The 144,179-nt window shown below is 42.7% G+C and overlaps 4 protein-coding genes across 5 annotated transcripts; 1 reads left to right on the top strand and 3 right to left on the bottom strand.

Annotated features, from left to right (window-relative positions):
• Positions 1–8,258: 8,258 nt before the first annotated feature.
• On the bottom strand, positions 8,259–35,902 carry RIPK2 (receptor interacting serine/threonine kinase 2). Of its 2 annotated transcripts, none has more exons than XM_068396879.1 (11): positions 35,836–35,902; positions 31,326–31,479; positions 29,994–30,149; positions 27,543–27,700; positions 18,922–18,971; positions 18,423–18,584; positions 15,175–15,260; positions 14,903–14,992; positions 14,183–14,288; positions 10,105–10,284; positions 8,259–8,934 (listed from the first exon to the last, which is right to left on the bottom strand). In XM_068396879.1, exons 2-11 carry the CDS (start codon positions 31,359–31,361, stop codon positions 8,609–8,611), a joined length of 1,350 nt encoding a protein of 449 aa, XP_068252980.1. In that variant the 5' UTR covers positions 31,362–31,479; positions 35,836–35,902; the 3' UTR covers positions 8,259–8,608. The 2 variants fall into 2 exon arrangements, with proteins under 2 accessions (XP_068252980.1, XP_068252979.1); XM_068396878.1 differs by having other exon boundaries at positions 35,543–35,899.
• A 16,887-nt stretch (positions 35,903–52,789) lies between these two features.
• Positions 52,790–87,253, bottom strand: LOC137661607 (ATPase family AAA domain-containing protein 2-like). Its single transcript, XM_068397213.1, is given in 24 exon segments — positions 52,790–52,877; positions 54,383–54,511; positions 58,547–58,671; positions 59,373–59,519; positions 60,470–60,547; positions 60,689–60,824; positions 62,125–62,310; positions 63,818–63,995; positions 65,804–65,930; positions 67,239–67,553; positions 67,986–68,076; positions 69,715–69,874; positions 70,219–70,307; positions 70,946–71,120; positions 72,316–72,431; positions 72,651–72,759; positions 75,580–75,646; positions 77,917–78,132; positions 78,907–79,051; positions 79,122–79,261; positions 79,738–79,851; positions 83,583–83,655; positions 84,642–84,731; positions 87,197–87,253. Coding segments are annotated over 24 exon segments (3,105 nt in total). The 3' UTR covers positions 52,790–52,835.
• Positions 87,254–91,389: 4,136 nt separating this feature from the next.
• Positions 91,390–119,390, top strand: INTS8 (integrator complex subunit 8). The gene is made up of 27 exons (XM_068396214.1): positions 91,390–91,611; positions 93,196–93,370; positions 97,274–97,414; positions 97,840–97,911; positions 99,051–99,102; positions 100,114–100,296; positions 100,811–100,918; positions 101,652–101,807; positions 102,266–102,366; positions 103,797–103,938; positions 105,129–105,199; positions 105,339–105,514; positions 106,418–106,551; positions 107,186–107,296; positions 107,987–108,188; positions 108,741–108,862; positions 109,926–110,110; positions 111,609–111,642; positions 112,338–112,394; positions 112,478–112,539; positions 113,637–113,755; positions 115,665–115,768; positions 117,313–117,363; positions 118,023–118,096; positions 118,176–118,240; positions 118,344–118,387; positions 118,675–119,390. The coding sequence occupies exons 1-27, from the start codon at positions 91,482–91,484 to the stop codon at positions 118,789–118,791; spliced, it is 2,988 nt and encodes a 995-aa protein (XP_068252315.1). The 5' UTR covers positions 91,390–91,481; the 3' UTR covers positions 118,792–119,390.
• A 693-nt stretch (positions 119,391–120,083) lies between these two features.
• Positions 120,084–132,313, bottom strand: CCNE2 (cyclin E2). Its single transcript, XM_068396215.1, has 11 exons — positions 132,300–132,313; positions 132,098–132,209; positions 131,860–131,916; positions 129,767–129,918; positions 127,508–127,643; positions 124,824–124,970; positions 123,477–123,572; positions 122,564–122,698; positions 121,609–121,720; positions 120,642–120,796; positions 120,084–120,219 (listed from the first exon to the last, which is right to left on the bottom strand). Exons 1-11 carry the CDS (start codon positions 132,311–132,313, stop codon positions 120,118–120,120), a joined length of 1,218 nt encoding a protein of 405 aa, XP_068252316.1. The 3' UTR covers positions 120,084–120,117.
• Positions 132,314–144,179: the final 11,866 nt, after the last annotated feature.

Raw genomic sequence — 144,179 nt, 5'->3', positions numbered from 1 at the left:
GAAAAAAACATATTCCACTCAGTAGGAAATGAGCAGATTTCCTTTTAGATTTTAAATTTTATGTTTATAAAAATAATCAGTGAATTAATGCTTCACATGCTCCAATTGCATTACTGTGGCCAGAGGCTGGTTTTTCCATACGAGGGATTTGCTCCAACCCCAGTACTCCATTCCCATCCCAAAGCAAACTACAGAGGATATTTGAGAGAGAAGCTACTATAGTCCAAATCTAAGAAAGGTATTAAAAAGAGCAGGTAGCAGCTTACCAGAGAGTAGGTGATACACTTGCTTCCTTTAGTAGAAAGGCTACTGTAACTGATTAGTGACTCTCTAGCTGCTGCTCTAAATAAGCACACATCTGTTTCACCAGGACAGGTAAGTTAACGCTAATATGAATAGCCTCTTCTCTCACTCTTGGTTTAGCCCTGCCTTTAGCTGCTATTTTTATTCCAGTAGCATGAATACTAAAATCAATGAAGGCTTTCAAGAAAGAAGATCCCAGACTCTCCTGGAATGTGGTTTCTCCAAACAACCTCAACTGAGGTCATTAGCAGGCAGAAGCAGACAGCTTAAATATCAGCTGCTCTCTATTCCTTAGAAAGTTGGGATAGAAATAAGATAAAAGGAAGTTTGGGGGGAAAAAAAAATCCTTCATCCACGTGTCACTGAAACCAAGAACAACACTTTCCCAGATGTTAATGTGAAATAAATGCAGTCTAATTACTTCTTGTTAATTTAGAAAGCCACAATGAGACTTTTTACTTACACTGTACACAAAGAAGATGTTTATTCTTGTAGCATAACTTGCCAAAACAGAAAGATTTTCAGAGTGGGGACACTAGCAAAGAATGGTAGTTAACTGAAAATCATAGGTATTATTTCATTTCAAACAACCTAATGTTTTTCTGTTTCCCTTTTAAAATCTATTTTCTTTTAAATTTCATCTACTCATTCTTAAATATTTATCAACTCAGTTATTTTTCTTTTCCTTTTCTGGTGTTAAGATCTTATTTCAATTAAATAAGCTTTAAAAAAAATCTGAGATAAAAAGTAAGCAAAGAAAGAAATTACTTACCCAATGTGTTCAGCTTTGTCTTCTGAAACAATATGTTGCCCTGTCTATGAAGTACTTTTGGAAAGCCAGTATGGTATACAGCACGATATCTACCAAAACAAGTAAACATCCAGCAAATAAAGTCTTCTGGGCAGAGCAAAAAGTTAATGAATGCAAGAGCACTAACCTGGGATTTTTTGTTTTCCATGAATGACAAGGCCAATAGTAAGGCAAAAATTTGTACTCTTGTGTCAAAGGGCATCTGGAAGGAGCTGATCCAGCAGGTCAAGAGTCTTAAGTCATTGGACTGAGTTGAGGCACCAGATAACAGGACTTCATCAGAATGGGATACTAATCCACACAGGAAAGTGAAATAATTGAATTCAAGCACAGATATCCATCCAATCAGCCTCAGTAATTCAACTGGAAAAGAAGCAGGAGAGTTGCATCATGTTGCACGTTCCATACTGTAACTCACAGTGACCGAAAGGAATAATAAAAACAACCCAAATCTTTCTGTCATAAGTCAGTGCTCCTCCTATTTCTTCCTTTTAAAGTAACATCTTGTAAAAACATGCCTTCTGTGATAGATTGAGACAGGTCTACAGTTAATGTTTACACAGAAATGGCTGCGCTTTTTTAAAACACTATTCAAAGCAGGTATGTGACAAGTATGGTATGTGACAAGTATGTGACAAGTGACTCACCCCAGAGTAATGAACGAACTGGCAAATGAACTTGCCAAACCACTCTCTATTATCTACCAGCAGTCCTGGTTAACTGGAGAAGTTCCAGCTGACTGGAAATTAGCAAATGTAACGCCCATCTACAAGAAGGGCCGGAAGGAGGATCCAGGGAACTATAGGCCTGTCAGCCTGACCTCGGTGCCAGGCAATGTGATGGAACAGATCATCCTGAGTGCCATTACACGGCACATGCAGGACAATCGGGGCATCGGGGCCAGCCAACATGGATTCATGAAAGGCAGGTCCTGCTTGACCAACCTGGTCTCCTTCTATGACCAAGTGACCCGCTTAGTAGATGAGGGCAGGGCTGTGGATGTAGTCTATCTAGACTTCAGTAAGGCATTCGACACTGTCTCCCACAGCATCCTCCTAGACAAACTAGCTGCCCGGGGCTTGGATGGGTGGACTCTTCAATGGGTTAAAAACTGGCTGGATGGCCGAGCCCAGAGAGTGGTGGTGAATGGGGCAAAGTCCAACTGGCAGCCGGTCACTAGCGGTGTTCCCCAGGGCTCAGTTCTGGGGCCGGTGCTGTTCAATATCTTTATAGATGATCTAGACGTAGGGATTGAGTGCACCCTCAGTAAATTTGCAGATGACACCAAGCTGGGTGGGAGTGTCGATCTGCTGGAGGGTAGGAAGGCCCTACAGAGGGATCTGGACAGGTTAGATAGATGGGCCGAGACCAACGGCATGAGGTTCAACAAGAACAAGTGCCGGGTCTTACACTTCGGCCACAACAACCCCCTGCAGTGCTACAGGCTGGGGGAAGAGTGGCTAGAAAGCAGCCCGGTGGAAAGAGACTTGGGGGTGCTGATCGACAGCCGGTTAAACATGAGCCAGCAGTGTGCCCAGGTGGCCAAGAAGGCCAATGGCATCCTCGCTTCTATTAGGAATAGTGTAGCCAGCCGATCTAGGGAAGTGATCGTCCCTCTGTACTCGGCACTGGTGAGGCCGCACCTTGAGTACTGTGTCCAGTTCTGGGCCCCACACTTCAAGAAAGATGTTGAGGTGTTGGAGCGAGTCCAGAGGAGGGCGACCAAGCTGGTGAAGGGTCTGGAGGGTCTGACCTACGAGGAATGGCTGAGGGAGCTGGGGTTGTTTAGCCTGGAGGAGGCTCAGAGGTGACCTTATTGCAGTCTACAACTACCTGAAGGGAGGTTGTAGTGGAGTGGGAGTCGGCCTCTTCTCCTGGGCAACTAGCGATAGGACAAGAAGACACAGCCTCAAGCTTCGCCAGGGGAGGTTCAGGTTGGACATTAGGAAGCATTTCTTCTCAGAAAGGGCCATTAGACATTGGAATGGGCTGCCCAGGGAGGTGGTGGAGTCACCATCTCGGGATGTGTTTAAGAAAAGACTGGACATGGCACTTAGTGCCATGGTCTAGTTGACATGGTGGTGTCAGGGCAATGGTTGGACTCGATGATCCCAGAGGTCTCTTCCAGTCTGATTGATTCTGTGTGATTCTGTGATTTTGTGAAGTATTTTCAAAACACAGCCTCCAAGTTTCTTTATTTTTATCTATGAAGGACAGTTATTTATCCCCGAGAGCTCTCTAAGTCTGCCTGAATAGATTGCACAATTCCAGCTGCCTGCAGGTCTGTGGTTACATACATTATAATATATCAAGAAACATTTTGGCAACAGAATTGTTTTGCAGGGATGTTGTTCTTAGCTGGAAGAGCAGAGAGCACGTTCTTTAATCAGGGCCTCTGTCATCTTAAAATCTTTTTCTTCTGTCAGGACAGTGTTAACCAACTATAGCCTAAAACCCAGAATGCATAATTACTTTCACTCTGAAATTTGAACTTGAATTTGTCCTGCTTCTGATTTGGGGCACCAAACTGGTATTTGATTGTGTGCTACGCTGAGAGACTCCGTTATCAGACATTTGCCCCCTCTTAGAGCTGGAGACCAGTTTTATATTGTTCATATATCCCCCTCCTAAGCCAGCTTTAGCCCTTTGTTTAAATTCTGTAGAGGCTGCATGTTGTAACATGAAACAAAACGTTTTCTTCATTAACGCTTCCCATATTACTATTGGTCTGACTCTGATAGTTACATCCTACTCGACATTTCCCACAAATTTACAGTAACAGCACATAAATCAGCATGGAGCAATCATGAAGCATGCAGTGTGCATGAAAAACATTTCTTTCTTGAACATTTCTTCCGTGAATGCAAGATCTAGTTCCTTTGCAGAGGCAGATTACGCTTATTTGCATTTTAAGTAAGTCAGATGGATAATGTGAAGAAGTGAATGTGACTTCCTTTATAACATATTTTTCTCATTCATTTTTACAGTCTTGCAGAATTTGGCTAGCACTTCTGCAGTGAGGATTCTCCTGTGCCAACTTACTGCTCATAGCAATTCTTCTGTGTGTTATAGCTACACATATACACATTTGCTTATGGAACAGCAAAGTGAAGTACACTTGCCTGAATAAGCCTGTGACATTTTCTGGTTTCTTGCCTGCACTTCCATTACTGCTCAGGAAGGCTTTTCATACTCTGCACTGGAAACAAGAGTACTTCAATTATTTCCAGAGCCTTCTTCATTCATACCATTGTCCAGATGCAGCAGACAGTTCAGCTGCACCTCTGCCAAGTCCTCTGCCTCCTCTTGTTCCTTACCCCTGCCCCCTGCATCTTAGTGCTCAGCCAGCACAGGCTCCTACAGCTCTCATCTGCAATATATGCACTTACAATTAACCCTGAACGAAAAGGTATGGCCAAACACCCTCTGCCATTAGCTACCAGAGTCTGAATGACAAACAAAGGCCACCGTTTGTGTTGTCTTGGTAAAATCAGATCTTCAGGTACTTTCCCATGAAGTTGATGCAGGACAGAGCATAGCTCATAGACCGTGTCAAGAAACATCTACCAACACATTAATTCAAGTTATGGGAGCAGAACATGAGGATCCGCAAGGCATTGCACATACAGCAATGAACTCCATAGCTGGTCAGTGTGGCAACAACACATGCAGGACTGAGATTTGGTTGCGCTTGCTCATTATTATATGCACATACCAGTTTAGGTTGGCAGAGTATTTCTAAAGTTTTCTTTTTGAAGAGTAGCAGCATGTCACCAAGACCAGATGGCTTCCAGGTGCTGTGAAGGAGGACAAGTATAGTAAAGAGGGTGAATAATAACCTAATGACACAAAATATTAAGTGTAGTCAAAATTAAAGATGATTACAGATACTTGAAGCAGTTCCACTACTAAGTTACTAGGTGCTAAAATGGCATATGAAATCTAATGGTAACAAGTGCAAAATCATATATATATATATAGTCTTATGTTTGTATTTTTCCCCATGTACATGTAAACAGACGTTTTTATGTGTACATTTTAGAAAGCTCTCAGTGAGCTATTACAACTCCGAGAAAAGCTCACCCTTGGAGTGAAAAAGCTGAAAAATCTGTTAGGAATTGCTAATGAAGAAGTGAGGAGTGCACAAAATACCGTTGTGCATCAGAAGAGGGTGGGGAGGTGGGCGAAAAAATCGATCAGCTTTTCAAATGGTAGTCTTCCTGAGTGCTTGCAAGCCTTTCTCTCAGACAGCAGGGTCCCACCTGTCACATCCATAGATCTGGCATGACTGTAACACCCCAGACTTGGGCTTCCTGACAGAGAATAGTTGTGCATGAACTACATGGCTGTGCCTGACTGTCCTGGCCGACCCTGGACTTGCTGCCACAGTCAAAATCAGTGCTGAGTGTTCCAGCCGCACAGAAACTCTGTTCCTCTTTCGTAGTACTGGAGTTAAACAGCAGAAGCGTCAGACTTTGACGTATTGGTTCATCTGTCTAATTGTCACTTCCAACCACCCTTCATACACTCTGCGTGACTCAGGCACACAGCCTCCACCTCCCTTTACCATGCTTACCTCAAATCTTTCTCCTTACCCCCTCTTCTGTACCCCTCAAGTCCTGAGTGAGGCTGCCCCCTCCTCCATTTCACTCTTGAGGAAGTCTGTGTATGCTTAACATCTTGGAGAGGGCAGGTTTATGGATTCTACTCTCTCATGGAGGGAGGCTCAGAGTCCAAGGAACGAAGAGGTAGATAAGACCGAGTTCTATCGAGTGGCCTCAATGTTTCCTTGGAGGGCTGGGCTTTGGATAGAACACCACTCATGGCCTTACAGATGCATGTGTATCCAGGCCTGGGGGGCAGAATATGACATTTCCTGCAGCTGTGCCACCTCTGGGTGATGGCAGATGAAGAGGAGCAGCCCATAGTGATTGCAGAAGCGTGACAGCACCATTCCTGAATGTGACTCTGCAGGCCAGATTTATCATTATCATTATTATTAACTGACCCCAAGCTACTTCCCTACTGACAGGCAAGAGTCAACAGAGAGACTTCAGAAAGCAGCAGGACCCTCTTTTCTCTCAGCCGGGTGTCCTACCAGTGGATCCTCATCTTTTATGTCCAACATTTCCTCCCTACTATGAAGAGACTGGAGGGTGGGCAACTACCACAGTTGCCTTTGTGGCACCTGGAATGGCTCTCAGATCTGTCCCATCTGTTCCCCACGGCTCCTCCACCCACCCATGTGGCCTCCGGGGAACAGCAGCTCACGGGGTGCTGGCAGGCTGCAGAGCATGTCAGAGGCAAGCGAGTGCTGTGCTCAAGTTCTGTTTGCTCTACGGCAGAAGCTGCTTTCAGCGAGTTGGCGAATAGGCAGAAGGTGCAGACCCCCAGACATGAGACATCAGATGCCACCTGGCAGGCCAATGACCAGCCTCAGCCTTTTTTTTTTTTTTTTCCACATAGCAGGACTGCCTTTAGCTTGTTACACCCAATTTAAAATAATCAGTTACAAAGTTTGCACCTCATGCAGACCCTACCACAAGAACAATGTACCAGCTGGTAAAAAGATACCCCTAAAGAAGCCTCTGTTTTACTAAAGCTGTAATTCAGGAAAGCTCTTAATACATGATGAATTTTGGACATACATTTAGAAATGCGATTTTCCAATCTTACATGACACAATTCTTTCTTTAGGCACTAGTAATAATGAACAAACGTGGCTTAAAATGTGACGTGCAGTGAAACACACAGTTCTGGCACCAAACTCCCACTGGCAAGGCTGGCAGCTTTCGTCAGAGCCTGTCCCTGCTAGACATCTTCAGGTCTGCTCTACAAAAAGCACAACCATTCATTGCACCATTGCCCTGGTCTCAGCTATCTAGTTTGAATTTCACAACCTTCAGAGAGAAGCAGGATAAAATTCAAATTCCCAGTTTATGCCAAAAACTTACTTTAAAAAAAAATTTTAAAAAACCTTTTCTATCCAATAAGTTACATATCGTATTCTGGTGACTCAGTTCACATAGTAAGTTAAGACAGTGAAAGAATTAAGCTGTTGGCAACCAGTAATGCCCACAATGAAGTCTGAATCATTGAAATGGAGCAGATCTCACATCTCCATTGGTTTCCAAACAGCCACCACTTAGGATTTCTCATTTATCTGCTCCTTTTTATATGGCAATTTAGATAGATTTCAGCTTTCTTGTACCAGAAGTTTGGATTTTCTGAAATTTTAGACAGTGTTAGCAGAATGTGTAATTACTTATTAGTGCCTGTGAGAATCATTTGCCTGTGCTGTTTTCTGACAAATTAAAACCAGTAATTTCTTTACTGGGTTTGAAGCCACCTTGGTAAAACCACTAAGGCTTTACAAAATGAGCTAAACAAAAATACCACGTACCTTTTACTCTCAGATGACCCCATTTGTGCCTCAACCTGTTAGCACCATCCTTCAAACAAAAAAGGACGGTGGAGCTGTTGTCCAGAGAAGGTTAAGGCAGGTCATGGCAGGAGAGATCCACGCACATAACTTCCAACCTGGCAGGGCAGTGCATGCTTGATCTTTGTAAAGACCCAAGCTACTGCTCATCATGTAAATACTAAAAATAAAATTGAATTAGAAACTTGATCCAGCAACATGACATATGAAGTATTTATGGCAAATAACAAAGGTAAGGGAGGCATTAACTAAGGAAATGGCATTAACTGAGGGTTCCCTTCTATAAGCTGTATGTGGATCTCATCATCTTATGATTTCAAGAAGAATTTAAGTGTGTGTAACCGAATAATGTAAAAGGCTATAGCTGCACCCTTTCTAATGTATCAGTTCTTAGCAGAACAAAGATAATCAGCACAATGTCCTCCTTGCCCCTGGGCTCCCTTTTAGACTCACATTCTTCTTATGTAGTGATCTGAAGCACTTGCTCTGGCAACAAAATGGGAAAACCAAACCAAAACACAATGAAAATCCTGTAAAAATGCAATGTAAACTTCCTCCCACCTACCACTCTTCTCAGGTATCTTGGAAGGAGTAACCAGTATGGCTGAAAGAAGAAAATTTATTATAAACACATTATACAAGCTCCAAAATAATCACCTAGATTTTTTCTCGCTCTATGGAAAAGAGCAGATGGAGGGAGAAAAAACAATACTCCAAGTTGAGATAGGTTGTCTCAATCCTGTGAGGTGAAAGGAAAGAATATGTATAAACAGAAAATATGTAAAACAGAACATTTAATGTTTTTTTCTGTCGTGTATAAACAAAATGCTTGTATGAACTGAGTCAATAAGTATCAAGTGTTTGGCTTTATGACTGCACTCCAACTGATTAATTTGTAACTCACCAAATGCAGTCCAGATGAATTCAGTGTCATTTCTGAGACTCTACAAAGGCACAGTAAAGACAAAGCAGCACATATATAAAACTACTACATAGAAACAAGAATTGTGTTGTAAGAAATATTCACATGGCTTCATACAGAAAGAATTAATTTAAAGATGCTGTCTTAGAGAATTACATGCAATGTCTGGATAAGGTTGAAGTCCTAGCTGTTTGTTATCTTTCAACTTTTGTATTATAATTCTGGCAAATTCCTCTCCTTGGCTATCTGAGGTATCAAGAAGTTGTCGGACTTTTGATGTCCTTGTAGGTTTGGTGCTTATAAGTTCATAGTCTTCTTTCATCAGTAAAAATCTTGATAGAAGAGCATCCAGTGACTGATTCAAACATGCTTCAGTCATCTGATCAATAATTTCTTCTCTTTTACTTTGGATCCATTGATGAGCTACATTCTGTTGCATGGTTTCCAAAACAAAATCTGAGATTGGAGAGGATTAAAAAAAAAAGTTAGTATTGTAACTGTCTGTCAATAAATAGTGCCATAAAACAAAGAACAAGCTGAGAAAGAGCTGTTTAAAACTTGTTTTTGGTCAGAAATACACTGGACTACTAAACATGCTTTTAACACTTCACAATTTTATTCCATATTTAAAATGTTCCAATTCATCAGATTTGGTGGTTAGAGTACTTATTTTATCTGAATCACAGAACAATTTAGGTTGGAAGGAACCCCTCAAGGAGATCATCTGGTCTAATGGCCTGCTCAGAGCTGGGCCAGCTCAAGTTGCTCAGGGCCTTGTCCAGCAGAGCAACCTGTTCTAGTGTTTAACCTGACCTAGTACTAATAAGAGAGAGAGCTGGTAACTTCACTTTCCAGTGGGATTTTTATTGAAGTTTACTGAAAACACCCCTGTAGTTTCCTGCATATTTTCCTTAAGCTGAAGAGTCGCACAGTGAAAAGGTGCCGATTCTCATATTTCCAGAAGAGGGATGACATGGCACATCTTTATAAAGTTGCATGTTATTGTGTGGCTTACAAAAAAATATCTCACTGGATAATTCATCATGCATTAAAGATTCTTTTTGTTATTTTTTTTGAAGCACATTTTTACAGTTATTTAATGCATAGGAATATCATGCAGTGGGCTCTCAACTAATACAGAAGATCATTAAAGGTGAGATGCTGACACAGCTGCTGCTTCTCTTTGCCCCACCATTACTAAGAGTAAGATTGACAGGCCTAAAAAGTGGGGAGAAGTGAAAGGCAACAAGATGAGTTAAGCTCGAACTAACTTTTTTCCTGTTCTGTTGGATTGCAGCACTGCTACAGCAGTAGGAGAAAGGAGAAATAATATGAGCAAAGGGAATGGGATAAAGAAGACTCAAGACAGCAGTAATTAAGTTTGCTTAAAAGGAGAAAAAAAAGCTAGGAGCTACAGGTACATGTACTAGGTCACATTTTACATTGGTTTTACTTACTTTGTAATATAAGGCTACAAGGACAGAATTACTTGCATTCTTAATTTGTAGAATGCTTTGTTTTAATTTTATAGACGAAGAACAGTTCCAGTTTCCATTTCATACACACATATATTTGATATTAGGACACCTATTGTGGGTCTTGGAATTAAATCAGTGTTTGCCATACCTGAAGGAACTGGTGATAACCGCAGCATACATGATGCAGAATTTGAAGCATCTGAAACAGTCTTGTCAGATGACGGAAAATAACTGTATGGATGCACAAGAAGTTTCGCACTCTGAGTTACAGAGATATTTTCATCCGTGCTCTGACTGCTGAGAGAGGGTAGACTCCCAGAATTCCCATCTTAAAAAAAAAAAAAAAAGAGGACGGGGCAGAGGGGGGAAAGAGCGAGCTGCATTACTTCTATATTCAAATAAAACACAGCCATCAGAGACTATTTAGAGCAATTCCACAAAACAAGTACATAAACAACCTAAATTCACTTCAAATACAAAACATTATTCCTTAAACTCAGGTTCTGGGTACATTTATGTCCCTTATCTTTTGCCAGGGCTTGACCATGTGTTTGGGGGTCTTGTTTTATTTTAAAAGAACATTGAGAGAACAAATCCAGTAGCTATGAACTTTAAAAAAGCTCTGTTTGATGTAAAATTTTTGTAGGGACTAGAAGAACAAAATAACATCTTCAAGTGTTTGGAGAGGTAGCTAGGAGCCAGCATGAAAGCTGACTGATTTATTTTGATGAAGTTTAGCAGCATAACAAAGGTGAAAAAACTGAGAGAAAGATTCAGGTGGAGGGAAAGAACATGAAGACCAATGGTGACATTTGGTGGGAAGACAATGGAAGCTTTTGGTAGTCCGTCAAAACAGCTTATGACTTCAAGAAAGCTTCATGTAAATATTTGCAAAGAAAGGGAAAAAAAAGGGATTTTATCAGGTGGAAAGCTGAATAGTTTCTATTTTTAGGATTTTTTTATAGCAGAAAAAGATGATGGATGTGAAAGCAGCAACAGGAATGACTCAAAGAAGATAGGACAGCTGAAGAGAAAACAATTAGAGGTCATATGCTTAATTCTGTATATGGTTTTTATTACAGACTCTCACAGTGTTACTTGATAAAGAGCTTCAAAGATGTTGATGAAAAACCAGAGATGCAGATGTAAGAATTCAGATGAACATCTAAAGACGCAATAAGAACAGGTGGCCCCTGGACAGGTCAGGATTTACACATACCCATCCAATGGGGGTATTTGAAGGTGTATTACTAGATCAGACTGTTGACCTGTGGAAGAATATAGCTATAAGTACAAGGAGCAGGAATAGGAAAACTGTGAAAGAAATTACACTTTCATTATTTAAAAAAATGGTGGACTAGAACTCATAGTAGTCATGCTAGTCATTTCATTTCATTAAAGAGAGAGAAAGTAAGCTGGGAAGAGCTATAGAGTGGGAAGTAGCAGATGTTATCACTGCATGAATGAGAAAGGATTAGAAGACAACTGGTGTGAGTGAAAGATCCTTTTAGAAAAGGATTTTAAACAGCTCTGCTGGGACAGATTGTTATAGATCACTAGGCACACACGGATCTTTAATAACATTAGAGACAAAACTACTGGGATTGTACTAGTATGGGAGAATGAACTTGACCAGTGACCACAGCATAAAAAATAGAAACATGCTAATGAAATTTGCAGGTGTTATTCAGAAAGAACAGGTTGACCCAGGTTACTTAGAAAGAACCTAGTTAACCTAGAAGACTGGAGTGGAAATTCAGCAGCACAAAACATGAAATCTAGACTTTCTGCTTCAAGCTGGGGCCAATGATTTGGAATTGAGATGAGGAAAAAAAAAACCTAGGTAGATTATTCTGCTACGAAGGATCTTGTGAGAAAGGAAAACTAAAATTATAAGTTATATTACGTAAAGTTCTTATTTCAGGCAGAAAACACTTGTCACAATTCTTTTTTAATACTAAGTACAGATGTCTGGTAGCCTTAGTTCAATGACTTAAGTTAGAACATGCACAGGCAAAACTAGTAGGATACCAGGAGAATGAAGCAGCTTATTTTACAAATGGACTTCAAAAGAGCGCATCTTGTTTGTCTAGCAAAAAAAAGTGTATTAAAGGATTACTCTCTATATCAGAAGTAAAAGGGAACTGGGGTTGTTTAGCCTGGAGAAAAGGAGGCTCAGGGGAGGCCTTATTGCTGTCTACAACTACCTGAAAGGAAGTTGTAGCGAGGTGGGTGTTGATCTCTTTTCCAGGGTAGGAAGTGATAGGATGAGAGGAAACAGCCTCAAGTTGTGCCAGGGGAGGTTTAGATTGGATATTAGGAAAAATTTCTTCACTGAAAGGGTTGTCAAGCATTGGAACAGGCTGCCCAGGCAGGGAAGTGGTGGAGTCACCATCCCTGGAGGTATTTAAAAGACATGTAGATGTGGGGCTTAGGGATATGTTTTAGTGGTGGGCTTGGCAGTGCTAGGTTAACGGTTGGACTTGATGATGTTAAAGGTCTTTTCTAACCTAAATGATTCTATGATTCTATGAAAATGGGAAAAGAGCTATTTAAGCTTAACGCAATGCTCAAGAATAAGTTTGTATAAGCTGGCTAGGGAAGAAAAATTAGAGAGGCTGAAAGTTAGAAGACAGTTCCTAACTCTGAAGGAACAAGTTTATAGAAGAAGTCTTCTAATTGGTGGAAAAAACAACTCAAATAAAATCTATAGTCATTAACTTCTGCCTTGGTGCCATGCCAAACTCAATGCTTGCCAACAGCTACCTGGGAACCGATCTTCACCTGAAACAATTGCATCTAATCTTGGCAAAGTAAGAAGAATTGCAGTCTTACTTTCCATTATAAAACTACCTGATGCAGATATTGGCAAAGTAATAACAGACACTTCTGCTGTAGTACAGTTTTTTAGACATTATTTTCACAGGCTTTACAGTATCTATACATACATTCAACAAAGTCTAAGCCGTGACTCTGTAAAGGATCACCAACTGATCAATCAGATTAATAGTACCACCACAATCTCATCAATGACCTCCACAGGCAGATACAGCAATTTTTAACAGGAACCAGCAGCCAAAAAGAGCTGACATTTATCATTATCTTATCTGATTACACTTACAGTCCATGCTCATATTCAAGCTAATATTCCACATTCTAAAATTCATCACAACATTCCTATTAGGCTTGGTATTCACAAGTTATTCTTCATCTTTAAGATTTTTATGCTATGTGTATAGATAAATGCTTGGGTAGAGGTACAGTCAAACTACACTACACTTGCTTTCTGCCATCTTCCCCAGTAACTCAAATTCCTTAAGCCTCTCATAATTTATTTTTCCTGGAATTCCTGCTGTATTTATATCTTTCTAGTACATTGAGCACAAACCCAGAACTGTAGATGTGTTCAAAAAGGAGCTGGAAAAGAAACTGCCTGTGCCCTCCTACCTCTACCAGAACATCTCCAGTTTTGCAGCACCTCAGCATACTTTTTGATGCCCTGCTTTATAGCAGTGAAGTCAATCGTCTTGTCTGCTTTCACACCACTGGTATCTGCAAAGGCAAAGGATGCTCCATTCTTTTGAAATATATGTTTGCATTCTTTCAAGAGAAGAAACTCAAGTGCAGTTTTAGTTTCATAATGTAGTGCTATTTCACCTGGGTTCCATCACATTTTTCTGGCTTCTGATGTCAGCAAAACATCAAGATTGAGTTTCGTCGGGCAATTTTGCCAACTTTTATTCAGAAAAGGTGACAGCTACAAAAGGTCTGTGTGGATACTTTTGTAAGGCAATCTATTTATTACAGCCATTTTATTTATTGAATTAAAAATGATAGAGAGGTTGGGCTGCATTAGAAACTTTCAGTTTACTCAGCTTTAGGAGTGCCTCAAAATGTTTAGCCTTTTTATCTTTAGAAGTAGTTCACAAATGATTAACTACACTGCCAAGCGTCTGAAGGGACAAGTAAATTCTATCTATCTCTGCCCTCACAACCCTGAATAGGAAAACTGAAGGTGTGAGCTGTGGGGATTTCTCACGTGAGAGGAACAGAAAAACAGAGCTAAAATACTCTGCTTTTTTACTCAGAGGACTAAGTTTACAAAACACATCTATTTTCTGATGTAAACGGAGATCCAACTTTTTACTATGCAAATGCAATGTCACAGTGGGAGTGTAAAGCTGCAATGGCAACTTAAATTTACATAAAGTCATCAGTATCTGTACCTGATGAGAGGATATTACACTTGGGAACAGACTTGAGGCTTGATATATCTGGAGAGATGCTCCGAAGGGGAAGTGCATCACATTGAATGGAGGCAGAACGTGTTTCCTGAAACGATTCCAATTGTATATTGAAAAAGCACATTAAATAAATACAAGGTTGCAATTTTTTACAGAGAACTTTCCCATCACTGTCTTTTCCCTACTATCTAAATGCTCAATAGACAGCACAATTAAAATACAGTAGAACAGAATAAATTATGTAATCCTAATACTTGTGTTTTTCCAAAGCTTACAGCGATTTTGTATACAAGTTTAACTATCAGTAAGAACCAAAAGCAGCAGCATTAAGAATCAAAATATAAAAGAAAATCTATATGACCCTGTATAAGCAAGCTCCGTAGAGATGTAAGGGAGCAGAAGACAATCTCTTACAAGTTTCAGACATTGTGTGCTGCATTCCTCCTTGAAGGGACGGCATTCCCATGTTTAAGGATATACCAACACGCCCTTCTTTTTTCTGCACACTTACCCTTTACTATCTTCACCTGTATGGCTATGCATTTGTTACACCCTGGCTCAACTAACACATTTTATGCCTTTCCTGACTGCATAGGAAAGTAAGCTGCAGAACAATTCCCCCTTATTAAGTTAACCCCCCTTGTAAGCTCTCAGGATCTTTAATGATGCCAACATACCAAATGTAATATGTAAAATATTTACCTCTTGAGGATTCAGAGGTATATTTAGAGATATCTGCTTCACATCTGCTTTCCTTCCACTCTTGTAAATACATAGTGATTCATATAGTGACTGGAAAAGACATATTTACCTGTATCAAATTTCTGCTATAAGACAAGATTACAGCTCTGTACAAACACGTGCTTCAGCCAGATACAAGATTAGATAATTGACAAAAGAGATTACATTTCTTTTAGCAACTAAAAGTTACCAACTTATTTGACCAACTCATGACTGTAACAAAAGCCACGTACCTTTGATCTCTTTAACAGTATTACTGCTTCCAGCATAGCTATTTCATCAAATGTTCGCAGGACTGGCTCAAGATCTATTAAGCATTCTAAACAAAGAAAGAGTACCTTGTTGAATGATTTAAAGTGGAAATTAGATTTTCATTTTGCTAAAGGTACTTACTTACATTTACAAAAGTAATTTGTCTATTGATACATATCAAACCACTTATGCTGCTAAATGGAAGTTTCTTCCTTTCACCTGTTACAACAGTTACACATCACCTATCCTGATCTCGCCATCTCAGCACTCTGTATCAACACAGATCCAGGACTGTGCCAGACTGCAAGTCTTGCATTCCTGGAACGGATAGATCGGTGGGTTTGCTATCTTTCAAGACAGACCCAACAAGCCTGGTTTGCTAAATGGGACCAAACAGCACAAGATCTCAGAGTGAGTCACTGTCTTCCCACTCCAAGAGAGTTGTAAAGATTTATATGGAAAAAGAAACAAACTCCCCACCACAGCAATATCTAGAAGAGATGCTGTGCAGCAGGGCCAGAGAAGATGGTGATAGTCAAGGCACTGACCTATCACATCCAGTGAATCCAAACGATAGCGCCCTCATGCTCACCAAAGGCAGCAAGTCAGAGAAGATAAAATCACCTCCTCAAGTAGGGAGACACATGACAATCCAATAAGCAAGTGACAACCTGTGCTATATGTTCCCTTGCTTTCTAATGATGAAAGGTTTACAAAACTAAGTATTTCAAATTTTGAGATGACTATATTATAAAAATGTTTCTTTGAAACTGCGCCCAAGTACAACAAAACCTCAGGAAAGGATGATGGCATATCACAATTCTACTGCATTTCTATGGACTCCATCCATTTGGCAAAACCCATTTATTATACTAGCAATCTGTCACACTGCATCCTTATTAACTTATTTTTATTTTTTACTATAATTTTACCAGAGTACTCCCATATTAACTTTTTTCTGCTAGCATTTTCAAGACATACATTCAATACCAGGATTCTTATTTTCTTGCATGAGATAAAACAGAGTTTTACAGGTTTGGCAGTCCGTTTTCCACACTGAAATACTAGCATTGTTAATTTTTGTTGATTATAATTAAATTGTAGGTACAAGTTCATTCCAAGTACATGCAGAAACATGGTGATAAGTAGTCTTTACCCCTTCTTTACAAGGGGAACAGACAGGTTAACTGAGCTTGTCTATTTAAAGTTTATTTAACAAAAAGGGGTTCGGGGTGTTTTGTTTTTTCCCCCCACATGCTACAGTAATTGCAAAATTTCCCAATCAGTGAGCTTTACATCCCTTAATTTTGCAACAGTTTTGCAACTTCCTCTTTCTTTTTATGATAGTAAAGTAGAGGAAAAAGCAATGCATGTTTTCTTCAAAGACCATCTTACTAATAACAGAACCCAAGTTAGCTCACACTTTAGTACATATCCCAGGTAATTATCTCTTCAGTGTGACCATAGACTTTGATATTTTGTTTTGGTTAACTGACACTGGAAAACAAGAATACATAAGGAAATATCATGATATGTCTATTCTTTTTTATTTAAAAAAATATTATAAATAGATATATTTCCTTTCTTGGAAAAAATAATTCTACAACTTGTGATCATACAACCAGACTCATGCCAAAATAACCTGACATTTCAAAATGTTCTTTATGCAAAAATAGGAATGCCTCAAAAAAGGACATGTAATTAATTTTGGACTGTAAACTGAACATAAAGATGCTGTATGTGTTTGGATGTGTCCCCATTCTGTCCTCTGCCAAACTGATGCAAAAAAACCAAAAGTTACGAACATTTCTTTCTAAGCTATCTGAACAGCAACTTTCTAACACTTCCCAGCTCAAAGGGAGTATGCCTATAAAGTTTTCAAAATAATAAACAAACTTCTGTTCTCCAAAGCTACATACGAAGCATTAAGATTGCAGACCTCCCTACCCATAACATTAAAATAAAACAAACCAACCCTAAAAACAAAACCCACCAGAACCAACTAAAAAAAACCCTTGTATTTCAGGTTTGAGCCATTGCATCTTCAACCTAAGCAGCGAGAAACTTAAAATACAGAATTGTTTAAGCCAGAGCTCTGTACTGTTCTACATTTGAATACTTTCAGTAACTCTCTTATTCTACCTTTTTACCTCTCCAAGGCGATTCAGCTTTCCCTATAGAATTAGGAACATGTTTTCTAAAGGAGTAGGGAGGAAGTTTTTGAAGGACATGCAAATTAAACAAGCACAGTGAGGCAGCTGCCGGAACCATTAGCTTCATCACACCACATATGTGGACATACGTGACCACAGCAACACTCGGCAAGAGCAAATTTCACAGTTGAAAACAGGTAATCACTTTCTGACAATTTTGATGGAATTACCTTTACACAATGGCCAAACAAGAGCCGAAAGTCACTACGAAATTAAGCATATTAAGGAGAAATTGTTATGGGGGATAAATTTGGACTCAACATACACCAAGTATATCAGCTGAGTGCGACAAACACAGGTTTGCAAAAACCAAACCAAAACTTCCAGTTCACACTATGCTACACTAACCTCTATAAGTTCACACTTCCATTTTGTTCTCTAAATTCTGTAATCCACTGTCAAAAAGGCTAAAAGTATCTATATTTGGTCTCATGGACAAAAAGCTGAACAGAGGCAAGATGGAAAGAGAAAGTTAAGTGCGTGGGTTCAGCCAGTTCCTGCTTGATCTGGGAGGTGGAACAGTCAAAGATAAAGTCTCAGTGAAAAAGATTTATACTGAGATGCAAACACAAGGTGAAATCACTATAGCTTAACTGATGTGCAATGATTTGTTGGTGAGTTTTCCAGCTTGCTCAGAAATCCCACAGTACTCATTATATACTTCTCCACCTTTCTTTAAAAAAAAAGTCCCCTTCAACAATAAACAAAAAAAAACCCAGTGCAAGTAGTTAAACAAAACATGCTGCATTTTTACAGGTAAATTAGAGATGGCAAATGCAAAAGACTCCAACCAACAACTTGGTTTTATGGCACACACGTAGTTCCATTCATAAGTTTGTTTACAGACATAGTGGAAGCAGACAAGCACCTTATCATATGCCACAAGACTGAGCACATATATCTCTTGACATCTTTACCATTTCCCTTTTGTGACTATAACCTTGTTCTGTAAGTACCATGTTCAACAGAAACTTGGCAATTGAAAAACCTTTCCTCATTATGGAAGGTAAACTCACTTAAGAATGATGGTCTTTCATCTGGGTTTTGTGCCCATCCACTTCCTATCAATCTTATGATGAGCAGTCGATGAGGAATGTCCATTGACAAACTTTCTTCACTTAAGTCTAGTCGCTGTCCTTGTGACACACTATACATTATCTGCAAGGGGTTTATAACTTCTGTCAAAATAGACATCGTGCGTTCATTAGAAATATATGCAATATAAATAGCTTACTATAGGAGGAATAATTTAGTTTGCAGACATAGTATTTATGATTCACCAAAATAAGGTTATGTTTCTTTTTTTAAAAAAAATATTTTAATTTATCAAATAACACTGTAATTAAAAAAAAAAAAAGAGTCTAATTTGAAAAGTAACTCAAAGTGTCCTTCAACAAGCTTACAAGTTGAATCATTAAAAAATAACCCCTAAAATGAAGTCCCCAGGTACCCAGGTCTCAGGTTTAGCCTTTACATAAGGCTGGAAAAATAAATTAAAGGAAGACATGGCCTTACCTTCAAATGGCTGTTTCCTTGACATCACTTCCCACATAATAATTGCATAACTGTTTAAAGTATAAAAAGTACAGAAAACCTTTTTTTAGACTACCAACACTTAATAACACAATGTGATCAGCTTACATTTTATTAAAAACATTTCGCTAAAATGATCCCGCATGCACACACGGGACTGACTATAGCTAACTACAACGATGACCTGAATATATGAAAAGTAACAGGAATTTTAACCAGCAATTTCAACTACAACTAGTTATTAAGTACAGAAAAGGTACATGGCATATAAACTCCTACTCCAAATCCGTATTAGCTCTGCTCTACTAATACGTTGCAAATTACGTGTATGCAGTTTAAATCTCAGTACACAAATCGAAGCGAGCCCCAGAGTCCCAACTTCTCTGTCCTAACTGCAATACTGTGGCATGTCCCCAGTCTGGATTGACTCTCTTTAACACTCCCATGGGAAGCAGAGCACTAGTAGGGAGGATGGCATTCACCCACACCTCTATCCCAATACAGAGTCAGGTAAGACAGGGACTTGTATCTGGGAAGCACAATCCAGCTTCCCCCCCAGACATATACACTTTCAACATATGCAATCTTTTCTATAGGGAGAGATGTCACTTTTACATACAAGATTCACTTTACAAAAGAGACTCTCAGGAAGACCACCCTGAACTATAGCCAGCAGACTGAACACACATCTGCTTCCTCAAACTGGTGAATTTTTTGTCCATTCACATCAACATGAATGGGAAGTGGCTCAGCAAATACAAATCTGCTCCATCTTTAGTAGACTAGTCACTCCCTTCAATCATCAGGTTGTATTAAAAAAAGGTAACTTCAAACGACTTTGTAATTTAAATTGGATTAGATTATTTCATTTAAATGAAGCATTGACTTCATTTATAAAAAAAATAATCAATGCAGTTAAAGCAAATAAAATAAAATAATGTAAAAACCCAAATCTGGTTTTCCTATTTAAGAATAGGAATTTGGTGTGAGGAATGAATGTAGTAGTCCTAAATCTAAAATGAGAGAGCAAAAATATTTCACTGCTTAAGAACCTAATTTCCAACATCAAACATACCCTTGTAAACTTACGTCTACTCCTTTATTTTTTCAGGAAATAAATTTAAAAATCGGTTGAAAAGTTTTTAAAATGTTACTTCAAAAAACCTGAAATCTAGTTTCCACTGAAGCAATAAAAATGAAACTATACAAAGAACTATTTTTTTGCTGAAGAAGAATTACACTTATCAGAATAAATGTTTCCTCAACTACTCAAACAACTGTGCACAAAGACAGTATTTTCCTGCACCACTAAGAAGTACCATATTTTGCATACACGTTACATTTAACTGCCTCTAAGCATTACATCATCTAACAGCTACCAATTAAGAAGAATCAAAAAAAAAAAAGTAAGAACAAAATAACTGACGCTTAAAATCAATCATTTAAATTGAGCTTTCCTAGCTACTTACTCTGCTCACCTGTTAACATTCATCAATGATAAAATTAATTCAGGTAACTTTTAATAAAAGCAGTCCTCCCTGTTAGACGGCCTGCTTTTGATGCATTCTTGAGAAATTACAGAATCACAGATTCACAGAATCAATCAGACTGGAAGAGACCTCTGGGATTATTGAGTCCAACCATTGCCCTGACACCACCATGTCAACTAGACCATGGCACTAAGTGCCATGTCCAGTCTTTTCTTAAACACATCCAGAGATGGTGACTCCACCACCTCCCTGGGCAGCCCATTCCAATGTCTAATGGCCCTTTCTGAGAAGAAATGCTTCCTAATGTCCAACCTGAACCTCCCCTGGCGAAGCTTGAGGCTATGTCCTCTTGTCCTATTGCTAGTTGCCCAGGAGAAGAGGCCGACTCCCACTCCACTACAACCTCCCTTCAGGTAGTTGTAGACTGCAATAAGGTCACCTCTGAGCCTCCTCCAGGCTAAACAACCCCAGCTCCCTCAGCCGTTCCTCGTAGGTCAGACCCTCCAGACCCTTCACCAGCTTGGTCGCCCTCCTCTGGACTCGCTCCAACACCTCAACATCTTTCTTGAAGTGCGGGGCCCAGAACTGGACACAGTACTCAAGGTGCGGCCTCACCAGTGCCGAGTACAGAGGGACGATCACTTCCCTAGATCGGCTGGCTACACTATTCCTAATAGAGGCCAGGATGACATTGGCCTTCCTGGCCACCTGGGCACACTGCTGGCTCATGTTTAGCCAGCTGTCGATCAGCACCCCCAAGTCTCTTTCTGCCGGGCTGCTTTCTAGCCACTCTTCCCCCAGCCTGTAGCACTGCAGGGGGTTGTTGTGGCCGAAGTGTAAGACCCGGCACTTGTTCTTGTTGAACCTCATGCCGTTGGTCTCGGCCCATCTATCTAACCTGTCCAGATCCCTCTGTAGGGCCTTCCTACCCTCCAGCAGATCAACACTCCCACCCAGCTTGGTGTCATCTGCAAATTTACTGAGGGTGCACTCAATCCCTACGTCTAGATCATCTATAAAGATATTGAACAGCACCGGCCCCAGAACTGAGCCCTGGGAAACACCGCTAGTGACTGGCTGCCAGTTGGACTTTGCCCCATTCACCACCACTCTCTGGGCTCGGCCATCAGCTAGTTTTTAACCCATCGAAGAGTCCACCCATCCAAGCCCCGGGCAGACAGTTTGTCTAGGAGGATGCTGTGGGAGACAGTGTCGAATGCTTTACTGAAGTCTAGATAGACTACATCCACAGCCCTGCCCTCATCTACTAAGCGGGTCACTTGGTCATAGAAGGAGACCAGGTTGGTCAAGCAGGACCTGCCTTTCATCATGCTGGCTGGCCCCGATGCCCCGATTGTCCTGCATGTGCCGTGTAATGGCACTCAGGATGATCTGTTCCATCACCTTGCCTGGCACCGAGGTCAGGCTGACAGGCCTATAGTTCCCTGGATCCTCCTTCCGGCCCTTCTTGTAGATGGGCGTTACATTTGCTAATTTCCAGTCAGCTGGAACTTCTCCAGTTAACCAGGACTGCCGGTAGATAATAGAGAGTGGTTTGGCAAGTTCATTTGTCAGTTCCTTCATTACTCTGGGGTGAATCCCATCCGGGCCCATAGCCTTGTGGGTGTCCAACTGGCACAGCAGGTCACTATCCATCTCCTCCTGGATCATGGGAGGTTCACACAGCCCCCCGTCCCTAACTTCAGGCTCTGGAAGCCGAGTGTCCTGAGGACAACCGGTCTTGACATTAAAGACCGAGGCAAAGAAGGCATTGAGCACCTCTGCCTTTTTCTCATCCCCTGACACTACACTACCCTCCTCGTTCAGCAAGTGGTGGAGGCTCTCCTTGACCCTCCTTTTGCTGTTAATGTATTTGTAGAAGCTTTTTTTGTTATCTTTGACTGTAGCAGCAAAATCAAGCTCTAATTGAGCTTTGGCCCTTCTAATCTTCTCCCTACACAACCTGGCAACGTCCCTATAGACCTCCCAAGTTACCCAACCCCTCTTCCAGAGCAAACAGGCTCTCTTTTTTTCCTTAAGTTCTAGCCTAAGTTCTCTGTTTAACCAGGCCGGTCTTCTTCCCCAACTGTGGAAGACCCTTGGCCTGCAAACAGCTGTGCTTTACTTGGGGAGCATAAGATTTGCTTGGGAACACTGCACTGAGAATAGTTTTTGCTTGCTTCTAAGATAAAGGAGCCGAGACCAGTTCACAGGGCTTTTTGAGGCATGAAAGAAGCAAACATGTGTTGAAGGTCAGTTCTGAACACAGAGCTGAAAACAGGGAATGGTTGTTGATGTTTTGAGCCCAGGACACTGTGGCTCTTCCCAGAATGGGTGATGAGTGCTTAGCGTGTGAATGTTGATGTTATCTTGAACTGCATAGTCTGGCTCCTGCATTGTAGCAGTTAAACAGGGTAGTAGAATAACAATAAAAAAGCCTTAGGCCTTTCGGCTTCAGACCCTTGCATCCTCGAACTCAGAGTCTGTGCCCTCCTTGCCGCCCGCCGCACCCGATGGCTTGTCTTCCTACACACTGGGACAGCCTGCTCCTGAATATTTAGCAATTCCCTTTTAAAGCATGACCAGCCTTCCTGGACTCCTTTGCCCTTCAGGACCGATTCCCAAGGGACTCTGTTCACTAACCTCTTAAACAGGCTAAAGTCTGCCTGCCGGAAATCTAAGGCAGAAGTTCTGCTCTTGCCCCTCCTTACTTCCCCCACTATCGAAAACTCTAACATTTCATGATTGCTATTCCCAAGACAGCCACCGACCCTCACATCTCCCACTAGTCCCTCCCTGTTCACAAACAACAGGTCAAGCAGGGCCCCTCCTCTAGTGGGCTCATTTACCACTTGCATGAGGAAGTTGTCCTCCACACATTCGAGGAACCTCCTAGATTGCTTCCTCTCTGCCATGTTGTATTTCCAGCAGACATCTGGCAAGTTGAAGTCGCCCACGAGTACAAGGGCCGGCGACTGGGCGGCTTCTGACAGCCACTTGTAAAACACCTCGTCTGCCTGCTCATCCTGGTTGGGTGGTCTATAACAGACTCCCACCATAATGTCCGCCCTGCCGACCTTCCCCCTGATCTTTACCGATAGACATTCAACCTTGTCATCCTCATCATCTTCCTCAATTTCGACACAGTCCAAGCACTCCCTAACATACAACGCTACCCCACCGCCTCTCCTGCTTCGCCTGTCCCTCTTAAAGAGCTTATAGCCATCCATAGCAGCACTCCAGTCATGAGAGTCATCCCACCACATTTCTGTGATTCATGCAGCCTGATTTTTTTTGGCATGGCAAATTGTTCCTTTTGTAAAAAGTAATGCTGCTTGACTGTTGTTTAAATGATTTGTTTCTTTAAGAAAGATCCTTCCCCACAAATTAGCTTCAATATCTCAACAACATTCAGCTGTATCTGCTGTGGTCAATTAATCAGACATCCAGCCTTTCATTCAGTTTGGAATCTCTCTACAATTAAAGATAATTTTCTCAATTCTACCACCCTGCAGCGTACCACTTCCTGCTGATTCCCCTTTATACTATTCATGTTTTCCTTTTTTATTTCTGCTTCATAGCATCTCCTTCTGATCCTGAGCACAGATCTTCCTGTGTGACCTTTCTTGTGGTCATTTCCTTCACTCTCTCTCTACCTTCATGTCTTCCTGCCTTGAACTGCCATCCCTCTTTATGATGTTGTCTCAGTTTCTTTTCTGTCTTCTCAAATAATCTCTTTCCTCTTATTCCTTATTCTCTCTTATTTTCTCCCATTGGTTGTTATTCCTTTGTACACATTTTTTTTTCTTTCTAACAAACATTTGTCTTCCTCATCTCCACTCACTCATTAAGCCACCAGCCACACTTTCAAATACTCTAAAATCAGAAGCCAGAAGAGATAACATCACACTGCTACTTCTTGCCCCATAATATATCATTACTCCTTTTCACTGTCTTCCTAGTTCAGTTTTTCTCATCAAAGGATGAGGAAAGCAGGTATCACAGAATCACAGAATCACAGAATCACAGAATGTTAGGGATTGGAAGGGACCTCGAAAGATCATCTAGTCCAATCCCCCTGCCGGAGCAGGATTGCCTAGACCATATCACACAGGAACGCATCCAGGCGGGTTTTGAATGTCTCCAGAGAAAGAGACTCCACAACCTCTCTGGGCAGCCTGTTCCAGTGTTCGGTCACCCTCACCGTAAAGAAGTTTTTCCTCATATTTATGTGGAACCTCCTGTGTTCCAGCTTGCACCCATTGCCCCTTGTCCTGTCAAGGGATGTCACTGAGAAGAGCCTGGCTCCATCCTCATGACACTTGCCCTTTACATATTTATAAACATTAATGAGGTCACCCCTCAGTCTCCTCTTCTCTAAGCTAAAGAGACCCAGCTCCCTCAGCCTCTCCTCATAAGGGAGATGTTCCACTCCCTTAATCATCTTCGTGGCTCTGCGCTGGACTCTCTCTAGCAGTTCCCTGTCCTTCTTGAACTGAGGGGCCCAGAACTGGACACAGTATTCCAGATGCGGCCTCACCAGGGCAGAGTAGAGGGGGAGGAGAACCTCTCTCGACCTGCTAACCACACCCCTTCTGGTCTCCAACAGCTCTGCCCCCAACTTGTACTGGTACATGGGGTTGTTCTTGCCCAGATGCAGGACTCTACACTTGCCCTTGTTATATTTCATTAAATTTCTCCCCGCCCAACTCTCCAGCCTGCCCAGGTCTCTCTGAATGGCTGCGCAGCCTTCCGGCGCGTCAGCCACTCCTCCCAGTTTTGTGTCATCAGCGAACTTGCTGACAGCGCACTCTATTCCCTCATCCAAGTCATTAATGAATATATTGAATAGTACTGGTCCCAGTACCGACCCTTGAGGGACTCCGCTAGACACAGGCCTCCAACTGGACTCTGTCCTATTGACCACCACTCTCTGGCTTCTTTCCTTCAGCCAGTTCACAGTCCACCTCACTACCCGATCATCCAGACCACACTTCCTCAGTTTAGCTGCGAGGATGCTGTGGGAGACCGTGTCAAACGCTTTACTGAAATCGAGATAGACCACATCCACAGCTTTACCATCATCTATCCACCTGGTTACGTCCTCATAAAAGGCTATCAAGTTGGTTAAGCATGACTTTCCCTTGGTGAAGCCATGCTGAGTGCCCCTCATGATCCCCCTATCCTTGATGTGCCTAGAGACAGCACCAAGGACAAGTTGTTCCATCACCTTTCCGGGGATGGAGGTGAGGTTGACCGGTCTATAGTTACCCAGGTCCTCCTTCTTGCCCTTTTTGAAGACTGGAGTGACATTCGCTTTCCTCCAGTCCTCAGGCACCTCTCCCGTTGCCCACGACTTAGCAAAGATGATGGAGAGTGGCCTAGCAATGACTTCCGCCAGCTCCCTCAGCACCCGCGGGGGCATCCCATCAGGGCCCATGGATTTATGGACGTCCAGATTGTTTAATTGGTCCCTGACCCAGCCCTCATCTACCAAGACAGATGCCTCCTCTATCCTGACTTCTTCTGGGGCCTCAGGCGTCCGGGGCTCCTCAGGACAGCCTCCAGCAGTACAGACAGAGGCAAAGAAGACATTCAGTAACTCCGCCTTCTTTTTATCCTCTGTCTCCAGGGCCCCCACCTCATTCATCAGTGGGCCTACATTGCCTCTAGTGTTGGCTTTACCTGCAATGTATTTGAAGAAGCCCTTTCTGTTGTCCTTGACCTCTCTTGCAAGGTTTAATTCCAAGGAGGCCTTAGCTTTCCTAGTTGCCTCCCTACATCCTCTGACAACAGACTTATATTCCTCCCAAGTGGCCAGCCCCTCCTTCCATGATCTGTACACCCTCTTCTTCCACTTGAGTTTGCCCAGCAGTTCCCTGTTTAACCATGCAGGTCTCCTGGTACCCTTCCTTGACTTCCTACCTGTTGGGATGCTCTGATCTTGAGCTCGGAAGAAGCAGTCCTTGAATGCTAACCAACTATCTTGGGCCCCCTTACCTTCTAGTACCCTGTCCCATGGGATTTCCCCTAGCAATTGCTTGAAAAGGCCAAAGTTGGCCCTCCTGAAGTCCAGGGTTGTGATTCTGCTAGCTATTCTGTTCCTGCCACATTAGATCCTGAACTCTACCATCTCATGGTCACTACAACCAAGGCTGCCCTCAACCTTCACCTCTTCAACAAGACTCTTCAACCAGATGGTATGTTACCATCTCTATTCTTTGGACAAGAATATAAAAGAACTTCATGTTCCTGTTAAGGGTAAGAGATAATTAAGAGAAATAGTGGCCTCTCTGGAAGTCAGTGAGACCGTCTGAGACTGATTCATCGCTCACCAAAATACAACTCTGTCAAAGATAGTTGAAGGTAAAGGTGGTGGAGTGCAACAGAGAGATGGACTTTGTCACAGTGATCTGCCTCTTCATGCCTCCTCTGTCTCCAGTTACACATGACAATTCCCTCTACGATCGTTCAAGTAATTTTTGAGCTCTCCAAGCCTGTTCAGATTAGCTAATTGTAACTCCGATATCCTAAGAGCAATTGCCGTTTTGTTACATGGGTTGCCACCGCTCTACTACTTTCTATGCTGTTACTTCTACTACTCCGAACTGACTGATGTAAACCTAGCTGAACTTTCATAAGGTAAGTTATTCCTTAAGATCTCTCTAAATACCTCCTCCAATCCCATTACCCTGTTTTTTCCTAACCCCTTTCCAATAATGTTTTCTTCTTTCCCCTGAGTACCTTCTGCAAATTATGTTAATTGATGTGCACAAATTACAAGGGTATGTGCATTGAGATAATGGTGTGAGCAGTTTTTCCCCTCCCTACATTGTCTCTATGCGTACACTCACTTATAGAAACCAGCCTCCTCTGCCTGTTTCTGTAGTTCTAGCTTGATTTCTGGAGCATTACACTTGTCACAGTGTTTCCTAAAGAAACACGTGATCAAATACAGCTACCACTCAGTTCTATTTTCCCCGGTTCATTTTGCATATACACTTACAACACTTTTGAAAATAACAAAATTGCTGAAAATATGTTAAAGTCTAAGATGAGTAAATAAAATCTGAATTCAGATTGCAAAGCCCACTTGAGAACAACATGAGTTACCTGTAGATATCGTGTTTTACACTTGCACGGGTTTTCTGACTGGGATTGTAATCTTCAGGTGGCATGTAGATAATCGTCCCTCCTTCTGGCAAAGAGGTTTCACTTCGTGATTGCGACACGGATATGACACGCCATTTTGACATGCCAAAGTCTGCAATCTGGAAAGGACAAATCAGTTGTTCTGAGAAGAAAAACTGGATTTATTTGGTGACTGTTGTTAGAAATTCCTGAAATATCCCTGAAAGAACAGGTCACTCCTTAATCTGACACGAAAAAAATATGTGGTTGTCCTAGCAACAGGAAACACTCCAGTTGAGAAAGCATTCCCAGGTCATGACTCATGCTATCCCTATAGCATTGCCCTATCCTGTTGTTCTTTTAAGAAAGGACTCATACTCTGTGACTGGAGAATCTGCTATGGGAGTCTGTCCTGCATGAAGAAAATCACTTTTTTTGTTTAAAAAAAGCAAACAAAAAACCATTTCAGCTCCCTGACTGTGAAGAAAGCACACATTTAGTATAAATCGTAACAGCTCTATGTAACTTAGCTTGCAGATATCCCAAGACAGTTGCTCTCACAGAAAAATTTTAGGGTACTCCACCTCAGCCCCAAAACTGTGAAATATTAATCTTGAATTAATAAATATGATATTCTGAAATTCTGTGCTGCAAAAAGTGCCTGAATATTTTGTTTACTGTGCACTCTGATGCCTTGTCCCTTTCTACGGAGTTTACAGTACATCTACATAAAGAATTAATTGACTTCAGTTTACATTCCCGGACATCCACGTGCCAGGGAGCAAGATGTCAGACTAGGTTATGGGTAGGGAGACAAACAGCCAGCAGAATAAACTTGCTGGTTGAGCTGTAGAGGGTCTGGCATACAAGGAAGAAAGATAAGCAGCCAGCTACAAGCTCTGCACTTGTCCAGCATTTGCATAAGAGCAAAAACATTTTCAGCAATGATGCCTGTGCGAGCACTGTGGCAACTAAGATAACAGAAATAAACCTTCTGGAGAGCATACAGTCAAAATCCACAGTAGAAAAGAACCTTTTTTTCTCTCGAATTCACTCTCATCAATCCTTTCTCACTGTAACTGGTCGCATTATCTTGCTCATTCAGTAAATCTGGGACAGCCAGAAGCACTCTATGAATGGTGTTACTATTATACATATGCAATACTTCTGTTTGGCATGCATGATAACCTTTCTTGCATTTCCTGCCAGCTGTCCTAATTTAGAGAATCTTGCTTCACCCTAAAAAAACACTTAAAACCCTAAGGACAGTCTTCCAAAGACTCCTTACAGGAGGCAGAGCAGGTATGCAAGAGTTAACCTCTTCCCTTCAATTGTTCCAGCAAATCAACTGTTGAGATGCGGTCAGGCAGAGCACCAGTCCACACCAATGCAGTTAGGGATTAGAAAAAGAGTGGATAAAAAAATTACTTGGACCAGTTCCCCAATCAGGTTTATCAGGAAGCTCGAGAGATGGCAATACCAGCACAACTGAGTGGGAGGTGGTATGACCTGCTGAGGGTGTGAGTGGAGACAAAGCTGTGTAAGGCGCCTTGCTGCCAAGAAAAATGTCTTTGCAATGGAGAAAGAAGAAATCAGCGCTGGATCTTTGATCCTTGCTCAAAGGAATCACAAAAAGATTAATCTCGCAGTAACAACTGAAGCATTCGCCATTCAAGTATAAATTAAGTGCAAACTATCTCTTATTTCTCATTTACTTGAATAGTATATTCTATCAATTTTAAAAACAGAGGGTCTTTTACAAAAAAAAAACCCCAGCTCTTGCAATTATGGAAGTACCTAACCATTCTGTCATAACTGAGTGTCTCTTTCACATCATGGCAGTGATATTTTAAAAGGCAGAATTAAGGTTTTAAACTAATACTACTTCTCTATGTATATTTGCTTGCTCTAAAAAGCTTCACAAAAGCCATCTTCCAACATGTTCAGATTTCGCAGTTACGTTTTACATGTTCTCATACTACACTAACAGAACATATATGTACATATTGCATGATAAATACCAAATGGGGTATTAATGTTTGAATTTCATCTACTGTCCTCCAGAACTAACATGTCTGAGTGTCTCAGACAGGAACATTTTCTATTTTCTCCTCAGAAAGGACCAGATGTAGGTACCCTTGGAAGGCTGCCATACGAAAATGTTACTGCTGTTGAGTATCAGCTACTGCTACAGCAGAAACAGCCCAAATTCTGGCTTTCTGGGCTTTTCAGATGGATCAAATCCACACTTGAGCAAAGCAGAGTTTTCAAAAGAAAAACTCAAAAGTTCTGTCTGCAAGGATAGAAGAAAACATCTGGCATACACTTACATCCCCTCTGTATGACCACATCCTTACTCTTCCTCCCCTACAATAATTAGAACACTTTCACTCATTCTGGATGCTGAAGAACATAAGAATTAAATAACTCTACCTTGACATGAAACTCATCATCCAGCAAAATATTCTGGGTTTTCAAGTCATGGTGCAGCAATGGAGGATTCATGTTGTGCAAATAGTTTACTCCCAAAGCAATTTCATAAAGAATGCGGAATCTGAGGCACCAGGGAATGTTAGGATATACATCTTTCTGCAAAGATAAAACCACAAAACCAGAATATAATCCTCTGTTCTGATCTAGCAGCACAACACAAAGACTTTCATAATTAGAACAAAGTGACTTGGACAAACAGTAATCTTTTAAAACATACATTACATGAACTCCTTAAAAAATTGTAACTGAGCATTAAGACTGGTTAGCTGTTAAAACAAATATATAAATGTTAATCATGCAGTGTTATGTTTCCATTCCCTAGCATTCACATAATAGTTCATGACTGGTATACATGATGTAGGACATTTACTATATTACTCATTCATATGGAAATATAATTTACAGATGAACTCCTGTATGAAACTTGCAACCCACAGATTGTAAGTACTACACAAAGGAAGGCAAGAATCATATCTTCAACTGACACTGGGGAAAAAAAAAGCTGTGGTGAAACTAGGCACCAAATACTACCTTTATAAATATTAATACACCAAGAAAAAGGCAGTAAAAGTCAACTGAAATCTTAAAAGTTACATTGTCACTAATGCCTTTATAAAAAACACACAGCTGAGCTCTCTAGGGTGTGAGATATGTACTGATTAAAGGTAGACAAGACTGCAGTGCTGTTGAGACACAACTGCAGTAGCTTTACAGTAACAATACTGGATGCTCAGACCAAGCTAATGGGAACAGCTGAGACTTCAGCACAGGAGAACTTACTCCTGAGAGTACGATGTGGTAGAAATACCCATATCTGTTTAGATTACTGATATTTGACTTCTATAAACTAAAGTCATAACCTTCAATTTTTTTATAAAGATTCAGATTCAGGAAAAAAACCTCATCTTTGTGTGATATTTACACTGGAATAATTCTGGCACCCAGGTTGAAGTAAGCATAAGTATTTCGGCTTCTAACTAGAGAATAACAGAGATTTTTAAGTGATTGTATATAATAATTCAACATAAAGCCAGTTATAGGTCACGACATTAAAGGAAAAAGTGTAATAAAACTGAAGTCTGCTGAGTTTGGTTGTTTTTTGGGGATACAGAAAGTTTATCTGAGCACCAAAAACTAGTAGTGACAATGACTGTCCTTTAATTTGAAATATTATTAATAATACACTTTACTATAGTATTTCCCTTAAGTATGTAAATCACAATCTATTTGAAACAACCGGGGATTGTATTTAAAGACTGTAAGTACACTTACCCCATGTAAAAGCTGGTTTAATGACCCATTTGTCATGTATTCTGTTACTATTCCCAGAAACTCAGGCTCGTTGCAAATTCCCAAAATTGGCAGAATGTAACTAAACCTGGCTTTGTGCAATATCTCTGCTTCTTTTAGAAGGTGGTTTCTATCACTTAAAGAAAAGAAACAAACAAAAAAGGTTACCATACCAATACTAGGAAACTCAAAGCAAATGTTGGATTCACTATAGTCTCTTAAAAAAATTATGTACCTATATGCAGTACCACCACCTTGCAGCATTTGTTTCCTACTATGCTGTTTTGATAACAAGATACTGTAAGACAAACAAGAATCTGCAAATGCAAATACAAGATAGCTTCCCCAGTTTTGTTGTACCATTCAAATCTATTTCCATCACACATTTCATCCATGTTTCCAGTAAATAAGGATACAGTCAGAACTCCAATGTAACCATAATGGTAATAACCAACTACATTTGTCCTATCCTACTGCCCATCTTCAAATTCTGAGTTTTCACAGAGGCCCAATATTAATCTCCTACAGAGTGGAGCTCAAGTTTTATTTAAGAATGAGTATGCTTCTATCCCTAAAAATGATAAACTTTTTGCTATGCCTGATATCTCAAATGTTCTTGAAAAAAATGGGTTTGTTGACAGTGAGGATGCTTGGACCATGAAGGATAATTCTAAGAAAAATAGATTTAGATTTTGTACCAGTGGAGACTGGTACAGGTACAAGTACATGACTAGGATAACCAAACACAGGACTTTTACAGCACATCTAAGACTCATCCTTTGGATGTGAGCCAGTCTGATTCAGAAGCAAGACAGCTGTGCTGGGGCACAGCTATGTACAAGCCAGGGGTATGCCCATAACGATTTGCTCGGCACAGCGCTGTGTTAATATGGCTATGCAGCTCCTGCGTGAGAGCCGGCTTGCATCCATCAAGCTCAGGGCTCACATCAGTCTGGACCCATTGATGTAGATTTAGCCCTCACAAAGAAAAGGCCATCAGAGTATATGGGGAAAAGAGGAAGCCTGGAGAACTAAAGCCTGCTGCTTCTATGACAAGAAAACTTAGAATTTAGATGGATGAAATTAAGGTCAATTGTTGGCCCTTATCTGTGTGATGGAAAAAGGCTTCTATTATAGGAAACTCTAGGAAATGATCAAAGTAAAAAGGCAGCCTTCAAGAAAAGCATGGGACAAAAGACACAACTCCCTCCCTTCCTCCAGAAAAGACTAGGTTTGAGAAAGCTAGGGGTTTTCCCAGACTGTGAGGCACATCTGCATGGGATTCAGCTGTAGCTGGGAAACCAGTTGCAACATATCAAGGTCTATTCCTGTGTCTGTAAGTCACGTCACCTTTGTCTGCTCCATACCAGAAGGGCATTGAATAATGCTGAGACTAGTACTTAGTTACTAGCCGCAATAGCTTCCAAACTGGCTTTCTCTTTGGCTGGTCACACACTAAGTTCTGGGATACTCCAACGGAGTCCAGTTGGAGGCCTGTGTCTAGCGGAGTCCCTCAAGGATCGGTACTGGGACCAGTACTATTCAATATATTCATTAATGACTTGGATGAGGGAATAGAGTGCACTGTCAGCAAGTTCGCTGATGACACAAAACTGGGAGGAGTGGCTGACACACGGGAAGGCTGCGCAGCCATTCAGAGAGACCTGGACAGGCTGGAGAGTTGGGCGGGGAGAAATTTAATGAAATATAACAAGGGCAAGTGTAGAGTCCTGCATCTGGGCAAGAACAACCCCATATACCAGTACAAGTTGGGGACAGAGCTGTTGGAGACCAGCGTAGGGGAAAGGGACTTGGGGGTCCTAGTGGACAGCAGGATGACCATGAGCCAGCAGTGTGCCCTTGTGGCCAAGAAGGCCAATGGCATCCTGGGGTGTATTAGAAGGGGTGTGGTTAGCAGGTCGAGAGAGGTTCTCCTCCCCCTCTACTCTGCCCTGGTGAGGCCGCATCTGGAATATTGTGTCCAGTTCTGGGCCCCTCAGTTCAAGAAGGACAGGGAACTGCTAGAGAGAGTCCAGTGCAGAGCCACAAAGATGATTAAGAGAGTGGAACATCTCCCTTATGAGGAGAGGCTGAGGGAGCTGGGTCTCTTTAGCTTAGAGAAGAGGAGACTGAGGGGTGACCTCATTAATGTTTATAAATATGTAAAGGGCAAGTGTCATGAGGATGGAGCCAGGCTCTTCTCAGTGACATCCCTTGACAGGACAAGGGGCAATGGGTGCAAGCTGGAACACAGGAGGTTCCACATAAATATGAGGAAAAACTTCTTTACGGTGAGGGTGACCGAACACTGGAACAGGCTGCCCAGAGAGGTTGTGGAGTCTCTTTCTCTGGAGACATTCAAAACCCGCCTGGATGCGTTCCTGTGTGATATGGTCTAGGCAATCCTGCTCCGGCAGGGGGATTGGACTAGATGATCTTTCGAGGTCCCTTCCAATCCCTAACATTCTGTGATTCTGTGATACACAGTGCAGGCTTCCTGTTTGGGGAATTAACTGCACTGTGAACTCTTCCCTTTTCTTTACAGCATTTACAGGATGGTATTTTATGTTGCCTACTATACAACTGACAAATTACTTGCTGCAGAGACTCAGGAATAACAGATTTCTTACAGCTTTCAGTCCTCTGATAGCGTTTCCAAGCTTTGCATGATATATGCTAGGCGGCTGAACTATTGATTACCCCCGTTGCCCTTTTCATCATGATTTCACAGGTTAGATGTCATACTAATCTAAATTCTTGCAAGGCTAAAAATAATATTTGTTGGTTTCTCCCAGCTGAGTTCAGAGGATAAACACTGCATTTCTGATTAGCAGGGATTTAAGCAGACATTTAAATTAAAGGAAAAAACAAACAACAATAAACTTATCAGAGAACACAATATTCTTGCTTAAAGACATAACTGAGATTCCATTTCACCCTGGCAAGATTTCAGAGATAAAGCCTCAGTATACACACCTGGGGAATAAGAGGTGAGATAGCTTAAAACAACTTATCCTCTAGCACGTTGGGTCACAAGACTAGATGTTTTGAGGGAAGCTATTCTGCCTGAATGCCTAATACTAGATCAAAGAAACCTGAGGCAGTAAAGATTAAAGATGCCTAGATAAGACACGAGAGGCAGGTTTACAGTCAGGCAGGCTTCAGAAGAAGAGGCAAATTTGCATTGATATGATAAAAAAATTGGCACTACAGGGAGTGAATGAGACAGAGATGGATGAAAAATTATTACCCACTGCCCCTTACATGGAGCGACAGCTCCTGCAATAAACACGCTGTCACTTGGGCCCCAGAAAAATGGGGAACGCAATTGCTACAAGTTGAAGAGCTAATGGAAAATATCAGTTGTACGTGGAGGGCTACAAGCCTATTATTTTAAATTAGCTTCTCTTGGTACTGCAAGATCAGTGACAAAAAAGAAAAAAATCAATTGTGCATTGTCTCGGAGAAGCTTCTTCTAGGAGCTAGAAGCAATCTCTAGTGGATACAGTAATATATTCCTTATATTCTGTCTCTGTAAACAACAAATCTATAGCAATCACTGTATTTTAATATCCTGCTGATACTTCAGCAGAACAGTTAGCAACCAACAGTCCCAGAAAGAAGCCGAACTGTGCAAATCCCACCTTGAGAAGGAACCAAGGTGCACACCGCAAAAGAAAAAACCTTCCAACGAGGCAACATGCTTCGAGTCTCACATGCTGAGACTGAAACCACCCATTTTCAGTCACCGGAAGAGAGGAAGCTCCGGGGCTCGTACGTGCCTTCTCATGGCTCAAGCTGAATCAGTCTTCGTGGGACCTTCTTTGCCCTTGGATTTAAAGCAACGCTGCCCAACAAGACACCCGGCCTTTGATCCACCAACCTGAGAAACCCATGCGGGCACCTTCGCCGTTGCAACTCGGCCCACGCCCAGCAGAGCCCGGGCTCCCACCACCCGTGGTCGCTTTACCCACCGACGGGACGCACTCACGCAATGTCCCGGACACGGAGGGAGCGTGGGACCCCCGCCCTGCTTTAGGGGAAAGGCGGGTTCAGTTCAGTCCTTCTCCAGGGGGCGAGGAGGGTGATGGGGGCGGCACGGCTGCCGAGCTACCCCCCCCCATCACCCCCCCCGCCCCCGGGCCGCCACCCTCCGGGATGCCCCATCCCGGCGGTCCCCCCCTGCTCACCCCCGTTACCTGTCTAGCAGCGGCCCTTGCAGGCATTTGAGGGCCACCGGGACCCTCCAGTCAGCGTGACGGGCGGCGGACACGGTACCGTAAGCGCCATGGCTGATAAAACGCAAGTCCGGCAGTTTGTTGGAGGGGATGGAGGGAAGGGCGTAGCTGATGGCCCCTGCCTGGCTTCCACCATCCCCGCCGCTCATCCTCGGGGTCCGCGCTGCCTGGGGCGGCCGCGCCGCCTCTCCGCCGGGCGCAGCGCACCCCAGAGCGCCGCTCCTCTCACCCTCCTTCTCTGCCTCTCCCCCCACCTGCCGGGCCCGCCTCCTCGCCAATCCGCCGGCAGCCCGCTCGTCCTTCGGCCCCACGGAGGAGCGACTTCCTTTCCCCCAGGAAAACGGCCTTCCGCGGCTTCCCGAGTGGGGGAAGGCGGAGCCGCCGCGATGAGTCTTGTGGGCAGGAGGAAGCTGGGAGCGAGCGGGGGGAGCGCGGTGCCGGTCCCGGTCCCAGCGGTCTCCCGGGAGAGCTGTGCCGGGACAGCAGCCTCCTCCTCTTTCGGGGGAACCGGGGCGTGGTGTCGGGAGGCATCCCCCGGGCCGGGAACGGAGCATCTGCACACCCTGTCCTAGGGGAGTCGTGCTGGGAGGCATCCCCCGGGCCGGGGATGGAGGAGAGGGGGGAAGCGTCCCCCTCGGTTTGGGTAGGCGGGCGGGGGATGTGTTATTTCTGTTTCCGAAAGACGATGCGGGATGGCAGGGCCGAGCCCGGCCCGGAGGGCCGCCCGCCGCAGCCGGGGTTTGTGCCTGTCAGGGTGTGTTCATCGCTGAGGGGAAGCGAGAGGAGAGTTAGCGCTTCCCCCTGTCGGCAGGCTCTCACTTGTCCTCTCCGTGTCTGTCCTAGGAAGATCTTTCAGGATAGCGGCGTTTCAAAAACGTAGTTTCGAAATTTCCAGAAAGCTCAAGTTCACCCCTGGCGCTGCTCAGAGCTGCCCTGGTGGGCTGATGTGTCTGCGAGAGCTTTGCGGGGGGGTTATGCAGGAAGGTTTTGCAAGGCCTGTTCACCAAGTCGAGTTCTCATAGACTAACAAAATGCTTTAATTTAGAAGTCTGTAGCTTTCCAAAAGGAGTGACAGTTCTGCAGGATGAAATGGAGGTAAACGGAGCAGATCCCTCGCCTTTCCGTGTGTATGGATCTTAGGCTAAACGTCTGTGGCTTTTCACCTCTCCTCTTTTCTCCCAGTAATCGATACGGACCAGAGAATGAGGGAAAGGAGCTAAGTTTTCAAACTATGATATTGTGCAGTATTTCACAGCATGCCTTTTAAGGCATGACAATTATTTTTAAGTTCTGTCTAGGTCCTAGTAACTTTAGCTAGCTTTGCTATGTTTTTCCTATTTTCTTATATCCTGGACAATTTATGTCCTTCAAATGCTGCAGCATTGCCAATTTACTGAGCAGCCACATAAAGCAAGTGCTGACTTATCTATTTTCAGTTTTCACTTAGCCTGTGTCCTTCAGACACACGAGGTGATTTCCCAGAAGTGTAATTTTGCTGCAGTATTTGCAATAGGAGGTTCTAGCTATCTGTTTATGCATAACCCTCTCTGTATTTACCATGTCGGTAGTACTATTTCTCATGCTGTTTCCACTTTGATATATTACGAAAGATTTTGTTTCCTAAAGAGAATAGTATGCAATGGACATATACCATGAGCATGTACTACAAAACCACTGTGTAAATACATACTTATGGTATATCCCATTAAGAGATTATGAATGTCACTATACTAAAAATTTTAAGATACTGTACAAAAAATTATTTCAGTATCCTGTTGCCATGTGCTGTGTTGTTTTCATGTATGCTTATAGTTTTAAGTATACTAACTTAAAAAACAAGAAAATTATTGTGGTTATAAAAAGTGGCAGATCGGTAACAGTGCCAAAAGTATTAAGATAGTCTTTTATTTAACTAATTGTTTTGTTATAAAGTGTAGAGCTATATCTTTCTGTAATATATATATCCGAAAGTGTACTGTTACGTATTGTCTGAAGAGCCCATCCGTTTCCGTTGATGTCAGTGGGTTTTGGACCACAATGAGACAGCACTGGGACAGTTTCTTCTAGTTGAGTGGAAGCAATATTGACGTTTTCATCACAGTAAAGGAATACAGGATGAGTAACATGAATAAGTAGTCAGTCACTGCTTTCTCCAGATCTTTAGGAATTTTGTCAGAGTTTGAAGGCAAGCTTGCTAGTAAGGGTGGAAAGGGGAGAGGAATGCTCTATTTGATCTGAGTTTTGTGGCTGTAGTGCTGTGGTGAGCTGTGTGTTTTGTTGGCACACCAAAAGAGAAGTTCCAAAAAGATAAATTGATGACTTGGAGTTCCCAAGACAAACAGGGGCTTCCAAGGGAAAAATCAGAGAAATCATTACTGCTTCTGGAAACCCCTTTTTCTTTCATTAGTATATTACAGAATCACAGAATCACAGAATGTTAGGGATTGGAAGGGACCTCGAAAGATCATCTAGTCCAATCCCCCTGCCGGGGCAGGATTGCCTAGACCATATCACACAGGAACGCATCCAGGCGGGTTTTGAATGTCTCCAGAGAAGGAGACTCCACAACCTCTCTGGGCAGCCTGTTCCAGTGTTCAGTCACCCTCACCGTAAAGAAGTTTTTCCTCATATTTATGTGGAACCTCCTGTGTTTCAGCTTGCACCCATTGCCCCTTGTCCTGTCAAGGGATGTCACTGAGAAGAGCCTGGCTCCATCCTCATGACACTTGCCCTTTACATATTTATAAACATTAATGAGGTCACCCCTCAGTCTCCTCTTCTCTAAGCTAAAGAGGCTCCCTCAGCCTCTCCTCATAAGGGAGATGTTCCACTCTCTTAATCATCTTTGTGGCTCTGCGCTGGACTCTCTCTAGCAGTTCCCTGTCCTTCTTGAACTGAGGGGCCCAGAACTGGACACAATATTCCAGATGCGGCCTCACCAGGGCAGAGTAGAGGGGGAGGAGAACCTCTCTCGACCTGCTAACCACACCCCTTCTAATACACCCCAGGATGCCATTGGCCTTCTTGGCCACAAGGGCACACTGCTGGCTCATGGTCATCCTGCTGTCCACTAGGACCCCCAGGTCCCTTTCCCCTACGCTGGTCTCCAACAGCTCTGTCCCCAACTTGTACTGGTACATGGGGTTGTTCTTGCCCAGATGCAGGACTCTACACTTGCCCTTGTTATATTTCATTAAATTTCTCCCCGCCCAACTCTCCAGCCTGTCCAGGTCCCTCTGAATGGCTGCGCAGCCTTCCCGTGTGTCAGCCACTCCTCCCAGTTTTGTGTCATCAGCGAACTTGCTGACAGTGCACTCTATTCCCTCATCCAAGTCATTAATGAATATATTGAATAGTACTGGTCCCAGTACCGACCCTTGATGGACTCCGCTAGACACAGGCCTCCAACTGGACTCAGTCCCATTGACCACCACTCTCTGGCTTCTTTCCTTCAGCCAGTTCACAGTCCACCTCACTACCCGATCATCCAGACCACACTTCCTCAGTTTAGCTGCGAGGATGCTGTGGGAGACCGTGTCAAATGCTTTACTGAAATCGAGATAGACCACATCCACAGCTTTACCATCATCTATCCACCGGGTTACGTCCTCATAAAAGGCTATCAAGTTGGTTAAGCATGACTTTCCCTTGGTGAAGCCATGCTGAGTGCCCCTAATGATCCCCCTATCCTTGATGTGCCTAGAGACAGCACCAAGGACAAGTTGTTCATTACCTTTCCGGGGATGAAGGTGAGGCTGACCGGTCTATAGTTACCTGGGTCCTCCTTCTTGCCCTTTTTGAAGACTGGAGTGACATTCGCTTTCCTCCAGTCCTGAGGCACCTCTCCCGTTGCCCACGACTTAGCAAAGATGATGGAGAGTGGCCTAGCAATGACTTCCGCCAGCTCCCTCAGCACCCGCGGGTGCATCCCATCAGGGCCCATGGATTTATGGACGTCCAGATTGTTTAATTGGTCCCTGACCCAGCCCTCATCTACCAAGACAGATGCCTCCTCTATCCCGACTTCTTCTGGGGCCTCAGGGGTCCGGGGCTCCTCAGGACAGCCTCCAGCAGTATAGACAGAGGCAAAGAAGACATTCAGTAACTCCGCCTTCTTTTTATCCTCTGTCTCCAGGGCCCCCACCTCATTCGTCAGTGGGCCTACATTGCCTCTAGTGTTGGCTTTACCTGCAATGTATTTGAAGAAGCCCTTTCTGTTGTCCTTGACCTCTCTTACAAGATTTAATTCCAAGGAGGCCTTAGCTTTCCTAGTTGCCTCCCTACATCCTCTGACAACAGACTTATATTCCTCCCAAGTGGCCAGCCCCTCCTTCCATGCTCTGTACACCCTCTTCTTCCACTTGAGTTTGCCCAGCAGTTCCCTGTTTAACCATGCAGGTCTCCTGGTACCCTTCCTTGACTTCCTACCTGTTGGGATGCTCTGATCTTGAGCTCGGAAGAAGCAGTCCTTGAATGCTAACCAACTATCTTGGGCCCCCTTACCTTCTAGTACCCTGTCCCATGGGATTTCCCCTAGTAATTGCTTGAAAAGGCCAAAGTTGGCCCTCCTGAAGTCCAGGGTTGTGATTCTGCTAGCTATTCTGTTCCTGCCACATGAGATCCTGAACTCTACCATCTCATGGTCACTACAACCAAGGCTGCCCTCAACCTTCACCGCTTCAACCAGACCCTCCTTGTTAGTGAGGATAAGATCCAGCAGCGCTCCTCTCCTAGTTGGCTCATCCACCATTTGCATCAGAAAGTTATCATCAATGCACTGGAGGAACCTCCTGGACTGAGGATGGCTGGCTGAGTAGGCCTCCCAGCAAATATCAGGGTAGTTGAAATCCCCCACGACAACCAGGCCCTGTAATTGCGAGACTGCTCTCAGCTGCCTGTAGAAGGCCTCATCACCCTCCTCATCCTGATCCGGTGGCCTGTAATAGACACCCACAACAGTATCACCCCTGCCAGCCTGCCCCTTAATTCGCACCCACAAACTCTCAACTGGCTCCTGATCCGCCCCTGGACAGAACTCAAAGGCATTCTTTCAAATGACATAAGTGGCATCACAGCTGGTTCAAGGTTTCATTGTTGATGTGGCATAAACTGCAGCTAAAATGCAAAGTAATTGCAGTGCAAATTAAAGTTTAAAATATTCCTTTGAGATTGTGTTGAAACCGGTAACTGTTGTAAAACTCAAATACCACGTGACATCAATTGAAGTATTATACATGGTGTTCCGATTTTTAGATTAACTGCATAATTGGCTTTAAATCAATGCTGTGAGGACATTCAGGAAAGCCATGTAGCAATACCTGCTGACTTTCTATTTCCAGCTGTAAGTTGGGTCACAACTTCATATCTGAGAGACTTATATTACACTCACTCATCATACGTGCAGTTGATTTTCTTTTTAATAACTTTTAACGATTTTTGAGAAGTACCTTCATAAGTGTATTTCTCAGTGTAAGACCTAACTTGTTTCAGCAGTTCATCACATGTAAAAAAATCTAAACTGTATTGTTCTCAGTGTTACTGATTTTTACTTAAAATCCCTTTGGTATCTGTAAATGTAAGCAGGATCCCTTCTTGTAATAAGTGCAAAGTGACCTGCAGGAAAAATCAATGGCAGATTTAAGGATAATCAGTGACTAAATGGTGAACTCTGATTAGGTTTTGTGCTTTCAGTATGCTGAAGATTGAGAAAATAAGCATTTTCTTGTAAAAAATCCATCTATCTGTCTATGCAACCATAATGGCAGCTCAAACTTCACTCACAGAGGAAGTGCAGCTCCTCCCAAAGGTGTGATCATTACGAGAAGAGAAGGGTGATGGAGACAATGTGTAGTGAAGCTGCTGTGCCAGTGCTAATTTGTGCGTTCCTGTCTGGTGGTGTTAGTGGGATACAATGCTCACCTAGAAGAAACCTGAGCATATCTGTATCTCAAAGCACTGGCATTTTTCACCCCAGTTTGCTGGAATCACGTTGAAGCATTAAATCTGTAGGAAATTCTAAAGCAGTGAGCAAATAGACTTTATGAATAAATTAACTTGTTTATTTCTATCTATCTGATTAATCCTGGGATAAAGAAAGAATATGGACCACAAAGTCAGAATCTAGGTCCGAGGGCCTGAGCACAGGACTGGGGAGGAAAAGTAGGTTTGTGTTTTCTTCCTGTTCCTGGGGCTGGCTGTCAGACCACATAGGAACAGCTTTGCTTGTTACTGCAGAGGCCTTTAGCAAAGCACAGAAGTGTTAAACTGTAATTTGAAAATGTGCGGTTGACAATAGAGAAGATGCATAGTATACTAATAAAAACAACTGGTAGAATATCTGATATCACCTTTAATGTGTTATTTATGCAATAAACTTTTTGGGGGCCTAATTAAGTCCACACTGTTTCTGACAGTGCTGCTGCTACTTTTGAAGGAGCAGGGGATGTAATCTGTAATTTGCCATCTGTCTCACTGTGTCAGGTGATAAATGACCTAGTACAGTAAACTGTGCCTTTCACGTCGCTTGTTATCTAATGGGCATAAGAATAAAAAAGTACTCTTCATACTCAAAAGAGAAGTTTCCAAGTCCTTCATTATGATTGTAGACAGGATCCGTATTCGGGTGGGCTTCCTAAGGTAGATCAGGCTTTTGATAAAACAAAAGCTTTTGTTAAATACTGTTTCTAAATGATGGAAACAGCATTTAGACCACGTAGCAGATAAACAACTGCTTCTTCTTTCTTTCTTCAGATAAACAGGTTTTTTCTTTGAATTTTTAACTTTTGAGAATTCCACGTTGACCTTTTCATTCTTGTTAAGAAGTCTTTGTTCTGGGTCTTCCCTTCACATGGGAATTTTCTGAAGGTCCACATTGATAATGAGATAAGCAAAGGCCCACAGCAAAGAGGATATTTTTTTGTGTGTAATATTCCTCATGATTTGATTAGTATTGTAATTAATGTAATTATCTTTCTTGAATTTAAGAATTATTTGTCGAAACTGATTTTGAAAGTGTCACAGCTATGTTTATGAGCGTTGTCTTCTGCTTGCTGAAGGCAAGTTTTTCTGAAGTAACTTGTGGCAGTCTTGTCCCTCTATCCAGAAGAATATTAGTGCCTTCATTTTTATGAACATTAAACACCAAATCCAGTTATGTTGTTTTTGAAAATCAACAGATTGACTGTGTTTCTGCAACAGCACAGAAGGTTGTACAGATCCCTTCGTTGTCAAGGCAAGATGTTCAGATTTAAAGAAGCTGTGGTTTCATGACGCAGTTTTAAAAACTGATTTAATCCTAGCCAAAGAGGGGTAATTTTCTCCCTAAATAAATCAGGTTCAATTTGTTGTTGTTTCAAATACTTTCCTTTCAGTGCAGTTTCTCCTTGTATGCCAGTTTTTAGAAGCAATAACTTTCTGGTTTGTTCCCAGTTGTGAAAGTGTAATTTATACTGCCTGTATGCCTCAGGTCATTTTTTTTATAGATATGTCTGGGTTTAATGAAACAGCTGGAATTACACTGCAGATCAGAGGTGACAATCAAATGATCCTATAAAATGGACTATATCAAACACTTAGGCAATGACTGTGTGTTGGGATTGAGAACGGATCTTAGTCTGGATGTGTCACCTAGCTGTGTCCTATCTGGAAAAGAACTGAGATCTGCCTGTGCATCATATTCTTCCACCTCAGCTGCCTCGTCTTCTTGTGCTGTGCTTCCCATACCAAGTGATGCAATATTCAGAGAGGACAGCTACCAATAGCTCCCACCAAACAGTGGCACCAGGACTGTGATGGTCACCATCTGTCCTGCCTCATAAATACATCCTTACTTTGGCTCTGTCGGGGCCTTTCCTTGGTTTTTTTTAGGCTACTTTTTTTTCTTCTTCTTTTTGGTGATATTTACAGGTATTTTGCAAGTAGGATTGTTTTTACGGCAGGATTTAAAATGACAAGCCCAGCAAAATGGAATTATTATCTTGCCCACAAATTTGCATAGCAAGCTGCCATATTTGTAGCAAGATAGTAAAAAAGCAAATGATAAGTGATTAAAATCAAATAGAGAAAGTGGTTATGTCTTGTAAAGATAATTGAACATTTGTTCAGGTAACTAATATAATTTCCTATGAACATATAACATTTAATATCCATTATCAAGATTTACTGGATGTGACTAACCTGAGGACAGGAAAATGCTAATCTTAAATACACTAATCTGTATCACTTAGTTAAAACTATTTACATGATCATATGAAGTAATATAAAAGCACGGCAATAGTCAGAACATGGACTTATGTATTTAGCTGTTATATCTCTCATAAAACTACTGTCTTTTCTGTTGGACTTAAACGTAACAGACCCTGTTACCTACTAAATATTCTGAAACATTTTGGGAAAAGACATTTTTCTCTTAACTCTTGATAGTCCCTGAATTTTATTTGTGTATTTAGAGTTGTGTAAAGGACCCTGTTTTAGAAAATTAGTTTTTATTTGGTAATCATAATGCCATAATCTTTGGGGTTTTTTTGGTGGATTTTCCAAGCTTTTAAATGAAAAGAGAATGGGTATTTGGTTTTTAATAGCTTTTTTAAAAGGAATAATTTGTCTGAATATTTTGTACTATCTACAGAGCAGGAGTGAAGGAGTTTGGTAATAACCTCATCAATCGTGCTTGTTCTTATGAGTGAGAAATCATTCCCAACCCTGATATTTTCTGAAACAGAACACCAGGTGTTTAGATTCTGGACGAGATCCTGTTTTGCCTGCTGCTACCCTGGCAATATAATGATCCACTTTCTCGGATTTATTGATAGCGAGGGCTACAACTGAGGAGCACCCCAGAAACCAACACCCTTTGCAATCACACGTGTAGTCTCCTACTAGCCTTAATTAACCCCTCCTTTTTAGCATGTGCCACACACTAGCTGGGCCATTCCTGAACATCTGAATTATTTTGGAAATTACCTGTTGTTTTAGATGACTGTTTACACAGTTTTGCATTAAGAGATCTGCATAAAAGTACTTGTATCCAGCTATTGTACCATGTCGACACTACCCAGCTGACTGAATGAAGGGGCAGAGCTGCGAGGAGCTTTTCTAGCTGCTTGGAGGGAGGGAGGGAACGCTTGGAAGCACCATACTTCTGAGTCATCTGGGATTTCGTTTCCATCTTGGGCTTTAGCTGCAGCAGTGCCCATGTGGTGATGACAAGTCATAAGTGTAACATCAGGATAAACTCTGGTGCTCTCTTGAAGATAAATGATATTTCCTTTCAGCACTAGCAGTTTAACAAAGCCACCTCACGCTTGAATCATTTCAATGTTTATTTGCTGTTTTCAATAAGCTTCCTCCTTTCTCTTCTTGCTTGTGGGATATGATGCCAGTACTCTTCCTAGCCCCCTGCTTTGCATGAACCCAGTGCAGCTTTCTGTGCGGAAGTAATGCAGAGGAAAAAGCTTGGTAGAGAAGGAGGAAGGGAAAGGGGGAGATTTTGATGTATTCTGCTTGGACACAGTAACACTATGGTATTTTTCTGTGCTTTTTTTCAACATCTGCTGTCTTGGATTCTCTGAGGTCACATGGAGCCCAGGTCTCTTGGTGCTGAATCCCACGATAATAAATTAAACATTCACTGGACCATTTCTTAGCTAGGAGGCCAGCTAGCATGGGATGACTGTCATCCACCCAAAACAGAGAATCTGCATCAGAAATGCCTGTTAAGAATAGTTCCTGGCTCTAACTCCTGAAGCAGGAGGACTGCTTAGGAGAGTGGTATTTCTCATGAGTCAAAAGGGTTTATTCTAATAGTCTTCTAATAGAACAATCTTCTGTCAGAATACCTAGTGCCAGGGCCTGGGAGCATTCCCTGACACCTCTGAATTTACTAGCACAAGTGGTATAAGGCATTCGGTGGTCTGCTGTGTTCAGGATCAGGCTATGTTCATTTTTTTAGGCTGGCGTTATTTCCTCAAATGCTTCAGCTTCCCCCTCCCCCCTGCTTCTAGGTTTTAACCTTTATTTTGATTTTCAGTCTAAAATGTTGATGTTCTTGGTGTTTCTCACACAGTTATTACAGCTGAGAGCAAGCTGAAAAATTTACTTTCAGCAGTGCCATAGAGCAAAATTTATTTTTCTGCCCTGTTTTCTCTTTTAAAATTTATACTTACACAAGTGTGGCAGATTTGATGTAAAGCACTGCCTAGAGTGTAAAAAATCTCCCAGGTCCGAAATTACAGTTCCCACAAGTACATAATCTGTTGGAGCTCTGTCCTATAACTTGAATAGCTACAATTCTCTCCAAAAGCTGTCAAGATGTCAGTCATGACAGAGCTATAAAAGATAACAGTCACTACTTTACTTCAAGACTACAAGGAGAAGTCTAGGTAATCAGACTTCAAAATCAGACTAAAAACTTCAGAGCCTGAAGTTAGGGACGGGGGGCTGTGTGAACCTCCCGTAATCCAGGAGGAGATGGTTAGTGACCTGCTGTGCCAGTTGGACACCCACAAGGCTATGGGCCCACATGGGATTCACCCCAGAGTAATGAAGGAACTGGCAAATGAACTTGCCAAACCACTCTCGATTATCTACCGGCAGTCCTGGTTAACTGGAGAAGTTCCAGCTGACTGGAAATTAGCAAACGTAACGCCCATCTACAAGAAGGGCCGGAAGGAGGATCCAGGGAACTATAGGCCTGTCAGCCTGACCTCGGTGCCAGGCAAGGTGGTGGAACAGATCATCCTGAGTGCCATTACACGGCACATGCAGGACAATCGGGGCATCGGGGCCAGCCAGCATGGATTCATGAAAGGCAGGTCCTGCTTGACCAACCTGGTCTCCTTCTATGACCAAGTGACCCGCTTAGTAGATGAGGGCAGGGCTGTGGATGTAGTCTATCTAGACTTCAGTAAGGCATTCGACACTGTCTCCCACAGCATCCTCCTAGACAAACTAGCTACCCAGGGCTTGGATGGGTGGACTCTTCGATGGGTTAAAAACTAGCTGATGGCCGAGCCCAGAGAGTGGTGGTGAATGGGGCAAAGTCCAACTGGCAGCCAGTCACTAGCGGTGTTCCCCAGGGCTCAGTTCTGGGGCCGGTGCTGTTCAATATCTTTATAGATGATCTAGACGTAGGGATTGAGATGTAGGGATCTCAGCAAATTTGCAGATGACACCAAGCTGGGTGGGAGTGTCGATCTGCTGGAGGGTAGGAAGGCCCTTCAGAGGGATTTGGACAGGTTAGATAGATGGGCCGAGACCAACGGCATGAGGTTCAACAAGAACAAGTGCCGGGTCTTACACTTCGGCCACAACAACCCCATGCAGCGCTACAGGCTGGGGAAAGAGTGGTTAGAAGGCGGCCCGGTGGAAAGAGACTTGGGGGTGCTGATCGACAGCCGGCTAAACATGAGCCAGCAGTGTGCCCAGGTGGCCAAGAAGGCCAATGGCATCCTGGCCTCTGTTAGGAATAGTGTAGTCAGCCGGTCTAGGGAACTGATCGTCCCTCTGTACTCAGCACTGGTGAGGCCGTACCTTGAGTACTGTGTCCAGTTCTGGGCCCCACACTTCAAGAAAGATGTTGAGGTGTTGGAGCGAGTCCAGAGGAGGGCAACCAAGCTGGTGAAGGGTCTGGAGGGTCTGACCTACGAGGAATGGCTGAGGGAGCTGGGGTTGTTTAGCCTGGAGAAGAGGAGGCTCAGAGGTGACCTTATTGCAGTCTACAACTACCTGAAGGGAGGTTGTAGTGGAGTGGGAGTCGGCCTCTTCTCCCGGGCAACTAGCGATAGGACAAGAGGACATAGCCTCAAGCTTTGCCAGGGGAGGTTCAGGTTGGACATTAGGAAGAATTTCTTTTCAGAAAGGGTTATTAGACATTGGAATGGGCTGCCCAGGGAGGTGGTGGAGTCACCATCTCTGGATGTGTTTAAGAAAAGACTGGACATGGCACTTAGTGCCATGGTCTAGTTGACATGGTGGTGTAAGGGCAACGGTTGGACTCGATGATCCCTGAGGTGTCTTCCAACCTGGTTGATTCTGTGATTCTGTAATCAAATGGATGCATAGAACCAGGTGGTCACGTGGGGATTGGAAATGCTAAACAATTGCATTTGCGTTGTGTTTTGTGTTGGCACTTCAGTAAGGGTTAAAAATTGGCACGTTTATTTGACAACACTATGTGCCTTGAAATCAAATTAAGATGCAGCCTATCTGTAAGTGAAATGAGAAACTAAGACTTGTAGGAACTGAGCATACTTAGTACAGTACAAGACTGAACGTTCCATGGAAGCAACAGCCCCAGTTTCCAGCTCCAGGTTTGAAACCTTTCAGGCCTGAGCAAGGTCAAGTCTTGCCCAAATTCTGTGATTCTGGACCATATCTAATAGATACTCTTTCATTTAATGAAAGGTCATTTTTCTTGTATAAAGCTGATGGTTATGCAACAGTTTTGTGGGTTTTTTGTTTGTTTGTTTTTTAAATAGAGAAATAAAGCCTCCCTGGTGTTTGTGGACTACAACATTCAACCCCATTCACTGATAATCCAAGCCTTAGTCATTTTGTAAGTGCAATTAATTTGTGTTCATTTAGGAGCAGGTAGTGCCTGATGAGTATTCTGCTGAAGGTCTATGGCTTTTAGCAACAGTACTTATGTCTTAAGGAATTTATAGTAAGCCAAAATGAATCAACCATGTTAATCATTTCCTTGGTTTTCAGGAGTAAACACATGGCCCTCTCTTCTTGTTTGTATATGTAATTAGCATGTGTCATCTGGAAATAACGTAAGGCATATTTTCAACACAAATGTAACACTTTGGGAGAGGGTAAATTCCAGAAAAATATCTTGAAAAAACCCAAAAAAGAAGGTGGAATATTTTCATGAACAATATATGTGTAAAACAGATATTAAATGAGGACCCCGTTTACCAGCCCCCATGCATAGGGTACCAAACACCACTCCTACAGGTTCAAGTTATCTGAATGCCTATAGGTATTAGCATGACCCTTTCCCAGTTCTCTAGGCTGGAGCACACAGACCTCTTCTGTAGGAGTCTTCCATCAGCTTATTGACACTTGGCCAATATATGAAATGCCTGTAAAGATTTAACTGGCCTGGAGTTACCATAGCTCACCATCAGATGGGGAAAATAGCACAAACAGTCTGAGCTGGTAGTTGGGATGGGGCAGAAAGACATTTTGGGGGTTTGGGAATGCATTTGAAGTCATCTGCGGAATGAAGGTGTTTCCCTGGAGTGCAATTCAGAAAACTAGACACATCAACATGATACACTCTTTATTGGCAATGACGAAAACAGCTAGCTCCTAACAGTTAACATTCTCACACCTTTAGCGTCCTTTAGGCATCCCAAAGACATCTGCTGACTCTGCTGAATTCAGAAGTGTGCGAGATAATGAAAAATTTGTCATTGTACTCAAACAGACATCAGTGTGAACAGGCTCAGACCTTCCATGTTGTAGCACAACAGTACCAGATGCCTTATTTATACATTTTAAAATATAGTTTAATGTTTAACAAAAACTGTTAATGAAGTTTTCATTAAAATGAAGATTTAGCATACCGCAGCTGCATACACGATGGTTCTTATGGCTGTTGAATGGAAGTAATGGAATACATTTTCTGAAGTTTACAGTGATTGTTCTGTATTTTGATTCTGTGGGTAACAAGACCCAGTGTCTGTGTTAGAATGCTCCAATATACTTTTATATCAGAAATAAAAGTCTCTCCTTGTTAATAAAAGGCTTGTGCACGTTAATCCGTTTCCAATGTAAAGAGCTTGGACTGAAAAAGACAAAACCCCACAAAAAATTTTGACTGCTTCTTAAAACTGTTTGAATTTTCAGATAATGATCATCAGGTAGAACTGTGTGCTAGTTTTCTGCTGTTTTCTTTCATGTTTATTGTGTTTCACATGCCACCTTGTGGTCTTCAGTGAAAAACAGAAATTTTGTTTGATTTGGTAAACTGGAAATATGTTTCTATGTAAATATTTCCAATAAATGAGAATCTCTAGTATAGATCCATATCTCAGCAAATTTATCAAAACAAAATTTTCAAAGTTTTATAAAATATGAATTTTAAGAGCATCAAATACAAATTAGTTTAGAACATGACCTGCAAAATGACAGTATTTATGTTGAGTAATTGTGCTGTACATATAGTCAAAATAAAGATTAAATACCAGAGGAAATATGCAGGATGCAAATCCTTTTCATCCCCAGCACAGAAGCATCAATAAAAATATTGTAGGTGCTGGCCAAGAAAACAGCTGCGATTTAGTCAGTGGTACTGACAATCCAGGAACTGTTCTCATAAGAAGTTAGTTCTGGCAACTCTATCAAGATGGTATGATTTTAGAAGATTTTGAATACCTGAAAAATACTTATCACTTCAAATCAGAAAATATTGTGAAGAAACAATTAAGAAGATTGTTTTGCTGTTGCATCTTTCCTGAGTGACAAAATGGGAAGTTAATCCTGTTTAAGTTTTCCTTCAGTGAGAACTTCTGAGACAAATTCAGTTTGGAAATTTGAATCTAACCTGCTCCTGTAAGTCTGAAAGAGTTCAAAGTTCTTGTAGGAAAATATTCATTAAATTTTATGATTTATTATTTCTTTAGGACTCAAAGGTTTCAACGTGGATTAGAAATATTTGTACTTAAAGTAATACAAACAAAACAAAAGATAGCTTCTGTTTTCGTAAATAGTGTCAAAACTGATCAAAGGTAATTGAAGAGTACAAGAGGTGGGAAAGAGGGAGAAAATAACAAGGATAAGGACAAGTAAAAATATGTGGGTTTTACACATCTGATTGATAGTTAAAAAATCTCTCAGAGTTCTGATTAATCATTATGCAATTGTTAGCTGGCTAATTTTTTTTAATAAGACCATCAACTCAAACAGGCTTGCAGGAAGAAGACAGCTGCCTCAGGTTGGCTTATGGAAGGTGTTAAACTCACTGAAAGCAGTCTGTGAAATGCTGCCAAGGAGCACAAGCAACAAGCACAGGGGATTTCATCGAGGACATGCTCCTCAGGGTGCTTTGTGCGTGAGCAGCCTTTGGACACACGCACACGTGCATGCGCGGTGGGTGCCATTAGCAGTCATACGACCAGGCATCAAGCTTCCCACGCAGGAGTGCTTTAATGGGCAACACTCGCAGGAAGGCAGCAGAAGCATCTCTGAGACAAAAGACCTGCAGGGCCACTTCAGGCTGGGGACAGGGCGTGGGGCCGCTCTGGAAGGCCCTTGCCAAGGCCAGTCCATTCATTCAGCTTCCTTCCAGGCTGCGAATGCAGGGGCAGCCGTGGGTTCGAGGAGCCCTGCAAACATCCTTCCCTGGCGCACAACCAATGTCTGCGCAGACAGTCCCTTGAGCAGTGCCACTGGCTCTTTCGCTTCTCTCTGCTCTGTGCTCCCCACGGTGAGGACATGCACAGCGGCCAGCACTAATAGGAGGGTCCCCATCGCTGCCAAGAGCAGCAGTGCTCTGAGGTGGCTGAGTTGCTCCAGGGGCCTTTGCCCATGCGAGGCCCTAATTAATCTCCAGCATGCCCTGGAGCCTTATCCAGGCTCTGCAGGGGTCCATGCAGAGCCCTCGTTACCCTCCAGAGTGCCCTGGAGCCTTCTCCGGGCTTTGCTGAGGCCTGTTGGAGGCCCCAGAGGACCCCCCATGCTAGAAAATGTAAAAGTCTAAAAAAGAAGAAAAAAGACTTTAAAGTATAAATTCACTTCTGTAGATATTCTGGAGGGTGATATAGGCTACGTTTATTAGAACCCCTTGTTTTTGTGCTTTTTAGCCTGAGACCTACACCTAGATCCTCTTCATCTTCCTCCAAAATAGGCAAGAAACCGAAAATATAATAATGAGGATCATTCCAGTTCTCGTTCTCCAGGTCATCATCTGAATCTTCTTCGGCGGCATTAGAGGGGATGAATCCTCTTGTGCCATCCGCCAGCTCTCCCTCAGACCAACTGTCTTCATGGACCTGTCCAAAGACAGAAACATATTGTCCAGCAGTTAGAGGAACCTCTCTAGTTCAGGCTGCTCCTTGGGACCATCCCAATGATCGTAGCTGTATTGAGCTATGAATGTTCAAAGCTTTCCCACAGTTGTTGTCCCAGAGCCTGCAGGATTATGGATTGTTTGCCTGCTAGTGGTTCTTGTGTCTCCCTTGTGGGGTCCTTCTCTGAAAGAAGGCAGGAGGCAGGACTGTCTTATGCCCAAGCTGACTCTGATGGTCTCTGAAAGTGGTTCTGCAGTTCACTCACCTGGGCTCAAAAGAGTTGCATGGCCTCTTCGTGGTGCCTTTTTAGTTCTGCCTGAGCACTTTCTGCCCTTTCTGTCGCGGCTTTCAGTTTGCGTTCTGCATCTTTCAACCGGGTTTGAAGAGAGCTGATGGCTTGGGTAACAGAATTTCGCTGCTCTGCCACTCACGTTAGCTGACACTTCAGGTCAGCATTTTCAGCTTCTGCCTCTTCTACCCAGCGCATCTGCCCATGGAGGTGAGAATTTTCTGCAGCCAGTCTGGTGTTTTTATCCGTCATCTGTGTGAGCTGCCCCTGTAACTCCTCACACCTTTGGCTGAGGGTGCTCACATGAGATGAGGCCTCTTTGCAGCCAGCTGGACGTGGAGGTCCTCAGCCGCCTTCTGTGAGACTTTTTTATCACGAACAATATATTCATTTTTATTTAATAAACAAGATGCAATTCTCTCCAGGGAATTAGAAAACTATTTACAATTTAATTCAACTACAAGCCACTTGACCTGCAACTAACAGTTTATATTAAAATGCTATGCCCCAGTATCAAGAAGGTTGTCATTATGACAAGCAAGACTAAACTTCGCCTTAGAAAGTTACAGTAGTAGATCTTGCTTTGTTTCAAGTTAGTTTTTTATGACAGGCAAAAATATGCCAGTGATAGGAGTTTATCAAGTTTTCAATCGTTTTCTTTTAAAGAGAGGTACCGAAATTATCTGGGAGGTGTTCAGATCTGCAGTGTTCCAAGGGCAATCACAGCAGTATGTCACATAAAAATACATATAAAGGACGAAAATATAAAATAAAATAAAATGAGCTTTCTTAAGAAATTTTAAGACAAATTTTATAAATAAATAAATGTATTTATTCATACATTCTAATATATGTATGAATAGGTATGTAGAAGTAATCTTTATTCTCTTTATAACAGCATTCAATGAAAAGGAAACATTACAGGGCAGGAGGATGCTGAAATCAGGTATCACTGTGCATGACCGAAGGCTTCAATTTCTTTCCTCATTTCCTAGTAAGAAAAAAAGACAAACTATCAGTCAGCGTGAATAAAAGCTTAAGAACCCTGTTTCTTTTTTCATAAAAGAAGAAAGAATCTGTACATACATACAATTATTAGTAATATTTAGCAAATACATGTGCTACCACCATCACAATGTCTTTCTATACCCACTAGCTTCAAACGCATCCTTAGGCAGCCAAAAGAGAGAGCAGTCTAGAGAAACTGTATGGATCTGTATCAAGAGACTGCGGATCTGTATCAACAGTGGCTTCAACAGGTAGAAAGAGGAGACAGTTCCTGAGAAGCCACAACTAAAAGCTGGAAATGTTATTTCCCGCACTCTGACTAATTACTTGTTAAAGTCTGTCTCTTAGTACAGTAGAGCCTGCTCCTGACTGACTTGCACAGGCCCTCTGAATAGGGTTTTTTTTTTGTTAAAGCTAAATGTAGAAGTAGAAAACAAAGAAATCAAGTCCCTTTTAATTTAAGCATTAAAAGTTAAGTCACACAAGTTCACAAGCCCTGAGATAACAGAAATAAACCCTTCTCATGCTAAACCACAGCATTATACTGGATGAGAGAAGGGCGCATTTTTCAGGAATGGCCTCCCCGATTCCAAATAATCCTCACTGTCGCACAATCAGAACGGAGCGTCCATTCTAACTCTCCATCAGATGCAGAAGAAGAGATCCAGACGACCAGGGCTGAAGAGAAGAGGCTTCTTCTTTTTTAAGGCAGACTGAGAGGCATAAAGAATTTTATCTATTCTTGGGCACAAGCATCTCAAAGACAACTGGATTCACAGATGGTGAATCTGAAGACTGAATATGCAGCCTATCTAAATCGACTCAATACTGGGAATACCTGACTGGGACCATGGATGCCTCTGGAAAATTTCTGCTGAGTTCCAACAACTCAGAAATCCTCCCTTACACAAAGATCGGAGAATTTGACTCATGAGCATTAAACTGGCACAGGCAGAAATCTCCCCTTACGTCAAACTACAGATGCTCGAGCCATGCTAGTTAAGAAGAGATTATGGCGAGACTAGAGAAAAGTCTCAACCTCTTGTTATGTTTCGTACTTCATTTCTTTTCAAGAATGGAATGACTACTATACGAAGTATTGCCACGTCTGACTGCCTGTAAGGGGAGAAAGAGGAAGCGACAGGCTGAGAAAAGCGCCCTCCTTTCATAGCCCCCCACCCTTAAAAAGGTTCTGGAGAAGGACTATTGACAAACTGCGGTTAACTGCTTTGAGAGGGCTGTGTGGGTGGACCCATTGTCTTCAAGTGCAAGCCTTTTCCTGCTGCAACTGCCAACAATTATGCCAAATACAACAATGGTTTTGCAATAGGGACAAACGTTTTCCAGGCTGAAATGAGAAAGTCTTGTAACACAGGCAACTAAGCAGTAAAGAGTCATGCTAAATAGCGTGATGTCCAGAGTGCACACATACGCATGCATAACACACACGTGCGTGACAGTGATAGAAAGTGCTACAAAAAAAATTACCTTCACTAATTCGGTTTTGTTGTAAGCCTCCCGATGTTGGTAAATGCACTGGCTGAGAAGAGCATGTAGTTTTTCCAAAGCGAATACATTGAAGTTCTCAGTTATCACAGTGACAAAATGCAACAGTTCCTGAAGGAAAAAAAAAAAGGAAACGGCAAGTTTAGAGTAGTGCCAGATCCTTTGCAAAGGCTCTTTATGTTTTCAGAAGCTAAACAATAACACCACAAGTGACATCCTGCTGTCTTACCTTGTTAAATAAAATGAGTGACACTTTAGAGACCAGATTAAACAGCTCACAAGATTTAACTGGAGAAAATGAGTTAATTTTTCGTACTTCAGAGAAAAGGAAGGCTTACATTTCAGACAATATTTTATTACTGATCGATCTATTACAGCGACGATCAAAATTGCGAATCAGCTGCTTCCAGAACAGCAGGGAATGACACGATCCATTTTGCCGTAGAGTAGCTGCTACAGCAAACCCACTGTTGCATTTCATTAGAGAAAGTGTTGCTGCAATGCAGGGCACTGTAAAATGGGCCTTTGGAAGCCAGGCTACAGATTTTCTCGATACAGCTGTGCCAGCTGGCAACGGAAGCATCCTTAGGTGCTCACCTTTACCCATTAGCTGAACGCGTACCATGCCTGCAGCTCTGCTGGCAGAACACACTGCTCGAGTGTCTGAAGCAGATCAGGAAGAAAAGTTAGATCAGTTAGCTCCTGCCTTTAAACTGCAGAGCGGATCAACCAGCAGGGTGACTCGGCCTGTAGCAGGTTACCAACCTCTCACACAGTTGCTTCTGTTACCAGAGATGGAAATGTGATAATATCTGGGAAAGCAGCAGTACCAAGCTAGTGGCAGCACCTTCTTCCACTGCTGCGGCTGTTTAGGAACTGTGTGTCGGGTGAGGTTGTGAAGATGTAGCTTAAGAGAGCAGCCATACCAAATGAAAATAGGACTGCCTCCCAACTGCCCGTCATCAAACTCTGCCTCCCTTGGGTCAGCGAGCACAAAATTTGAACATTCCCCTCAACTTCATTCTGTACAACGTGCAGATAAGACACACAAAACCGATGCAGAGTGCTTTCAGCTGCTGAAAACAGAAAAGGTAGGATGTGACAGAGGTGTATGGTCAACATCCCGTGTGAAACTATTTCTAACCACTGCCACGTAGATGACTGCATGCTCCTCTACATCTTCACAAAGTTCTAGGCCTATTACCAAGCAAATGAACAAACAAAAAAACCCCCAAACAAAACAAAGCAGCTACATTTGGGAGGTTCACCTAGCTTATTCATAGAATCATAGAGTGGTTTGGGTGGGAAGGGACCCTAAAGATCATCTAGTTCCAACCCCCTGCCACAGGCAGGGACACCTTTCCGCTAGACCAGGTTGCTCAAAGCCTCATCCAATCTGGCCTTGAACACTGCCAGGGAGGGGGCATCTACAGCTTCTCCAGGCAACCTCTTCCAGTGTCTCACTACCCTCACAGGAAAGAATTTCTTCCTAATATCTAATCTAAATCTAACCTCTTTCAGTTTAAAACCATTACCCTTTGTCCTATCACTACTTGCCCTTGTGAAAAGTCCCTCCCCAGCTTTCCTGTAGGCCCCCTTCAGGTACTGGAAGGCTGCTATGAGGTCTCCTCGGAGCCTTCTCTTCTCCAGGCTGAAGAGCCCCAACTCTCTCAGCCTGTCTTCATAGGAGAGGTGCTCCAGCCCTCTCATCATCTTCGTGGCCCTCCTCTGGACTCGTTCCAACAGCTCCATGTCCTTCTTCTGTTGGGGGCCCCAGAGCTGGACGCAGTACTCCAGGTGGGGTCTCACGAGAGCGATTGATTCACCACACTTGAGTTCCAAAGAGGCGCTCTGGTATGAGCAGCTAGTTCCAACGGCACCCATGTTAACGAAACAAGTTTTCTAGAAGACACATTTCATGACTGTAGCTCTCCTCATAGCTGAAACATATATAAGCTGAAACACATATAAGGGCTCTACCATACCGTTTCCAGTGGGCAATAACTTCCAAACACACGCTGTTAGCACCCTGACTCTAGGAAAACTCTGTGGGGCTTCTCTCCGTACACAGGCAGACATGAACAACAAAACCCCCTGAAACCTGCTTCCTTAGGAAGCCAGCTTTAAAAAGTCAGTTTTACCTCTACAAATTAGGTCACAGCTTAAAAATGGGACAGAAATTGTGTCGACAAGCCGCTTCACCAAAGGGGATTCCTATCTGGTCACATTCTCCCCACATAGGGGAAACATCCATGTAATACTCCCTCTCTCATCACGGCAGGTAAAAAGCAGCCCTCCTCTGCACTGGCCTACGTCCAGGACTCCAACCCAGCAATTTTCCTAGTTTTCCTCACTGCAATATGCCCTGAAGATCAGGTCTTTGTTCCAACCTCTCCATTCATGCAAAGGAACCTCTTTTACACCCTGCAGCTAGGCCCAGTTTTAACCCTTTCCCCAACTCTCGCCTAGGACAGCAACTTGCCTCCTGCAAGGGACTGGAAAACCCTTACAACACTGTAACTGTGTGAATGCTGCATTTTAACACTGGATTTTGAAAGGGATTCAGAAAAGTAGGTATTAATATTTTTTCCATGATGAGCTTGATGTGAACCTGCTAACTTAAGGTTTAAACTCATCATTGCTAGAAATAAAGGTCCTTTTCAGGTTCCTAATAATCAAAAACGTGCAAAAAAACCCAAAACAAAACCCCCAAATCCATCAGGAAAACTCTTAAGACTTTAATAACCAACAGTACTAGCAGGTTGTCAGCGGGCTATTTTAAAATTCAACAGGCCCTTTTAAATTAGAAATGAGGAAGAGAACCAAGTCGCCTAAAATTCAGTTCACCAAAAGCAAGAACAGCCGTCTACACCAGGTGCGGAAACACAGCAGTCATAGTCCGTTACAGGTTGAATTATTTCACAATCGATATATCCTTCCTGTAAATTGTTTTAATTGGCATTGGTTAACAGCTAAACTGAGGAATTGTGGTCTGGATGATCGGGTAGTGAGGTGGATTGTGAACTGGCTGAAGGAAAGAAGCCAGAGAGTGGTGGTCAATCGGACAGAGTCCAGTTGGAGGCCTGTGTCTAGCGGAGTCCCTCAAGGGTCGGTACTGGGACCAGTTCTATTCAATATAGTCATTAATGACTTGGATGAGGGAATAGAGTGCACTGTCAGCAAATTCGCTGATGACACAAAACTGGGAGGAGTGGCTGACGCACTGGAAGGCTGCGCAGCCATTCAGAGAGACCTAGACAGGCTGGAGAGTTGGGCGGGGAGAAATTTAATGAAATATAACAAGGGCAAGTGTAGAGTCCTGCATCTGGGCAAGAACAACCCCATGTACAAGTAAAAGTTGGGGACAGAGCTGTTGGAGACCAGCGTAGGGGAAAGGGACCTGGGGGTCCTAGTGGACAGCAGGATGACCATGAGCCAGCAGTGTGCCCTTGTGGCCAAGAAGGCCAATGGCATCCTGGGGTGTATTAGAAGGGGTGTGGTTAGCAGGTCAAGAGAGGTTCTCCTCCCCCTCTACTCTGCCCTGGTGAGGCCGCATCTGGAATATTGTGTCCAGTTCTGGGCCCCTCGGTTCAAGGACAGGCAACTGCTAGGGAGAGTCCAGCACAGAGCCACGAAATGATTAAGGGAGTGGAACATCTCCCTTATGAGGAGAGGCTGAGGGAGCTGGGTCTCTTTAGCTTAGAGAAGAGGAGACTGAGGGGTGACCTCATTAATGTTTATAAATATGTAAAGGGCAAGTGTCATGAGGATGGAGCCAGGCTCTTCTCAGTGACATCCCTTGACAGGACAAGGGGCAATGGGTGCAAGCTGGAACACAGGAGGTTCCACATAAATATGAGGAAAAACTTCTTTACGGTGAGGGTGACCGAACACTGGAACAGGCTGCCCAGAGAGGTTGTGGAGTCTCCTTCTCTGGAGACATTCAAAACCCGCCTGGACATGTTCCTGTGTGATATGGTCTAGGCAATCCTGCTCCGGCAGGGGGATTGGACTAGATGATCTTTCAAGGTCCCTTCCAATCCCTAATGTTCTGTGATTCTGTGAACAGCTGACTTAATTTACAACTGTACATGTAAGCAAGAAAATATCCTACTTCAGTATGAACAAAATTGAAATTAGACTTACTTGGAGCTCACAGTAATCCACAATCACTGGCTGTGTGAGAATTTCCGTTGCTTTTTCGACACCTGTCACCCGTTGCTCTTCCAGCCGAGAACGTCTTGCACGAGTCACACAGTGTACCCCCAAATCTGGAAAGACACAAAATTTCTTAAGTCAGGATTTCTGTTTATCTGGAACACAGTATCAGTGAAGTATCCTGTACTGGAATAGTGTGTCTCTCTGCAATGACAGAGACTGAACTGTTACCATTTTTTCACTGAGAAATGCTTGACTTTTACTTTCTTTCTGGCAAAAGTCACCGCTCCATAAAAATTAGAAATTCAGACACACAAAAAAAAGCACTAGAGAAAAAGGCAGGGTAAACACAGGAAAAAAACATAGTCACGTTGCCATTACAGCACTGCACAGTAAAACTACAAAGTAATTTAGATTAGGAAACACATCTTACACTGCAAACGTTAGGACATAAGTCTTCTATTCCATGTGTGACTCTGGGTCCACACTGCTTAGAGTACAGCTTTTTAACTTAACGCTGCTCGTTACTGGGAAGATACTCATACAATAAGAGAAAGTCAACGCGTGTTTTTCAATTAGGTACCACTTGAAAAACAAAATTCAGAATCAAAAAAACAGCAGCTGTAGAAAAACATGAGTTTGGCTAGCATAACTAGAGGGGCAGCATCATTATGCCAGAAACACTGCGTGCTGATTTCAGAGAGCTACCACAGAAATAACAGAATGGAATGAAAGAAGGCTAAAACCTAATGAATAGTGTCATCCTTCTCAGGAAGAAATAGGAGCTACATGACCTGTTTGACCTTTCACTTACCATTTTGTTTTTCTGGGGACTCTTCATCACTCTCTACTTCATTTTGGTCTTCTGGAACTTCATTCTCTTTATTGAACTGAAAATGCCCCCTCTTCGACGGGATACCTGAAGACCCTTTGTTCTTTTTGCGTTTTCTTTTTGACATATCTATAAAGAGATAGCAGAAAAAGCAATCCAAAACATCACCGAAACAATTCTTCCTTCAAAATGCAGCATCCTTATCTTACTGGACTCACAAGGAAAACGATCAAAGGAGCTCAAGTATCATTGTCTGTCTCCCTACATATGCCTAGAGAAAAAGTTGCAAGTTAATGAGGTCAAGTTGCTATTAGATTTTAAAAGCCAGCTACAGAATTTCATTCACAAAACCATCAGCTTCAAGATTCTTTGAGCAGAAAATTCTTACTTTAGACAGGAAGTATTACTGCAAAGCAAGGTTATTGGGTGAAGTTGCTTACTGTCTTATTATGTGAACTAATACAGATGAACAACAGAAAAGCGTTTGGAGATGAGCCCTTCTTCAAATCTTTTATAAAGCTGTAAACTTCAAAAGCTAAACACATGTTGGGCAGAGTTAAAAGAGACAATTTTAAGGGAATATCTGCTGGAGAAAAAATTGTCCATAAAGGCTTACACCACATCTGCTTTCTGATTCATTTAATGGTGGTTAAAACACACTTTGCATTTTTGCCTTCCAGAAAAACCCACCATTCTTTGTATTCACAGAGTACTGCACAAAGCATACGGGTGAAGTCAATGGCAGAATTCCCAGGCATGCCAGTGAGACCAGGGAACTTCACACCGTCTCATGCACTTTAACTGAAAGAAACCCAAGTCCCCTTGTTCTTTTATGTCCTTTTCACAGGAAAAGTGAGGAAATAATGATCTTTCCTCTACTCATCTATCATTATTGCTCCCCTATTTTTTTCCCCTTTCCCCCTTCATTTGGAAATCACAGTAAGAGGTGGCAATAGATTTTAGCTATTATCAGTGCAGGGAAGGGAAAAATACTGTTTCATATAACTAAAAACTAGTCTGAGTATTCAGAAACTGACACGTACAACATTTTTGACTTCACGAGGTAGCAATTGAGGAGCCATTAAATGTCAGCTGGGTCATCAAGGCCAGTGTCTTAGGCGGCGGTGCTACAGGCAGTACTTCCAATGGCCGCCAAGCTTAATTTCGTCAGAAACTTTGAGTCAATTTATGGTACTCAAATACAAGCATATGAAAAATTATTGATAGAAAGTTACCACCAGATACTGTATAGCTATTAACTTACAGTTAGCAAAGTTTTCTATGTAGAATATCCTCACCTGGGCTGTTTTCTGATGCAGGAAGTTTAGCTGCTTGATTTACAATTAAGTCCTCAAAAAATGTTCTTCTTTCTTCCATATTAGGCAACGGGACTTCAAAAACTTTTTCGCAATCATTATTAAACAATTCTTTTATCTAAAGCATGAGAAGATATTTCAGATATAAGGCCACGCAAATTCATATTCTATTCCAAAAAAAAAGATGAGTACCTTTCTAAATTAAACTGAATAATCATCTAGATAAGAACAACTGTGAAAAGTTATCTTCTTGGCCTTAAAAGGCTAGACTTTCACAGGTTAGCACGGCAAATTAAAATATCTTCTCTAGGAACACCTCTAGAATTAAAGCTCAATGAAGGGACCATATGATACACTGATAAAGTCGTGACATTCACCACCTCCAAGACTGCTTATTTCATATTTACCTGCCTCGCTCTCCTTCAGTTAGAATCTGGATGGCAGCTATAGAGGGAACAGGCAGGGTTCAGGAGACAAGTGCAGGCTTTTTGGTAAGGTGTGGGGTTTTTTTTGGGTGTGTTGTGGTTTTTTTTTTTGGTTGCGCTTTTTTTAAATTAATTTAAATGAGGTGTCTGGCATACTTCCAAGTTTTACTCCATTTTTCAATCTCTACTACCAACAGGTGTGGAAGGAATTTCAATACTTATTTTAGAAGTAATTTATTAACAGTATAAAAACTTCTGTAGAAAGTTAAGCCCTTTCAAAGCCTTTGATGATCAACACATCTAGGTAAGTCCCCCTCCCCCCAGCTGACACAAAATAATCAGAGCAGCATATTCACATTTTGAACACCTTCCTTTAAGGCACACTCTCAGATGTCTAGAAAGCTAAGCATGTGTTCTTACTGAATTCTGTTAAGGAATACAACTAAAAAATTGATTTCCAAGTTACTTAAACAAAAGTTGGAACGTAGGTTTCTAATTTGTAAAGCTTTCACCCATATGAAGAAAGGAATTGAAATTTTTATTAAAGGTTTTAAAGTTGAAATTACATTCCACCATTAACAGTGTGACCACCATACTTTTCCCGTAAAAATGTCTTTCACTTTTCAGTAAAAATATCTTTTTCCCATTTACATTTCAAGCACCATGTATTGTTGACTAAGTACATAACTAACCATCTTCAAGTCACTGGAATTACTGTCTGAAGTAAATTTATGCATCTGTCTAATAAGCATGAGTGTGTGAGAAGGGGGAAAAAGTTGGGTCAAAGTCAGTCTCTTTACTCAGAAAAGACTTTAGACAAATGTTTTCAGCACCGTTTTGTCTAAGCAAATTTTTAAGAGACCTGCTTACGGTGCCTGGGTAATAACAGGATGAATTTGCCTAAGAGTGCACAGTACTCCAACGCTTACAGGATTTATAAATTAACAAGAAATGGAACAAAAAAGTAAGAAAAGTATCAACAGAAAGAAATACCTCTTCTGGGAGATCTGCATGACACACATCAGATGTTGCAAGCAGCAAAACCGGAGCAAATGCTGGCATGTTCTGCAGTAGTGTTGTAAAAGTAGCGTTCACTCCAGGTCCAACAGCCTCGCACCACAAATGGATACGTGGGATATAAATTATACTTGGTGCTGTTCTTTGAGCTTCTCGCATCAACTGGTAAAATGAAAGCTTGGATAAGAAAACTAAACCGTGCAGAATAGGCTAATAAATAACTATGTATCACTCAAACTGTCTTATGACATAGGAGTATATGAAGCCCAAACATCAAAACAAAGAACACCACCTTAACAATAACGTAAAATTTTCACTTTGGCTCAAGTACAGACATTGCTATGCAGACAGAAACAGATCTGAATCTCTGCCCGACTTCAAAACTACTTAGGTGTAAGAGAACTCCTAAAGAGCCTCACAACTCGGCTGGTGTGCTGGTGTGCCTGAAAAAACAAGACTAGCCCTTCAGCAAGATGTATTAGTCTCGGTAAAATGATACACGACTGCGACTACACAATTTTCAATTCAGAGCGGGCACATATCCAAGTCAGTCTGGAGCACAGTCTGAACAAACAAAGACCTGTGTGAAAAGATGAGGGCTGACACTGTGAAAGAAGCCTGGTTACAATTGATAATTTCAAGTACATTTTAGAAGAGGTGACCCGTCTTCAGCCTGCCTGAACAGCTAAATTACTCACAGCCCCTCCTTACCAAAGGATCCACCAGACCAGGTGATGTGCTTTGGAAGACCACAAGCCATTGCCTACAGATGGTTCCTCAGTCACAGAAGAGGACGTGCATCTACCGCATGAAGGAAGTGGCAACAGTCCTTTCACACGACAAATTTCTCTGTGCACCCTTTCAGATTATCAATATTCTGGGAGTTCCCATCACAAGATGGGGAGCACACGTGGTATGTCCAGGCAGTGACTAGACGTGGTAGTTACATGACCGCAGATGCAACCATTACATCACAAAAAAGGATTTGTTCCTCTTACGTGACAAACGAGTACCCAGTCACGTAATGGGTCTGTCCTTACTTGTACAGCTCTCAAAGGCTGCTACTAAAGGTCAAAAAATTTTAATACAGTGATGCCAAACAATGCAATGGATTTCATGCCTAAAAGTAAAAAGGAAAACAGCACTAAATCTGCTTATATTTAATTTTCCTAGTTAATAAAAGCATACCGGTGTACAAATGTAAGCATTCCATGAACTTTAATGCTTTTACTGCATACACTGCAGCAGTAGAAGCTGCATATGTATATGTAAAAAAAAAAAGAAACACTACTTTTTCCCAAAACCTTGATTGCCTTACAAATATAATAAAAAAGAAGGCTACAAAAAGCGCACGACACGCAGTCAGGCTGATGCAGAGCCATCTACGGGGAGCACAGAGTCTTACAAAGCAATGAAAACAACTTGCTGGATCCCACTGAGATGGGCAGGATTTCTTGCCATAAAGAGGGGTTCATTAGCAGCACCTCCCAGCTTTCTGAGCTGCTAGCAACATCCTCACTGTTTAATTAGAAGAAAAGTGGATTTTCAAAAAGAGGTAAACCTATCGGCACATTCAAACCGGGCCACCTCCGTTAACAATTCATTTTGCTTACTTTACTAGTTTCTATACAGTTCATGAATCCTATGAGATTAAAGAGAAAGAGGATACCTGCGCACACATTTCTGCCGGCGATGTGACGCTAGTGAACAAAACCGATGTGTCTAGTGCATAAACTGGAAACTTTTCCAGGGCAGTAGCAGGTGCCAAATGAGAAGCTTGCCCATATCCTGGCTCTCCAACTAGTAAGAACCGTGGCCTGCAAGATCTTGGCTGGTCATACGCATTTCTAGAACAATAAGAAGAAAACAAGTTTAAAAATGAAGTGACGAATAGGCACACAGATGTTAAAAGTTTTTTTCCTATATGCTTTTTTTTCTTTTTTTGTAAATACTCTCCATATTCCAGCAAATAATAAGCTGGTCTGTGATCAGGAAGACTATCAAAGCCCATTTTCTTACAAACTTGCACCATACCTCCCCTAAGAAACCCTGTCAATCCCCAGCATGTCTGCTATTTGTTTGGCTGGGTTAAGTAACAGCTCTTAAATCACACAGGGGGACTGTTCAGCTACATACACACACCACAACAGGTTGGTAACCTGATATGGGGAAGAACAATAACTCTCTCTCTCTCAGCACACACCAATCTGCATCTCTTCACCGCCTGTACACACTAATTTTCAGTTAAGTCTTGAGTTTAAGTAACAGTGAGGTCTCTACATCTGTCAAGTTTAGCTGAAATTTGGCCATAGTTCCTGGAGATGGTGGGAAGGAAGGAGCAGAACAACATTTCTAGAAAAAACTGAACGTGGGCACTGAAACACATTAGCTGTACTGAAGAAGTACACAATTGGATTGGTTACATTACAGCAGTACACTAAATACATATGAGATTTCTATTTATTTTATCCAGTCATTCTCATTGTTTCATCTTTGAATTGCGTATTAATTTCCTAGCAATCTTGCTTTACTGGCATGAAACACATTTGTGAAGAGCATTTCTTGTTTCCACCACAACACTGTTGTACCGTTGTACTGACTGAAATCAAAGATCCTAGAGACCTAATCAAGCTCAGCAGGTCAGAAGATTTTCTGGACAGCACAGCAATAGAAATTGAGAAAAATAACTGAGCCAACAGTGACGACAACAATCTATTTTTTCAACTGTTGGCTTAGATGACTTCCACATTAAAATGTCAAAAGATTAACATAAACTTAGCAGGCTAACCAGTGTCACATGTGGAAGACCCTCGGCCTGCAAACAGCTGTGCTTTACTTGGGGAGCAGAAGATTTGCTTGGGACCACTGCACTGAGAATAGGTTTTGCTTGCTTCTAAGATAAAGGAGCCGAGACCATTTCACAGGGCCTTTTGAGGCATGAAAGAAGTAAACATGTGTTGAAGGTCAGTTCTGAACACAGAGCTGAAAACAGGGAATGGTCGTTGATGTTTTGAGCCCAGGACACTGTGGCTCTTCCCAGAATGGGTGATGAGTGCTTAGCGTGTGAATGTTGATGTTATCTTGAACTGCATAGTCTGGCTCCTGCATTGTAGCAGTTAAACAGGGTAGTAGAATAACAATAAAAAAGCCTTAGGCCTTTCGGCTTCAGGCCCTTGCATCTTCCATCTCAGAGTCTGTGCCTTCCTTGTCGCCCGCCGCACTCACAGTGTTTTAAAAAACCATTTCTCAATTTTGTTTCTGCTATGTAATTCACTACTAGTTAAACAATCTTGGAAGGTAGAAAGGCAAAAGATGGCTACACAAATCCATACAGGTTTTTTCATTAAAAGGACAGACAGCACATTTATTTGGTTTTGACTCTTTCAAGGAATACCATGGATTAAATCAACACGTTCTAATAGCGTATGGCTCACTTCAACTTAGGAAGAAGAGGGCTGGGCCGTTCAGTTTCACGGGTTACGGCAGTGTATTCCATTAGAACATTAGTACCCAGCTGGATCTTCCCAGTCACTTCTTGCCAATATTATACATCCCCCACCCACATTTCACTCCTTCATCTGCCACCCCTCACGTCAAAACTGTTTACAGACCCAGCCATCTTAAAAATATAAACATAAAGGGGACAAACATTTACCTGCTAAAACTGAGGAATCTTTCCTTTTGCCTACCAGGCATTTTATGTGTTGGCTTATCTTCAAAGATTGATGGTGATTCATCATCACTGTCAATCACATCATTTCTTAAAATATGATTTAAACTGTCTGAAAGACAAGAGAGGTTTGTTAACTCTCCTGAATGATCCGTATCTCCCTCTAGCATTAATACAGCTTCTAAATGAGTGCTGGAAACCCCTTGTATTTCTTCATTTGAGGGCAAACGCTGAGTGCTATTTCCTGAAGAGTTCATCCTACCACAGACCTAAGGAGATCGCACAAGTCCCTGCAAAGCTGTCCTAAGTCCCAGGATTTGCATAAGGTATACCTCTCTGTTGGTGAAAACTTGGGAGGGTTTTGTCCTTAGAATGAAGATGATTAGGAACAACTTCTCTAGCTCGTAGACACCTGAAAAACCCAACAAGGCCACTTCTTTCTGGAGCAGGTTTCCCCCACTGGATGTGGGGAAATTAAGTGAATGCCATGGCCACAGACTTCCATTTGTCTACGACTAGTGAGTCGGAATATACAGACCAACCCATCTTCTAAATAAGGCTCCTCAAAGATCGCCAAAGGAGGAGGTAATGAAAGGTGGACAACAGAGAGGAGGTGCAATTACCGATCCCTTAGCCTCTCTGCTTTTCTTTTGTTGGTGGGTTTCTGCCTCTGTTTTACCAATGCAAATCATCTACCAGCTCTACTGGGAGTAATACTGGTAAAATATTCTCCAGGGATTAGCATAAGAACTAACTATTCATGGATCTCCATTAATCAGCAGTGGAGGGAGTTTATCAATTTATTTGCTGTCACCAATAAACCCGATCAGGGCTGACGCAGTCAGGAGTGGGAGCTCACACATGTGATGCAAGCCAAGCCCCAAAGTATACGCTACTAGAACATTCTGATCTCACGCGCAAGTGTACGGCGTGATCCACAAACGTTTAAAATTAAGAGACTGCAGTGAAAAATCACGATAGCTAAAACAGGATTTAGCTTGACCCCCTTGTACTTGTATTGTGATTCTGACATTCTTCAGATGGGAATTAGAAGCATTCATGTAAAAACACCCTTCCCCCCCATCTAAACATTTATTTTGAGAGGTGCCTCATACATTAAACCTTAGATCCACCTCTACAAATGCTGAGCATGATGTTAGCTACTATCAGAAACAGGGTGCTGTAGTAGGGAACGCATAGTTCTCCACTGCTTATTGCAAGTCATTCACAGCTCCAATCCAGCACTTCAGTTTAGAATCCAGAATAAAAACTATGCACGATATGCCTGAAAAAGAGGCGTGCACAGGCATATTATCAAATTCTACTGTCGTTAAGGCTGAGAGGTTTGTGTGTGCTGATTGCACAAATCAGAAGTTTTTGCTTTAGCAGAATTTTGAAGAAGTGGACGTTACTGTTGTACCTTGCTGTTGGTCCTTCTTTAGTGCAAGCGCTGCGTGGGGAAATACTCTCCGCAAGGCTTGTAGAATTCTTCCTAGTGTATTTTCAAGCAGCGGTTTTGAAATAGGTGGTAGCGCTTGCCCAGGTGAAGCCACAGCCCTCTGTGAAGCTGGAACAGTCTTCTGCATAGCTATGACAAAATCCTGTGCTGTTACTTTAATGGAAGCAGTATCTAACTGCAGTTTCTTGCTACTTGTGTAGATCTGAGGATAGCGGCGGCGCAAAGCGCAGAGGACAGCTTCAGCACATAAGCCTTTAATATCAGCACCACAGTATCCTAATAACCAAAACAAGAATCAAATGTTACGTCAGTCTCAGGCAACACAGAGGTCAAGGCCAAGGCTTCCAAAGTGCAACAATGAAAGGCTTTGTATGCAGCCAAAAATTAACAAGTTAAGAGAGAATTTAAAGAGTTACTGCACTGCAAAGGAGTTTTGTTATGTGGCTCGCAGCCTGATATCCTGCGCTTACGAAGCAGCCTCCTAATCAAAGCTTTACTCCCGAGGAAGATGCCCAAAACCCATTCAATGTGCTGAGAGACAACAAGAAAATTAAAAGAAGCATCTAACTTTCTTTGGTCCCAAGGGGTGCCAGCTGCCTCACTGCCTCGCTCTGCAGCAAGACACAAGAGCTCGGGTACTGCCTGCTACAAGCTCAGATTCCTTAGGACTCAGTTACATACAGTAACTCACTTTGTTTTCAAGCTTACCAACACATTTTTCAGCTAGCTCCTCCAGCAACATGTCTGATGGCTTAGGGGTCCAGTCTCGTGTGTGAATCTTGAAAATCCCTTTTCTAGCCTGGAAACAAAATGGTTGCGTTTTAGTTTTTCCTAAGTTTTCTCTTAAAAAAAAACAAAAACAAAAACAAACCCCAACCAAACAAACAAAAAAACCCACAAAAACAAAAAACCCACAACACAAAACCCCAAAACCCCTCACATTAATACAAATACTTTTCTTATCTGCGAAACTTTTAAGTATTTTGAAGTTCACTTAATATGCTCTCTGCTTTTTCAAGCAGGAAATTTAACAATTCTCAACTTGTTCCATTAAACTCTTTCTGGGGGGCTGCAGTGAAATAAAAGGCATTTATAGCTTCCATAAAAAGTCAGTTTCCACAAGTATGAGACCTAATGGTCCTGAGGAAAAGACTGTAGTAAAAAACATTATCTGCAATCAGAGATTCTTGAGCAAAGAAAATTCTCTCAAATGTAGCAAAATTTCATGGTGACAGTCTCATTAGTTCAGCACATCTGCTTTTCTGCCAGTTCATTCCAGGAAAGCAGCCCTAGCACTACGTTTCAAATTGCTACAGTTACTCTAAAGAATAACAATTATGACTCAAAGACTGTCACTGATCCAGAAAATGTCAAACGTTGTCTCTCCTCGTCTCTCATCTTAGCAAGACTGTCATTTAAGTATTTCCAGGTACACAGATTAATTATGGCAGTTTCTAGAATTCTTCCACAGCAGGGAATCACGTACTAGATCTGTTTCACGGCACCTCCCCTCCTGTTTCTGAAAGCAGATTAAAACTGTAGGCAAATGTTTATACACTGTTTAGGGCACTTTTACTAGCCTTCAATCCAATACACATTTTATCCTTTTTCCAAAAGGTGTGAATAAAAGAAAAAGAAATATCAGTGATAGCCAGAGTAAAAAACACAAGAACAGGGTTCCAGTTTTGCACACTATCTTCCCCCTCCAATATTTTTTGGTTCCTGTACACCTGGTTTTCATTGCTTAGCTATTGCCATTGAACTCGAAGCTTCCCAAGCCCTGCACCTGGGCAGCGTACTTCACATCGCTGTTCAAGTCCCTGTTACTAAGTACCAGTAAAAACATCAGATCCCAAAATACTTATAGATATTCTCTCCCAGGACGCCCAGCCTGGGAACAATCCAACACAAGTACATCCACTATCCATTCATAAACCAACAACTGAGAGCAAGAGCACTTCAGGATGAACGTGCCTAAGGGGATTAAATAAGTAAGCAAACACGAACCGCTTTGGGAATGAAAAACCTTAATTTGCTCCAGCACCAGCCTTGAGAAAAGTTTTTGTCAGCAAAAAGAAATTCTTGCGTGCACACCATTTCTTTCATTTTCAAAATGAGGTAGCAGTAATTTATGGCTAATGCAGACTTTTCTCCTTAAACATTTCAATGGCTAGCAGCATGCCATTTTCTTGTCCGGTCCCAGTGAAACCAAACTAATCCTACAACTGACTACTTGTTGAAATCGTCTTAATCATATATATTCAGTACCAGATCTGCCCTCCACAGTACAGCACAGCCTCTCCAGATACCCGCTTCTGTCCAAGTTGTACAATACTGATTTTGACTTGAACTGCTCTGTGATATTGCACTGTTAGGTGGTTTTGTTATAAAGACGGACTTTGCCACATTAGCATTAACGCTGAGTTGAAGTTCTGACCTCTTCGTTTGGCAAGCTGAAGAGGAACTCTCGATCAAAGCGTCCAGGTCTTCGTAAAGCAGGATCTATAGAATCCAGTCTGTTGGTGGCTCTGATTACCACAATCTCTCCTCTGCTGCCTAAGCCGTCCATAAGTGCCAGAAGTGTGGATACAATAGAGCTAACAGGAAAATATAATTTTCATTCACTGGTTTAGTAAATTTTGTTACGTTCTACGTGAACTTCTCCAATGATCACTCAAAAAGGACAAGCTTTGACTGATGAGATGCTAAGCAGTGAAAGACTCATTTTAAGACATAAAAAAATAGATAAGGTAACACAGGCCTTGTGCTGATGACAGGCTTATGAATTGTTTTCAATTCTTGTTTAAAGATCATCTGAAATTTCGTAGCATTGAATTACTAGTTTTCAGGACAAATGAATGTGTCACATAAAGTTAAACAGGTTGTGCTCTTCTTTTCACAAAGATCAAGCAGCTCCTATGTAGATAAAAAAATGTGTTACCTATAACTTTGGTCTTGTTTACTGGACCGCGCAGGAGCAAGACCGTCTATCTCATCAAAGAAAATAATTGAAGGTCGCATCTGGTAGGCCTAGAATGATAACACAGGAATATTGACATAAGTAAACCAGCACTATTTTAAAGAGAAAAATGCGTGAAAAATGTTATCGTTGGAAAGTCACTGGAACTAGATTTTTCAGAACAGCACCAGGGACCTCTACTAATGGGGCTAATGGAGTAAGTGGCACGAGTAACAGAAGACAGCAGCCTCTGTCAACCCCCTGAGACTGGGGAACCGGAAACAAATCATACCAGTAGGTTTTACCGCTATTTGGCAACCACCGAGAACAGAGACGGGACTTAATTCAACTACAGGTTCTGGAAGCAAGCTTCCGTTATGAATTTAAATCTGATCTAAAGCCACCATCTCTTGCCTCTTGCAACCTTTTTTTGTGGCTGGGTTGTGGTTGGTTTTTTTTTGGGGGGGGGGGGTGGGGAGTGGTGTTTGCTTTGTGAGGTTTTTCTCATTTGTTTTATTAACCTTTCCCAATACATCTCAAGATTTCAAGCCCCTAAAAAACCCACTGAAAAGGGAAACACTGACAAACCCATTTCAGTGGCAGGAACTGACAAAACACAAAAAGGAGTGAGTTCTTCTTCTTAAAAATACTGACCACGGAAAATTACAGTTACAACTCAGACAGAACACACGGCACATTTCAACCTTACCTGATCAAATAATAAACGAAGCTGTTGCTCAGATTCCCCCAGCCATTTACTCAGGCAGTCAGCACCTTTTCTCGCAAAAAAGGCTATTCTCCTGTCACCTTAGCTACATGCATTAGCAAGTGCATGAGCAACTAGTGTCTTTCCAATCCCTGGTGGACCATAGAATAGACAGCCTCTGCAATTAAAAAAAGAAGATTCACATAAAAAAAAAAACATCACGGAAAAGTACCTATTATAACCCCCATCCCTAAAACACACAACTCTCCGAACCAAAACACTTCATGTAGAATACAGCAGTAACAGCTGATGTGGGAGAAAAGTCAAAACAGACGGAACTTTTGTGTTCCTACACAATTCAACAAGGCAGAAAATGAAATTAATAAAAAGAGAATAACGCAGACGTACAAAACCTCGAGGAAAGATCGTAGTGTCCCAGAAGGACACTTCCAAAACGGCTGACAAACTAACAGGGGTGTTTACAGCACAGCAAAGCCAAACAAGAACAAACTTCAGTGCAGAATCTGAGACTGGGCTAACTTATGAATCATCAGGTCATTCTTCAGTGATACACTGCATATTCATTCTTATTTGCACAAAAGGCAAGATTTGATAGTAAAGCATTTCATTCTCCCTTAAAAAGCTTTAAGTTACTGGATTTGGTGTCCCAGACCATCCATTGCTGATGAGAAATGAGGAGGAAGTCTAAAGCTGGGAGGATACTCTGCATTGCCAGATTAAATACAGCCATCAACTCGAAAAGCCAATACACTGCTGTTTCAAAAAGGATTTCAATGAATAAAGAAGCAAAACACTGAAAGATCTTCTTGTCATTATTTGTAATACTTTCAAAGTTACTGAAAGCAAGGAACTGAAAGTCGTATTTCAATATACCATGATGGAGTTTTGCTGACCAAAAATATATAAAGCTAACAAATCTCTAATAATTTCATTTCGTAATGCAGAACTACTTTAGTTGTCTAAGAAGTGGACAGATTCTTATTTTAGTCCAAGCACAACAAACATTGCAAGGTTCTAGTTGCAAGTCCTATCAATTGTAAAATTGATACTTGAGCACTGGAAAAAAAAAAAAAAAAGAGTCGGTGGGAGAGAGAACTGGACTTCCAAGCAACAAATTACAGTTGACTCCCAGTAGATGCTTCCTTCCTGCTTATTAACTAATCAAGTTGACTTGTACATCCTTTGAACATATATATATGCTATCCGTTTTTAAGAAATTACTTTACTACTGCCAAAAAACCCCATCACCACTGCTGAAAATTTTGAAGCACGGTAACATATTGATACCTCAGTTGAATATTCTCCTGAAAACGGGTGAGTTAGAACTTCTAGTTTTAAACAATGTCTGTTACCTTGAAGGCTGAATTTTGTATCTCTCAAAGACTTCTGAGTAAAGCAAGGGAAAAATGACCATCTCTTTTAAAGCTGAAATGTGGTCAGAAAGACCACCCACACCATCAAACGGTACCTAAAGATAAATTCAACAGAACACATTTTGTATGTTAAAGAAAGCTGCAACCTCGATAAGGTACCATCAGAAATTATACGCTAGCACACAGGAAATGTTCTGGGCAATTTTCAAACTGCTTGAGAGAAAACTGTAAACCCAGGGAGCTGTAGACAGCACGTTACTGAAAGCTTTCATAAACACTGGAAACATCTCACCGCCACAACTAAACATACTCACCGAACAATCGATTTGCACTGGATGAACATCAGCCAGACTTGCTCCAATTTTCGTTCGATCCTTGTCAATTCCCTTTAAGCCATCTTTCCCAAAGTTTAGCGGAAGACACCTGATTTGAATGAAGGAGAAAGAGAACGGTACTTTCTACCTTAAGATGCAGCTACAAGATTTTTGCTTTCATAATGATGGCAAGGGAATGCAGAAGACCTTATAAATGAGCATACACTTCCTAAGCAGTTAAATATTCATTCCAATTGTCTTACGTTTAATATCCATGAGTAAATAAAGGAAAATGGTCACTCCAGACATCAAACGGAGATAATTATTTTGACAACTCCTAGCACTTATGAATATCTGTGCCAGTCAACACAGCACATATATGAATGCAAGCTTCCAACAACGTATTCCTTACATGGAGACCATGAACCGACCTTGACTTGTGTGATGGAACAACCCCCCAAAACACACTGATGTCTTTCAAAGGTTTTTTGCTTCTATATTCAAAAAGTTACAGCCCAAGGGGATACTAATTTCAGTGTGGATTAACATTATAAAGGCCGCCCACCACTGCTGGTCCTTCCCAAGGACTTTGGGATGCATGTGCCAGAAGACACACATGTCTGAAAGACATCTGGCTCAAAACTTGTTTCTTACATTGTTAAAATGGTTTTTCTAGAGCATTTGTTAAGTAACAAAACCTCCGTCATTTCCTCATTTATAACATTTTATGTTATGCTGGTTTCCTTTCTGAATAAACTACTGTAAAGCACAGAGGCAGTAGAATTTTACATTAAAAATTACATAAAAGTGTTTGTCCCCCCATCCCCACCTCTTAAAAACTGGATTTTTAGATAGATTAAAAAAGAGATTAAAAATCAATTCTAAAAATCCCATTTTAGAGAGTCCAGTTACAGTCATCGGTACCAAAACATATGATTAAATAGTGTCACAATTTAGAAACTGTACAAGATGAAGAGGATAACACTTCACGGTCAGGCAGATGCAAACTCCTCCCAAGCAGATCTCTCCCTCCCCTATTCTCCATCTTCATTAACCTTGTTAAATGTCCGTCACGGCGACCCGCATGATTAATCACCCGGTATAAATCACCCGGTATGCTTTACCGGGTTCGGAGAAAGCACAACCGAGGTACGGTATCAATAAACTTAACTTTGACTTAATAAAGTCCAACAATGAGGCAACTTAGTGAGCAAGGAAGGGGGAGAGAGAGAGAGAGAAGTAACTAATAGGAAGAGAGGAAAAGAGAACAGTTGAGAGGGAAAGAATAGTCACCACCCTGGGTTCCACGGCGTCCCGCGGCGCCTTTGCTGATTCCGGGCAGTCGGCGGTGGGCGCGCGCGCGTAACGGCCTCTTTTATAGAGAATTTTTGCAGAGTCATGTGACACTGAGCCGCCAGTCACAGTTTGCACCACTCACAGGCGCGAGTGCGGGACAGGTCGGGTTCCCGCGCCGTAGGATTGGCCCATGCCAAGCTGTCACCTGGATGCATCTCTGTGGAGGGGGTGGAGGGCGGAGACGTCGCTCACCTCTACTCGGTGACTAACTTCTTGCCTCAGAAAATGTCGTCAAGGTCAGGTAGTTCTGTACCCCACAAGATGGTGCCTGAGCATGTGGGATAGGACAGTTTCTGAGACAATGCAGAAAAAAAAAAAGGGGGGGGACAAGGAACACATCCCCATACACGGTTTCAGCCACAGCCTCCATAATCACCTTATCAGTGACCACAAATACGGCATTTTTAAAAAATCTAATGACCCATAAAAAGTATAGTCTCCTCTCCCACTATTTGTTTTTTTAATACCTTCAGACTACCATGGCAAGAATCATACTATTAATCTGTAATTACCACCAATCCAAAAATGCTTGAAAGCATTATTCAGTAATATGACTGATAGTGATAGCTCTTATTTATCAGTAGTGCTAACCATACACGAACCTGTCAGTTCTGATACAAAAATCAGAGATCTCCCAACCCCTTGCTTTCTAACTTTCCTCACCGAAGTGGGAAGCGAGGTGTGGCTGGGTAAGGAGTCCGAAAGAAAACTCAATAACACCAGAGTGTGTTATTAAGCAGGCATTCTTTATTGCAGCACTGGGCAGCACTGGGGATTATCCACAGTGAGTGCTCCGCCGATTTTGCAGATTTTCAGAGATTATACACCATAAAGTTATACGTAGTCATAAGATTCCCAAGAACTCATTTGCATAGTCATGAGATTTCCCGGAACTCATTAATATATGTAAATGTCCGCTCCGCATGCGCAGTCGTTTTCTCTGGTGGTCATCAGGGGTCTTCAGATGAAGGCTTGTAGTCTTCCTCACTGTGTTTGCTGACTGACCCCTGCCTATGTCCTTCAAGGCAGCTGTTGCAACTCCCTTATCTTTAGGTTTCTGTGCCTCTGTTTTCCCAAGGCCAAGTTGTCTGAAGTGAAATACAGCCATCCTAATTAGAAACTATCTTTTCAAGGCCCAGTTGTCTGAAGTGAGATATACCCATCTAAATTAAAAAAAAAGGCTCTTCACAATTATGATGATTCTGCCAATGGTTACAAAGATCCTCTTTTCTTTCAAATAACTATTTACATAAGATGCAGTTATAGCCTGCTTTGGTTGTCAGCTTTTTGGGTCACCCTGAGACCAATTTCTCTAGCCTGTCTGTGGGTAACCTGTTCATGAGGTCCCTAGGGACACCTTTCTGACGCCCCAGAGACCATAAGGTGTTTCACCTATTTGGTATGTTTCTCCCACCAGGAGATCTAGGGGGAGGGAACCTTGTGCAGCTGCTGGGGGATTTTATCTCAATACGCCACAAGCCCTTTAATTCCGGTCTCGCCGACGAGGTGTTAACTGGGCCATATTTTTGCCCACAGTTAATCAATTCCTGAACTACTTCCCCCACGTCCCCACCTTTTTTTCCCTGGGTATAGCGATCCGGGGTTACAGCTCCGGTTAAAGCAGCTGTCACCCGTGCACTCTGAAGAAAGAAAAAAATCGGCAATAAGTTTTCCAATACACAAACGGTTTCACTATAAAACCCCAGTCCATAAGCAAGCTTCCACAGAAATCCTAATGCACAAACAGGTTTCACACAAGATCCTAGTTATCAAGCAATTTTCCACACAGAATTCAGATGCACAAGTTACACAATCCAGGCACACAAGCCACAAAGTTCTGATGAAGTTCTGGTCTACAAACACAACAAGCAGGGGGGGTAATCGTCTCAGGGAGGCGGCATGTAAATCTTCACAAGGCTCTGGTTAAACAGGGATTTTCGTCACACAACCCCCACCCCAGTCCCTGAGAAGCACACACAGAAAACCGAACTCCACACACAAGAACTGCCATCCCTTACGTCCCTGAGAGGTGAACACATAATACAGACACATGATACAGATCAGACCTATCCGGGGTACACAGGAGAAACGAGGCAAAGTTAAAGCAGACTAGAAGCGCAAGCCAAAGTTAAAGCAGGCGAAGGGCGCAAGCTGAAGTTTAAAGCGGGCTGGAGGGCGACACTGTCGCTTTAAGGGATCCTGCCAAGTACGCAAGTCCGCTGTAACACTTTTCACTCCTCGCCTATCTTCCAGTTTCAGGGGATATTGTTTTATCATAACAGGCCATGTTCTCTCTTTAAGTTTAACAACAAACCATTCTGCATTTTTAGCTTTTCCAAGCATTCCTGAGGCCTACACTCCTGGATATACCTGGTCCTTTATTTCGTGTATAATTTCTTCATCCCTAATTTGGGGTTCAGTGAGAGCCAAACTTAAAATTTCAATGTGACTCTTTTCTGGGATTTTAACTCAATTTCTCCATTTTTAAATTTTATCTCAGCATTCAATTGTTCTAATAAATCTCTTCTCAAAAGTGGTCTAGGAGCATCAGGCAGGTAGAGAAATCTATGAATTACTACACTTTACCCAATTTTGAATTCTAATGGTTTCAAAAGAAAGCTTTCTCAACCTGCCCAGCTGCTTCCACAATGTTAAACATTTTGTTTGCTTGTTGACAATAAGGTCTGATTCAATACTGAAAATGTGGCACCTGTATCTACTAGAAATTCTACAGTTTTCTCTCCTTTCCCTAGCTGCATTTTTACCAAGGGTTCTGCTAGGGAAGATTCCCCTCGTTCCAGTTAGTCAGCTCCTGTGTCAGTAATCAGTACCGATTTCAGTTTGAGACAATCCTTTTTCCAATGCCCCATCTGTTTACAATACACACACTGATCTTTTCGGAAGGGGTTGATTTCCCCTCGGTGGGGCACTTGCACTTCGTCTCACAGCGTTAGTGTTATTTCCTGGTAAGTTCCAGAGGGTCTCTGGCCCCTCGCGGTGCGCAGAGCAGCCGCTGCAGCACCGGCAGCCGCTGCGCCCTCACTCTCCCCCTCCGAGTCTCCCCATTCCCATACGCCTGCCATGCAGTCTCCAGCAATTTCTCTAAATCTCTCGCAGCCATTCCTTGCACTTTCTGTAGCTTTCTCCTAATATCACCTGCCGATTGTCCCAAAACCAGAGATCCACTGTTCCCGGCAGAATTCCAGCCAGAATCAGAGCCTGCACCTGGGTTCTGACCGCTTTCACAAACACCACATCCAACATTGCATCCACATCCTCCCAGTCAGGATCTTGGGTTTTCACAATTAGTTCAAATCCTTTAGCAACCTTTTCAGGATCATCCCGATAATTCCCCGCAGCATCTCCTTCTCTATCCCCTCCTCTAATCTTTCATGCTGTGCACCAACCTTTAAACACTTTTGTACAATGCTACAAGCCAAGCAAAATCCTTTTAACCTCCCATTTTTCTTTTTTTTTTCTTTTCTTTTTTTTTTTTCCCTATCACCAGGACCATAGGGTCCCGGGGTGCTAATTAATTCCACATTCCTTTTGCCACTCTGGGTGATTCCACAGAGTAAAGAACATATCTGCATAACCCACTTCATCCCATTTTCTTTCCCTTAACAAAGTATTGTAATCTAAAGTTCCGTTAACAGGCCATTTTCCTCCGTCGTATAACTTGTATAAAGGCCACCACTGATTGCAATATTTTATCAAAGTCTTACGGCTCACACTTCCTTCAGGTGGTCCCCCAATATCTTTCCAGTGAGTCAGAACACAGCCCAAAGGGCTCTTTTTCAAACCTCCACCCTGTTGGTTTCCCATTCAAAAATTTATAACACACAAAGACAGGGACTGGGGCCCAAACACTTACACACACACACACACAGAGACAACAATTAACAATTACTACAGCCACAGTATTTCAGGTTCCCACATTTATCAATCACTTTGTCCTTCTCCGGCTGTTTCTCTCGCAGGATAACAGAACCGCGGATCCAGACTCCGCACTCGCTTCGTACGTATTTGTACGTCTCACTCACACAATCATACAAGTTCAGATACAAAGTCAAGTTACAATAAACAAATTTTTCCTCTGAACATTCACTCGCCCCACCGACAAAACCTCGGGGAGACAAACAAAGGTACAGAGATCACAAAGTTAACAACAGCAGCTGCTACTCCCCAGATGACAAATGTCGACATAGGTTATTCAAAGATTTTCAAATACGCGTGTACCAAACATATACGTATTACTACGCATATGTAACCAAATGCCACCCGGCGGGGTTCTTACGAACCGCGACTTACGAGTAGCTCCAAATGACCAGTCCCAAAACAAAAACAGAAAGAATGCCTTTTCTTACCAGTGGTCCTCGTCTGTCCCCGCACGGATCAGCTGAATCAGAGAGTCCCTCCAGAGAAGTCTCCGGGGCCAGCCAAGGGAGTCTCCGACCCAGGGGTCCTGCAGCCGGACAGAGAGTCTCCTGCCTGGCTTGCCAAAACTGATACAAAAATCGGAGATCTCCAAACCCTCTTGCCTTCTAACTTTCCTCACTGAAGTGGGAAGCGAGGTGCGGCTGGGTAAGGAGTCCGAAAGAAAACTCAATAACACCAGAGTGTGTTATTAAGCAGGCATTCTTTATTGCAGCGCTGGGCAGCACTGGGGATTATCCACAGTGAGTGCTCCGCTGATTTTGCAGATTTTCAGAGATTATACACCATAAAGTTATACGTAGTCATAAGATTCCCAAGAACTCATTTGCATAGTCATGAGATTTCCCGGAACTCATTAATATATGTAAATGTCCGCTCCGCATGCGCAATCATTTTCTCTGGTGGTCGTCGGGGGTCTTCAGATGAAGGCTTGTAGTCTTCCTCAGTGCGTTCGCTGACTGACCCCTGCTTCTGCGCAAACTCAGTCTATGGATCACGTAGGTCATATAAGCTATGTCCTTCAAGGCAGCTGTTGCAACTCCCTTATCTTTAGGTTTCTGTGCCTCTGTTTTCCTAAGGCCCAGCTGTCTGAAGTGAGATATACCCATCTAAATTACAAAAAAGGCTCCCCTTTGTTTATTTATATAACTAGGTTAGTCGAATGTCTAAGGTATTTACAATGTCCTCCTTGTTCTTGGGGCCCCCAACCGTTTCAGTTCTTTTGCAGCAAGAGCCTTGTGACTGAGCACTTCTAAACGAATCTCTCTCTCTGAGAGGTGAAGACCGGCCCGAAAAATGTCTCTTAGGTTGTTTTGGTTCTGTTGAAAGCAAAGAATTTAGCATAATGGTACAAACGAGTTTAAGAGAAAGCAGGACAGTGAAAGAGGCAGAAAATGTGATGTTTCACCCAGCCCTAATTTCAAGGGAAGTTTCAAGTGATTTGGGGGTGGTGAGATTTATTTTTTAAATCACTGCACAGGAGAAGTGAAAACACACACACCTGCTTTTTAAGGAGAACTGAAAACCACAAGAGTAAGAGTAGCAAGTCTGTTTAATTACTATTCTTTCAAGGATACATGGGTCATTTTTGAAGTGAAAAACAACAATAAGTATGCCAAATGGCAAAGAAAGATAATGTGCATGGGATACATGCATTTAATAAAATTTACTTGCAGAATGAAGGTAAGAAATTGAAACAGAAGTTGAGTATGCGTACGTATTTTCATTAAATAAAAAAACCCCTCACTTATATGCCAGAAGTGAACTCTTAAGAGAAACTGTGCATATAACCTACTTTCCAACGGAGCTTGATAGCGCTGAACGGTTTTCCTCTGTCGGGAGGGGTAACGCTTTCGAGTGTCTTCACCATCATCATCTTCTTTCGCTTCACTTTCTTTTGATGAAACTACTGTATAGCGACATACCATCAAACTGTTTAAGTACTGTTGCAAATTATATTACATTCAAAATGCACTACACAGATGCTTATAGGTTTTACTATTACCTTCATGTTAATGACACAATAGATCTGAAAACCTGCAAAACCTTAAGACCAATTTATGCGAGACACATTCTAGAAATTACAAAACACAGGGAAGCATATATATATTGTCCTGTCCTCGCTGAAATTGCTGGGTGACTTCTCGTCAGTCTTAGTAACAACAATTCTGTCATCTGGCTTAACTAAGATGCAGCTCCTAGGAAAACCACTATTTCAGAAAGTCATTCCTTGTTAATTTGAGAAAGCATTTCACGGAAATGTGTTTAGTACTAATACTAAAATAATATAGTGGTCAGACTAAGCATGGTAATGTAGCTCCAAGTCCTCGTTCTGCCACAGATTACATAAGCAATAATTGCCAAGTCACAGGTTTGAACTGCCCCCATCAGAAAAATGTCACATGCATACAGTTTATGCCACTAGCTTCTGTAAAGTAACTTCAAGTTTTTTTCATGAAAGATGGCAAGAATGCAAAAAAAAACGTAATATAAATATCCAGCAGGGTCTCACATTACTAGCTGGACACCACGTAAGGAATATACATGCTCTGTTCACCCACCTGCTCACTAAAATGAAGTAAATCTTATTCCTTGGAAAGCACTACCCCCTTTTCTTACTTCCCCCTACAAGGTCACACTGCTTTCTGAATGCAAGTTACAAGATACATACACAGCACACGGAAAACTGAAAAATGATTTTGGCATCACTACCATCCCCATCCTTGGTACTCCAACAGTCCTGTCACAAAGGCATGATTTTCTCTGCTTTTCTGCTCCTCTAGTCCTTCCCTTTGCTCCACTCATCTTCTTTACACCAACACTGACACACTTCCCCCACTCCTTCCTGGCATGCTTTTCATTATAAAAGTATATTTTAGTTTTTTCCTAATTGAAAATTCCAGAGTTTTCACTTTGACCACAAATGAGTTGCCGCATACTCTTTGCTTACCATTCAACATACTATTTAACTCCTTTCTACGAGTCTCTCCTGCCCAACATGCTGAGATCCACACCCTTGAACCAAGCCATATAGTTCCTCCCTCTAGACTGCCCATGCCTTGTATTAAAGCTGCTCTTATTAAAGCCTTGAGCTGACGCTCTCCTAACTAGATCTCCAAATGATGAGCCAGCTGTGCTTCTCCCTTACCAGTCAAAAGCCCTTGGCACACCTGATCATGTTTCTTTTTGTTAGTGCCTTGCCCTACCTTGGTTTCTTTAGCTCAGCCACTGGCTGGACTCCTCCTGTGGCTCCAGGTGTTCTCTCGCTGCTCTGTGAGGAGATGTGATCACCGAGGTGCGCACCTGGGAGCCACAGGCTAGGTCTTAACTAACAACAGGCCACAGACTGTTCTCTGGCCTGTTCATGATTTGGAACAAGATCACCTCAGTGCTCATTAACACCTGGACATCTAGCCTGAACCTTTCTGTGAGTCTCCACTGCCAGCAGTCAAGTCTTACACGGTCTGTGTAACATGTACAAGATACTGCCCTCACTGGGTATTGCATACATCAGCTCTTATTCAAGTTCTGATGGTCAGACAGGCGATAAGGCGCAGGGCATAGCCAGTCAAGCATAGTGACCAGCGAACTATTTACACGTGAATGGTCCTTTTTCTCCCCTTGCCCCTCTCTATTTTCCCACTCTTGTTCCTCACAACATCACCTAAACCCCTCCCTTGTCCCGCCTTTGGTTCCTGCCCTAAAGATCCCATAATAAGGCCTGTGTGAACTGCTTTTCCCCTGCATCCCACAGTATGTCCCACCCCTAGGCAGTAACCCCTTCGTCCGAAAGGTGATCTGGAGTGCTGCCCCCCATCACTCATCCAGATGGGTTCCACACCTCGCCACCGGGCCTGAGGGCTCTGCTGGGACAGCCCTGGGAGGGACCCAGACAAGGGGGCCGTTCCTCCTTGATTTGAGTCCTTGATTCGCATCCCTGCCTGCTACTGTGCACACGCACCCCACCCCACCCCCTGTGCTCCTCTGGGCTTCTGCAGACAGGACTTTGGTGGGCTGATGGCCCTGGGAGTAGCCCGGCATGGTATTATTTGGGCTCCCCCTCCTGCCACTGTCTCTCTCAGCTCCGTTGTGGGTGGGCAGAGGAGGTCTACCACAAAACCTAAGACTGATCGGCTCAACTATCATCCTTTTCTGTCCTTAAGTACCGTCTCACCCCATTCTGTTCCATCCAGAAAGCTCCTACAAGGATCGTTGGACTGACTGCCTTAATCACAACTATCATTCTCCTTAAAACTTCAAAGTTTTTGCCCCTCACTTCAAACAGAAATATGGCCTTGTACGATTTAACCTTACTCCTCGTGTTATTTCCCACTGAGTACTGGGATGACAGCTCCTAATTACAGGCCCACACAGCAGCTTCCACTGACTACCTGCTAAACACAAAAATGAACAACACTATCTTCTCCCCTGCTGATCTTCACGCTCGGGAGGAGCTTTCCATTCACATCTGGCAGCCCACCTTACTTCCTGAAAATTCTCACTGTGCTGCTCAAAACTGAAAACTGTTGTGCCCCTGCTGTAGCGAGATCACTCTTTCTCCTTCTGAGTAATACCGTCCCTTTCTTTGTATTCCAACCTGTCCACAGCCATCTGCTGCCTTTTGTCTTGGAAGCATTTTGGAAAAGCACCATTTTTTTTTTTTTCTCTGGATACCTGTTGTCACGGTTTAAACCTGGGCCAGCTATTAAACCTGTGGCAGATGCTCTCTGTTATCCCCCCCCCCGCCCCTCCCTCCAAAGGAAAAGGGAAAGGCAAAAGGGAGAGAGACTTCCGGGTTGGAAAGTTAAAACAGTTTTAATAAACTATAATAATGGAAAAGAGTATAATAATAATAATAGAAATAATCAAATATATACAAATATATATACAAAACCAAGACTGAGCTCCCCTGAAGTCAGCCACGTCACCACTGGCACTGCAGGGCAGGCTCCGGGAAGGCCCAGGCTGGGCCTAGCGACGGTCGAGAGCTGGATTCAGGGATGCACGGATCGGGATCGGGGGCAGCAGGAAAACAAACGGAGTCCTCCTTGGACACCGGCCATAGCAGAAAGAGAGCGAGACCCTCGTGATCCCCCCGCTTTATACCGAGAATGACGTGTATGGGATGGAATACCCTCGTTGGTCAATTTTGGGTCACCTGCCCTGTCTGCTCCCCCCTGCAGCTGCGACCCCCCTTTGTCTCTTCACTCGTAAGCAGTGAGGAATTCAGCAGTGACCTTGGTTTCTCTAAGACTAAGTACAGCAAGAGCCTTACTGCACAACATCCCTACCGGTACCTCAGCGATAACTACAAACTTCAAGCTTTATCAGTCCTGGAAGCAGACACTGTCTGCAAAACATGTAGTTAGTTTCAGAAAGTGCAGTTACTTAGAGGAGACTTAGCTGAAAGTAAAAATTACTGAAAGGAAAATCGGCCTGGTTTAGGCCAAACCAGGACACCTGTTCTGCGCTCACTACAGTACAGCCCTAGAGTCTGTCACTAGGGCTCGTAATGTCAACAGCAATACAGATTCTTTTTAATAGATGAAAAATACTCAGTAGTTCAGCTCATCTCAACTGTTTAAGACAATGCTTTTGGCCTGAGCAGAGTAAAGAAAATTTAAAACAGAACTAGCCTACCTTGATTATCACCTATTTCTTCATCAGCTCTTTGGATTTCTTTCTTTCCTCGGGAGTACCTATCGAGGTTCTCCTAATTAAAAGAAACAAGAAAGATCAGTCACAAATATGCAGAAAACCTGACACGGGCATTATTTGGTGCCTATATAGTAACATTATCAAGGCACTCCATATACACAAAAGATTAAAGAGAGGTACGGGAGGAGAGAAAAGGAACATCGTTATGGCACCCAGGATTACTAACAAGAATTTCTTCTTTAAAATAGAGTTGAATACCTGTGATAGTTAAATACTTATCCAGATACAAAATCAAGTGCATCAATTAATCACAGGTTAATAATTCAAGAGTATGGCAGAACCCAGGGAAAAGCGATTCCTAGCAGACAAAAAAAATTTCATACGGGCATTTGAGAGATGATACACAAAGTACTATGGACAATTCTGGTTTCAATAAAAAAAAAAAAAGGAATTCAGATCTAAACAAAAAACTATGAAAGCAGGCTATGAAGATGTTTAAAAATGAAGTGGCTGTCTTTCAAAGGGACAGTAGAAGAACTTAATTTAATAGAGCAAATTAAGACAGAGGAAATATGATTGCTGTATATAATTTTAACACAAGCTCCTCTAGGGACAGAGGACTACTTAAGCTCACAGGCAAGGCTGGCACAAGAACAAACATAGATAAAGCATACATCAATGAATTCAGTTTTTAGGAAGATTTGTCTGTGAAAACCAAGCCCTGAACCAGCTGTTTGTAAAGTGTCCATTCAAAAATCATAAGGCAATTCAGAAAGCGTGGTAGAAGACAAGTATTTCAGCATATCACTGTTCTTTCATGTCTTCCAAAGAAGGTATTTCCTCCACCTTAGAGTATATCCATAGCACGACCATAACAGTAAGATGTTAAATTAGAATTAGAGAGCAAAACCAAATGTGATTTTAGACTACGCTATTCTTTGGATGAAGTCATTTCAGCTAAATTAAAACTACAACTAAATACTTTCCCTATGTGAAACACACTACTCGCATATAGAAATAGTAAAATAAATGAGTATCTACTTCTTCTGCGCCGTGGAACGCCCTAAGGTCTCGCGTCACTCGCCGTCTATGCGCCTTCTCCGTGTCATCCATTTTTTGCCAAGACTGCTTCTGCAGTACAAAGATAAAAAGTTGACATGTAGCAGCAAAGATTGGCAAGTACAAAAACATTTAAAGCAGTACACATAACCAGTATGACACTTCAATACACTATGCACAAAGCAAGAGTCATTGACACTTAGCCAAATTTTCAAACACTACTTAAAAATTACATCAAATGTTTACTTTTTTATAGAGAGATTTCAGAACAAGCGTTTGAGGATTTGCAAGCATACACTGTTCTCAGGTTTATTTTCCCCTCTCACTGAACACAGTAAAAACAAAAATCTGTTTTAGTAGGAGAAAAAGAATTCTGAAGATCATAGTAAGAGAACAGGAAGAAATTACGGCAGTTTTTAATAGCACTTAAGTTGCTCTGCATGATAGCATGAAGTCATTTTTAGTTCACAGCCTTCCTCAGATAACAGGTTGCTTATTCTGCCCTTAACTGTAATTTAAGTTTTGTGTTGGTTTTCCATGACTACGTATGCTGGAAAAAACATCCCACTGCTGCTAACACTTCACAAACCTTTCAGAAAACAATGTCAATTTGGGCTTCACAAAGAGAACTAAGCCATGGACAGACAGGCAAAAACACTAGGACTATTTCACTTCGTCTGTATCCAACTGTCCTCGGTATCTTAACTGAACCGAGCGTTATGAAAATATTTGTAAGCACAGAAGAAAAGTTAGTTAAAAACGAAGGTGCTTCTGATGCTAAGAAAATTGATTTAGAGGGCAAGTGAAATCTACCGAAAGTCACAACGTAAAGCAATCATTTTTTGTTCACAAGACAACACATAAACCCACCCAGCCCATACACAGAAGATGCTCTAGAACGAAGATCTCTCTGTGTCACGGTTTAAAGCTGGGCCAGCTATTAAACCTGTGGCAGATGCTCTCTGTTATCCCCCCCCCCGCCCCTCCCTCCAAAGGAAAAGGGAAAGGCAAAAGGGAGAGAGACTTCCGGGTTGGAAAGTTAAAACAGTTTTAATAAACTATAATAATGGAAAAGAGTATAATAATAATAATAGAAATAATCAAATATATACAAATATATATACAAAACCAAGACTGAGCTCCCCTGAAGTCAGCCACGTCACCACCGGCACTGCAGGGCAGGCTCCGGGAAGGCCCAGGCTGGGCCTAGTGACGGTCGAGAGCTGGATTCAGGGATGCACGGATCGGGATCGGGGGCAGCAGGAAAACAGACGGAGTCCTCCTTGGACACCGGCCATAGCAGAAAGAGAGCGAGACCCTCGTGATCCCCCCTCTTTATACCAAGAATGACGTGTATGGGATGGAATACCTTCGTTGGTCAATTTTGGGTCACCTGCCCTGTCTGCTCCCCCCTGCAGCTGCGACCCCCCTTTGTCTCTTCACTCATAAGCAGTGAGGAATTCAGCAGTGACCTTGGTTTCTCTAAGACTAAGTACAGCAAGAGCCTTACTGCACAACATCCCTACCGGTGCCTCAGCGATAACTACAAACTTCGAGCGTTATCAGTCCTGGAAGCAGACACTGTCTGCAAAACATGCAGTTAGTTTCAGAAAGTGCAGTTACTTAGAGGAGACTTAGTTGAAAGTAAAAATCACTGAAAGGAAAATCGGCCTGGTTTAGGCCAAACCAGGACACTCCGCAACTGGCAGTCCCAAAACGGAGACACCAGTGGCCAATTTAAAGATCGGCTGTGCCCAACTTCTTTACACATTGAGCACCTTTCAAATACATCCTCCCACACATACTCTCAAACCTGGAAGTCTTAAACAGCCACAAGCACCTATTTCCAAAAAAACTCCGGTTAAACAGCTTGGCTGCAAAGTACAAAGGCCCGTACCTTATATAAATCAATATATTAGCAATAATTTACAGGACATACTGGCACAGGCAGAGGAGGAGACCCTACCCGATCAACGGCAAAGGAACGTTAGCAGTGGCTGCTAACAACAGCCCGAATGTTCCAAGCTACACGACCCTGGTGGAACCGTTACTACGGAGGGCACCTGCCGCCCAGCCATTAGGACCACGACGTGACCGTATACATAGGGAAGACTCAGCCTAACCACTGAATACATATAGCTCCTGTTGACAGGAATACCGCCACCTTCCTCTGTTGTCAAAAGAAGGAGAAAGTTCCTAGCCAATATTATGCCGCAGAACAAAGGCTTGCTAATAAGGCTCACTTTAGTAGCTATGCAGGATAATGAAAAAAAAAAAACAAAAACAAGCAACTTTGCCAGTCTTGTGCAAGAGACCAAGCTGCAGCCTTCATTATAGTTCCACTTCAAAAATTTACTTCAACTTTAAGTGACAGTATCAGGACTGCAAAGCAGTACAGAGTAAGTTTCTGCTGACTGCTACAGTCAGGGAATCTGCTGTACTGTGATTCTGTGCCAGTAGTAATACTAGTCCTCCCCTGACTTGAATCTATTTATTTCTAACTTAAATGACAGGAGAGCCAGGTGAATCTGACTTACCAAGAGACTGCTCATCTCAGCTCCCTTTTGTTGCTCAGCAACACCACTAACCCTCATGCTCCATTTAGCAATGTGCCCTCCCACCACCCTAACGGCAGACTGTCCACGCCTCACCACCATCACCCATCTGGTGGTGTGCCCAGAGAGTGGTGGTGAATGGGGCAAAGTCCAACTGGCGGCCGGTCACTAGTGGTGTTCCCCAGGGCTCAGTTCTGGGGCCGGTGCTGTTCAATATCTTTATAGATGATCTAGACGTAGGGATTGAGATGTAGGGATCTCAGCAAATTTGCAGATGACACCAAGCTGGGTGGGAGTGTCGATCTGCTGGAGGGTAGGAAGGCCCTACAGAGGGATCTGGACAGGTTAGATAGATGGGCTGAGACCAACGGCATGAGGTTCAACAAGAATAAGTGCTGGGTCTTACACTTTGGCCACAACAACCCCATGCAGCTCTACAGGCTGGGGAAAGAGTGGTTAGAAAGCGGCTAAACATGAGCCAGCAGTGTGCCAGGTGGCCAAGAAGGCCAACGGCATCCTGGCCTCTATTAGGAATAGTGTAGCCAGCCGGTCTAGGGAACTGATCGTCCCTCTGTACTCAGCACTGGTGAGGCCGTACCTTGAGTACTGTGTCCAGTTCTGGGCCCCACACTTCAAGAAAGATGTTGAGGTGTTGGAGCGAGTCCAGAGGAGGGCGACCAAGCTGGTGAAGGGTCTGGAAGGTCTGTCCTACGAGGAATGGCTGAGGGAGCTGGGGTTGTTTAGCCTGGAGAAGAGGAGGCTCAGAGGTGACCTTATTGCAGTTTACAACTACCTGAAGGGAGGTTGCAGTGAAGTGGGAGTCGGCCTCTTCTCCCAGGCAACTAGCGATAGGACAAGAGGACACAGCCTCAAGCTTCGCCAGGGGAGGTTCAGGTTGGACATTAGGAAGAATTTCTTTTCAGAAATGGTTATTAGACATTGGAATGGGCTGCCCAGGGAGGTGGTGGAGTCACCATCTCTGGATGTGTTTAAGAAAAGACTGGACATGGCACTTAGTGCCATGGTCTAGTTGACAGGGTGGTGTAAGGGCAACGGTTGGACTCGATGATCCCTGAGGTGTCTTTCAACCTGGTTGATTCTGTGATTCTGTGAATGTTAATAGGTGCTTACAGAGTGCTTGAACGCTCTGAAGTGCTGAAGTTTTTGCAATTGTTTTCTACTCAGTGTCTGTTTTTGTTTTTGTTTTTTTAAATTACCAGTATGACATGATACTCAATGTTTGTTTTTTACTGAAGTCTTGATACTTCCTTTGATTTATGTTGTTTTCAAATTAGGTCTTTCATCACTGTTCACTATTTTACTTGGCATAAAAAATGCAAATGTAAATTATTTCTTTACCTAGAAGGAAGATTTTTATACTATCAGAACAAGTATAATTTACCCTGAAAATTGATTGAACAAAAACACCATGTGAATTGAATAAAACACTCTGCATTCATTCCATAAAATAATTTATATAGATTATACTAAAATAGCAATATTTACTAGAGAGATTTGGAGCAAAGAGTGAGTCACTCAGTATGAGCCACTCCTTCATGCCAAAGTCTCACATGTCTGGGCATTGATTTTCTTACAAAGACATAAAAAATAAATATTGTAGCTATATTAGCGTGAGCCACATCTTGCTTAATGTAAATTTTCCCTCCTTTTTGAAGATGTAGGGTCTTATAAGAAGCTACAAAATCCCTTACATCCAGGGATATTACATACGTTGTGCTGCACATGAAATCTGCTGAGCCCCACAGCGTCAGTAAGGCTACTGTTCTGAGTCTTGAACTCTGACAACATTTCCATTAAGTGCATATACCTTTTTATTGGTATTTATTAAGTTGCCTCTTCTGAACTTGATGTCAAGTAAAGCTTAGCATAATTATTAGTAAACTATCTCTTCCCAAAAAGACTAATTTGAACAATGTGCTACAAATAATGCTTGAGACAGGCAAACTATGATCTCCCAGAGGATTATTTTGTAATTCACATTCTGAAACTAAACATTTTACATATGGATGTGTCCTCGTTTAGCCTGCACCCAGGGCTAAACAATAAACAGTTTTTCTATCACCCAACATCCCTTCCCCAAATGAGGAAGGGAATTGGGAAAAGGAGAGAGACTTGTAGGTTGAAGTTAAACATTTAATGAAATAAAGAAATCAATATAAATGACAACACAAAAGAGACAAAACTATACTTATCTACAGAGCACTGGCAAGTTGCTCCAGGAATCACAATAGCTGGAAATGAGAAAGAGGGAGAAAAAGAAAGGAGAGCAAAAAGAGCCCCACCTCTTCTCAGCAAACCCTCTCTTTTATAGTGAACTTGATGTTAATGATATAGAATACACCTGTGGGCCAGCCAGGGTCATCTGCCCTGGATTGTACTGCTAAGGGCCTTGATCACCACCGATGGCCACAAACTGAAACCAAATCCCAATGAAACCAGGGCAGGATGCATTAAACAATAACTCAGGAAAGTCGAAGCAGTAGGGTTTTTTTTCCCCTCAAATAACCGAGGACACAAAGTAACACACATGACAGAAGATAAATTGCATTGTAGTCAGGACATGTAATGAACTTCTGTTCTCGTGGAAGATGAAAGAAGAAAGTTCTGCCTCCTTGGGTCACTTATAGCAAAATGCAGAATGTTTACGGCTGTCAGGTCACCGTCTAGCTACCTAGTTAGATGGACTGAGACTGAGAAAGGGCCACACACCAGGCACTAGTTTGATGCAGTATCCCCTGTTTTGCTTGCTGCAGAAGTTTGGGCTGTTGAGTAGATGAGTAGCAGTCCTGTAGGAAAGGAAAAACAGTCTAGTTGCTTACAGCAATGACTGGGGCAAAAGACATTTGCATTGTATGTCTACATTGAAAACTTGCTGTGCAGCCTTTGTGAACTCTACTCTTGGCAAAATATTTCAGAAATTCAGCCAAATTACTGAAATACTTATAAGCTTCTGCTAGTCATCCTGCTTCTCCCCCAGACATTGATATCCTAGGAACAGGGATATGTGAAAAGCTTGAGAAACAGATGGCTACCTGCAGCTTAGGGAGTGGCACAGACAGACATGGACTATGTAAATATGGACATCTCAGTAACAGTGGAAGTTACTGCTGAAAGGAAGTAGCTGATTCTGCCACTTGATTTGAATCTGCCCTTTTTCATGGGCCAAGGTCTTAATTTCTTTGCCTTTTCATAATGCACTAAGGTGTGCATGGGCAGGAGGAGGATGGCAGATCAGCCATTTTACCCTTGGCTGAGCTGCGGGGGCTGGCTCTGACCACTGAAGGGCCCAGCTCTGAGTACTCCCTTTTGCCCTCTTCTCTAGAAAACTGCTAGTCACCACAAATTAAAAAATCATAGAATCATTTTGGTTGGAAAGGACCTTTAAGACCATCAAGTCCAACCGTTAACCTAGCACTGCCAAGGCCACCACTAAACCATGTCCCTAAGCACCACATCTACACATCTTTTAAATACCTCCAGGGATGATGACTCCACCACTTCCCTGGGCAGCCTGTTCCAATGTTTGATAACCCTCTCGGTGAAGAAATTTTTCCTGATATCCAATCTAAACCTCCCCTGGTGCAACTTGAGGCCGTTTCCTCTTGTGCTATCATTTATTACCTGGGAGAAGAGACTTAACATCCTCCGCTACAACCTCCTTTCAGGTACTTGTAGACAGCAATAAGGCATCCCCTCAGCCTCCTTTTCTCCAGGCTAAACAACCCCAGCTCCCTCGGCTGCTCCTCATAAGACTTGTTGTCCAGACCCTTCACCAGCTTCGTTGCCCTTCTTTGGACTCGCTACAGCACCTCAATGTCTTCCTTGTGGCGAGGGACCCAAAGCTGAACACAGTACTCAAGTTGCAGCCTCACCGTATTATGTATACATTTATACATACACCATATACATTTATGTAAATAAAATGTATTTACCATTACTGAATTAAGCAGCAGCAGCGGAGGGGAAGGCAAGAGAGGTCACGCCCGGCAGCATTCCCGCGGCCTGCGGGCGGGGGCTGTGAAGGCGGGTGTCACGAGCACTGTTCCCGCCCCGCAGCGGTGGGCGGGGCATCAACCACAGCACCGCCCCCGCGCTGCCCCAGCGACCGGGGCTCCGCCCCCTTCCCCGCGCCAGGGGGCGGTGGCCGGCGGCCATCTTGTTGCCGCTGCCGCCTGCTCCAGGGGCGGGTGAGGGTTGGGCAGACTGCGGGTGCTTTGCGGGGCTGTTCTCGAGGCAGGCGGCAGCGATGAGCGCGGAAGCGGCGGATCGGGAAGCCGCCACCTCCAGCCGGCCTTGCACGCCGCCGCAGACCTCCTGGTTCGAGTTTCTGCTGGAGGAGGCGCTGCTGGAGCAGCACCTGCAGAAGCCCTCTCCCGGTGTGTGCGGAGCTGCCGTTGCTGGCGGCTGCCTCTCCTCAGCTGTGGGCGCGGCCTGGCGGCGCTCCCCGGCTCCTCACGGGCCGCGGGGAAGAAACGCTTGCTCGTTTCGTTGCGGGCCCCTTCCCTCGCCACTGCGGCCTGCAGCTCGGCCGCGGCCTCCGCCGTCCCGGGGCCTGATGCCGGCGCTGCCGCCCGCGCACCGGCGCCGCCTCCCCCCCGCTCTCCTCTGTCTCTGCCTTGCTCTCTCGCCTCAGGCTTCCCCTCGGGGAGGCGCCGCGGGACTTTGCTGCCCTGGCTCTGGTAACGCGGTGGCAAATAAGCCCCCGCCCGATACGCAGGTTTGGGCGCGGAGGAGGGTTCTGCTGCCGGGGGGGGCTGTGGGGTGGGAGGTGGCGGCGCGGAGGGCTCTGCTGCCTGGGGGCCTGTCCGAAATGGTGCTGGTGAAGTCGGGGTACAGGGGGTGAGACAGGGACGTGAGGCCCAGGGGGCGCGCAGCCAGGGCTGTGCAGCGTTAGTTACTGGAAACAATGTTTTTTTCTCGTTTTTACATTAAATTTGATAACTTAATTTCTCCATCTTTCCTGTGTGGTAGATCACTTTTCCCTTTGCATGTTTGAATTTTGTTTGGGGAAATGTTTCAAGTTGTTTTACAATGTGCTGTTTGTAAAAATCATTACAATTTGCAGCTGTTTTTCTCCTGTTAAAGTCTTGCTAGTGCCAGGAATTAGAGTCGTCTTAAAGGTTAAGTACTGAAACTGCTTTGTCTTCTTAGGCCTGGAATGAATAGAAACGTAGTCTGATGTGTTGTAAGCAAGTGGCCATATTTAAAGTAGCTGATCTTTTGATGATCGTAAGTGGGAATCATCTTTTTCAGTACCTGAATTCTACAAGCAGGTGGAGGAAACAGGAAAACCTGGGGCAGTATTGCCTCTACAAAAAGTAAATTTAAGCATAGTCAGACTGTATCTTTGTGCTTAGATCTTATACTGCTATTTTACAATTAAAATAATTATTAACACTAGTCTTATGTTTCACAACGTTCAGTGAGAGTGTAATAGTTATGATTTGGCTTCAGTTTTTCAAAACAGCTCAAAGGTACTGGAGTGACTGTCTTATCGTAAGGAAGAGATTTAAGGGATTGCTTTTTTTTTTTTTTAATCAGTCTAAAAGTATCTTCTGAATGTATTCGGAAGTACCAGCGGTTGCTTGTAAATATATTTTAAAATACAGAGGAGAATTACGAATAGGTATATAGTTTTACTACAGCTAACTTGTGATTTCAATAGGCAGTATTTATCTTCTGTACATGCAAGTACTGGAACTTAATTAGTACAAAATAGTGAAAATAAATAAAAGTATGAGAGTGTGGTTACCATGGTCAAGTAAACTTGAAGGTTAAACAAAGATATGTTACTAATCTGATTTAAGTCAACATAAGAAAGATACCCTTTGGGATTAGAATCTGCCAGATGACAATGTCAGCTGTATAAATGATAATGAAATAAGATCTTTGTTCGTAGCTGCAACAAGAAATTAATTGCTGGGCTTACAAAGAATCTGAAGAGTGACTGTTTTTTCCAGATCCACCACCTGTACAGCTGATTGTCCAGTTCTTGGAACAAGCTTCGAAACCATCAGTGAATGAACAGAACCAAGTCCAGCCACCACCTGATAACAAAAGAAACCGCATTTTAAAACTTCTTGCTCTTAAAGTTGCCGCTCATCTGAAGTGGGATTTGGATGTGTTAGAGAAAAGGTATGGTCTGTACATCTCCGTGCTGAAATTACTAAACTGAAGTGACTTGAGGTCTTTAACAAATGGAAATCCGTTTTGCTCCCTTTTCTGACAGCATCTTTCTTACGTTAAGAAGAGTCTTGGGTGTGACAACTGAAATCAAGTTCAGTTTCATCTGTTAGAAAAGGATTTTGATAAAGACACTGTCTATGAGCAAATCCATACTTGGGCATTAAGAATAATTGGTCTTGGGCATTAAGATGTGCACATCTAAACTGCGTAAAGATGAATTTTAGGTTACATTTTCTTCAGTGATAAAACTAGCTTAAGTTTCCCCATTCCAACGTGCTTGAAGTTGGAGGTCTTACTCCAGTTTTGTTGATGTAAAGCATTCCATATATCTGCGAACTAGGTCAGTGAACTGACTGTGGTTGAAACAGACAAACTCCACCTTTGCATTTTTCCTTTTAATTTTTTTAATCCAAATAATTTCAGCTGCTGAATGGTCTGAGGTAGAACAGTTGGGAACTTCTTTACTCTGGCAGTGCTGAGGACATTAGGGAACTGTACTTCAGCAGTGTAAAATCATAGTGGGGCAATACTTACCCCAGTTTTAACTTGTATAGAATCATAGAATCCTTTAGGTTGGAAAAGACCTTTAGGATCATCAAGTCCAACCGTTAATCTAGCACCGCCAAGTCCACCACTAAACCATTTCCCTAAGCAGCACATCTACTCGTCTTTTAAATACGTCCAGGGATGGTGACTCCACCACTTCCCTGGGCAGCCTGTTCCAATGCTTAACAACCCTTGTGGTGAAGAAATTTTTCCTAATATCCAGTCTAAACCTTGAGGCTGTTACCTTTCATCCTATCACTTCTTACCTGGGAGAAGAGACCAACACCCACCTCGCTAGAACCTCCTTTCAGGTAGTAGTAGACAGCAATAAGGTGTCCCCTCAGCCTCCTTTTCTCCAGGCTAAACAACCCCAGTTCCCACAGCCGCTCCTCATAAGACTTGTGCTCTAGACCCTTCACCAGTTTTGTTGCCCTTCTTTGGACTCACTCCAGCACCTCAATGTGTTTCTGGGAATGGGGGGCCCAAAACTGAACACAGCATTCAAGGTGCGGCCTCACCAGTGCTGACAGGGGGATGATCACTTTTCTAGTCCTGCTGGCCATGCTATTTCTGATACAAGCCAGGATGCTGTTGGCCTTCTTGGTCATCTGGGCACACTGCTGGCTCATGTTCAGCTAGCTGTTGACCAACACCCCCAGGTCCTTTTCTACTGGGGAAGCTTTCCAGCCACTCTTCCCCAAGCCTGTAGCGTTGCATGGGTTTGTTGTGGCCCCAAGCGCAGGACCTGACACTTAGCCTTGTTGAACCTCATACAGTTGGCCTCTGCCCATCAATCCAGCCTGTCCAGAACCCTCTGCAGAGCCTTTTTACCCTCAAGCAGAGCAACACTCCTGCCTAACTTAGTGTCATCTGTCAACTTACTGAGGGTACACTCGATCCCCTCCTCCAAATCATTGATAAAGATAACAGTTACATTGACTATATTGAGTGTGTTAAATTTTCTTTAAAAAAAGTAAATTGTGCTATATTGTCTTACTTCTTTTGAGTTGGTCTGAAAATCATATGTTCTTTATGACGTTATATGGAAATTTTTTGTTTCAAAAGTATTTTGGAAAAACTGTTTTCCTTCAAATTACTGGTAGGGCTTGTTTCTTTCTGTATACTTTTTGTTTGTGTTTCTCACTTGTATTACAGTGTTTTGGGGTCTCTTTATAATGTACTATAATGAGCTGTAAAAGGGCTAGGAGTGGCATCTCCTTGATTTTTACGTATGAAGTTCTCTTACTTTTTTTTTCCTCCAATAATATTTTTGTCATATGTTAAGCTATGTCGTATTTATCTGCCGTAGTGAAGTGTTGTGAGGCAGGGTTACTGCTTGCCAAAGTACAGAATCACAGAATCACAGAATGTTAGGGATTGGAAGGGACCTCGAAAGATCATCTAGTCCAATCCCCCTGCCGGAGCAGGATTACCTAGATCATATCACACAGGAATGCGTCCAGGCGGGTTTTGAATGTCTCCAGAGAAGGAGACTCCACAACCTCTCTGGGCAGCCTGTTCCAGTGTTCGGTCACCCTCACCATAAAGAAGTTTTTCCTCATATTTATGTGGAACCTCCTGTGTTCCAGCTTGCACCCATTGCCCCTTGTCCTGTCAATGGATGTCACTGAGAAGAGCCTGGCTCCATCCTCTTGACACTTGCCCTTTACATATTTATAAACATTAATGAGGTCACCCCTCAGTCTCTTCTCCAAGCTACCTTTGCAAGATACTGCACAACTGCAGAGATGAACAGAAACCTTTACTGTAGTTAGTTGTGAAAATATTGTATGGACAAAAGTATCTGGTATACAATAGGTTTGGGTTCTTTTTTTACATATACTTTAGCTTTGAAAGTAGATGTATGTGAATGTGTACAAGAGGGCTTTTTTTTCTTCTTTAAGGCTACTTCCCTTCTTGCAGGAGGATTTTATACTGACATTTATTCATGGTGTGTTTTCTGTCAGTTAGTACCTTTACGTCTTAAAATGCAGGTATAATCCTGATTCAAAAATCCGTCCTGCTGTATCACAGAATCACAGAATGTTAGGGATTGGAAGGGACCTCGAAAGATCATCTAGTCCAATGCTATCTAGTCCAATGTATGATGCTATTGGGCTGATTCTGGGTTTTGATAGGTTTGTTTTGTCCACCTGTGGTGTTTTTTTTGAGAACCAACCTGAAGTCATTTCAACTACTAATTGAGCATGTCTATACAGTAGTTAGAGTTCTTGTTCTGTTAGCTCCTGAAGCCTAAGATTCTTCTTAATTAAGAAACATGCTTTTTTTTTTTAACTGATTATACCCAAAGGTTCAGTCATAGTAGTTAAAAAGGAATAAAATAACAGCTTGAGCCCAGCTTTTTCTAAAACTTGTGCTATTGTAAGCAGTTGAATGATGTTCTACTTTTGCCAATGGAAACAAGATTCCTGGACCTCACATAGTAAAAACTGCATTTGTTAGTTTTAAATGATAGCTTGATAACAGACCTGGTGTCTGACATTACACAAGACCTAAAATTTGTCAAATGGGAATTCTGACTTTAGTTGCTAAAAGTGTAGTTTCACTGGTTGTTTTCAATGCTGGTTGCAAAGAATGGAAATTTTTCACGAGATCAAAGGTACTGTGGCAATAGCTGATCACTTCTAATTTCAAATAATATCTAAATTAGTGTTTCAGTTGTGTTAAATTATACCTCAAAAGCGTGGAGTGATGCAGTCCAGCTTGCATGCCTTCTCATTTTATCAAGGAAGGTTCTGTCCCAGCTGATGTGTATTTTACATAATGTAGTTTACAATGCTCTACAGTGTTCTATTCCAGTTCCTAGTCTTCGCTGTTTGCTACTGGATGCTGCAGAGAGTGAGATAAGCCATAACAGCACAGGGAAATGTTCCCTTTATGTGAGTGAAATTCCATTTGCAATGGAAATGTTGTTATTTACCTTCTGGAAGTATGATCTGGGAATACTTTGAAAAAAATTTCTTATTAATTGGGACCTGCTGTTATAGGTGACTGGATTATTCTGGGGATGTGTCTGTGTGGACTAATGCAGTGGTGCATAGTAGTAGTTCAGCTGTCAGAGCAACTTTCCACTTTGGCTTAACTTACGCTGGTAATATCGATAACTGCTTTACATACCTTATCTAGAATGCCATCTGATACAGAGCGTTGCATTATGCTAAATAAACATATTACCCTTGCTTCCATAGGATGTTAAGTGAATAGTAATGCATATTATTTAAACATTCCAGAAGTTGGATTACTGTATGAAGTATCTGATTCTGTTTGTTTTGTTTTTTTAAATAGTTTGTCTGTTCCTGTATTGAACATGCTACTGAATGAACTTCTGTGTATCAGCAAAGTTCCCCCAGGAACTAAACATGTGGATGTAGACCTGTCCAGCTTACCCCCAACCACTGCAATGGCAATACTACTCTACAACAGATGGTAAACTAGTTTAAGGCAATAATCTTAAAATCATGATAGAACAAAACGATGTTTCCTTCTGTCTATATATTTGTACATAGAAGGAGAAAGAATCTCAAAGTAATAACAACTTTGTGATCTGTAGGTAGGCTGTAGTGAGGAGCTGAGTCTGAAAAGCTGTTCTACAGCTGGGTTTGTTCCCTAAAAAAATAGTCAAAGTAGTGGTTTGAACTGTCACCTCATAAAGATAAAAATCTTGCTCTCTCTTAGCTTTTTAAAGACATAAGAGCATTTCTGAAATACTAGATGTGCTTTTGAGTAGAGGATGTGTTCTAATGGTATAATGTATCTGAAATGATAAACTGATATTTTTAAGAGGTGTGTAATCTGCTTACTACATTTCTAAGGCTAATACCATTCTTTGCTTAATGTTCTCCCCTGTGCAGGGCCATAAGGACCATCGTTCAAAGTAGTTTTCCTGTAAAGCAAGTGAAACCTGGTCCACCTCAGTTAAATGTGTAAGTTACAGCTATAATACATTTGGACTTAATGTGTATTTAATTTCTAAGTGGATTAAATCACATTAATGACATATAGTTGCTTAAAATGGCTAGTGGTACTATGGAAAACTTGCATTTATTTCAGATATATTCTTATATTCCTGTCAGTCATGCTTGATACATATATGTATTTGTCTGTCGTTCCACTCTTTTAATATGTTATAATCTCTGTGACTTCGGAGAGGCATGAAAAGTCATTGGAGAAAGGGAGATGGCAATTTGCCTAGGCAGAATGCTTATTCTCTAGTTTAAACAGGGTGCATTTCTTGCATCCTGTTTTAACTTGCAGTAGCTTGCTTAATACAGTTGTTATAGCAATTCACTGCATTATGTATGATAACCTGAGAAATAATGAAGTATTTTCATTTGCTTCATTAGGCAATAAATTGTAATTTAAAGTCTATTCATTTTGCATTCTAGAAGTTGTGTGGCTTTAGTTACAACCTGTTCGTGGAATTGACTTGTATGTTGTAAATTTCTCTGATAAAGTTGAGAGTCTCTCATTGGTACTTTGTATGTGTTTTATGTTAATTTTATACTTTAGTATTAGGCTATATTCGTTTGAGAGAGTCTGTTGAGCATGATGATTAAAAATACTACTACTCATTTTACTATAAATCTTATATTGTCCTATATGTATCGGAGTCTGATCCTGAATCAAAAAAATCTGTATGGGGAAATAGTTTAAAAGTACTTCTAATTTTTACATAAACACATGAACATGCTTCTGTCCATGACACATGCTCAAGAAGATTTAAATAGTGAAGCTTCAGGAGACTTGAGGCTGTGGAAGCTGATTTCTTCATGATAGTTTTGCTAATATTAACAATCTGATTTTTAAAGAAAAAAAGCCACAAAAACTTTGTAAGTTCTATTTTATTAAACCACATTCTCATCCAAAACTATCTTTTTGTTATATAATTCTGTATTTCAGATATAGGTGGATAAGAACAGTCAGTGGTCCTGCATAATGATGTTTAAAATGTAATTAAGCAAAACTTACTATGAATGAATTGTTGTGGTCTAGAACATGAAGTAAAATAACATGCAGGTTTGCTTTATAATTGAGACCTTGACTTCTTCTCTGTATTTTCCAGGATGAACCAGATGCAGCAAGAAAAGGAACTAACTGAAAATATTTTGAAAGTGGTGAGACTTTTTTCCCCTCTTATTTTTGCTTGAATTTACATGTAAATATAAATGGACAGGAAATAAACAACTGCATCACAGTTTTGTTGGATTCAGTATATTTATGCTATATTTGCTGCTTTTAGTATTTGCTACAATTCCACTGTGTGTGTTTTGGACAGTGTTGTCTCTGCAATGCGTGTAGGTTGGAATTCGTTTTGAGTGATTGAAGTATTGTTTCATCAGCCCATCTTTGGAGCCACACGAATTGAGCAAGCCTCTACCAAATCAGTGTGTGATTAGTAATTAAGACCTTACCATGCTTGAGCTGCACAATCGTATGGCAGCAAAATTCAGAACGCTTTTTTAGAAGGATTTAGTAGCTGAGTGTTTTCTGTATGTAGCTTTCAACAGAATGCTAGTTGTGCCTAAAGCGTTTCCCTTTGAGAGAAGCAAGGAAGAGGAAGAACAAGCCCTCTACTTCCATAAGTAGCTCAGCTCATTTTCCTACTCTTGTACTACTTGGAATCAGTTAAAGAATTTGCATTATACATTTTCTACAGTTTTTTACTTTTTCATATTTTTTCAAATAGATGAGCATGAATGGTGTTTTACTGTTTTACCAATTCATCAAAATTTTTGAAAAAATCTTTCTGTTCACATAGAAGCTGTGAAAATATTATTTCATCAGCTGTGAAATAATAACTTCAGATTTACAGTCTGACTGTTGCATAACTTAATGCTCCAAAAATGGACAAAAAGGTGTAGGTCAAACAGAAAAATGTTTTGTTTCAAGTGGAAGTAAGGGTTTGATCCTGTTTCTCTGAGTACCTGAAACTGAAAGCCTCAAATTTCTTTATTGTACAAGAAATACAGGAGCAGATTCTGCATAGCAATAAGACGGATGTATAAGGACAATTTTTTTTTTTACTATCCTTTTACTGTACTGTTACATTTCTAGTGTTAATTTAAACCCAGAGCTAAACTCAAAACCAAGAGGTTAATTTTTTCAATGTATTTGAACTATTACAGTTGAAAGAGCAGGCTGCTGATTCCATCCTTGTCCTAGAAGGAGCACTTAAATTAAACAAAGATCTTTATGTCCACACTATAAGAACTCTGGATTTATTAGCCATGGAGCCTGGTATGGTGAATGGAGAAACAGAGAGTTCCACAGCTGGACTGAAAATCAGTGCAGAGGAGATAGAGTGCCAGGTATCTTACATTCTATACTAACACTTTCAATTTATATCTATTTCTTTAGACAAATTATTAAGTAATATTTTTGAAGTAAATTGCAATATTTTTAATCAATATTTCCATGTGCTTTTTTTAATGTAATGAGATATTATCGACTTCATTTTTACATTATTAGAACTTTTTTCAAGACTGTAAATATTGTTGCTTTCCACCAACCCCTCAATTTCCCCCCACCTGCCTGGAGTAAACCCTTATATGGCAAGGACAGCTTATTGCATTGTTCTTAACAATTATGTGGAAATCATTCTGTAATTTTGTAATGCCTGTGCAGAATTACTCATACCGAGATCGCAGTTAAAGAGGAAACAATTGAAGTACATCAGGAAAGGTATGCAGTGTATGTCAGCACATTAGATACAACTAGGAGTAATTTAAAGTACATGTAAGGTTTGAGCTAAAATACTTAATTTGACTTTAAATGTTATATAAATTTCCAAGATAATGTGTGTTATATCAATGCTGTTCGCAGGTTTGCTATGATTTGGGTGCAATCTATTTTCAACAAGGATCTACAAATGCAGCTGTTCATGAAAATGCTAAAGAAAAGTTTTTCAGAACAAAGGAGTTGATTGCAAAGGTAATGAGTGTTTTATTAGCATGTATGTTCAACTTTTTTTAAAAAAAAAAACCCTTGTCTATATTATTGCTTCCTTCTTTAGGAATTTAATAACTGTTAATGGTACACATGGTCTTTAAAGGAACTTCATGGGATTTTGACAGCAATTTTTGGTTTTTTTCACATTGTGCCTTGTTTGAAGTGATATTAATTGGCCACAATATATTGCTGCTTTGTTCTACATTTTGTAATTATTCTCTTACACAAATTGTATTGATCAACAAAATGCAAGAATGACATCTCTGGTGCTAATATTACCTTGACTGAACAGTACATTCTGTGTCTGTTGTGGTATTTTGATTGTGGTGATGCATTTTGGAGGAAGGTAACCATACAGCACTTCCTATTCTTTTTTTTAATTTATCTTTCTCTTGGAAATCAGATTGTCTATGTTCTGACCTTTTAAAAACTATAACATTTTAATTTAAAATTAAGATATGCTTCCTTTTTCATTTTGCTTCATATTTATATTCCCAAAACTGCAAAACTCTGATTTTTATTTAAATAGACAAAACATGGTCTAAGCTGTAAAGAACATATATAAAAATACAGTATTAAAAAAGAACTGTGTGCACACTCATTCTTTTGTTGTTTTGCTGTTACTTGAGGAGATTGTGAGTTTTTGTGTTTCTGAATTAAGCTTATGTTTCATAATATTTTGGCCACTAAGATTTGATTAACTCTTACTTTTCAGAATGGTTCATCATCACTTCATTTTACCATCGATGAAGAACGGTTAGCTGGGTACTGTCAAGCTTGTGGAGTTCTTACTTCATCTTCTGATGGCGCATCTCAACAGGCAACTCCTTATAGTCAAATCCATAGCTGTATGAAATCTGGCAACTATCAGGTGGGGTGCTTAAGTAAACCCATATATATTTGAGGTTTTTTTGTCATTCCACCTGAACTGATAGGGATTTTGATAAATGTAACTGTTCCAGTTAACCATTAACGTACTGGTCTAGAACACTCGTATATAGGAATATAACATAATCTGATATATATTAGATTAAAATATCTTTGATTCCATACAATGTAAATAATTCCTACTAGCTGATGTATATACTTTTCAGGTAGAGTCTAATTCTTTGGGTTTCAGGGAATGTTGCTGCTAAGATGTGCAAGTTTGGTTTTTTTCTTTGATTCCCTGGTGCTAGAGAACTTTTTTGTTGTTTGGTCCCTTTCTGGTTGTTTAATGAATTTTAGTGTTATATACAGGTGCAAGGTGCTTCTGTTAATATTATTTTTACCAGATATCTGTATCTTTTGCATTATCCATTGACTGTTCCAACTGTGTTTGTTTTATAGGACTTAGTGAAGATATTCCTTGAAGATAATCTGACCCTCAGTTTGCCTGTTCAGTTCCGGCAATCAGTGCTGAGAGAACTCTTCCAAAAAGCTCAACAAGGGTGAGACATTAAATAATGATCTGTTCAATGATGATGAAAAGCAATTTTCATGAGTTTTATGTTTTTCATGGAAAGTATACAAAGTCTTCTAACAACAAATTACTTAACATCCAAGAAACTTCAGCCTTTATTTCTGTTAGCAATAGTCTAAACTACATCTTCCAACTAAGGAGCTATGTTGTGATGTATCTCACTGTGGCCGTATATGGGAAAAATTTAATGAGTATTAACACTTACATAAATAAAAAATCAGTAAAAGTCATAATTGATCATATCTGTGTGTGTATATATATAGAGAGAGAGATTATAACTAAGTTAATGCCTCTTTAGAGGACTTCTAAAACTTGAAGTCAAAGCTGGTCAGGCTAACCATACTAAGCAGTAATATTGTAGGAGATGTGTACTTCTTTGGGAACACTGGCAGTGTAGTTATATGTGATTAGAAGCCTTGCACAGTGCTGAACTAGCCCAGGGCTGAAGGATTAGTATGGAAGATTTATAATAAGAAAACATTTATAATAAGCAGAGAGAATTAGGCACATGACAAGGGCAGCTTGTGGGTGGCTCCCAGCTGAGAAATGCTGAGCATATGGCTGCATCCAAAATTCAACCTTCTGTGGAGCTTAGGCACTTTAATCAGGGCTATATGGAAAGCATCTCCATGTACTCATGGTGGTAATTCTTCTCTGAAGGGAAAGTGCCACAAGTATTTCAGTTGAAGAACTGAGAGAGGTTCGGTTTGACAAACACACGTGTAAGGAAAAAGAAGTATAGATGGTGACAGCCTCTTGTGTAAGAGCTTAGTAGTTACTGGATTCAGCTTTCACTTCAGACAGTCAAATAAACATCTCTTAGAATAGGATCTTAAAGGCTGTAGCTTAGCACTGGGTAAGGGTGCTTTCATCTCTGATACGGCTGATACGGAGCGCATTCAGTGATGAGTACTAGACAGAGAAGGGTGGAGAAGCATGACTTTGCCATCTAATTAAGGCACACAGAGAAGGATTAAGAGAAGGAAGCCATAGGTTCTGGTTGTTTGTTTTGATTTTTGTCCAGTGATTGTGTATTCTGAGATGCATAAATATTCCTGAAGTCTTTTGGGCTGTCAGCCACGCTCAGGGCATGCTTGCCAAGAAGTGATGCACCTTTGTGTAGGTCGCAGTGCTCTAGCTGGAGTTCCAGCGGTGCTTAGGCTGAAGGAATGATGAAGTCTGCATGTGAAACAGAGCTGTGGGCAGGGAGGGAATTTTATTAAAAAAAAAAAGTGAGGTCCTGGGTAAACAGAAATAGATCCTGAGGAAGGTTTTTCAGAGTGCAGTCTTGGGCAGAGGCATGTGCTCCAGTCTTGGGATCTGGCACCCGGAGCTTTGCAGTGATACCAGCCCTGTTTGTCAGAGAAGTTCTGTGATCTTCGGTTTTGTGTCATGCAGGAATGATGCTCTGGATGAAGTTTGTTTCAAAGTCTGCATGTGCAACACAGTCTGCGATGTATTGCAGGGTCGAATAATTGATATTCAGTTTTGCCAACTGTTCCTGAAACCCAGCAAAGAGAAAATAGACTTCCTTCTTGAGGTAAGAAATCATCTGAAATTAGAAGGGGAAATGGTATTTAGTGAGGTATTTCTTTCCCCATGTAACTGTATTATTGTTGCAAGTAATGCTCAGATTTCTGAAGCAGAGAAAAATACTTCGTGAGGTAACTTCTCAGACTTTATTCAACTTCTTTGCAGTTAGTACAATTACACTCTATGTAATCAGTCTTGCATCTATGTTCATAGCTCCGTTTCCAGCTGTTGGGGAGGAACCAGTGTTGACCTGTTGCTTCAGCTCGGATTGGAAATTGCTGCGATTCCTGACATCATTAAATTATGTAGAGATATTGTTGAACATTTGTTTTCAAGGAACAAAGAAATAAATTCTCCAAGACGAGAGATACTAGAAAAAGAAGTATCTGTTGAAGAGGACCCCTTTCCCTTACCAGCTTTGTTGTAAAAGTTAGCATGTCATGAAAGGATCCTGAGTTACTGTATGTGTGAGAATTAAACTGTTGCCCTTAATGAAGCTTTTTAGGAAACTCTTATTGCTCAAACTAAACTTACTCCTCTTGTTGCTTTGCTGTTATTTTCGTATCTTCTTTGCTTAATTTGAGCCTTGCCTTTTTGCTTGTCTCTTCAAGCACGTGGAAAAAATTGACTGACAGTACTCCGTACTTCAGAGCAAGCAAAAGCTGTTCCATCAACTGCTCCTATTAGGACTTCAGCATATTTCTCAAAAAAAAAAAATATTTCTTGCAAGCTGGCAATTAAATTCAACTGTCTAGTTATCTTTCAACTACTGCTTTTTTTTTAAGGTGTTAGTCCTAGTGAATCTGAGGTTTTGCACTTAGAAATGTTGGTTCACTTTTAAACTCACGTAAAAGGGCTTTGTTATGTACTTAATGATCTTGTGAGTCTGACTGATACTGTGGCACTCCATGTCAGCCCACGTGAATATGAGAGGAAAAGGAAAAAGGAATGTGAATGGTGTCTGAAGGAAGGTCACAGTTGTCTGAAACAGCCTGTCTTGTGTACAGATTGAAAGAAACTCTGATCCATCTGTGATGGCTACAGTGTTTATCAGATAACTTTGTTGCCTTCCATGAGAGAGAGGGTTACTGCCTGATACTAATTGTGAGTCAGAAAACTGGGCAGTAACACTGTCTGTAACTAAATATTTTCAGAGTTCTAAGGGGCTTCTTAATTATCTACTGCTTTCTTTCCCAGGTTTGTTCAAGATCAATAAACTTAGAAAATGCTTCTGAAGCACTGAAGAGAAAAATGGCAGCATTTCTCAAGTATGTACCCGTATTAAGATAACATGAATTTACACTTCATAAGCAATGTAATACAGCACATTAAATGTTTTGAGAACTTACGAGTGGAAAAATAAGCAGCTTCTTCCTGCTCATTTATTAACTTTTTTTATTTGTTTAGAAACTTGTGTTTGGGTTTGGAAGATCTTCAGCTTGTGTTCATGATTTCATCTCATGAGCTGTTCATAAAACTGCTGAAAGATGATGAACGGAAGCTGCTCGTTGATCAAATGAGGAAAAGATCTCCTCGAATCAACCTGTGCACAAAACCTGTGACTTCTTTTTATGATATCCCAGGTAATTTTCACAGCATTTCCATTAACTTATATGCAGGAAGTTATCTGTTTATACACTTGATGTTACTATGTGCAGATCTGTTCTCAGAAAAAGTTTAAGGGGAATGTTTTCAGAGAGAATACTTCTCTTTTTTTAGTTGGTGAATGTCCTACTTGTTCAAGAAGGTCGTGATTATTTGCTTGTATCTCAACTGATCATAGTAGATCTGCTTTAATGAATGTGTCCTAGCTGACCAAGTGAAAGAGAGACATGGCGGTGGCTTTGAACCAAATCTGACTGCGGCAGCTGTGCCCAGAAAGGGCACCCTGCATCTGGACTTACGCCAGCACTAATGCTCGTGTGCCTGTGTGATGAGCTGGACCAGGAGTACCATCAGGATGAAGTTTTAAAGCTACCAAAGTGAAACTCAGATCTTTTTGGCCAGTTCATTCCCCAGATGTAGCTGGCTGGCTGTGCAGCTGCACAAGTCAAAGCTAACATAAGAGGTGCCACGTAGTGACTGGAGCTGGAAATAACTTACCTTTTCAGCTTTAATACAGTCTTGCATTGACTTAAGCCAGTTACAAAAATGCGTATTTTCATTAAGGCAGTAGAGGAACAGTTTTGGGGGTTTTTGTACAAATCTTAAACCTATTGCTTCACTATACCAAGGATAAGGGAATACTCTGAGCTGCTGGTGTGAGGAAAAAGGAGGCATTGCAAGCAGCACTTCTGGTCAGGGGAGCTGGGAAGCTAGCACAAGGTGTTTGTGGAAGGGCATGAAAGGGTGTATGGGGCCTACAAAAGCATTGATGTGTATCTGCTATTCTTACTGTGGTATGTTTAAAATGTTAATATGCTAAAGAAATGTAAGCATCTACATTAAGAAGGAATGTGCTGGAGACCTGATTGCTTTTCTTCTAGCTTCAGCAAGTGTCAATATTGGCCAGCTTGAACATCAGCTCATATTGTCAGTAGATCCTTGGAGGATTCGCCAGATCTTAATTGAGTTGCATGGTATGACTTCAGAACGCCAATTCTGGACAATTTCAAATAAGGTGATTTATTTCATGTGGTCATGAGACAGTGTAATTCAAAGACTGGTTAGGTATCATACTGCAATGAACAGTAAACGTTCTGTCATATGTCCTCATTGTTGTTTTTTTTTTTCCCCCCTCTCTGCATAAGGGTGGTTTAATAAAAATGATGATACATATGATGAAACTTTCATTCTCTATGAAAAGTACTACAACAAAATTTATAACCTTTGTTTTAAGGAATTACTGGCTGTATCACAAGCTTTCCTTGTGAGAAAACAAATTTCTGTAGCTTTTGACTAGTTCTGACTAGTTAGCAATATTATTTTAGTTTAAGTTCCTGTCATTAAAAGCTGGGAGCAGGAGAGAGGAAGAGATTTTTTTATTGTTGTTGTTAAGTAAGGATTTCTTGTCTTTTTTGTTTTTTTTTTCCCTCCCAATTATTGCATATTCAGAGTATGAACGAAGTAGGGTAGCCATTTTTATTGTACTTCTATATGAGCAATACATTACTTCTGATTAGATGTAAAAATGGAAGAGTTGGCACTTAGATGTCAATCATTTTCAATATTTGAGTTTTGTTTTTAATGTTTAAGCAGTGATGTGAATTCTAAAACCTGTTTCTATGCAAATGTCCTATGTATTTTTCTCCCAGTGGGAAGTACCAAATGTTTACGGCAATGTTATTTTAGGAATCAAAGACAATCTGACTAGGGATTTGGTCTACATCCTTATGGCGAAGGGATTACACTGCTGTGTAATTAAGGTGAGTGATCCATCTGAAGTTACTGGTGAGTTACTTTGGACAATTGGATTTTAACAACGCTGAAAATATGCAAAAGCCCTTTTTGAGAAAAAGAATAGAAAAACCGTGAGGTGAGGGAGATGTATTAACAAGCTCTCTGTGTCGTACAATGGTTAAATATTTCTGTCTCACAAAGTTCCATCAGCAGAGCAGGGATAATGGCTTTCCAATGAGTTGGGCCTGGAGATAACTTCATTCATATGAAGTTTTGATTATGGTGTACTGAATCGTGTTGCATCTAAACCCGGCAGTCGTTTGACTTACTGACATGAAGTGCTGTTCTTTGGGCTAACTGTTCTACATAAGGAATTTATTGGAGTGCTGGTTTATTTGCCCCGTAATTGACAATACTGTAGTTTGTTACAGTTCAGTTTTACCTTGTAGTTTATCTAATATGCGAGTAGCTACTTCTGGTATGTTTTTGCTCAAACTTCTTGTTTTGTTTGAGAAATCTGTAACTGTTGGAACTGTTAAGCTTAATGGCAAAGGACTCAAAAATGTAGATAGTAATTGTGAGATGCTTGAGCAATGCTAATGATAATGGATGCCGAGGCTGGTTCAGCCAGAATAGAGCTGAACAGTGCTTTAACTCTTAATCTTTTCCCTTATGCATTAATGGTTCCTATTGGATTCATATCTTCTTTATTGCAGGATTTTGTCCATGCAAAACAGCTTTTTGCTGCTTGTTTGGAGCTCGTGACGGAGTTTTCTCCAAAACTCCGTCAGGTCATGCTGAATGAAATGCTGCTTTTGGACATTTACACTCATGAAGCTGGAGCTGGTGTTTCTGGAGAACGTCCTCCTTCTGATCTTATAAGCAGAGTGAGAGGATATTTGGAAATGAGAGTACCTGGTAAGTACATTGCTGTCTTCCCTGGGACCCAGTAAAGCACAAAGCCCGAGAGAAAGGAAAAAAAACCCAACTCTGTATTGTAGATCTACCATTTAGGTGTGTAATTGGAAAAACAATAGTGAAGTTTGACACTGGTTTCAGTGAGTCTTTAGAAGTTTGGTTAGTTTTTAGAAGCTGCAAATGAGAACAGCAACATCATGATGCCTATACATTGCTAAACACTGACAGTTTCTGTTTAGTGCCACTTGAAGGGCTTGAACAGGTTAAACATGTCGGCATTTTTACCTGAAAAGTTTTGCTAGTTGTTAAAGCAGTCTGCATGGTTTCACACTGAGGGAGTAATGTAGTACTGTTGTGGTTGGAGGAAGCTGTTGTTCCTGATTTTCAGAGGTGAAGTCTCTTGTAGGGCTAAGCAACATGTTTTTCTGTGATAGAAGATCTGGAACAGAAATGGCTAATTAGAGGAAAAGGGTTTAGCTTGTTTTCATATAACACTGTGTTTTCTCAAAAAAAAAATAAAAAAGATTAAGCAAAGAACCCATTTTCTTCCAGATATTCCTCTTCGACAAGTTATAGCTGAAGAATGTGTTGCCTTCCTGTTAAACTGGCGTGAGAATGAGTATTTGACCATGCAAGTTCCATTACCTCTGGTTCAAACTAATCCTTATGTGAAGGTAATGAGTGCTCAAGTCTCCAAGCCTTGTCAGGCTGTAACTGACTTTTTCCTGTTGAAGTCTTTTGTACTTTTAAAAGCACGTACCCTTCTGGCTCAAGAGTGTTGGCTTTTGTGGCTATAATGAATTAAGTGTGGTGTAGAAGACAGCAGGGCTAAGCAACAAGTGTGTTTGATGATTGGCAAAAGACACGGAGCCTGTGCTGCAAGAACAGATGAAACAAACTGCATCTTAGCCGTTGCTGGCTGCCGACTGAGATTGGTTCCATAAGCATCAGGCATGTGTGGTTATGATCCATAAGCTGATTGAAGCCCTGTAGCACTTCTATAAAGGACTCCTCTCTCAGCTGGAACTCAGACTAGATTCATGTAGGAGGTATGAGAAGTGTACAGATGTCAGGCTTCATGTCTGGTTGTTATTCTGTTCCTAAGACACTTGTTTTCCAAATCCCCTGTAATGGTTCCATTTTTGAACCCAACACCAGTGTTGCATTTCTGGAGACATTTGAGCGCTGCATTTTTTGAAACTTTACTTTTGAAATGGTTTTACACCAATGTTTCTACTTCGAAGTCAGGCAATGAAGGTGAATGCAGATTGTGTTACGGGACAGATTCATTTTTGGCCTGCTCTGCTTATCTGTGGTATTTCCTCATTTCCAGTTTGAGGTTCAGCTTTTTCTGTATAGCAGAGGGTGCCCATTTCAGTTCAGATTAATTATATGAAAGTTAAGGGAGTTCTAGGGAGCCAGTCTCAGTAAAACTATATTTTATGGTTTTTAGGTTTTATGCAATATACTTAAGTAGAGTGTAAAGCTTGTTTTCTGGAGCCTGTAGTAATGAAATACACCCTAAGGAAACTAATAAAGGGAAAAAACCCTCTGTTGCTTAACTCCTGTGTTCCAGGTTCCTCATCTGTGTCCTCTGCTGCAAAGTTTAGTTACATTGCTTTCCAGTTTGTAACTTAAAATCACTTGCTTAGCCATTATAAATACCAGTAATTGCTTTGATGTAGTCAGTATTCAGAGAAGCTGTAGTGACTGTATTTTTTCTCTTGCATTGCATAGCTGGGACAGTTGTTGGCTGCTACATGCAAAGAACTTCCAGGTCCCAAAGAAAGCAGACGGACAGCTAAAGACCTTTGGGAAGTCGTCGTACAAATCTGCAGTGTATCCAACCAGCACAAACGGGGGAATGATGGCAGAGTGAGTTTGATAAAACACAGGGAGTCTACACTGGGCATTATGTACAGGTGTGTTTTCTTAAATTATTTTCTTTTATTGCTTAAATTATTTTAAAGATTCTTTGAAATGTATATTTGACCCCATGTTCCCTTCAAGGATTGTCTGGCAGCAGCTAAAGATCTCTACCAAGTGAACAATCTGCTCACTGGCAGCACTGGGTGTTAGCGGTGATGGTGTTGACTTTCCTTTTCAGAGAGAGAAAAGGAGTGTGTGGGATTCAGGTCAACATACAGACACCAAAGGAGATATGGCTGAGCTCCCATTATAATCAGTGTAGATCTTCCAGTGAGGTCAGTGGCATCTAGAGGGCAGTTTAGCTGACTGACTGGAGGTGTCTGCTTTACATCGGGTGGAATTGCTCTGCACACTCCATTGGCTGTATCAGTTAACTGCTGTTATAACTGTATTGAACGCCTAGCTCACAGCATAGGTGTCTACACTCAGCTTTATGTTTCTGAATCTAAAACTAGATGTTATTCAATCTTGAAATGAAATTCTAGTTCAGCTGAGCCCGTGGGGAGAGGGAAAGGAAGACAATATTGTTGACTGGAGTAATTTCACTGTCAGTTACCTAACCTCTGCCACCCTTAGCTTTAACTGATTGATTGATTGATTCAGGACACTCTGATTTGTCCACTCAGTAAGTGTTTTCAGCCTGTTCTTAAGTCCAAGGCAGATTATAAATTGCCTGTTACAGTAAATTCTGGAATGTATGATTATAGTAAACAACTTTCCATGTTAAAATCTTGGAAAAGGTTCCCCTGTCAAACTAGTGACTGTTTCTTTGCCTTTCTTGAGCTCATCAGGTTAATGTGTGCCTGAAGGCCAGCTGCTTTTGCTTGTGCTGTGGTGGGGTGGGTAGAAGAGGATATGTGCTTGCTGTAGGTTTCAGTTGTATGTGCTGGCAAGGAGAAGAAAGCAGTACAGGTGTACTCCAAGATACTGAACCTTTTCTGACCTATCTGACTCAAACAGTAAAGGGCAGTGACCCTGTTGTTGTTATGGAAAAGAAGCAGTGAAACCTTTTCCAAACAGGCTGTGCTTGTTTGGATTGTCTTATGGTGACAATTTCCGATGTTGCCTCACAAGGAAATCAATGTACCTTATAAATGATAACAGCATACCCTCTTTGGTAAGCCTGTAGGTCACTGTTGCAGTCCTAGCTTGGAGAATTACAGTACAGTTCAATTGCTTTCCCTTTTGGAGTCAATGGCTGACTTACTACAAAGTGATTTTCATGCCTTTTATAGCTTGATGGAATAACAGATACCTCTTATTTAACCTGTTTTAAATGTAAGAGTAAAACTTGCCAGTGACTGTATTAAAAGTGAATGACGTGCCTGAGTGTTTTCACTTACATACCCTGCATTTGTAAACTTAGAGGTGAAGGAGTGTTTTGGTGGGTGAAGAATTTGCTCTACTGACTCTCGTTTCCAGTGTATTAAGTTTGCACATACTCTTTGCTGTGGACAATTACTTACATGGATATTTGTGTCCCTAATTTAGGAGTGAATTGCTGTCCTTCATCAAAAAGCTTCGTGTAAGTTACAGTGGTCTTAAGAATGTGTTTGCAACCAGAATTTTCTTTTGGTGTAATATTTTTCTGGACACTTCCTGTTAAATTCAGAAAATCTGATAGCTATACAGGTGTTTTATATGGCTGAAGAACTTCTGGATTTGCTATATGTTCCGTACAGCAGTGTGGAATAGCTTGTGGAAAAAAAAAAGATCCTGAATTCTGACAATGGAGATCTATTAACATTAGGAGTATGTTTTATTCCAGCTATCATGAAGTTCATTTTATTCCAACTATCACGAAGCAAAGCATTCCTTTTGGAGGGAGAAAGGAGCTGCTACTTGCATCGTAACTAAGCAGCAGAAGTAAGAGGAAGGGAAATTGTTTTATACCTTGTGGATTTGTAAATGTATAGGAAGTTGTAGTACATCTAGCTTAAGTTTAAGGCTGGGCCATAGCCACAGAAACAACATAAAGATGTGTAAAACCTAAGTAAAGTTTATATCCAAGCAGTTATTAAGGAAAATCTGAAGTAATTAAAGACTTCCTACAGAAACTTTCTTGTAGTATTCCTGTGTTGCAGGGTTCTTAACAAAATATTGCCCTATTTCAATAGGAAATTATAATGATGTCAGAACTTCTTATATAGCTTAAAGCATAGGGAAGAAAGTGGAGTTTTGTTAATCCATGGGAATACTGTATTTTTTTTTTCCTTGCAGGAACCATTGGTTTTAACCACAATATTGTCCCTGTTTGTCAAGCTTCATAATGTTCGGGTTAGTATATCTCATAAACATCTTACTTGATTTTCTTGAAATGTTTCTCTTTGTAATGTCTCTTACCATCTTTCTTCTCTTAGGAAGATATTGTGAATGATATTGCAGCAGAGCACATTTCCATCTGGCCGTCATCCATCCCCAAGTAAGATGATAATTAAAAATTCAATTTTCAAAATACACATTTACGTAGTTGGTTTGGTTCCAGTTACTGTGTGTTAGTTATTGTGTGTTAGTGTGATTTCTGCCATGTAAGGGCATCACTGACCCCCATTCTGTTTGTGGGCAGATTGGTCTGATTGCATAGAGGTTTTTGCTCCTGATTTGATGGTCCTTATGGACATGTGGGTACAAGAACCTGAGGGGTTTGTTTAGCTGTGCTGTACTGAGCTATATGTTAACTATGTGAACTGTATAATATTTTAATACAAAGTACCTAATATTTTTTGAGGTGCATTTGAATAACTGCCAAAATACTAAGTGGCATATGGTATGTATTGATTTGTTCTGGCTGGATTGAACTGTATTTCTCCAATGATATTTAGAGGCTCTGTGGGGCTGGAACCTCACTGGTTTAGATTCCACGTTGCATCGAGAGAGATGACTCGAGAGCGAGGAAGCATGTAATGCTTCGTGTGGTTAATCTGTCTTTAATTGATCTGATTGAATAGTATCATTGTTACTGATGTAGACTTCAGTGTATATTATAAGGTTAAGCAGAAGAAAGTAGTTTTCAAGGTTACCAGAATTTAGCAGTAGGGTGAGCAAAAACACGTTTCTAAAAATGGAGATTCCACATGAGCTGTGGGAAGGGCTGCCCGAGCAATGTCCCAGACCATCCCCAGCCTTCCTGTCCAAGCTGGTTCCACAAGTTTCCAGAGATTGCAGTCTGTGGCCATGATGCTGTGATAGATTTGTAGTGGTTTCAGGTGTTGTCTCCAAACTTCTTGAAACTGAGAACATATATTCTTGCACAGAACCCTTCTATGGTGTCAGGCACAGACAAAGTTCTGACTTTTTGTCCAAGTATATTTGTTCTATCAGGGTGTATTTGTTCTATGAGACTTACTGTATTGGAACAATTCAACAGTAGTCTTAGTTAACACTAAATCTCTCCTGAAGTTATTTTTGGTTGACACTTAATGCAAGGTACTTTGGACTTACACTAGATTGAAATGAGATTACAGTTTAAAAAAATGAAACAATCACTTAGGAATTATTTTTCTTCCTTTTTTCCTTTAGTCTTCAGTCAGTGGACTTTGAAGCTGTGGCTGTTACAGTGAAAGAGCTGGTCAGCTATGCATTGACTATCAATGCAAACAACCACTTCTGGTTAATTATTCAGGCAGATATTTATTTTGGTAAGTGAAACCAATGTCTGTTTTTGGCGTGGGTGTAGGGGTACTTTGCTTCTCTGAGATTTGTCTGACATAACCCTCCTTGTATTTCCTCTAGGGAAAAGAAGCTTAAGTGATATAGGAGTTTAAAATGTATAGGTGCAGTAGTGTAGGTGAATTTGTCTGGGAGGTTGTCTAAGCCCACAGAGAGACTGAGCTTTTGATGGGTCATGTGGACTTGCTTTTAGGGTAAGGGAAACGTTAGTGTAAGAGTCGTCATTAACTTCACTTTTTTTAGTGGGTGCAGTTGGTCCTTGAGTGCCATAATTATGCAAACCCCTAACATTTGAGCCTTTTATGAAGTGAATGGAAAGTTGTGTGAATAGTGGTTGCTTTTAAGCGTGGAGATCAGCTTCACTGGCACAGAAGATGAGCAGAGTAGAGAGGATCTGTGTTTTATATAGGGAAGTATCTAGGATTTGTAAATGAGGATGCATGAACTCCTGACCTGGTCTTGGTGGTGACAGGAAGCTCTCTCCTGTCATTCTCTCCTCACCTGCCACTTCCCCAGTACTTGTCCTTGCTCCTCAGCTGGGAGCAGCCAGCAGAATTGGGACATAAAGCGTCTTAGATGCTGGGCACCATGACGTGCACCCAGACTGTAGCAGGGCAGCGGTTGCGTGGGGAGTTCTTGCCCAGGCTATGTGATACTGTGCTTTGCTAAATTATTGCCCAGTCTAGAGTCAGTTCCTGGGGGTTACTTTATAGTGGGAGTAGAGTGGAGAGAGGTAGGTGTAGAAGAATGAACGTTCAGAAGATAGCCAGACAAGTACGGTACTGCTTGGTGTATGTGCTAGAGAAGGACACGGCCACAGCCATCCTCAAAGGTAGCTGGGTGTTTCTTCTGCTTAAATTACCTGTTGAGACCAGTCTAGGGAAATACAGCATTTAAGCCAGATTGTTCTTTTCTGGCAATAAAACAGGATATGTGCTGTGCCTCTGCCATCTCTGTCGAGGCTTGGACTAGATGATCTCCAGAGGTCCCTTCCAACCCTAACCATTCCGTGATTCTGTGATCTACTTGGTGGTGCTTTGGGCTATTGCAGGAGGCAAGGTGCATGTTTCCGAATGTTTTTTTGGGACTGGAAGGATGTCTGTGGCATGCCGTAAGATGTAGTGCAGAAATCCTAGCCTGGTTCCTCCAAAGGAGAAAAATTTGTCTAGAAGATGCTTTATAACCCTTGGTGTGAGAGGAAGTGTCTTAGTCTTGCATTTAGGGCTGTCACTGTAGATATGGGAGAGTGATTCAAGGTTATAAACTGGCAGTATTTACAAAGTGGAACAGCATCCCAGAAGGAGGATGTTTATGCAGGAAGCCTCAGAAGCTGGTAGCTGAAAGAGCAATGGCTGGAGCACTCCTGGCATGTGTCAGGTCTGTATTCCAGAAGCTATGTGGACAAGCAGACTGCTCTCACCACAGAGCCCCTGAAGGCTCTCTTCACATGGCTCAGTAAGAACTTACTAGTGCTGAACCATGAGGTGTGTGTGGTGGCATCAGCTGGCCCTCTCTAACTCACACCAACTAAACTCCTTCACTACCACCTGCAGGCTAAGTTCAGTGAATGCAAACTTCTTTTCCACTCTAAGGTTGATGGATTTAAGATCAAATACCTAAAAAGTAAAAAGTCATTCTCAGAAGGCAGAACTTTGCCTGTGTTGCTAGTTTTCCTGTTTGTGTCGTTTTCTGTGTATAACTGTTTTGCCACCTCCTGTGTGTCTCTGCTTTTCAAACAATGATACGCAAGTCACTTTCCCAGTAGAGTTCAGCTATGAGATACATGTGTCTGAGTAATTCTACAAACAATTGATCTGAGTCTTAGAAATAACTGCTGTGTTTACTTTTAAGACCTTATTTTGCTTTTTTCCACTGCAGCAACGAATCAGTATTCGGCAGCCCTTCACTATTATCTACAGGCAGGAGCTGTATGCTCAGACTTCTTTAATAAGATGGTACCTCCAGATGTGTACACAGACCAGGTGAGGTAAAATGGGATTTAGATGTACAAAAATATCTCTTTGGATTCAGTCAGCATCCCAATTCTCTGTAGAGACAAAACTGATAAACACGCACACATTTCTGTAGTCTGTAAGATTTTATATCTTGATGCATTTAAGGATATGAGTCCTCATAGATCCATTTTTCTTTGCTTGTTGCTTTAAGGCCATAGAAAAGCTGAAGCTTCTCCTTTGCTGGAGCACAGAAGGCTTTTCTGTTAGTTTGTAGAGACTGAACGTGCAGAGCTGCCAGCTGGGAAAGCACTGGTACTGCACTCCAGTGCAGTAGTGAGCAAATGGAAAAGCCAAGAGTGTGGTGATCCCCCAGCTCGTCCCGTTGCACAGTGTCAGGCGGGCAAGCCAGCCCGGGACAGCGCAGCAGCACTCGCTGTGCCTCACCGGCTCTGGAGCACTGGCCTGAGCCTCCAGCCAGTGGAAATGTCCAGCTCCCACTGTGCTTCTGGTGCTGGTGTCGCATGGGGGGAGCCTCGCTTCCACCCATGGTGTAGACAAATGTAAGTGTATTGTCTAAACACTTCTAAAATATTGTCTGCTCTGGCTAACACAGATGAGAGGTGGGAGCATGGATCACCTTAGCAGTGAGATCCAGACAAGGTTGGCTCCTTTTCACACACCCACTGGTATTTTTTTCCAAGCTCTGATAGTGAGCAGAGCTGTGTTGCAGCACTGTGCATGATTGTCCAGAGATAGGTGGGATTGGAACTTACCCGTCAGAGCACGCTGAAGGTACGGCACTGTAAAAAGCATGTGTCTGTGTACTTTGCAAGTTGGTGTAACGAGTGGCTTGTCACTTGCAAGTGGGCCATGAGTGAGAACCCCTTAACAACTCTGTGTGTTGGGGGGAATCTTCAATCCTAGCCACAGCATCGTCCAGTGAAATCTTGCAGCCACTTAACGTTTATCCAGGCATTTCTCTTGTTCATTGGGAAACCACAGTGTTACTTGTAGACTGCATTTTGGTAGGCAATAGGAAGGACCTGGCTAGACCCCGGGAAGGAGGTTATTTCCGTACCCTGTCGGATTGCTGCTCCTCTCATGTTCCTGTTCATACAGCAAGTGAGAGCTTCGGACGCTTTGTCTGGGATCCTGAACACTCACAGCCCGATCTAAGTTGTGCCTCGTGCCAGGCTACCATGGGGCAGGAGCCCTGGCTGGGACCACCATGCTCTCATACAGCAGTGCTGGTGCTGGCCAGCACCCGTGTGCCTTGGGGTGAGAGCTTTTGTCCGTGAGCCCACTCGCTGTGCTGTTCCCACCCACGTCAGCCCTTTTCTGTGGGTGGCAGGAGATAAAGGTGCAGCTTTTCAGCAGACCCCAGCCTGGCTCTGTAGCACACATTGTGCTCTTGGGAAGTCTCTGAAGTGATGAAAGCTCAGTTGGTCAGTGGATGTGCTGAAGCCCAGGAATTGTTGGGGGGGGTTAGAAGAATGTAGTTATTTAGCTGGTCCCTTGTATTTAAATACTACCATTTCAAAACTTGTGTTTGTTTTTTAACCATTCTGCAGGTGATAAAAAGAATGATCAAGTGTTGTTCTCTACTCAACTGTCACACCCAGGTAAGAGTTGAAACATGGCATTTAGTAAAACGTTAGTTTATAAATATTTTGATGTTAAAAGGGGGGGAGAACTTTCTAAAAAGTAAAACTGAATCCAGCTTTCTTTGTAAATGCAATCTGCAATAAAAAGATTTTGTTGTTGTTACTCTTCCTTCTAGGACACTAAAAGGACCCCAAGTAATGAGTAAATAAACATATACTTGGAAATGATGTAAAAAGTAGAAACGGTCTGGTGGGGTTTTTGTCCCATTTTTCTTAGGATAGAGGTGTGGGTTTATTTTTTTTTCTTGGTAGAGTTGAGATAGAGTAGGGTGACTGGGGGGGGTGTTGGGAACCTGGCCTTGTTCTTCATGATAACTGTATGTGGCCAGTGTTGTTCAGTGAGATTGTTCATTCTTAACAAGGCTTCCATTAGGCTCAGGTCTGTCCCTTCAGACTTAAGTAAAACCCCTTTTTCTTCCTTTTAGCTACTACTGCTGCTGGTAGTTGGAATGAGCTGTGTACGCTCTCAAAGTTCAGGTGCTCAGAACTTGCTTGCTATAGAAACAAGCCCTTGGTTAGGGCTAGAAAAGGGGTGGGATTACTGAGGCAGTTTGTCGAATATTTCAGTTTGTGGGGAATTAAGGCTGTGAAAATCACCCGTGAATCTTTTGTTACAGGTAGCTATTTTATGTCAGTTCCTCAGAGAAGTAGACTATAAAACTGCATTTAAGGCACTGCAGGAACAAAACAGGTAAATGTTACAACGAAGTTTATAAATATGCATATACAATATGTGAATGTTAGATAATCTAACCTGTATTCTCTTTCAGTCATGATGCCATGGATTCTTATTACGAGTACATCTGGGATGTCACCATCTTGGAGTATCTGACATGTATCCTTTCACTAGAATGCCACTGCAGAAAGCTTGTACTGGATGTTCACGGCTGCAAAAAGTCCATTTCCTACCCATGTGTCTTTTCTTGACTCACCCTCAGATCTCCACCACAAAAGAGGCGAGACAGACAAGCGACAGATAGCAGTAAGTGAACAGTGGGGGATTTGGGGTATGGGATTTCCTTAGTGTGTCTTTGCCTCCCTGAAAGCATATTTGAAAAGAATGGTCACTTCCAGTTTTAATTTTGTTGTGTAATTCTTAACAGAGGCAGGATGCTGGTGGAAAGTTGTACGGGGATGGGTGCGGGGTGGGGTGGTGTAGCATGTTACAGAAAAAAAACACCCATTGAACTAGTGCTGAAAATACCTTGTAATGAAGCAGCTTTTTTTACTAGAGTGACTGTCACTAGTGACGTCTCCTTTTCTTTTCAGATAAAAGCCATTGGGCAGACAGAGCTGAATGCCAGTAATCCTGAGGAAGTCCTACAGCTGGCTGCGCAGAGAAGGAAAAAGAAGTTTCTTCAAGCAATGGCAAAACTTTACTTCTAGGCTAATGCTGGAAGACTTATAAAATGCGTGGACGTGAAAAAAATCTTTCAAGACTTTATTATTTTTAAAATTCATTTAAATTTTTATACAACATTTACAGTCTAGTATTTTTCTTTTTAGAAATAGATGAAATCTTACAATAAACCCCTTTTTACAAACTGTACAGAAGGCTGGAAGCAATTTCAGCTAGTTCTGTAATGGCTTGTTTGAAGAAGACATGAATTCGTTTGCTAAGAGCATGAGTTTAATGTGGATGTGGTCGGCGTTTGATGCTCAGTGTCATGTAAAACTTGACCCTGGGTGTGGGGCATAAGTAGGAGCATCTTGAAAGAGGGAGGAGGACCAATACCCATTTTTCCCAGTACTGTCCCTTCCTCACAGAAGTAAAGCACCTCACAGGCAGAGGTAGTGAATATTCCAAGGAAAACACAGTAGTTAATGCTGTTTATAAACACTGATAAAATATAGCTCCACAGTTAGTTTAAAATACTGTTCCTAGGACATGAGTGGTTATAGAGTACCAGTGGCTCACTTTTTTCCATACCTTCTCCAGTTCTTATGTTTGTTCTTGTTGAAAGTTGGTGGCTGGGTTGTATAAAATAAACTCCTTCCTTCAAGGACTGTACTTCTTCCAGTTAAGGTTAGTTCAGCAGCACGTTGTTTGCTTGTACTCTTACCTGAGGTCAGTGCTACACTAGAACTCAAGTTTATGGCAGCCGTAAGGGGCCACCTTAAATTCATCAGCCTCATGTGGAGCTAGAATTGGATACAGGGCTGGCTACACTGTAATGCAAGGGCAGAGTGGTTTCAGAAACGTAAACTGCTTACCCACTGACCTCTGTAATACTGCACCTGAGCTCGTGGGTGACTAACTGCCAGGCATTAAGCTCTGACCTTAACCAAGAAAAGAAAAAAAAGTCAAGAAGAGGTAATATGTACAAGCTGTCATTAAGCTCTCCTCTATGGCTAGCCCAAGTTAAAGCAAGTTTGACAGGTAAATTGAGTGGACAAACTTTGCCACTCAGCCATGTTTAGAAAGTTCTTGAAATTCATAAGTTAGGAATGGTCAGAGTTGAACTAAGTCGTGTCTGAGAATGGACCAAAGTAGTCCAGGCTCCTGCGACAGCATGGAGGGATGCTTGGTCTAAGTCTTTTATCAAGTCTGTAGCAGGACACTGGTCTCAATGTCCACCTGCTGCTCTGTTTGATGCTTCTTTTACTGCCCAAATCTTGAATAGCAGTAAAGAGCATGAGTCACCTTTAGTGTGGTCTAGTTCTGAAGCACCAAGTTCTGTTTCCAGAAGTGTGATGTTTGTTGTCCATATTTCATTTCTTCTCTGTGCTTTTGGGAGGGGTTATTATTCCTCCTGTTGACATGGGTGATAACTGACCTGGGGCAGTAGATGCTACTCCACTGTTAACTTCTTCCTGTATATTAGGGGAAGAAGATGACAGTTAATACCTGCAACACATTCTGCTGTTTTGTTTCACTAGTACTCTTCAGCAGCACTTCCTCAAACTGCTAGTACAATTCAGATACTCCAGAGTTAGGATACTGAATAAAAAAAACAAGGCAACATTATACAACACAGTAAAGATTACTATCTTTTACACATTTCACCAGTACTTATAAATCCAGGTCTTTGCTTATGGCCTGTGAGTGTTATGGTAAAACACCCTTAGTTTATAGCATTGTCAAGCACAAGCACAAAAACAAAAGGTTTCTGCCAGTTGAGATAAGCCAGGCAAGGTGGGAGCAGGAAGGCCTTTGGCCAGCCTTAGCTGCCTGAGGAGAAGGGGTGCGTAATGTACTCTCAGCTGCCTGAACTGCAAGTCCACAAACCACCTACCAGCATGTCCAAATAATTTGTGTGTGTTTGGATATTATGTCGATCTTCTAATGCAACCTTCTTAAAGTTCTTCAGCTTCACGGGGACTTTTTTTGCCACGTTCACAAAGGGAACCATCCATTCTACACACTCTGAAATGCCATCCCAATCTAAGCCTAGAGTGTAGAACACAGTAATAATATTTAGAAATCATGGGGGAGTTGCACAGTGTTCCAATATGGTCATAAATTTTAAAAAATAACAATAAATAATACTGCAGATAAAAATTCAGAAACATCCTCCCCCAAACTCCCAGCATTTTCTTGTGCTTGTCACTTAAAAGCGTCGTGGCGGAGGATGGTGAGCACAGGCCTCCTGAGCAAAGCAGCTCGGGCGTGAGGGTTCCTGTTACTGGCCAGGGGTGGCTGAGGCACAAGATTTTGGTTCACACCATGAAAACATACAGTATTGTCACAGTCCTTTATGGTACCCTGAGGCAGCACACAAGTGCTGAGCTTAGTTAAGTGATTTTTTTTTTTTTTTCCACTTTATAAGGGACAGGCTGGTAGGAATTAGCACAAAGGTCAACTGAATGCTGCTGACGGACAAGGACAACTGCTTGATAGCTACATTTTAGGAGAAAAAGTAGTCAAATAATGTACAGCTAATGATCCCCCAAAACAACTGGAAGTCATAGAGCAGTAGTATTAGCCCAACAGCAAGAAGGGTAAATCTGCTTCATTTCCTTAGCTGAGACTATGCTTCTGAAAGCATTTCCTTCTTTTTGAGTCTTTGTAACATCTGAAGTAGTGGTAGGAAGGAAGTGAAATTAGTGGGGGGAAAAACCCCCACCTAACAGAAGAACAAACTGTGTCCATGTAGTCTCTTTGGCAGCCCAGTAAACCGATACACTCTTAGCAGCCTCAGGCACGTAACAGCTTTCAGAATTCCCTACCTAACAAGACCAAGCTTTACAAAGGCTTCTTACCTGAAGCTTTCTTAACTACTTCAATTGAGGTATAGTGGCAGAGCGCTGCAGCAGCTAGTGTTCTATACTGGAAGTCCAAAGAATTCACATCCAGAATGCACAGGTCTAAGAGCTGAGGAAATAAAGAGTGGAGGAAATGAGAGTTTCAAATTTTAACAAGATGATACTTTACTTTAGTATAACCCTGTCTCAGAAACTGCTATGCCTACAGCAGTCCTCCTACAGACTGTGCTCTGTAACATGGCTGAGCTTTTTAGCATCAATTGCAAGCACCTAATTTATTTTTGGCACCAATTGCAGTTGAAGTGGGTCTCTCAGAGTTCTGATGCAAACCAATTTGCACTTTTACAAGTAACATGCACGAGGCTTTGCTTGCACAGATTTAAGTACACCTTGACACTCTTAACAGAGCTCCAGGAAGGTATTTTCTTAAAATATTACCTAGCAGCTGAGTGACTTAGAGCAGTCTACTCTTAAGTAAGCCTCTCTGAGCTGGACACAACACATGCCCATAAAAATTGAACCACAGCAGTTTTGAAATAGGCAAAACCCTCCTCAGACTGCCCTTCTAGGCAAATACGCAGAAATACACACTGTTACAGATAATAACAGGTAAAAACAGTTAACTGTCCATAGCATCTTAAATTACCCACTCTCCTCTCAGAGCTGTTGCCGCTGTAGTACATAGAGATTAAAAAAAACAAGATGGCTTTTTATTTTTCCAGTGTACAAAAAAGTCTTAAAATACGTGAGAGCAGGGGGAGAAGAAACACATGGGTGCTTGTCCTCAAAAACTTAGTGTGAAGTTCTGTGGCAGTCAAACTTGCACATTCCTTAACAAAGTAACAGGCGAGGTGAAACAAGGAAAAGAAGTTTTCAATGGCTTTTGGGGTGTAATGTTCAGTTGGGCTTTAATCACTCCAAAAAGCATTTTCTGATACAGTTTACTACCTACCTGTGCTATCTGAATGAATTTTTCCTGAGAATACTGAGGTAGCAGCACTTTCGGAACATCCTTCAGGGCATCCACTTGAAGATAGAGGTTCAGCCAAGAGACGATTGTCACTGGACAGAGTTCCCATTTTAAAGCCTGCAAATATTAAAAAGGTGAGCATTAAACCACGCAAGGATAACTTTGTGCTCTGATCTCTTTTCCCATGCCTCCCCTTCTGAGTTTGCTCAGCTTATTGCACAGATCCTCAAAAGACACTAAAGATTATGTACAATTTCAAGTACAGATATTCATTTTAGATTGCATTCTCACTGCTTTTTGAACAGGCTGCATTATAATCAGCACAAAAATGTATCTCGACCCCCTTTCCTATACTTGTGCAGTTGGATCTTCTGTATCTTCCCCATTCAGAAGCTGGGAAATTATTTTCCCCCAAGCCTTCGGTCTAGCTGCCTGAACCTGCAGCTCATATCTATTAAGGAAGAATAAATGTACAAGGAGTTCTGTGATGGTAAAGATGGATCCTTTCCACTACAAGGAGCACTGAGAAGAGTGAGTGACAGTTCTTTGCCTGGCTCTCCTAGAGGCCCCTGTTCCTGGACAGCAAAGGATGCTGTCAAGTGCAGTACATTACAGCGACAGCCTTCTGCTCTGTCCCGTGACTGGCTGTACCTGTTATGAGCTTTTACTTTCATACAAGCATGAGAATCCTGTCCTTTTCTAACAGGCAGGGATTTCACCCCAGCCAGGGGCTTTAGAGACCCACTGGAGATAGATACAATGAAGGTTTCATTGTTTTGCAGAAAGAAGGACATACTGAACATGTTTCTTTTCTAAGCAAATAAATGACATTAAAACACGAGGCTCAGCTGGACAGTCTTTCAACCAGCACTTACAAACACAGCAAAGTTATTACCTTTAACATAATAAGTTCCATTCTTACAATATCATCTTCACTGCAAGCACCATCAGTGACATAAGCAAATTCCTGTATTTTAGGAGCGTAGATTTCCTTTAAAGGGAGAGAGAGGAAAAGTGAAGATTAGAGTGCCTTACAGTTCTAAGAAAGCTTAAGAAGATACTGACAAATACTTTTCAGTCCATACTGAAATATTAAACATTTCTTAATAGCGTTTTTCTTGTTATGTGAAATTACTTGAAACTTACAGGATAAGGAGGTGCTAGAAACAAGTAGGTTGTATGTCATCTGTTGTAAAACATGATAGATTTATTGCAACTTTTTTTAGATTTTACAGAATAAATGCTGACCAAACAATCAGAACAGCCTTTCGTTTATATTGCTTTCTACTCAGCTATTCCATTTGATGTAAAAACGTACACCATCCTAATTCTTGTACAGCACACTGCTGTATTAGAAAAGGCTTGCTGATACTGTAAGGCACAATGTCAGTTAGTGCTGATGTAGTCTCATTGATTAAAAAAAAAAAACAAGCTAGAAAAAGATGAGAGAAAATCCCCCAGCCACTGTACCTGGCAAAATCCATGCTGCAGAGATGGTTAACAAAGAAATTTGCCAACCCAGTCCTGCCAGTTGGGGCCACATATAGGCAGGTGTGTTGATAAAAGAGAACTTGCCAGCAGAACTGCTTCTCTACCAGCTGGCTCTGTGGCCTGATGCCCCACACACTTCCTTAGGATAGACAACTGCTTATAGCACATTACCTTGGCTTTAGGAACAACAGCTAGCTTGGGGGGGGTTTCCAAGTATGAAAACTTAATATCCCAAATTTTCCTTTCAGTCTAGCCTACCAGACACTATACAAAAATATGCTCTTGGGTTGTAGATGCAGTGCACAATGTAACTTATCACCACCACTGCACTTTAAATGAAAAAACTCCACTAAATGGGTTTATAGGGGTATCAGCCTGATGTACAGGCAGTTTGAGACTTGGACTCAGTTTTGTTCAAGTCTCAAGCCCATTCCTGAGATTGTTTGCCAACTGCTGTGTATTTGGAAAAAGACAAAACAAAACAAAACTACTCCTAGCACATTTGCATACCTTTTAAGTTTTTGTGGTCTCCTTCCCTGCTGCTGAGGACAGGGAGGACAAAGACTACAGTCCAACAGATTGACATATGCACAACTGAAGGAAAAGAAAAAAAAATTTCCCCGTCTGACCTTCAGTGTTGTATGTACACCACCAAGTTCAAAAGATTCAGACAGAAGAAATAAATACGTTATCACTGTCTTTTTAGTTATTACAATCTTAATATCCTTCTCCCTGTAACAGAGCTTCTTACCTCAAGTTTGGAGGCAATGAATAATGAGGTAATTCCTATGAGCTGAAGCATGCTTTTGTTAATGTTCTTTTGTGTCAACATGAATCTATCAAAAAAGTCTTGAGCTAGGTAGAAAGTTTCCCTGTGGAGTGCGTATACCTCACATACCTACAACAGAAAAAAAACCCACAAACGATTCAGTTTTCTGTTAAAAAACTCTATGTACACACATGGAAGTATTCAAGCGTTAATAGTAAAGCACAGTATGCACAATTTTATCATCTTTTGCACACACAGAAATTATCACATACGTAGATGTGTTAGGACGTCATGGTTAGTACGGGACTGGGAAAAGTATGTCCCGTGCTCCCACCTAAACATGGATTGTCTATGATGCACTAATGTACTTCCAAAGTACTCTTTTTCCAATTAAATAGCATCCAGTTTTCCTAAAAATAAGTAACAACAATTTTCCATTGAAAGTAGTGGAAAACTGAGGGAAAAAAAAAAAAACAAAACACAAAACCAAACACCACAAACCAGCAAAAACCCCCACTAATTTGCTTGATTAAGAATACTCTGGGCTCAAACCTCAAGTTGAAGTCACTGAGCAGATCCTCCCTGTATTCCTTGTAGGTCTGTCCCAGGGCAGAACCACTAAAAAACTTGGGAGTCTCCAGCTCTACAGCAGATAAGCCTGAAAGCTCCTGCCTGAGGTGGCTCTGCTGGCAAGCCAGCGGCACTGCTTGCAGCCCCTCAGTCACACAGCCTCACTAAGCAGGAACAAAACTGCAAGAGCAGCCATCTGCTCCATGTATTTGCAAGTTTCCCTGGCAGGGAGAACTTTTAGTACTTGCATTGTATCAAAGTGGTTCAAATGCCCGTTCAACAAAAAAGGAAAGGAGACTGCCCAGGCCTGGAGATCTTAGGCAGGGGCCTACTTTTTCCTCTAATCTGTAACTGAATTTGGGTGGGTCTACCACAACTCCAGCTTATCTGCAACTCTGTATCCCTTTTACAACTAGAAACTAGTGAGGTGATAGATACCCATCAATTACTTACAATCTATGTACAGTCAACAGGAAAGAATATCCAAGAAATAGATCCCAAGTCCAAGCTTCCTGCCCTGCTTCATTATTTCGCTTGGATACAAAGTCAGAATAAAATCTCACTACTACTAGCTATTTCCTAAGATAAGGTTGAAAGCTCTTTTGCAAATTAAAACCCCTCCTGACCATCAAAAATGCAACTGGTTGGCAGTGACACCACAGCTCATTCTTTTAGAGCTGATCTAATATTTGCCAATTGATGTGCTACTCTGATATTATAAACTACTGCTCCAAACAAGATGCAGAACTAAAAAAGTACAGACCAGGCCCACCCATGAATAAATGGCACAATTTCTGTAGAAGTGTAATGCCCAAACATAATAATGCTTGGTCATGTTAAATAGTATCTCAGTTATGATATTACAGAAGACAACGTTAGAAGCTACTGAAGAACTCTCAGAGTTGCTGGGATATTAATCTACTGTGGCATACAGAACCACTGAGCTGAACAACAAGGTCCTTGTCGTCATTTTGGTTTGGAAATTGGATGATTTCCTAAGAGTTCAAGAATTTTAAAAAAAAAAAAAAAAAAAAGGCAACAAAACACAACTTAATGGTGGTATGGAAATGACATGTTAGAGGAAGCAGCGAAGTACCCAACTGGAATAGTTTTTATATTCAGGCCATATTTAAAAACCAAACAAAAACCACACACACACAAAAAAAAAAAAAAACCACGAAAATCTTTCCTTTCCCTTGAAATTCCCTGCTAAAAGCGCTATTCCACCAAGACAGCAAGAGTGCCACTGTAACACCTGTTTCCCTGGAGTACTTGATATGGAATTGGTAAACCTGCAAGATCCCTTCTGCTGATGGGCAAGGATTGCATGAGTCAAAGGTTGCTTTTGGCAGTGGTGATTGAATATGCTCAGGGTTCTTGGAAACACCTCCAGAACATAGCTCTCTATTTACAACACTAATACTCCTTCGCATAGGCTGCCAAGATTGAGAACTTCCATTTTGTTTGGCAACTGGAACAGTCTGAAGTAAAGCAACTAGACTGGAATACGAATAAGATTTATTTGTAATCCTTTTCAATTAAGAACAAGTCTATATCAAGAACCTTCAGATGTCAGCCACTAATGCATTACTTTCTTCTGCTTTCTTCATAGGATAGAATTAAAAATTCACTAGTAAGTCAGAAAATAGTGGCAGGGGCTGACATCTAAGAGCTCTTGATATAGACAGGGTCGGGGTGATAACTCATGTCCTCAGTAGAGATACAGTTGTCTCATCACTTAAATACAGTCTAAGATGTAAAGTTAGAGCTCCATAACTGATCCATCTATAGCAATTTTAATACAAGCACCTCAAAACTAGATTTCTCCTTTTCCCAGGAAGTAGTGTGGCAAGAACACAAATTAAATACTATTGCTCACTGCCCTCTCTGGAAGGTTCAGCATCTCCTGCCAGGGAAGACCAGAATGCAGCTCACCAAGAGGACCAAAAGCAGTAACTCATAACCCTTTAGTTACAAACTAGTTTTGGCATTTATCATTACTGTACATTTTGCTATTAGATCTTTATGTGAAAGCTGTGCTTTTACCTTCCTACTTCACAGACATTACACATGGCAAAGTAACTAAAAGAACACACCTCTAAGAGCCAGTCTAACAGTATTGATCTCATGTGAGGTTGCAAACTAGAATGTAGTGATGTGAAATGTTTGCAATGAGCGTATCTGTTCTCCTTCTTCAGGATGTTGAGCCAGACATCTTTGGAATTTCCCCAGCTATGGAATAAAGTTACACAAAGCATTGTTAGGTATATATACACCTCCACAAAAGGAGCACAAAAGTATTATTTATTGTTTACAGATATTCAGGAACAAAAAGAAAATCTGAATACTAAAAGATCCTTACAGTAATTAGAAAACTGCAGGAATACTTTGAACATTTTATATCACCACAACAGCAGCTTACCAAGACCATCAGCAAGTCCAGTTATATAGAACAGCCAGTAAAACTGAATGTGTGCATCCCAAAGTTGCACATACAACCAGAGTTTCCTATTTTGCCTAGTTAGGTGGCTGTCCAGAGAGCAAGATAAAAAACAAACCCTCCCCATAAAAAAGAAAAAAAAAAACCAGCCCACTCCCTAAGAAACACAAAACATACATGAAGCTGTCCAGTTTAGTTGGAGAAAAACATTTACAGATGGTGTTTAAGTCATTCATCTATCCATTGTTTTTCTAGCATAACTTAAGGCTCAGAAACAGGCTACTGTGAGAAAAAATGAGTTCTTGTTTATTCTTTACTTATAATTTATTAGCCCTCAAGTTTACTTGGGAAGAAGATGCCTATATCATTAATATGGCTTGTTTTTAATTTGTAATTATTGTTATTATGAAATGATGTGGTTTTTTTCTTAGATGTACTTCTCATCCTACAGTTACTAAGGGGGACAGCACATTAATCAACAGAATGCTGATTTCCTACTGAAATTTTTGGAGTTATATATTTAGCTTTCCCCAAGCAGAAGCAGAGAGAGATTAAACAGACCTGATCACTGGTATCACCTACAAATTCTAACTCAGATCAGTTCCATTCTGCTGCCATCATATGTTAAAAGCTGGAGAGATACTTGCTTGTTTAATGCACAAATCTCCCCATTGAAGTGGGCAGGCACTGAGAAATCTCCTATTATGATCTTCCTGCAGGAGTCAGGAAAGCATGAAGATGGCAGGAGAGAGTAAATGATCCTCTTATTCAGCTAATCAGAAAGGATGGAGCTCAGCTTTACCAGATGCCTATTGACCAGAGGTGAACATCAATGATGAAACTCCTTGCGTGGATTCTGTATCTGAACATACCTTTGGGATCCAGCACTTTCCAACAACTTGCTAAAGGAGCACATGAAATTCCCTCATTCACCATCCTTTTTTTTTTTTTTAATTATTATTTTAAAATAAAACCTACTTTGCACTGAGCTTTCCAACACATACAAAAATGTGATTTGCTCGGTATAGAGAAGAGCATACTGTTCTTCAAAGCACAGTTCAGCAGGCTTGGGAGTAATACTGAGAGGGTAGAACAGTTGAGTTTGAAACTTAGTGAAAGATACTTTAAGGGACCTATTGCTTTGCACTGAGGCAAAATGTCACCATGCAGCATCTCCCAGTGCTGCTCAAGTTTTGGCCAGAACAAATAAAAACATGGTGTATCTAGAAAGGTTCTCTTAAAGTAATGCTTCATGTTCTGCTTCTCTTCTCATGCACCTCAGCAGAAGTTTTCCCTAATGCATTGCAGTAAATTTAACAACTCTTTCAGTAAATACCAGCTGATACAAACAGCATCCAGGGTACTTATCTAACACACCTGAATGGCTGAGAAATTAAAAAATTGAAAAATCTGATTTAGTCAGCTAATCTATCCCTCTGCAGAAGGGAAACTTTCTAGATTGTGACTGCACCAAGCATACTGCATTGCACTAGCAAACTACTTGCACAGCAATACTGTTTAGTATTTGCATATTTGTACATTTTTAAGTTCTTAAAGAAAAAAACTTTGTTTACTATTTTTTGGTCACTCAGTTCCAATAGCACTGAAAGAAGTTTAGTTTAACCATTATGTGCCTCTTAACCACTTACAAGTCTCCAGTGTTCAGCTATAAAGGGACAGCTCTGAAAGGCAAAAATTATCTGTCCGGTGCATTTATAAGACTGGGGGAAAAAAAAACCCATAGAATTTCTGCCTTTTTTTTTGGACTTCAAATTGTTTGTGGGATGAGGGAGACAAGTAGAGGCATGGGTTGACTACTGCCCACTATTATACAAACAATACAACAACAGATTTTACTACAGTAGCTCAGCATATTTGATAAAACATCAACAACTGCTGCATCTGGTAAACTTACTTGAGTTCTGGCAAAGGTGATGGATTTATGAAGAGGTTTCTGAACCTGTATTTTTTGAATCTTGAGAAGTCAGTGGTTACTGATTCTTTGTGAGGCGTTTCAATAATTATGCAAGGTGAGATGCCTCCTGTTATTGTGGGTGGCCAACAACTCTGCAACATAAACAAGGTATCTTTTAAATGCTGATTTTACTATGAGAGCAAGAAAGGCGAGAAGTAGATTACAGTAACAACAACATTTGTAATGTATGTTAGCCTTTTTGGACCTCAACATTGATTCAAGTACTGAAACCAAGAAAGACAGACATTATATGCCAAAGCCTTTCCTAGTCAAGATGGAACATGTATAAACAAATTTGATAAATTTGGGAAACTCAGCTTTGAGGAAGACAATTGTCTTCAGTTTATGAACGCACAAGTTACCTGTCAGTTGCTCGAGCTGCTCAGTTACAGTACATAAGGCAAAGGTACTCATTGCTACTAAAACACAGGACATTAGGTTGCTGGTCCTCTCTACTTATCTACTCAGAGGGAAAAGAAAGGAGGGGGTGGAGGTTCTACTGTCTCTCAGTGGAAATTCAGCAACTTGTTATCTTCTAATTAAGCACTCCAAAAAGGAGCCACCCATCTCAGCTCCAGAGCTAGATACCCACTGAGCAAGCAGCAGCTGTGAACTATCTCTCAGCTTGCCAATGCCAAATATGGGATGCAATGACTCAAAAGAAGACCCCAAAGTTACTCATGCAGAAAGCTTGAGAAGGAATTCTAGATTACTTTAGGTAACTGTAACTTGTTTCATTAATATTTATTTGGTTGTACATAACCAATACAAGTAAGGAGGTATCAAACGCATGGAGCCTATATGCAATGCTATAATGGCTGACAGCCTTCAAAATGGTGACACGGAATTATGCTCTGTGGAGTTAGGGGGGGGGGTCCCATTCCCAAAGAATGGCAACACCTGCCCCTGAACACAGACTTTTCCTATATAGCTGTTTTGCAAGGTAAACTACATACAATTTCCTTACTATATCTAAACCTATTTATAGCCAGACTAAGAGTGAAGTTACATATTTCCAGTAGAATTGATCTTAACAGCACACAGCCATGAGAAAAGGGGGATGCTGCTCCTTCTTCCCTCCTGTGATCCTCACTGCCCAAGTAAGTCCCACCTCTTTCTTCTGTCAGCTTTGATGCTTGTCAGACCCTCTGCTGGGCTGATTCAACTCACTAACCTGGCAGAACATTAACTCATTTTGCAGTGCCAAATTAGCAAGCCAAACCTGCATACTGCTTCCTTTAAAGAGATCCAAAAATGTAGCAGTGCAGGGGATGGAATGCATGGCCAGCTATCGAGGGAGGGAAGACAGGGGAGCAGGATTTCCCCCTTTCGGCAAAGGTAAGTTGTGACACACAGTTTCACCCCAAGTACAGCTGACATACGAAGTTTGCAAAGACGACTTCACAGTCAGAAGAGTTTTGCTTCACCACAGCTGTTAGTCTCATTTGCTTTACAAACAGAATAACTACAAACAAGATTGTTTGCTAGAGAAAGTTACATTATTTTACTAATCCACTTTAAAATAAACAATTGTAAAGACCTGCACTTGGTTTAGGAGTAGCCTATGTTAGTTAAAACAGATTCTTAAACTGATTTAAATGTTCAAAAAAGAACTGTTAAATAAAAGTAAAGAGGGCCTGCATGGTTATGAGTCTTCTTAACTAAATGGCCGTGAAACCACACGTTAAGTTAAAACAAGTGCAGTGATCTTGTTTAGACTTGCCTTTAGGCCTTACCTGTTCTGCATATGGAATTATTCTGAAATACCTAGTTTTATTCTCATTTTTACATCTAACCTTACTCTGCAGTGGTTTCCACATTGAAGGACTCTTTCTGCAACAAAGCCGTGCGTAAAAAAAGCAAAAATGTATAAAAAGTTGCGAAGTTGCAGAGCTCACGTAGTTTTTAATATATGAAGTAGAAATTTCCCCTATTTAATACTTTCTAGTGTGAAATGCATGACTTCACACCCACCAACATAAACCAGGTGGACTCCCTAACCTAGCTGGAACCGGTAATCAGGACTGAATTACCTTAATCTCATATTGATGCTTTTTAGCAATTTTCCCATCTTCTTTTTTCTTGATCTCCTGCTGAGAAGAGACACACGCATCAATACACTGACAATGACCAGCACACCCACCTCTAAAGCTAAAGCAAACTGTTGCTACTCCTGCCCCGCTTTCTAACTCAGCAGAGTAAAGATTATCCCATCTAAATGCACTGGAGAATTTTCAGTATTAAACTTTTCAAGTTGCCCAAATTGGTCACCTCTGCTGTTCTCCTTTTTCTGGTCTGGAGATGTTCTGATGCCTGCAGTTCTTGTGGAGACTCTTCTTGACATGACAGTGGCTGCTGCTGCTGCTTGGCTTGCAAACGGCTACTGCAAAGAGCAAAAAGACATTAGACATTAGGGGAGCAGCAGTTAGATGAATACAGATAAGCTTGATCTATTACAATGCTAACAGCTTACCTGCGTCTTGACATCTTCTTTGGGTTGTAAGATCTCTGCCTGGATCGAAGGAATAACATAAGTTCAGTTAATGTATCCTCAGGAAGTTAGGACCAAGTTGTGCTTTGCGTCATAAGACGCATCACAAAGAGCAGCATGGTTTACACAACTGAAATGGAAGGGCACAAGTATTTTACTGGTGTGAGGAACGCCTGAGCAGAGGATGTCTGCGGTATGTAATCACACGCAGTTCTGCGTCCTGCTGGGCGTTACACTGCTGAAGTGGGTTACACGGGGATGCCCACGTCTGGCTCAGACTAGCCGGGCTCATCTAGCTGTAAAGGGTCATCTCCCAAGCAAGAGGATGTGGGGGGGTCGCTGAGGCTGTGACCCCCCACTCTCTCTACCCCCTGCACACTGCAGCCACCAGGCACCCACACAGACACACGTTTTGCCGGTGCAGCGGCTCCCTCTGGGGCGATTTCGCCGCCGGCCCCCCACACCTGCCGGGATGGGCCGGGCCGAGCTGAGCCGAGCTGAGCTGTGCCAGGCCGCCCGCGCTCCCGCCGCGCCGGTTCCGCGCCAATTTACAGAGAGCGGGGAGGAGGTGGCGGCCTGCGCTGCGCCGCGCCGAGCCGAGCCGCGCCGGGCCGGGGGGGGCGCCTCGGGCAGCCCCGGGGCGCAGCGGGGTCAGGCTGGGGCGGGGGGGGCACCGCTGCTGCCCGCGCTTGCTCTCCCTCCAAAAGGGGCCGAGCCGCTGCCTGTCCCCCCCTCCGGAGGCGAGGGGTGCTGAGGGGACGCGTGAGGAGGCAGGGAGCGGGGCAGGACCGCGGCCCCCCCTCCCCCGCGCTCCCGCCTTGCGACGAGCGAGGCTCCCTCCAAAACCCGAGAGGAAAGTGCGGGGGTGGGCCTGCCGGGACGGCAGCCCCCCACAGGGGAACACCCTCCCTCGGCAGGGGACACCCCACAACGGGACACCTCCACACACAGGAAGACCCTCTTCAGCGGGGGCTGGGGCCGGGGCACCGCAGAGATCGGGGGCTGCGAGAGGGGGGGTGTCCTCACCAGGCGCCCCCCTCCCCAAGTCCCTATCGTGAGGGCCAGGGCGGGGGGAGTCGGGACGCACCGGGGCTGGGGTGAGGGCGGGCGGCGCGGGCCGGCAATCGAGGTCAGCCCGCCAAGCGGCTCGGCCGCCTTCCCCGCCCCCACCGCGCCCGTCTCCCTCCAAAACCCGCAGCCCGCCCCCCGCCACCCCCACGGGGCTCTCCGCCGCCGGGCGGCCCCGGGGTGAGGTGAGGGGGTGTGGGGGGGAAGGCGATGGCGGGCTCCCGCCGACACCCCGGCCCACAGCGCTGCCTCCCGCCGGCGGTGCCCGCCCGGGCCATCGCCCCTCGCAGCGGCGCCGCGCAGCACTCCCTGCCCCGGGCGGGAGGGCACCGCGGGGCGGATGGGGCAGCGCGCGGACATCCACCCCCGGGGCTCTCCTCAGCCGCTCTCCCTCCAAAACGGTGCCCGGGCGGGCAGCCCGCCTCACCGCTCCCGGCCGCTGCCCCGCGCCACCCCACCGCGGCTGCAACCCTCGCACCCCCTCACACCGGCACCAGGTCTGCCGGTACCACCGCTACTGCCATCATCACCATCATAACCATCACCGCCGCCGCCACCACCACCACCACCACAATCATCACCATCATAACCATCACCGCCACGACGGTCGCCCGCCGCCCCCTGTCCCCACCGGCAGGACCCCCCGTCCCGCCACCCCCCGCGCACCTCTGCCACCGCCGCCCGAGCCGCGCTCCTCAGCTGGCGCCGGCGCCAAGTCGCTATATAGCGCGGCCCGGGCCCGCGCTGCGCATGTGCGAGGGCGGCAGACAGCTCCCCCGCCCGCCGCCCTCCCTCCGTTAGCGCTCGCGCCCCTTTCGCCCCAGCGCCGCCCCTTCGCCGCCCCGGGCCCAGAGACTCCCTCGCCCGCCGCCACTGCCGGAACAGCCCCGCGTCCCGCTCGCCCTCGCTCCCTTGGCGGAGGCGTCCCGGGAGACCGGCGGGCAGTGCGGGGAGGATGGCTGTCACCGCTGCCGCCCCGCAGGGACAGCCGCCCACTGACCCGTCCCCTCTCCCCCGCCCCGGCCCCGCTGGCGGAGCACCCCCGGCACCGTCATCTCGATCTGCCGCATCCAGCGCCGGGTCCGCGCCCCGCCGGGGCAGCGCCGCCGGCGGCCCCACGCGCGGCGCACGCCGCGCGCCCGGCAAGGCGCAGCCCGCCCGCCCCGGGGCGGGGCCGCCGCCCGCCTCCGCCAATGGGAGCCCGCCGCTCCTCGGCAACGTGCAGCGGGAGGCGGAATGTAAACACGGCGCCGCCGCGCGCGCCCTGCGCCGCCCCGCCCCGCTTCCGCCGCGGCCTGAGGGCGGGGCGGCTCCTCCCGCCCGCCTGGGGACAGCCGCCCGCAGCCCCTGTCAGCGGGGGTGCAGTGGCCCGGCCTCACCGGCACCTTGTGCGCCTGCGGAGCGGCCCGCTGCCCACCCGCGGCATCCCCGCCAGTCGGGTGTGTCAGCCCGCGGCCGCTCAGCCACACCCTGTTTGTCCCTGTGTCACCAGCCCCCCGACCCACCCACACCCCACTACTGTGGGACCAGCCCGCTGGCGCCCCGCGTCACGGGTGCGGGCTGTCAGCCCACTGCCCGATGGCTGTCACACATCTCACCACGCAGGCGCCGCGATCACTCAGCCGTGCCCCATAAAGGCACCTGGCTCTGCTGCGAGGGGCCGGGGCTCTGCCTGGGCCTTCATGTCTGAAGCTTCCCCGAGGTCCCTTCTCTCTCCCTCCATTTTTGCAGCGTGTTTAATCACAGAGAAATTCATCCCAGCAGAAAACAGGCCTTCCCCAAGTCCCCATATGGTCTCTCATGGACGGCCTGTCCCCTGCCCAGTAGCTTTCCACACCTCTCAACCAGGCCCCCCCGTCACCCCTCAGGGTCCCACCGAGTCCCAGGGCAGCATTGCCCACCGCAGCAGCACCCGCCCTGCGGTTCCCTTCTCCATCAGGAGACAATGCTGAAGCTTACCCTTAGCACCAGGCACACCTCCCAGTCACTGGTAACATCGCTCAAGGGCTGCATGGAGTTTTCCTAATAAATACCCTTTAAAAAAAAAAATCCACACTACCTCAAAAGCAACCAAACCCCACAGTGCCACATACTTAGCGATGCTTTGCGCGCACGCTTTTCTTTAAAACACCCATGGCAGGGGCTGTGCGTAGAGGCAGGCCCCCAACTCAACACAGGGCACCTGCGGCTATTTTGCTGAGGACCAACAAGTGGTACTTTCCCTCTTCTCTTGTGCAGTGCAGAGCACGCGTGCTGCAAAACAGCACGAAGAAAAGCCACAGCTGCCTTCAAGTAAATCCACCATCTCATCATCTTTTTCACTTCTGCTTTTTCTTTTCCCAAGTGTAACACTATTAAAGAGTAAACATAGTTTTCACCTCCAAATACATATTATAGTAATTAAGCACAATAACTAGGTTTTGGTCCTTACCTTCTCTCAGCTTTGCCATTTTAAAGGGCAGGAGAAAAGCCCACCAAAGGCAGAGATATTACAGTAGGGTTGCTAACAGCAGCTTAACAGGTCACAAGTTTTGGGCAGCAAGGGCCACCTCTCAACTGCGGGTGCTTATAGCACGTCACAGAGTGGGGACAACGATTCCTGCAAACTTCAAGTAAAGCAGCGTGCAGACACGCGAGATGGATGTTGCAGCCACCCAGCCTCCTCAGCTCTGCAAAACGGCCATTCCAGTCCTTATCATGAAGGAAATCTTGTAGTTGTGGCTCAAAAGGGACATAAAAAAGCACAAACCGCTGTCATCTGTCTAAGCCCATTGGCACTTAGAAACAATCTTTGTCAACTGTCTATATTGCACCAACTCATTTCAAGAAATCTAACTCATGTCATGGCTGGGGATGCCTAAAGTAGATGTAGCCTTCAGCAGTTAGCTCTGTTAGTTGATCTCCACTGAAGTCCACTAGCAAGATCCAGCACTTCCACATGGCAGGATATGTCTCACACTCCACTGACTCGAGAGAGAAGGTGGTCTCCTGCACTTGGACAAACTTGACCTAACTCTAACCTTGGGCCTTTAACTGACTTGCTGAAGTTGAAAGCCTACTGTAACCAACTTGTTAAAAAGAACTGGAACTTCATGAAGGGGCTAGCAAGAGAGGAGAGACAAAGTATCTTTTTCCCTAAAAAAACTCCACTCCTCACAGATGTCAAATTAGGGCTTGGTGGCAGCCAGCCTCCAAGCAGCAAAGCGGTTTTGGTGCGTCAGGAATAAATTCCATGGCACATCATGAAAGGAGAATACTGCAAAGGGAATAGTAAGCTAAAATTTGAACGGATCGTGTCTGCCATGAATAGGTCTCACCACAAAGACTGTAATGACTACACTGCTCATTTTCCCTCACCTTTTGCTGTGAGCTGCTACGGGTCGTGTGCCACAGTATTTGTGGTTTTGCCTCAGTAGTGGAAAATGCACCAGGTCCCGTAAGCATGCTCCGCCCTGCCAGCAACTTCTCCCATACATTTTCAGCAGCACAGAAAAAAAAAAAAACAAACAGAAATTAGTGTGTAATAAAATCCTGCTGCAGAAAATGAAATTATGATTTTAATGCAAGCTAACGCGCTGACCTTTTGATGTGACAATAAAACTAAAGTGACTTGGTCCACACTGGGACATTTCCAAGTGAGTTAACATCCTCTTTCGTTATGTGGATGCCTCCTTAGGGATGATGAGTGCAAAATGGAGAAGATTTTTTTAAGCTTCTAGAAATACACTACAACTGCTAAGCAGTATTTGTGCTGGGATCTGGTAAGTCTTTTAGATTAGTTTAGTGCTTTTCATGTTTTGTTGTTTTTTTTTTTTCTAATTACTTCTTCTAGATATGTTCCACTGAAGGTGTGAACCCCATTGGAAAGGTAGGAATTACAAAGCCTGCCTTACAAGTTTACACAGCTGAAGTTGCTTTTCTTGGTTATCCTTTCATGAATCTCTCTGAAGGAGCCCGGAGTCTACCAGGGATCTATAAAGCACAGATTGAAAGCCATGAGGATCAATCCGTTTACCAAGTGTGCTTGACACTGCTCTTCTCCTAGAGTTTCTGAATCCACCTGGTTGTTCCCAAGGAAGAGAGCAGTATTTCATTATAAATATTTGCACATAGCTCCACTGTGATCCAGGCACAAAATAACACAGACTGTCGCCCCCAATATTCCTACCCTGTTGCAGTAAATATTTTACTATAGTCATTCGATTGTGCTGCTACGCTTTGTCATTTTGAGACATAACCACATTGTCAAAGGTATTCTGTAAGTTAGTTAAGGGAAAGGCCTGCTCCAGGACTTGTGTGGATGAACTTCATTGTTTTTAAGAGGAGTTTTAAGCTTATTTCACAGAATCACAGAATCAACCAGGTTGGAAGAGACCTCTGGGATCATCGAGTCCAACCGTTGCCCTGGCACCGCCCTGTCAACTAGACCATGGCACTAAGTGCCATGTCCAGTCTTTTCTTAAACACATCCAGAGATGGTGACTCCACCACCTCCCTGGGCAGCCCATTCCAATGTCTAATAACCCTTTCTGTAAAGAAATTCTTCCTAATGTCCAACCTGAACCTCCTCTGGCGAAGCTTGAGGCTGTGTCCTCTTGTCCTATCGCTAGTTGCCCGGGAGAAGAGGCCAACTCCCACTTCACTACAACCTCCCTTCAGGTGGTTGTAGACTGCAATAAGGTCACCTCTGAGCCTCCTCTTCTCCAGGCTAAACAGCCCCAGCTCCCTCAGCCATTCCTCGTAGGTCAGACCCTCCAGACCCTTCACCAGCTTGGTCGCCCTCCTCTGGACTCGCTCCAACACCTCAACATCTTTCTTGAAGTGCAGGGCCCAGAACTGGACACAGTACTCAAGGTGCGGCCTCACCAGTGCCAAGTTCAGAGGGATGATCAGTTCCCTAGACCGACTGGCTACACTATTCCTAATAGAGGCCAGGATGACATTGGCCTTCTTGGCCACCTGGGCACACTGCTGGCTCATGTTTAGCCGGCTGTCGATCAGCACCCCCAGGTCTCTTTCTGTCGGGCCGCTTTCTAACCACTCTTCCCCCAGCCTGTAGCACTGCATGGAGTTGTTGTGGCCCAAGTGTAAGACCCGGCACTTGTTCTTGTTGAACCTCATGCCGTTGGTCTCGGCCCATCTATCTAACCTGTCCAGATCCCTCTGTAGGGCCTTCCTACCCTCCAGCAGATCGACACTCCCACCCAGCTTGGTGTCATCTGCAAATTTGCTGAGATCCCTACATCTCAATCCCTACGTCTAGATCATCTCTAAAGATATTGAACAGCACCGGCCCCAGAACTGAGCCCTGGGGAACACCGCTAGTGACCGGCCGCCAGCTGGACTTTGCCCCATTCACCACCACTCTCTGGGCTCGGCCAGACAGCCAGTTTTTAACCCATTGAAGAGTCCACCCATCCAAGCCCCGGGCAGCTAGTTTGTCTAGGAGGATGCTGTGGGAGACAGTGTCGAATGCCTTACTGAAGTCTAGATAGACAACATCCACAGCCCCGCCCTCATCTACTAAGTGGGTCACTTTGTCATAGAAGGAGACCAGGTTGGTCAAGCAGGACCTGCCTTTCATGAATCCATGCTGGCTGGCCCCGATGCCCCGATTGTCCTGCATGTGCCGTGTAATGGCACTCAGGATGATCTGTTCCATCACCTTGCCTGGCACCGAGGTCAGGCTGACAGGCCTATAGTTCCCTGGATCATCCTTCCGACCCTTCTTGTAGATGGGCGTTACGTTTGCTAATTTCCAGTCAGCTGGAACTTCTCCAGTTGACCAGGACTGCCGGTAGATAATGGAGAGTGGTTTGGCAAGTTCATTTGCCAGTTCCTTCATTACTCTGGGGTGAATCCCATCCGGGCCCATAGCCTTGTGGGTGTCCAACTGGCACAGCAGGTCACTATCCATCTCCTCCTGGATTACGGGGGGTTCACACAGCCCCCCGTCCCTAACTTCAGGCTCTGGGGGCCGAGTCTCCTGAGGACAACCGGTCTTGACATTAGAGACTGAGGCAAAGAAGGCATTGAGCACCTCTGCCTTTTCCTCATCCCCTGACACTACACTACCCTCCTCATTCAGCAAGTGGTGGAGGCTCTCCTTGACCCTCCTTTTGCTGGTGATGTATTTGTAGAAGCTTTTTTTGTTATCTTTGACTGTAGCAGCAAAATCAAGCTCTAATTGAGCTTTGGCCCTTCTAATCTTCTCCCTACATGACCTGGCCACGTCCCTATAGACCTCCCAGGTTACCCAACCCTTCTTCCAGAGGAAATAGGTTCTCTTTTTTTCCTTAAGATCTAGCCTAAGTTCTCTGTTTAACCAGGCCGGTCTTTTTCCCCAATGGCTTGTCTTCCTACACACCGGGACAGCCTGCTCCTGAATATTTAGCAATTCCCTTTTGAAGCATGTCCAGCCTTCCTGGACTCCTTTGCCCTTCAGGACCAACTCCCAAGGGACTCGGTCCACCAGCCTCTTAAACAGGCTAAAGTCTGCCCGGCGGAAATCTAAGGCAGAAGTTCTGCTCTTGCCCCTCCTTACTTCCCCCACTATCGAAAACTCTAACATTTCATGATCGCTATTCCCAAGACAGCCACCGACCCTCACATCTCCCACTAGTCCCTCCCTGTTCACGAACAACAGGTCAAGCAGGGCCCCTCCTCTAGTGGGCTCATTTACCACTTGCATGAGGAAGTTGTCCTCCACACATTCGAGGAACCTCCTAGATTGCTTCCTCTCTGCCATGTTGTATTTCCAGCAGACATCTGGCAAGTTGAAGTCGCCCACGAGTACAAGGGCCGGCGACCGGGCGGCTTCTGACAGCCGCTTGTAAAACGCCTCGTCCGCCTGTTCTTCCTGGTTGGGTGGTCTATAACAGACTCCCACTGTAATGTCCGCCCTGCCGACCTTCCCCCTGATCTTCACCCATAAACATTCAACCTTGTCATCCTCACCATCTTCCTCAATTTCAACACAGTCCAAGCACTCCCTAACATACAGTGCTACCCCACCGCCTCTCCTGCTTCGCCTGTCCCTCTTAAAGAGCTTATAGCCATCCATAGCAGCACTCCAGTCATGAGAGTCATCCCACCACGGTTCTGTGATGGCAACCACATCATAACCTTCCTGCTGTACAGTGGCTTCTAGCTCTTCCTGCTTGTTGCCCATACTGCGTGCATTGGTGTAAATGCACTTCAGCTGGGCTAGCAGCCTTGCCCCCGACGCAGGCCTGTCACCCCTAGGTTCATTTGTGGCTGCCTTGGTCTTGTCCCCCTCCCCCATCGAACCTAGTTTAAAGACCTCTTAACCAGCCCTGCCAACTTCTGGGCCATATCCCTTTTCCCCTTCTGATTCAGCTGTTCCCCATCCGGCATAAGCAGGCCCGGTGCCATGAAAGCTGCCCCGTGGTCAACATTTATTGCAGAATGGCTCCAGCTACATAGCCTAAGCAAAGCACCATTAAAGCTTTAAACCCCTCCTAAAGAGGAATCCATCAGTAGGAAGTTGCACCCTTCCCAAACTGAAATGTTTCTCTTCTGCTGAACAGCATGGGATAACTTGAAACCCTGAGGTTTCAAAACCCTTGTTTTCTATTAGAACCTATAATATTCTACTACTTTGCTGCTTGCTTCATTTCAGAGACTTTTTCAAACAAGGCATGATCCAGTTTAATATGCGTTAAGGAATATTTTTAAGACCTTATGAGATTGACTTATTTTGTTTTTTTTTTTCTGATTTGGAGGGGAGAGAGCCCATATTAGTTACTAAGAACCTGTTAGCTAAAACATAACACAGAGTAAGCCTTTTAATCATAAGCATGTGAATATGTCTTTCTAAGGTCAATACCAGCAACAGAGAGCACAGGCAATGACCAGCTATTGATAAGCAGCCTGTATGACAACCAGATCAGCTTATGACCAGTACTAAGAGTTATTTTTATAATAGAGGACGAAAACTCAAGTGGAGATCAGGAATAAGTTAACGGTTCCCTTACAATTTGCAGGGTGAGACCCACAACAGTATAGCACGATACAAGGATTTCCTCTTTGACTTGATTTTTTTCAAGGCATGCTTTTGGGGAGGGGGGGGGCAGGGAGCAGAGAGGGTGAGTTACCAACCTTTTAAACCCACTTTCAGAAGTAGATGCCATCACTTCGCAGCAGTCATAAAGCAAACCAACGGACTGTGTCCTTCTGCCTCTTGTTAGTAGCCTCTTTCTTTCTTCTTGAGATTATGTACCTTGAGAAAAAGCTTGGAATAAACATTATCTTGTCCTGAAATTCCTTTTACACAGAAGATGCTTTATCCATGGCCTGTCAGAGACCCGTACCCTTTCCTGCACGTGAACATTTAAATTCCCACTTTCAACACACCAAGGGTGAAACACCTTTAAAGTACAATCCTTACGGCTGATCTCCTGAACAAAGTCCACAGTCAAACTCCAGTAAGGACAGCATCTCCGCAGTGAGAAGTAGCACCTGTAGCTAACAGCCAAGCATTGAGTCTGTCTTCACCTACCCCTGTGCTGGATCTCTTGCCTGCGGCTCAAAGAAATAACAAGACCCACCTTCCTCATGTTTTCCAGCATTGCTTCATCACTGGGCTGTAAACTTAACACCTTTTGGACCAGGAGATAAGTGTAGGTAGGGGAAAAAAAGGAACCTCGGATCACAGAAAAGAGCCAAGCAGAACACAAGTAGGACAATAATACAGTACTTTTAAAAACCAAAATAGATTAACTTATCCTCACCATGACCTCCTAGGGTGGGCAGCATGTTAGGGGAACACCCCTTCCCCCTGCTGTCATCAAAGCAGGCAGCTGGCTGCAGAGGAAGGCCCTCTTCTCCCTGGCTCAGCCTCTGACCTATGAGTGTATGTGGTTCCTCATTCAGATGACTCACATCATCTCAGCAAACCTACAGCTACTGGGCTCTGGACCCAGGACTTCCCCTCCCAAGCGTGCAAGGTGAAGAGTGTTTACTGCTAGTGCTCCAGCTTCTGAGCACTGTAGCAAACACCTTTTCAACACTTGGGGACTAAGACTTAAGGCTACGTTTACGAAACAACATGGATCTCTCCAGAGGTAAAGGTGATGTGCAGGAGATAATACTCCATTTCAAACTGCCCAGCATTAGTAGATATTTGGTAAAGATGTATCCACTAATTCAGCCACAGAAGCCAAATTCTCTCTCCTCCCCATTTAATACAAGACACAGCCACCTCCTATTTCTCAGTCTCACACCACAGACAGAAGAGCCAGAGCTGAAATTCACTGCTGGGAGTAGACAAGGGGGTACCTCTGCCCATGTCCGTACCTCCTTTCTTAATCATGATCTCATCTTCTTTATTCACCTTGCGAAAATTGACAGTTGGCCATTACCCACATACCCCAAAAGCCTGAGGCCTCCCTCCTCTTTCCCACCTCTCTCTGCCTCTATAATTCTCTGCAGAGCCCAGGGAATCTGGGATTCTTTTAGCACTCAGATGGGCTGATTTTTGGGCATAATTGTATTTCTTATTATATTACCTGACTAGGTCTTCTTGCTCGGACATAACAACATGAAGGCTGCACTTCAGGAGAAAGTCTTACAGCACAGCCCATGTCTGCAAGTTGACCTGAAGTCTACTGCCGGCCACTAGCCTAGTTTTGTTACTCTTATCTGGGTTTTCTTTTTTTGCTATTATTCTTTTTCCTTTGCTTGCCCATGAAATTACAATGTATTTATCTGCCTCATTAAGACATTTGAGTGTTCAACTATCAATCTGCCCATAAAACTTTGGAACAAGTCAAGAGACTAACTTCTGAAGTATTAGTTATACAGCAGTAGCTCCAGGACAGTATTTTCATGAAAAAGGCAGCTGGCTGAGAAACAAAACTTTATACACATCCTCTTAACTCTCAGTTCAGTCCCATTTATTCTAAGACTGATCTATCACGACAATACCAGAGGAACAACAGTGCTGCAGCAGCACTGTTCTTTTGATGAGTCATTTCTACGTGTGTCAAAAACCCTGAACCCTACTTACAAGTATCACTGAATAATGGAGGTAACAGCATTTTGTGGTTATAAACATGCACCAAAAGAAGTCAGACAAAGAAAGCAGATACTGAACGACTCAGTGAGGGAACAGAGTGCCTCCATCGGTGTTAAGTGTCAGAGAACAGCAATCAGTATGCTAGCTTCATCAGAGACGTACAAGGATTTATATAAAGAGGAAAACTAGAATGTAAAGTGAGAACTTAAATCAATATGGTTACATTGATATGACCCTTTATATGAACATTTTTGCTTTGGCATGGAGAAGTTTTAAAAAACACTAGTTCATGGTGTTTTGGAAAGTGTCCAATCTAAATTTAAAAAGCTGCATTAAAACTGAACTAAGCACCCCCATGAGAAACACTATCAGTAAAGCTATGTTAGGTTATCTGTATGGATACAATTATACAGGCATAATTGGTCAAACTTTCTCCTGCAGAATACTGTACAGCTCTCAGCATAGACTCACTGCTTTGATAAATGTACAGGTCACAAAATCTACATTTGGAAAAGAAAGGTTTTACTCAGTGCTTCCTCTGGGAACATGGATGCTTTGTTGCACAAATTCCATTTCATCGATGTCAGTTAAATAGATAATTTTGTCACCTAGTTTGTTCAGGAGGTGAGAATCAAGTCAGGGACTACTTGCAACAAAACCCGTACAAGTCCATGGGGCCCAGCAATCTGCATCCAATGTGCTGAGAGAGCTAGTGATGTCCTTGCAAGGCCACTCCCCATGATCTTTGAAAAGAC

The sequence above is a fragment of the Nyctibius grandis genome, chromosome 3, assembly GCF_013368605.1.
Source record: "Nyctibius grandis isolate bNycGra1 chromosome 3, bNycGra1.pri, whole genome shotgun sequence".
In the NCBI taxonomy this organism is placed as follows: Eukaryota; Metazoa; Chordata; class Aves; order Nyctibiiformes; family Nyctibiidae; genus Nyctibius; species Nyctibius grandis.
The sequence above is the reverse complement of the archived record's forward strand: the minus strand, read 5'-3'. Positions and strand labels throughout refer to the sequence as shown.

Excerpts from the sequence above, each read along its gene's own strand:
- CCNE2 (XM_068396215.1), bottom strand. Across the intron at positions 129,919-131,859 it reads AGCATCAATATGAGATTAAG|AGTTGTTGGCCACCCACAAT; the intron begins GTAATTCAGTCC and ends TTTATGTTGCAG. Across the intron at positions 120,220-120,641 it reads CAAATTATTTGGACATGCTG|GAAGAAGTTAACAGTGGAGT; the intron begins GTAGGTGGTTTG and ends CCTAATATACAG.
- INTS8 (XM_068396214.1), top strand. The coding sequence starts at position 91,482 with ATGAGCGCGGAAGCGGCGGATCGGGAAGCCGCCACCTCCAGCCGGCCT. Across the intron at positions 108,189-108,740 it reads TTTGGAAATGAGAGTACCTG|ATATTCCTCTTCGACAAGTT; the intron begins GTAAGTACATTG and ends ATTTTCTTCCAG. Across the intron at positions 110,111-111,608 it reads ACACTGGGCATTATGTACAG|GAGTGAATTGCTGTCCTTCA; the intron begins GTGTGTTTTCTT and ends TCCCTAATTTAG.
- RIPK2 (XM_068396878.1), bottom strand. The coding sequence starts at position 35,730 with ATGAGCGGCGGGGATGGTGGAAGCCAGGCAGGGGCCATCAGCTACGCC. Across the intron at positions 30,150-31,325 it reads TAAACCAGCTTTTACATGGG|AAAGATGTATATCCTAACAT; the intron begins GTAAGTGTACTT and ends TTATCTTTGCAG. Across the intron at positions 10,285-14,182 it reads GTGTAATATCCTCTCATCAG|ATGGGAATTCTGGGAGTCTA; the intron begins GTACAGATACTG and ends TTTTTTTTTAAG.